General features: G+C 43.9%; 6 protein-coding genes and 1 long non-coding RNA gene across 12 annotated transcripts; 4 read left to right on the top strand and 3 right to left on the bottom strand.

Moving 5' to 3' along the window:
* Positions 1–8,142: 8,142 nt before the first annotated feature.
* On the top strand, positions 8,143–29,190 carry LOC106966166 (T-cell surface glycoprotein CD3 epsilon chain). The gene is made up of 10 exons (XM_015062252.3): positions 8,143–8,209; positions 17,686–17,888; positions 18,001–18,113; positions 20,004–20,024; positions 22,037–22,054; positions 25,174–25,203; positions 25,657–25,875; positions 26,933–27,100; positions 27,593–27,639; positions 28,524–29,190. Exons 3-10 carry the CDS (start codon positions 18,062–18,064, stop codon positions 28,578–28,580), a joined length of 612 nt encoding a protein of 203 aa, XP_014917738.1. The 5' UTR covers positions 8,143–8,209; positions 17,686–17,888; positions 18,001–18,061; the 3' UTR covers positions 28,581–29,190.
* Positions 29,191–35,142: 5,952 nt separating this feature from the next.
* LOC106966153 (T-cell surface glycoprotein CD3 delta chain) lies at positions 35,143–39,138 on the bottom strand. 2 transcript variants are annotated; one of them, XM_015062233.3, is made up of 5 exons: positions 38,756–39,074; positions 36,984–37,199; positions 36,375–36,506; positions 36,047–36,090; positions 35,143–35,826 (listed from the first exon to the last, which is right to left on the bottom strand). In XM_015062233.3, the coding sequence occupies exons 1-5, from the start codon at positions 38,808–38,810 to the stop codon at positions 35,761–35,763; spliced, it is 513 nt and encodes a 170-aa protein (XP_014917719.1). In that variant the 5' UTR covers positions 38,811–39,074; the 3' UTR covers positions 35,143–35,760. The 2 variants fall into 2 exon arrangements, with proteins under 2 accessions (XP_014917719.1, XP_014917729.1); XM_015062243.3 differs by lacking the exon at positions 36,375–36,506 and having other exon boundaries at positions 38,756–39,138.
* Positions 39,139–40,330: 1,192 nt separating this feature from the next.
* On the top strand, positions 40,331–49,603 carry LOC106966124 (T-cell surface glycoprotein CD3 gamma chain). 4 transcript variants are annotated; one of them, XM_015062215.3, is made up of 7 exons: positions 40,331–40,515; positions 44,924–44,947; positions 45,410–45,637; positions 46,241–46,372; positions 47,236–47,279; positions 47,680–47,759; positions 48,376–49,603. In XM_015062215.3, exons 1-6 carry the CDS (start codon positions 40,461–40,463, stop codon positions 47,743–47,745), a joined length of 549 nt encoding a protein of 182 aa, XP_014917701.1. In that variant the 5' UTR covers positions 40,331–40,460; the 3' UTR covers positions 47,746–47,759; positions 48,376–49,603. The 4 variants fall into 4 exon arrangements, with proteins under 4 accessions (XP_014917701.1, XP_014917693.1, XP_014917707.1 ...); XM_015062207.3 differs by having other exon boundaries at positions 48,183–49,603; XM_015062221.3 differs by having other exon boundaries at positions 47,680–47,763.
* Positions 49,604–50,848: 1,245 nt separating this feature from the next.
* Positions 50,849–51,621, bottom strand: LOC113593204 (guanine nucleotide-binding protein G(I)/G(S)/G(O) subunit gamma-3-like). The gene has a single exon (XM_053204041.1). It carries the CDS (start codon positions 51,397–51,399, stop codon positions 51,172–51,174), a length of 228 nt encoding a protein of 75 aa, XP_053060016.1. The 5' UTR covers positions 51,400–51,621; the 3' UTR covers positions 50,849–51,171.
* Positions 51,622–53,473: 1,852 nt separating this feature from the next.
* On the top strand, positions 53,474–89,112 carry UBE4A (ubiquitination factor E4A). 2 transcript variants are annotated; one of them, XM_015062191.3, is made up of 20 exons: positions 53,474–53,630; positions 58,542–58,703; positions 63,102–63,275; positions 64,126–64,238; positions 65,557–65,709; positions 66,926–67,085; positions 67,319–67,521; positions 67,724–67,915; positions 69,049–69,382; positions 70,388–70,508; positions 72,043–72,347; positions 73,820–73,952; positions 74,988–75,175; positions 76,567–76,667; positions 76,783–76,896; positions 78,552–78,726; positions 82,508–82,688; positions 83,128–83,275; positions 84,809–84,966; positions 86,119–89,112. In XM_015062191.3, the coding sequence occupies exons 2-20, from the start codon at positions 58,583–58,585 to the stop codon at positions 86,246–86,248; spliced, it is 3,204 nt and encodes a 1,067-aa protein (XP_014917677.1). In that variant the 5' UTR covers positions 53,474–53,630; positions 58,542–58,582; the 3' UTR covers positions 86,249–89,112. The 2 variants fall into 2 exon arrangements, with proteins under 2 accessions (XP_014917677.1, XP_026892431.1); XM_027036630.2 differs by lacking the exons at positions 53,474–53,630; positions 58,542–58,703 and adding an exon at positions 61,356–61,516.
* Positions 86,338–90,811, bottom strand: LOC128311926 (uncharacterized). Its single transcript, XR_008290637.1, has 2 exons — positions 90,068–90,811; positions 86,338–89,652 (listed from the first exon to the last, which is right to left on the bottom strand). It is a non-coding gene; the product is annotated as an uncharacterized LOC128311926 (long non-coding RNA).
* Positions 90,812–90,949: 138 nt separating this feature from the next.
* On the top strand, positions 90,950–97,305 carry ATP5MG (ATP synthase membrane subunit g). The gene is made up of 3 exons (XM_015062181.3): positions 90,950–91,109; positions 95,633–95,793; positions 97,103–97,305. Exons 1-3 carry the CDS (start codon positions 91,058–91,060, stop codon positions 97,199–97,201), a joined length of 312 nt encoding a protein of 103 aa, XP_014917667.1. The 5' UTR covers positions 90,950–91,057; the 3' UTR covers positions 97,202–97,305.
* The last annotated feature ends 13,213 nt before the right edge of the window (positions 97,306–110,518 follow it).

Below are 110,518 nucleotides of genomic sequence, written 5' to 3'. Positions count from 1 at the left end.
TTGTTTGTTTGAAGTAGGCTCCATGCCTGGCATAGAGCCAAATGCAGGGCTTGAACTCACAACCCTCAGATCAAGAGTTGGACCCTTAACCGACGGAGCCACTCAGGTGCCCCTCTCAATATGTGTTTTAATTTAACTTTTTACGCTGAGGGGCTCCTGGGTGGCTCAGTCAGTTAAGCATCTGACTCTTGATCTCAGCTCAAGTCGAGCTCCAGATTGATGGCAAGGAGCCTGCTTGGAATGCTCTTTCTCCCTCTCTCCCTCTCTCTCTGCCCCTCTGCCTGCTCTCTCTCTCTCTCAAAATAAACATTTCTTTAAAAAAAAGTCTCTACACCAATGACCTTACATTTTAATGAAGGTACACCGTAACAAAGAGAATTCCAAACCGTAAGCCAGATGTGACATTCTCATAAAATACTTGTAATCGTTCACTGAAACACATGGTCATTAAACATTTACCAGCCTCTTGAAAAGAAGTGCCCCAGCTCACTGATCAAACACAGTACTTTAACACAGAGTAGGTGTTCTGTAAACATTAGTGAGTGAGTAAACTGATCTTGGCTTAGCAGAAGTGAGTTCTTTTAAGGATAATGGTGAAAGCCTAAGTTTTGAGTAAAAATTCTTTCTTCCTGGCAAAACTAAGGTCAGGTGGCTCTTTCACCAAAAAGCCACTACCTGGGTGCCTGGGTGGTTCAGTCAGTTAAGCATCCAACTCTTGGTTTGGGCTCAGGTCGTGATCTCACGGTTTCATGAGTTCGAACCCTGCACAGGGCTCTGTGCTGACGGGGCAGAGCCTGCTTGGGATTCTGTCTCCGTCTCTATGTGCCTCTCCCTGACTTGCGCTGTCTCTGTCTCTCTCAAAATAAATAAATAAACTTGAAAAAAAAAAAAAAGAATACCTTAAAAAAAAGAAGCTACTACAATTTTGAGTTTTTTCCCTAGTTTGTTTCTTTGGTATTCTTTTTTTTTTTTTTTAACATTTATTTATTTTCAAGGGACAGAGTACAAGTGGGGGAGGGACAGAGAGAGAGAGAGACACAGAATCTGAAGCAGGCTCCAGGCTCTCAGCTGTCAGCGCAGAGCCCAACGAGGGGATTGAACCTACCAACCGTGAGATCATGACCTGAGCCGAAGTCGGACGCCCAACTGACTGAGCCACCCAGGCTCCCCTCTTTGGTATTCTCATATGAATGATTTGTAGTAATTTGCTTATACAGCCAAACAGAATTCAACCATAGTACTAGTACGAAGAAATTCCAAATTAGCTAAAATTTTAAAATTTATATTTATGATTCTCTCTTTTATCTTGAGAAGCAAAAACTCGTGAAGGAAAATGTAATTTAGCAACAGAACCACTGAAGAAGAGATCTGACATGCTAAATTCTTTCTTACTTTCATCTTTTTTTTTTTTTTTTTAAATAATCTCTATGGAGTACCTGGGTGGATCAGTTGGTTGAGGGTCCAACTTAGGTCATGACCTCCCTTCTCGTGAGTTTGAGCCCCACGTGGGTCCCGCTGCCATCAGCATAAAGCCTGCTTCAGATCCTCTGTCCCCCCTCTTTCGGTCCCTCCCCCACTTGCACTTTTTCACTCAAAAATAAACATTTTTCAAAAAATTAAAAAAAAATAAACTCTATGCCCAATGTGGGCCTCGAACTCATGACCATGAGATGAAGAATTGCAGGTCCCAAGGAACCTGGGTGGTTCAGTTAGTCAAGCGTCTAACTCTTGGTTTCGGCTCAGGTCGTGATCTCACAGTCTGTGAGTTCAAGCCCCGCATCAGGCTCTGTGCCCACAGTGCAGAGCCTGCTTGGAATTCTTTCTCTGTCCCCCTGCCCTGCTTTTTCTGTCTCTCTCTCAAAAATAAATAAATAAGAACTTTTTTTTTTCAATATATGAAGTTTATTGTCAAATTGGTTTCCATACAACACCCAAAATAAGAACTTTTTTTTTTTTTTTAATTTTTTTAAAGGGGCGCCTGGGTGGCTCAGTTGTTTAAGACTCCGACTTCGGCTCAGGCCATGATCTCACTGTCCGTGAGTTCAAGCCCCACGTCGGGCTCTGTGCCGTCAGCTCAGAGCCTGGTGCCTGCTTTAGATTCTCTGTCTCCCTCTCTCACTGCCCCTCCCCTGCTCATGCTCTCTCTCTCTCAAAAAGATTAAAGGGGCGCCTGGGTGGCGCAGTCGGTTAAGCGTCTGGCTTCAGCCAGGTCACGATCTCGCGGTCCGTGAGTTCGAGCCCTGCGTCGGGCTCTGGGCTGATGGCTCAGAGCCTGGAGCCTGTTTCCGATTCTGTGTCTCCCTCTCTCTCTGCCCCTCCCCCGTTCATGCTCTGTCTCTCTCTGTCTCAAAAATAAATAAACGTTGAAAAAAAAATAAAAAAAAAAGATTAAAAATAATAATAATAATAATTTAAAAATTGGAAAAAAAAAAAAAAAGAATCACAGCCTCCACCAACTGAGCTGGCCAGGTGTACCTTTATCCCTTTTCATACTGTCTCCTCCCTCTAACCTTCCTTCTCCACTGCTCCCCACCTATTCATAGCCTTGCTTTTCTTTTAAGTCAGGGTGTGGGTGCCCATACGATTTATTGTCCAAGCTGGGACACCTCAGAGAGTGTAAGCAGCATTATTGATACTCACACCCGAAAAACAGACACCAGGACTGCCCCAGGGACACCAGGAGGTGGGGTCACCCTATTTTAAACTCTCGGGTCCTCGCTTTCCACATTTATAAAAGGAAGGGAGTGGACCAGGTGACTTCCAAGAATCCTTCCAGCCCTTTACATTCTAAAAGTCTACTGTCCTGATTTAAAGGGCTTCATCCTTCGAACTCGGTCTTAACTCAGAAAAGTCAGGCTGTTCTGTCACTAATAAGCTGCTCCCGGCCTCAGGGCGGCTGGGTGTCCATCAGGGATCTGCGGAATGCTGAGCAAAGGCGCTGAGTTGGCTAAGGCATTTTAGCCTCTCTGGCCTCCCCTCCACTCCCACTGAGGCCTGAGGCCTTGAAGGGAACCAGCAGGTTGGACTTGTCTGCTCAGTGTTTCTGGGTGGAAGGGGCAGCCAGCCGCTTGCCCAGGCAAACAGGATGTGAGTCTCCTCAGGTGAGTCAGAGCAAGAGAGGGACAGGCCCGGTGCCCCTCTCGGTGGGGGTCCCCCCCAGCTTCAGTACTGGGAAAACTCAGGGAGACTTCCGCACCGTTGCTGTTTTCTGTCTCTTCCCATGTCGTAGGCCCAAGTGTCGATCTCTGCTGGGCCACACTAGCAGGTAACCGGAGGAAATGTCTTCCTTTTAAAGGCAGAGCAAAAATTATGGTTTAAAGGTGTCACCTTGGCCTTGGGTATCAACTGTACTTCCATTTTGTAAGTAAATTTAATTACCTAATTAATTAAGACTGTCACCTTCAGCACAAGCTTTTTACTCTAATGCTGCTGACATCCTCCCAGACATTTCTAGAATGAGTCTTTAGGAATTGCCTCAGAAGGCTGAACCACGATTTTTTACTTATTTATTTTTTGAGATCCTTGATCGTGGCAAATCTCCCTGGTTTTTGAGAGGGGGTTTGAGTTTTGGACACATTTAAGTCACAAAAACCAAATCCTAAGAACGTGAGAGAAAGTGAGCACCAAACTGGGCATCGATTATGAAATCATGAGAATGTTGATCTTGTGAAGTGTGTACATGGTCCCTGAGGACCCTCTAAAAAACAAAAAACTAGGGGCACCTGGCTGGCTCAGCCCATGGAACATGTGACTCTTGATCTGGGGGTTGTAAGTTCGAACCCCACGTTGGGTGTAGAGCTTACTTACAAGTAAAATCTTAAAACAACCACCACCGCAACAAAAACCCACAAAAAACTAAACAACTATTTTGTGCACAAGTATGAGAAGGCTATAATCTCTCATACAGTTTAAGGTCTCTCATATAGCTATTGAGTTGATATACACACTAAGTGGCTCTTCTCTTTTCACAGATTGAGGCCTTTGATGATCTGGCCTCTGCCAACTATCCAGCCCCTCTTCCGCTTTCTCCAGCCTCCCGGAACCTTAATTCTTAGCCATTCCGAACTCATCACATGCTTCTTCTTATTTCCCCACGTGTATCTGTATAAGCTATGCCCTACCTGGTAAACCATTGTCCACTGTGTCCACCTGATAAACTCTTGCCTTTCAAACTTCAGCTCCCAGTCTATGAAGACTTCCTGGCCCCCCGCCGCCAGAGTTAATAATCCCCTTAACACCTTGCGACACGCTTTTATTATAGCCCTCGCTAGGCTGTGCCATCGTTACTTGTTTACATGTCTGTCTCCACTTTAGACTTGAGTCCCTGGAGGGCAGAGGCCTCCGCAAGGAAAACTGCTAGGCGCATAGTGGACACTCAATACACATTTGCTGAACGAGTGAACGCATACTTGCGGAAGAGTCTCAGTAAAGCTAAGCGGTATGGAGCTCCCTCTGGTGGAACCCAAGGAAGTTGCAAGAGCGAAGCCCTGAAACCAGTCTCGGCTTGAGCTTGGCCTGTTTTCACGAAGATCCTCTCCAGGACTGAAAAATCTACACTGCACAAGAACTTCTCACTGTTTCCTGCCGAGGAGCCATCGTGAAACAAGAGGAGAAAAGATAATCTGTAACATATATAACAGGTTCTACTTGGATGTGTATAATGTAACATATTCAACAACTGTCAGAAGGTCTCGCCTACTTTTCATTCATTAAAAGTCTTAATTATTGAATGCATGACCAAAAAATTATTAAATGAATGCTCTAGGTGTCTGGAACCTAGAATTGGGAATGTGCCTATTTATCATTCATTTAATAAATAATGATTTGATTGAATAAGAATACTGAAGCTAGGGGCGCCTGGGTGGCGCAGTCGGTTGGGCATCCGACTTCAGCCAAGTCACGATCTCGCGGTCCGTGAGTTCGAGCCCCGCGTCGGGCTCTGGGCTGATGGCTCAGAGCCTGGAACCTGTTTCTGATTCTGTGTCTCCCTCTCTCTCTGCCCCTCCCCCGTTCATGCTGTGTCTCTCTCTGTCCCAAAAATAAATAAACGTTGAAAAAAAAATTTTTTTTTAAATAAAAAAAAAAAAAGAATACTGAAGCTAAACACAAAGCACCTGTTATATGATCAACACTGCTGAAATATATATATATATGAAATATATATATATATGAAATATATATATATATGAAATATATATATATATATGAAATATATATATATATATATGAAATATATATATATTAGAAGATGCCAGGGGCACCTAGGTGGCTCAGTCAGCTGAGCATACGACTTCAGCTCAGGTCATGATTTCAGGGCTCCTGAGTTCGAGCCCCGTGTTGGGCTCTGTGCTGACAGCTCAGAGCCTGGAGCCTGCTTTCAATTCTATGTCTCCCTCTCTCTCTGCCCCTCCCACGCTCGTGCTCTGCCCCTCTCTCAAAATAAAGACATAAAAAAAATTTTTTTTTAAAAAGAAGATGCCATATCTGGCTTCATAGAACTCAGTCTGTGGATACTAGAACCTTTGCAAAGCTTTGTGCAAAGCATTTGAACACATCATGTAATTCTCACCACTTTATTTTACAGATGAAGAAAATGAGGATAACAGATATGAAGCGATTTACCCAGCTACCCACCTCACTCCTGCTACAAAATAAATGGGCTAGAACTAGGGCTCATTCTGGGGATTCTGTATCTAAACCCAAAATTCTTCCCATGGGTTCCCACAAAGACCCCCAAAGGCAAAGGCAGTTCTTTCTTTAAGCTTTAACAATGACGATTTTCAAACATATGCAAAATTACACAAAATAGTATAACAAATAGTAAATAGTAAAACAAAATAACAAAAAAGCCCACTTATCGTCAACCCATGGTCAACCTTTTTCCATTTGTACCTTCACCCACCCATCCAATATTATTTTGAACAAATTGAAGACATCATTTCACCAATAAATATAGCTTCAAAACCATCATCATGCCTAAAAAGAATTAACATTTCCTAAATATGAAATATCCAATGTTAAAGTTTCCAATTATCTCATAAACGTTATTTGAAAATTCAGTTTGTTTATTTGAATTATCCAAATCAGATCCAAAATTTGCCATTGGTCCGTATGTTCCCCAAGTCTCTTTCTTTTTTTTTTTTTTTTTAACATTTTTTAGTGTTTATTTATTTTTGAGAGAGAGAGTGCAAGTGAGGGGGGCAGGGGAAGAGGTGGTGGGGGAAAGAGGATCCAAAGCAGGCTCTGTGCTGACAGCAGACAGCCTAATGCGGGGCTCGAACTCATAACCTGATCCGACTGAGCCACCGGGGCACCCCACCCCCAAGTCTCTTTTAAAACATAGGTTGCCCTTCATCTCTTCTTTTATTTTCTTACGATTTAAATGTAAAGAAACTGGGTCATTTGTCTGATAACGTTTTCCACAATCTGGATTTTTTTTGCCTGCAATCACCATCATGTTGTGTAATATGTTCCTTGGTATTTCCTATAAATTGGTATTGTGTTTAAAGCAGTGAGTCTCAGTCCTTCCCAAAGGTATCAGAATCCTCTGAATGGCTTGTTGAAACAGATTGCTGGGCCCCACCTTCAGAGTGTCTGATTCTGGTCTGATGCAGTCCTGAAAATTTGCATATCTAACAAGTTGTCAGCTGATGCTGGCCACACCCAACAACAGCCAATGACCTTAACTACCCTGGGGCTCATTCAGATTCACAGTGGACTTTTTGTATCCAAGACTACCTGTCCTGTGGGGTTGTGTTCTTCCTTCAAGAGGTACATAACGTGTGGTTGTCTTTTTTTGTGATATTAACAGCCTTTGATGCCCAGTGCTTAGATCTATTCATTCATTTGGTATTGCAAAATGGCGATATTCTAATTCTATCATTCCTGCTTCATTTACTGGCTAGGAAAAGAAACTTCCTCATGTACTAAATAGTTGCCCAATGGAATAGTTCATATAGGAAAGACCCAATTTGAGCATAATGAGTTAGTTCACTGATACCATCCAATGGTTACCAGTTAAAGATTTATTTTTGTTTGTGTTTATTTGTAGTGTCATTACAAACTCATGTCATTAAACATGTTTGATGCAGTTCACACATTATAATTATTATCCTTATGGATTTTCAAATTTTCCCATCTTTGAGCAGTGTGGACCCTCTTCAAATTGGCTCCTGAATCCTTGTAATATGTGTTTGTTGTATTATTTAAGAATATTAAGAATATTCAAGTCGGGGGCACCCGGGGGGGCTCAGTCAGTTGAGCATCACACTCTTGATTTCAACTCAGGTCATGATCTCACAGTTCGTGAGTTTGAGCACCGAGTAGGGCTCGGCACAGACAGCACAGAGCCTGGTTGGGATTCTTTCTCTCTCCCTCTCTCTCGGCCTCTCTCTCTCTCTCTCTCTCAAAATAAATAAATAAACTCAAAAAAATAAAAAAAGAATATGTGGGGCAACTGGGTGTAGTCAACTAAGCATCCAACTTCGGCTCAGGTCCTGATCTCACGGTTCATGGGTTCAAGCCCCACCATGGTCTCTCTCTGCTGTCAGCACAGAGCCTGCTTCGGATCCTCTGTCTCCCTCTCTCTCTCTGCCCCTCCCCTGCTCCCTCTCTCACTCTCTCTCAAAGATAAATAAACATGAAAAAAGAAAAAAAGAATATTCAAGTCTGCTATAGAAAATAAGAGAAGGAAACAAACAAAGACGACAGATGAAATTAAGTGTGGAAGCAAGTGGCTTGTGAAACAAGTTAGACCTTGACGAGTAAAACAGATGTCTGCTGATCTGGGAAGAGATGGTCAAGCTAACTCGGCACTGGATATTCACTAGCCACACAAAACTCCAAATGTGTGTGAGACACTCAACACGTATAAGATCTTACCTCGGCTATCTCTTTGTGACACCTATCCTGTCACTGCGTCCTCTGCCTGAGGTTTACATATAAAACCCGTAGCTCCCATCATGGTAATTTGCAAGCTCCAGCTATTGCCTGGAATTCTTGCCCTTGCATTCCCACAACAGAGTGTAGGAGAGGAAAAGCTTTCTTCTCCCCGAAATGACAAAGACAGAATGACAGGAGAAAACCCTGCAAGTTCATTTACTATGAGTTTTACGTGACACAGGAGCCTTCGCAAGGAAATGAAAACTCCAAGACAGACCTGAGTATTTGACGCAACGTTGGATGAAGAGTGGACGCTTGTCAAGGAAAGGTAAGTAGAGGGGTATGAGGTAATTGTAGTAAACAGAGCGGAACCTTAGCAAGGACTGTTTGTTCGGATTCCTCTTGAGGCTGAGATAAGGGTACTCCTTTCCTGCAGGCACAGGGAAGGCACCCCTTACAAGGAATTTATGGTCTGTCTCAGGGGAGAAGGAACGGGAAAGATCAGAGTGATCTTGCCTTTGCCATTTTCTCAGATCCCTTCAGCTCAAAGCGTTCACTATGCCAAGGTGTCATAGTTGGGGTAGCAGGTCCTGAACCTCATCAAGGGCGAGAGCGTTTGGGGCCCGGTCACCATCAATCTGCTGAGGCCCCTTGCTCACCCACAACTCCAGTCCTTGTAACGGGCTGGTGCAGCAGAGAGTAAGATAGGATTTATGAACACCGTAGAACACAGGATTCAGGTCCTTCTGCCACTGATGTGCACCCTATCCTAGGGGGATGAACCTTCCCCACCTCTTTTCCACGGCTTTTCACTAAATGTTTTTCCTTGATTTAATAAGCCAAATGACCCAAGGATCTTAATTTTGCCTATGAGCCATACTGTTCTGTGATCTCTGGAATCGCTTGTTATATAGTATGGTAAAGGGCTATCAAAGCATCACGGTAATTTCTCACATGCTAATCCTTCTGACCCATGACAAGATGTTCCAGGCTGATCTCGTACACTTCTTGCCCCAGACCTGAAATCATCCGTAATTCTCCAAGGATTCCGGGTTACTTTTAGTGGGAAATAGTACTCGAAGCTACGGTCTGCGTACTGAGAGCGTGCATTGCTCCTGGGTTGGTAAATTATCTTTTGAATTATGTACCATCTTATGGTACATAAAGGCTTCTTATGTCATCTATTTTTTTTTAATTTTTTTTTTAACCTTTATTTATTTTTGGGACAGAGAGAGACAGAGCATGAACGGGGGAGGGGCAGAGAGAGAGGGAGACACAGAATCGGAAGCAGGCTCCAGGCTCCAAGCCATCAGCCCAGAGCCCGACGCGGGGCTCGAACTCACGAACCGCGAGATCATGACCTGAGCTGAAGTCGGACGCTTAACTGACTGAGCCACCCAGGCGCCCCATTAGGTCATCTATTAAAATGAATAATTTAAAGTTAAACATGCAGGCTCAGACCTGAACCTACTCTTTACTATAACCAACGCTCAGGTAGTCAAACTTTACAGATAAATGCATAATGAGAAAGGAAAGAGAGATACCAGATTTGGGGTGAAACGTGAAAAACAGAACAAACACTGATCTTCAACGTCTGAAACCCTGCTAAAATGGCATACACGCATAAAAGACAAGGAGAATAAGAAGACAGCAGCACATAGGAAGCGGAACAAAATTTTAGAAGTTGAACAATAAGTGAATGAGTGCTAAACAAATTAACATGCCAGAAAAAGCTAACTTCTTCTAGAATACTGAAGAAATAAGATACTATTCAATGCATTCTTTGAGGCTAGCATAACCTGATGCATCAGATAAAGACATAACATAGAAATATCAAGCTTATTTCACTCATGAAAACAGAAACAAAAATCCTACACAAAATATTAGCAAATCGAGGGGCGCGTGGGTGGCTCAGTCGGTTAGGCGTCTGACTTCAGCTCAGGTCATGATCTCACACTCCGTGAGTTCGAGCCCCGCATCGGGCTCTGTGCTGGCAGCTCAGAGCCTGGAGCCTGCTTCAGATTCTGTGTCTCCCCCTCTCTCCGCCCCTCCCCTGCTCATGCTGTCTCTCTCTGTCTCAAAAATTTTTTTTAATTTTAAAAAAATATTAGCAGAACGAATCTAACCAGGTGAAGACAGGAAGAAAGAAAAAATCACCACTACCAAATAGTTATACAACAATGTTTAATATTAGAAAATCTATAAATGTAATTGACCACAAAAACAGATTAAGAGAAAAACCATAGGAACATCTCAATAGAAGCAGAGAAAGCATTGGATAAAGTCCCTTCCTTGCCTATTCAGGATTAAAAACTCTTTTTGTAAATTGAAACCCTAGGGTGTTCCTTAACCTGATAAAGAAGATCTATTAAAATCTTACAGCAAATACTATCCTAAGTGGGGAAATAGGAGATTCATTCCTAAATTAAGAATTGAGAAGATGGCCTGATGTCCTCACTTTTATTTACTGTCACGTCAGAGGCCCTACATAGAACTGTATGACACGAGTAAGAAATTAGAGGCTTACAGAATGAAAAAGAGGAAATAAAGCTGTAATTGTTTGCGGATGACATGATTTTTTTACTTTACCAAAGCTATATCATGTTCATGTAACCAAAGACTTAACATCATAAAGATATTAATTCTCCCCAAATTAAGTTTATTCCATTTTCTAACAAAATCTCAGCAGTTTTCTTTTTACATTTATTTCTTTTTGACGGGGGGGGGGGGGCGGGGAGGCAGGGGTGAGGAGGAGTCAGAGAGAGAGAGAATCCCAAGCAGTCTCTGCACTGTCAGCACAGAGCCTGGCGCTGGGCTTGAACCCCTGAACCGCGAGATCATGACCTGAGCTGAAGTCAGACACTCAACTGACTGAGCCACCCAGGAGCCCCTCAGCAGCTTTGAATGAAATTGTGAAGATGATTCTAGCATTTGTATGGAGAAGTAGGAAGCCAGGAATAGCCAAGACACTTCCAAAAAGAAAGATGAGGGTACAGAACGTACTCTATCAGATATCAAACTTTATTACAAAGCTATAAAAATTGAGACGGTGTGGGACTGACATCGAGATGGAACAATGCAGAGGCCATTAGTTAGACCTTTACACATATGACACTTTGATATATAATACAAGTGGTGCTTCAGAAGATTGGGGAAAGAGAAGACAACAGTGTGGACGTTGGGAAAATGCCATACGGGAAAAAATGAAATTGAATTTCTAGTTGTATCAGATCCAAAAATCAACTGCAGGGTCACCTGGGTAGCTCAGTCAGCTAAGTGACCAACTTTGGCTCAGGTCATGATCTCACAGTTCATGAGTTCGAACCCCACGTCGGGCTGTGTGCTGAGAGCTCGAAGCCCAGAGCCTGCTTTGGGTTCTATGTCTCCCTCTCTCTCTCTCTGCCCCTCCCCTTATTGTGCTCTCGCTCTCTCGCTCTCTCCCTCTCTCTGTCAAAAATAAATAAATAAGCATTAAAAAAAAATCAACTCCAAATGGTTTAAGGGGTGGAAGAGGCAGGCAGGAGATTATTGGTTTTCGTTATAAGCCTTGCAGTGCTAATATGACAGCTGTGTTATTTAGATGAAAATATACATCCATTTTTAAAATACAAATAAAATTTTTAAGAGAGAAAAACTCCCAGCATTCACAAAGATATGATGAAAAACAACATTGATACACTGATAGAGTATAAATTGGTACCCCTTTTGGGGAGGGCAATTTTGAAAATATCTGCCAAAATTTAGCTGCACATAGCCTTTGGTCCGGCAATCTCTCCTCTTGGAGCTTATCCTACAGATATACTTGCTGAAAGCGATAGGTGTGTGAATTTTGTTGCAGCATTGCAGCAACAAAAGGTGTGTAAAACCCAAACGACTACCAGTAGAGGACTGGTCAAATAAATAACAGTACTCTGGCCAATGGGATGTTTTGCAGACAGCACAAAGGAAAAATAAAAAGCTCGAAAGTTTGGGATTTCAGATGTGGAGAGATACCGGTGATGACCAAGTCAGCGTGTCTTGGCAATTACCTGAGGCGGAGTGGGGATAAAGGCCGTAGAAACTGAGGAAGTCAAGGATGTGTGAAGCCAGAGTGGGAAGGATGGCTTATTGGGTTTTACTCAAAACTTGAGGGCAGAGGAAAAAAGTGCCAACCTGGTGTATAAATCACTAGCGAATGGGAAGGAATGCTGGAGAGGTAGGTTGGCAAACCCTCGAAAGAGGAGGGGGAGAAAGCCAGAGGCAGGACTTAAACACTTGCGGTTTATTAGGGAATTGATCCTACCAAGCCAAAATGAGGTTGCAGGGACAGTAAACGAGAAAGGGGAGATCAGGGGCGCCTGGGTGGCTCAGTCGGTTAAGCGTTCGACTTCGGCTCAGGTCATGATCTCACGGTTCGTGAGTTCAAGCCCCGCGTTGGGATCTGTGCTGACAGCTCAGAGCCTGGAGCCTGCGTCGGATTCTGTGTCTCTTTCTCTCTCTGTCTCTCCCCCACTCTCTCTCTCTTTCTCTCTCTCTCTCGCTCATTCTCTCTAAAAAATAAATAAACATCAAAAAATTAAAAAAGAAAAAAAGAGCAGATGAAGAATGTTTTAGTAAGCTAGTTACTGCTCCAGTCACCTGCAGCTCAAAGTCTCCTAGGAGACCCTCTGAGGAGCCACGTAGAATGCATTTCAGAAATGAATCAATCTTCTGACTGATAGAAGGCCGGGGACGGCATCCACTGTGTCCTCTCCCATTAGATCAGGGCTGCCTCTGGGGGCAGCAAGTCCCTACTCTTTCCTGCTCATTCAGGCTCACGCCTGCCTGCACAGGCTTTTGAGGGGACACAACATCAGTGTGCATCAGAAGTGACCACAGAGCTGCCACTGAAGTCACAGATGGGCTAGGGGGATGTGGCATAGACACCAACAGCATCTCCGCAAGGGGTTTGTGCAGGAGAGTGGAAATACAATGGGCTGGAAGAGATCATGAAGAGCGAGGAGTCAGACTTTTTATTCTTGTCCTATAGCATTTGGAGAAAGAGCAAGAAAGGAAGTGTCCTGAGGAGGGAAGGAGAAGAGCCAAGCTTTCTGCAAGATAGGCAGTATGGAGAAAAGCATTGTGGGAAGAGGTTGAGGATTTCGGGCCATCTCCGTACTATGGAATTCCAATGGCACGAGGGAGATAGATAAACGAGGGACAATAGGGTAGGGCAGATGTCAGCTCGGCATGGGGATGCAAGCCGAAATGAACAGTTACAGCCCTGAATGCCCACTCGGAAGTGGGCCTTGAGAGACAGTAGTGAGGGGAAATCCTCCCAAAGGACAGAACTTCTGGCACTGTCCATGGTCATCCACTTCATGTGGAGAGAGAAGTGGCCTGGTATTAGAATATATAGAGATTCGTGGACAGTGAAAAGTGGCTTAATTTATTGGTCAGGGGACAAGAACGAGTAAGATTAGAAGCTTGGGGGCAAGGGAGTAAGACACGTGTATATGGACCCATGGGATCATAAAATGTGAAGGTCTTTGTGTCATATAACACCCACCAGAGAACATCCATCATGGAAGGGCACTATCACACAAAGTAGAAGAAAATGGCTTGGCCAGCTAGCCTCTTGGCTAGCCTTGGCTAACCCGTGGCCTCTGCCCTTGGCCATCCCAGAACAGCAACGTTGGGAGTTATAAACATAGCTACGGCAGCAGCGGTAAAGGCTGTACTTAGGTACAACAGTGTGGGCTCCCACCAAGGCTGGTGTAGATTTTGTTGCTGCTGAAACAGTCCAATGCTGAGCCTCCTATGTGGTACCCTCCCTAGAGGAAACCAAGGAGTCCCTTCTTGGCCAGTTAATTACATTGGATCCCCTCCAGACGAAACCTGGAAAGGACTTGATTCATTTCATAGGAGTTGGTACATGTTCTGGGCGTGGATTTGACTTTCTTGCCTGCAAAGCTCACCATCCACAAGTTCGCATATTGGCGGATCCATCAGCATTAGATTCTGCGTAGCATCACTAGGGACCATGGGACCTACTCGATTTATTTATTTTTTTAATTTCTGTAACGTTTATTCATTTTTGAGAGAAAGAGAGACAGAGCATGAGTGGGAGAGGGGCAGAGAGAGAGGGAGACACAGAACTGGAAGCAGGCTCCAGGCTCTGAGCTGTCAACACAGAGCCCGATGCGGGGGGCTCGAACTCACGGATCATGAGATCATGACCTGAGCTGAAGCCGGCCGCCTAACCGACTGAGCCACCCAGGCGCCCCGCATGGGACCTACTTTATAACAAAGGTATATGGACACGTGACCATAGGATCCATTGGTACTTTGTCCCCAGGAGGTAGAATCCATGCATCCAGGAACTAAGGGTTGGAAATAACAGTATTTGTGCTTACCATTACTCCCAGTGAACCATTCAGGGAATTCGTGCTTCCTGTCCCCGTAACTCTAGACTCTGAGTTTCTAGAGGCCATGGTTTCCAGAAGCAGGATGCTTCCATCATGGTACCCAGCAAGAGTTCCATTAAACTGAGCTATACCTGTTCCCTACCATGGCCAAGAGACTGGGAGGCCAAAAAAAAAAAAAGATTCTCTTGGAGCGCCTGGCTGGATCAGTCAGTAGAGCATGTGACTCTTGATCTCAGGGTTGTGAGTTCAAGCCCCACATTGGGCATAGAGCTTACTTTAAAGAAAAAAAAAAAATGATTCACTCTCCCAGCAGAAGGAATCTCTCTTTATCATCAGGAGGAATCAAGGCTGCAGGGAACAGGAGAATACATACAAAATGGAGAGGTTCACTGCCTGAGAAGGCCAGGCGACCAGACTCTTGGGGCTCAGACTTCTCAAGCTAAGTCTTCCCGTAGGTTAGCAGAAGTGCTAGCCGAGGCTGGGAGCAATCCAGAATACAGGTAACAAAGGAGGGAGATGACTACCAGATGGGGCCCCAGAACTGCGGTAGAGTGGGACCACAATTTGTCCCACTAACTTGCCATTTATAAGCTTCTCCGGGAAAAGAGATCAAGCAGAGTCCTGAAATGGTTGTTTAAGGATAGGGTGAAATTATTCCACAGCAAGGGGTGAACTGTGTCGTGCCATGTGGTGCTGCCCAGGCTCCCCCTTGAGGACTGCTCATCCCCCCAGCTGCTGGCGTTGTGCCCCCTGAGGGCCCTTGGCTGAGCTTCTCCACGGGCAGGGCATTGTCCTCAACAGGAGCAGCCGCCTTGGCCAAGTTCTTACCCCCTTTCTAGAAAGAGTTCGAATCCAAGACTAGATGATGGGCCTGGTGCCTCAATTCGGGACCGTCCGGAGAGGTCGTCCCAGCCTGAGAACTCCCTGTGGGGTTGGCCGAGCTCTCTGTTGCTACCGTGACTTACTGCCCCTTCTTCCTGTGCCCCCTCAGTGGGCCTCCCGCACACAAGTCTCCATCTCAGAGTTGGCTTCCCAGAGAACCCCAATGATGACGGTGCACGTTCAGAGATAGGAAGATAACCACGAGAAGAAAACAGTTCACAAAGTTAAAAGTGGTTTTCTCTAGGGAGAGGAATAGGGCTGAGGCGAGGTGGGGTAGGAGGCTGTCGTTATGTACCCTTCCGTGCCCTTCGTTCTTTGTAACATGTGCATGTATTAATTCTGTCATTAAAACCTTTTCTCACTCCAACTTTTCTTTAAGTTGTGCTTTTTTTTCGTTTGTTTGTTTTTAAGTAGGCTCGACACCCAGCATGGAGCCTGGTGCAGGGCCAGAACTCACAACCCCAAGATCAAGACGTAAGCTGAGATCAGGAGTCGTTGGCTTAACTGATTGAGCCACCCAGGTGCCCCAAAGATTTTTTTTTATTTTTTTTAATGTTTTTATTTATTTTTGAGAGAGAGAGACAGAGTACGAGCGGGACAGGGGCAGAGAGAGAGAGAGGGATACACAGAATCGGAAGTAGGCTCCAGGCTCTGAGCTGTCAGCACAGAGCCCGACGCGGAGCTCGAACTCACGAATCGCGAGATCATGACCTGAGCCGAAGTTGGACTCATCCAACTGAGCCACCCAGGCGCCCCAAGATTTTTATTTTTAAGTAATCTCTACACCCAACGTGGGACTCGAACCCACAACCCAGAGATCAAGAGTCACATGTTCCTTCCACTGACTGAGTCAGCCGTGCGCCCCGAAACTTTTTTAAAGAAGTTGACACCATCAGGGCGCCTGGATGGCTCGGTCGGTTAAGCCACCGACTCTCTGTTTTGGCTCAGGTCATGATGTCACAGCTCGTGAGTTCGATCCCCTGTGTTGGGCTCTGTGCTGACCATTCAGAGCCTGCTTGGGATTCTCTCTCTCCCTCTCTCTCTGCCCCTTCCCCACTCGTGCGCTCACTCACTCTCTCTCTCTCAAAATAAATAAATAAGCTTAAAAAAAAAAAACAGGTTCTAAGAATTTCATACTGTTGCTCTTTGATTTAAACCTTTCAATTGTTTCCCATTGCACTTAGAATAATCCTTAAGAATTTTTAACATGGTTCCTAAATCCTTCCCCGTGTGGTCCCTGCTGAGTTGTCCTACCTCATTTCTTGACACCTTCTGACTGTCTCAGTTACCGGCCTTCTGGACTTCTAGTTTCTCACATGGGCCTTTCTTCCTAACCCGAGCTTCAAACATGCCTGCTCCGTCTGGAATACATTAACCCGTCCTCCCCTCCGCCTGGTTCACTCTTACGGGGCCCATCGGATTTCTGCTTGGATGTCACGTCCTCAGGGACACCATCGCTGCCCCCCAAGCTGTATCAGCCTCCCCCCCACTTATCATCCCCAGGGCACCTGTATATCCTCTTTCTTAGTATCAGTCTCCCGAAATCGTCCACTTAACATCCACAAGAACTGTTAACAGCTGTCATTACCAGGACCCGGCACAAAACTACAGCCTAATAGATATTATATATTTGCAAAGTGAGTTTTGCCAACATGTTTTGTAGAGTCCCAGCTCTGTATTCTTCAACAGGTTAGGTGACCCGTCCGAGCCGCGGTGTGCTCAAGTATAAGATGGGGATAAAAGTAATACCTACCTTGGAGGGTTGTTTTGGGCATTAAGTGAGATGTGTTGGCAAAGCCCTGAGCACAGTGCCTGGCATATAATGAGCATTTGATTTATGTAAGCTTAAAAATAAAGGCTGTATCAATCTGGCAGCAGCAGATTTTGAGACTCTCACCCTGGACCCTTCCCAACACTGAATGTTGTGTTTTTAAATATTTCTGTAGGGGCACCAGAGCGGCTCAGTTGGTGAAGCATCCAACTCTTGATTTCGGCTCAGGTCATGATCTCACAGTGTGTGGGATCGAGCTTCGCGTCAGGCTCCGCACCGACAGTGCGGGGTCTGCTTGGGATTCTCTCTCTTCCTTCTCTCTCTGCCCCTCCCTCTCTCTTTATCTCTCTCAAAATAAATAAATAAACATTTAAAAAAATAAGATATTTTTGTCCCTATCATGGGCCAAAAAAACAAAACAAAACAAAACACCAAAAACGGTTTTAAGCCAATTTGTAGTTCCAAGCCAGGTTTTGTCAATAAGACGTCTGCACCTTTGCTGTTCCATGGCAGACACACCATAAAGAAAGCAAGGGGGGTGGCACCTGGCTGGCTGAGTGGGTGGAGCATGCAACTTCTGATCTCAGGGTTGTAAGTTCAAGCCCCATGTTGGGGGTAGAGATTACTTTAAATCCTTTTTTTTTTTAAGCGCTTTCTTCCTTGTCACAGCTTATTTGGGGAGAGGGGGCATTTGAGAAGGGGGGTCCCAATGCGGGACAAGGCCCCAGGCAGTTAAATTGCAGGTATTTTTTATTTCACCCCCAGGTTTTGCCAGAGTGCTCTTGCTTGTGCTATGGGAAGATGAAGATATGGGGCCCATCTCTCCCCAGCCAACCCAGGTGGCGGCCTCTGCCTCGAACGTTTCCAAGTGACGTAGAACCCCACAGGCCCAGAGGCCCCTGCACACTTCCTGTGTGGGGTTCTAACTCGCCTCCCCTCCCAGCCTTGGGTGCCTGCTTCAGAAAATGGTGAGTCTCCCCCTAACGAGGCCCCCTTTATCATCCCGGCATTGGGAACAATGACCTCAGGGTCCTCACCTGCAGCAGGGGGGTTGAACAAGTCCTCTGGTTTCTTTTTCAGAAGTACTAAGCCACCAGGCTCCACCCTCTTAGGCAGAATTCAGTGTCCATCCGGTGAGAGAATGATGCCATCGGGAAGCCTCTGGAGAGTTCTGGGACTCTGTCTCCTGTCAGGTAAGTAGGATGAAATGAGAAAGGGTCGTATTTCTCCAGGCTGTGGGAAGGCCCACAGCCTCCCTTAGTGATGCCCAGTGGTACCAAGGGAGCCTCATTTACCAGAAGGTATAAGGAACTATTTGTGCTATGTTAGGCTAGGGATCCAAGACGGCAGGCCAACGAAAGAGATACGGGACGGATGCATGGGCCACCACTCAGGGAACGTTTGGGATCGTAGCTATTGAAGAAAACAAAGAAGTCTCTCTGCCTCCAAGGACAGGCTTGTTCGTCAGTGAACTACCCAGCCTTTAAGAGCTAACACAAAAGAGATGAGAAGAGCAGAGAGCTGAACCCGAACCGTTGGGGGGGGGGGGGGGGGGTACAGCAAGGTTGGTCTCTGAGACAAAACATACCTCATAATTTTCAGTCCTTTTCAGGTGACTAAGAACTTTCGATTAATCTAGTCCTTTTTGAAGCAAGGGAGAATATAGGCAGGTAAACGACCGAGAGCAATTCCACATCTCATAGGAGATAAGATTAAAAAAACAAAACAAAAAAAAAAGTTGCCATTTATTAAGTGCCAGAGACTGCCTAAAGAAAACTTCTTTACATGTACCAACTAATTTAATTCTTAGCTTCATCTTGGAAGGCGAAGGTTACATCCCCTGTTTTGTAGATGAAGAAACTGGTGTGCAGAGATGTTACATGGCTTTGTTGAAAACCGCACGGCTAGTCAGTGCTAAAGCTGACCCGGGAAGCCAGGACTGTCTGTCTAGAAGGCCTGTGGCCTTCAAGGCTACGTGATGCAAAATGGTTCACGACGGCTTTAGTTCAGAGGCCTAGAAAATGCTATCAGAGCTGGGGCTCCTATCTCAGAGCCACAGCCATGGTGTCTCCGCTTCCTGCTTCACTGTGAGTTTCTCAGGCTTGAACGCTCACACAAATCACCTGGGATTCTGGAGCTCCTGCTCCAGTAGGACCAGAGTGGGGATCGCCATTCTGCCTTTCAAGGAAGCTCTTGCGTTTATAAGTCTGCTGCCGGTCCCAGGAACACATTTTGAGTGTCAAGGGGCAGGACGTGACTCCTGCAAGGAGAGGTCAGGCATTTTCTTCAAGGCTTATAATATAAACGATGCTTTCTGGGGTGGGGGTGGGGGTGAGGGATGGGAAGAGAGCGAGATGAAGTATCAAAGTCCCGGGCATCCCTAAAGATCTGGCATCACGAAAATGTGCCCAGTCGGCTCTGGGTGGGTGGAGGGGTCTCACTCGATGCTGTTGGTAAAAAAAAAAAAGGGAGGCCCGGGTACACGGAGAACTTAAACACAACACGAGGGAAGCTGGTCATCGTAATGAATCCAGGTTATTGCTGAGTGAGGAGCCCAGTGGAAGTGTGACCAGGGTCTTCAACACACAGGCTCTAACGGAGGAGTAATTGAAGTTTCGAATATCTCCATCTCTGGCTCGAGCAGAAAACAGATGGAAAAACTGAACCATCAGACAAGCGGGAGCCAGAGACGGAACAAGAATCTCAACGTGCGTACCTAAACAAAAGCTCGTTTTTCTTCCACAGTCCGATTTTCAAAAACGGAGGCTAGGCTGCAAAATTCGTTTGCTATTTCCCTGGTGGCCTGAAAAGGAGTCTCAACTTTTTCTAACTCTTGGTCAAATATTGAGTGTTCATGTTTAACGCTAGATGCTTCTTCGCTTTGTTTCATCCCAATGGACCAGGAACTGGACACTGGTCCGTACCCAGCAGTACATGTCACTTATCTGGGGTACAGGTATGACTCTGGTCCAGGGTGGTTCCGACATGGCCAAACCAGACCACATTACTCGTTCTGCTTGGAATTTCAGGCACCCGCAACATTGACTAACTCTTTTCTTTTTTTTTCCTTATTTGTTTTCTAGTTGGCGCTTGGGGGCAGGAAGGTAAGAATATGCTTTCTTTCCTTGTTATGCAATCAGCCCAGCAGTCTTTGGTTTTATGAGAGGAGCTTTTGCTAGACCCCACCCCCACCCCCTCACTTCTCCCCCCCCCTCCTCCCCCCCCCACATACATAGGGAGCTTCCACAGAGACCTATTAAAGGAGTTTTTACTATCTGGTCAGTCCAGACGTAGTTACAGCAAGAGGAAAGGAACAGAGATCCCAGGAAAAATGAGTTTTAGTTATTTTTTTTTAATTTTTTTAACATTTATTTATTTTTGAGAGACAGAGAGAGACAGAGCACAAGCGGGGGAGGGGCAGAGAGAGAGAGACACGCAGAATCCAAAGCAGGCTCCAGGCTCCAAGCTGTCAGCACAGAGCCCAACACGGGGCTCGAACCCACGAACTGTGAGAGCATGACCTGAGCTGAAATCAACGTTTTAACCGACTGAGCCACCCAGGCGCCCCAATGGTAACTATTTGAAAGAAAAAACTTGCGACTGTTCAGGTTGAAAGTGCTGAAAGTTTTCATTTGTTTGCACTTCATATTTGGTGTGGGATCTTGTAGAGGATAGGAACGTATACATGGGCATGCGGCAAATAAGCCTCTGGGGCAAGCACCTGGGTGCAGGTTTAGAGTCACGTGTCCAAATGCTCTGAATGTGTGTGTGCATGTGCGTTCCTGTGTGCACACGCGTGTGAGGACACCTGGCCGGGACTTATTTCCCAATCACAGAGGTAGAGTCAGGAATGTCCCAATATCGGAAGCCTTTCTGTTCAATCAGCTCCTCCGAGCTGCCTGAAGCAATTTTGTGTTAAAAGGTGGCCACTGTGCCCGTCTACATTCCATGACACTGCCTCTTTTGTAATATTTTTAGAACACTGTCTTTCTTTTTTTCCCACGCAGCATGCTTCAATGTTACCTTATTTCTTTTTAATTTTTCAATGTTTATTTTGGAGACAGAGAAGAGAGACAGACAGCATGAGCAGGGGAGGGGCAGAGAGAGAGGGAGACACAGAATCCAAAGCAGGCTCCAGGCTCTGAGCTGTCAGCACAGAGCCCGACGCTGGGCTGGAACTCACGAACTGTGAGATCATGACCTGAGATCATGACCTGAGCCAGAGTTAGACGCTTAACGGACTAAGCCACGCAGGCGCCCCTAACGTTACCTTATTGACAGATGGAGCATGTCGAAAGCACTGACATGCTTCGGGATAACTAATCTCTTCTGCATGCCGTTGCCATTTACAGTTGATTTTTCTTTATCATCGATTTATGTGCAATGCAGAGCTTCATTTTCTTCCCCAGCTTTATTGAGATATAATTGACGTATAACACAATGTAAGTTTAAGGTGTATGATGTAATGACTTGCTATTGCAAAATGACTACTTAGGATCTATTTTTGTAAATCGCCATCAGTTGTTTAATGTAGGAGGTAGGGCCCAAAACAACTTTTCCTATACAGCCATGAAGAATTTGGAGATTCGCTGTTTTCTTTGTTTCTTTCTTTCTTTCTTTCTTTCTATCTGGAAAATTACATTTTAATACCATAGAGAATTTTTTTTTAATGTTTATTTTTGAGAGAGAGACAGAGACGGAGTGTGAGCAGGGGAAGGGCAGAGATAGAGGAAGACACAGAATCCGAAGCAGGCTCCAGGCTCCATGCTGTCAGCACAGAGCCTGACGTGGGGCTCGAACTCACGGACTGTGGGATCATGACCTGAGCCGAAGTCGGACACTTAACCGACTGAGCCATTCAGGTGCTCCAATAGAGAATTTGAAAGATGAATATAAACTTGTCCATAATCATTTCACCAGTCATCAACATGACTGACCTGTTGATGCAGTCCAAGGATGCATTTCTTTTTCCTTTTCTTTTTCTTTTCTTTTTGTTTGAGTAGCGTTGACACACAGTGTTACATTAGTACCAGAAGGTCCTAACCCAGGGGAACAGGGTCTGTTCTTGGTAGCTGATACAAGGGTAGCTAACAATTGCTTATCATTTCCTTTTCAGACAATGAAGACCCTTCAGGTAAGAGGATTTTCACTCTACACGACCTCTTTTCAAACGTGAGACAGAAAGGTATTGAGGACAATCATATTAATAATCAGAACTACTAGACGAAAAACGACAATGGTCTACCGGTAGGATCTATGAGGGATGGGCCTGCGTTTGTTGCTAACTGTCACGGATCCCTGAGCATACATTCTGGGAAGTGTGGATAGAAGCCACTGGGAGTTTCTGTATAAATCACAAATTCATTTTTTTATATTTTTTAATGTTTATTTCTTTTTTAAACGTGGTAATTTATTTTATGTGGTTGTTTAAATCCATTGCTTAAAAATGTTCAAAAGGCATTTTAATTTTTTTTTTAATGTTTATTAATTTTTGAGAGAGAGAGGGAGAGAGAGTGAACAGGGGAAAAGCAGAGAGAGAGGGAGACAGAATCCAAAGCAGGCTCCAGGCTCAGAGCTGTCAGCACAGAGCCCCACGCGGGGCCCGAACCCACGAACCGTGAGATCGTGACCTGAGCCGAAGTCGGACGTTTCACCGACTGAGCCCCCCAGGCGCCCCTCAAAAGGCCTCTCAAATTTAAAAAAAAAATTTTTTTTAATTAAAAAAAATTTAAAAATACATTTTTCTGACCTGTTGGTGGATAAGATCCCTTAAAATAGGCAAGTCAGCACACATTTATAAACCATTCATGATACTATCACCTTACATAATTTTTAAATTCCAAGACACAAATATTCACTGTATAACATACTGCTGAGCAGTAAGATTAGTTTCCCTCTAATATATATACTTTGTGTGGATCATTAATTTGTAGGGCCCTGCAAAGTTATTTAAACTGAACCAATAAAAACTACAAACTAGAGAGGTAAAAGGAGTTGAAATAGAACACTATTCACCTCTGAAACTAGTTTTAGAGTTGGTTTCTCCAGAGAGAATTTGTAAAATTTCTTACGCTAATCTGCATTAAATTTTCTATTTCAACTCCAATGTATAAACATATGTCCTATTTTTAAATCAATAGAGGTTACACTTAGCATAAAATAAGCCACAGGTTGTCCCCCAGATTTCTTAAGAATGCTTCTGTCAGGCCCACAATAAATAAGAGAAATGAGGCTCGGTGTTTTTGGTTTTGGTTTTGGTTTTGGTTTTGGTTTGGTTTTGGGAAAAGGGGGTAGAAGGAATGGAATCCAAATACCTTTATTTAATCATTGTGTATCTAGGGGCTCCCGGGTGGTTCAGTCAGTTAAGCGTCCGACTTCGTCTCAAGTCATGATCTCATGGGTCGTGGGTTTGAGCCCCGCATCGTGCTGACAGCTGAGAGCCTAGAGCTAGAGCCTGCTTCAGATTCTGTGTCTCCCTCTCTCTCTGCCCCTCCCCTTCTCATGCTCTGTCTCTGTCTCTCTCTCAAATATAAACAAACATTAAAAAAAATGTGTATCTAGAATTATTAGTTTAGAACTGTAGACTTTTAAGTAGGGCAGATATCCTGAGAGCCAGCAGATAATGTCTATTTATTTTTGAGAGAGAGAGAGAGAGAGAGAGAGAGACGGAGCACGAGGCAGGGAGGGGCAGAGAGGGAATCACAGATTCCGAAGCAGGCTCCAGGCTCCGAGCTGCCAGCACAGAGCCCGACATAGGGCTGGAACTCAAGAACCGTGAGATCATGCCCTGAGCCGAAGTCAGGTGCTTAACCGACTGAGCCACCCAGGCGCCCCTCTACATTTCTTTTTCAAACAAACACCAAGCAGAGTGAAATGTCTGTTTACTTTTAAATTATTTTACTTATGATTTCTAGTTTATATAAGATTTCTAAGAAATAGTATTGAAAAATTATTTCTAAGTCCAAATAGTATCGACTATCTACGTCATTATACTCAAATCCCAACTATTAGCAGCTAGACAAATCTGGAGAATGACTTGTTTACATCCTACACGATCTCAGCCGGAGAGCTGCCTGAGCAACTGGGTCAGAACTCAGTTCTGTTCTCCATTGTAGCAGGACCCCAAGAAGGAAAGGAAGAAAGTAACTAACATTTTTCTTAAGCATCTGCTATGTGCCATTCATTTTCACCCTCATAATCCATTAGCTACTCACAAATACCCTGTGAGGTTGGTGTTTCGTCTCCATTTCACAGATGAATAAACTGAGGCTCAGAGAAGTTCAATGACTTGCCCTGGGTCACACAGCCTAAAGCAGATCTGAGATTCAAACACGGGGCTTCTGATTCAGTCCAACGCCCTGTCCCTAACAGCCTACTATAGCAGAAAGCCCCCAACAGAGAAAAAGCGGTCTCTGAGCACCTCTCCTCTCTTCCAGCTGCCACATCCAGGCTTCAGCATAACCTAGTGCCGCCCTGTGTCCTGGCCACAAACCTTCCAGAAAACAAAGAGGCGCCCCAGCCCCACCTCCCAGGACAACATGGCCTGCTGTGGGGAATGTGCCTGGGCCCCAAATTATATATACTAGCAGCTCTTCGTTGTCCACACCAATACTGCCTCCCTCTAACAAAAATAATTGAGAGTTGATTATACTCAGGAGATAGTTCAAAATAAAGCCACCTTTTATGGGAGGAACCATTCCCTTAAAAGGAGTACCGTCCTTTACACAATTTAAAGGCAATAACAGGGAAGTGGTAGAGAATAAGAAGGCTGTTTGATCTCCTATGAGGGATTCTGTTCATCATAAGAGAGAACTTCTGAATGATGAAAAATAGGTAAGCCCAAGGATCAGTGGCTCAGAGATCTCCTGACGACGAGTGAAGGTCTTTATCTCTGAGAAGACCCTTTCGGGTCTAACCAGAATATGGTTCACGCCAAGGCAGGAGAATGAGCTTGAAGACTGAGAATTTTTCACCGATAGGGTTTTAAGACTTCCCGCACTCCCGTGGATCTGGATTTAGGAACGCGTGCCGGTATAACCTCCATCTGATGCATCCGAGCTACGTCTAGGAGCATACTTGGTGCGCTGAGTACATAACTTACCTTCCAGGCTTGGGGCTCACTAAAGGATGGGCCTTCTTTGGCGGTTCCGGAGGGATAGTATCTAGCCCCACGTGAAAATCTGTGTCTACAACTGAAACTTAAGCCAAGGTTATTTTCTTACTGTGCTTTCTTTTTCTCATGTTCTGGTGAAGAGCCATCTCCACAGACATCTGCCTCTGCACGTAAGTTCAGCTGTCTTTCATGGGTGCCCTCAGGATGCCGGTGGGTGGCTAGAGGAGAAGGAATTGGTCGGGAGAGATTAACCCCAAGAACTCAGGTCCTTCCAGTATCACATTTCCAACTCCCGTTTTGGAAATATTCCCAAAGGGACTTTTTTCTAGACTTTCCTTTACTTCCATCCTCCCCTTTTCTGTCTCTCTCTCTCTCCCAAAAATAAATAAACACTAAAAAAACTACAAAAAAAAAAAAAAAAAAGGTTGCCCAGTTCCCCTTTGCCTTCGGATTCCCTCCTTCACGCCCTGTAGCCAGCAGACTTCCCCTTTGACAAGAAAACCCAAGGCCTGGGTGACAAATGACCTTCTGCATCTGGTTGGTTCTTTGTGACTAATTTGCCTTTGCCAAAATCTTACTGGTTTCTCCCTCCGATTTCCCTTCTCTCCTCTCCCATTTCCCAGGGTACAAAGTCTCCATTTCTGGAACCACGGTGGTGCTGACATGCCCTGAGGATTTGGGAAGTGAATCAATAAAATGGGAAAAAAATGGTGGCCTCTTGCCCAATGAATATGGAGAACAGCTATTTCTGGATGATTTTTCAGAAATGGAAAACAGTGGTTATTATGCCTGCTATACAAGCAACTCACTAGAGAAGAACTATCTCTACCTGAAAGCAAGAGGTAATATGGGACCATTAGAAAGGACCATTTCAAGAGGGTGTTCTCAATTATTTCCCCTAACTCAACTCACAGGCCCCTGGCATCTTTGTGTTTCTCTTACCCTCAATCTGAGACTCTTAGGGGCCACACAGTTTTCTGAAATCTAGATTAAACACCAATGTGGGATCATCTGGGTGAACCCAGCATTAGATCTGAAACAACAACTTCCCAAGAGACAGGATTGCATCGTTTGCATGCTATTGAATCCAGAATTATGGCTCATAGATATGGGTTCAGCTGATGCTTTATCCAGAGATAAATTCTTCAGAAAGATTCACAAAGCTGCTACAAAAAAGTGTCGGGGCACTTGGGTGGCTCAGTCGGTTAAGCGCCCGATTCTTGATTTTGGCTCGTGGCATGATCACATGGCTTGTGAGATCGAGCCCCAAGTCAGGATCTGCACTGACAGCTCAGAGCCTGCTTGGGATTCTCTCTCTCTCTCTCTCTCTCTCTCTCTCTCTCCCTCTCTCTCTTTCTCGGCCCCTCCCCCACTCATGCTCCCTCTCTCTCTCTCTCTCTCTCTCTTTCTTAAAAATAAGTAAACACTTATAAATAAATACACGAATAATAAAGCGTCATAAACTAGGGCATAGTAATAACAGCTAACATTTTCTGAGCACTTGTTAAGTTCCGAGGGCTATATACCAAACACTTGCCAGGAACTTTTTTTTCATCTAACCCTCTCAACAACAATACGCATTAAGTACTATTTTATTCTCATTTTATACAAAAGGAAACAGAGCCTTTGAGAGTTGAAAACATTCTCACAATCCTCACAGCTAGTAAGTTGCGCGGAGCTGGGACTTGAACCCAGGACTGTCTGACTCCAAGGCCTCTATCCATAACCGTCCTCCTTTGCTTGTTGTTACAAACTTTGGAAGGTCCCGCTCCGGCCACGGCAAGCGTGAGAGTAAGAAAGGGAAAATCGCCTTTATGTGTTCCTTGCTGGGGTCTGCTGTTCTGTGTCTTCTTTTCCCGATGATTTCTCTTCTTCTCCCCCTCCCCCTGTCCCCCACAGTGTGTCAGAACTGCGTGGAGGTGGATCTGATGGCAGTGGTCGCGATCGTCGTGGCTGATGTCTGTATCACTCTGGGGTTGCTGCTGCTGGTATATTATTGGAGCAAGAATAAAAAGGCCAGTTCCGTGACCATGATGCGAGGACCAGGTGCAGGCGGCAGGCCCAGGGGTAAGAGTCCCACCAAAGGGAAAGTCCAGCCGGGGTGGCAAGTCAAGGCCAGGTCAAGACAGCTCCTATAGAACATTCACCGTGTGGCCAGCATCTGGGCGGAGGGGTTCACATCTCAGATCACTTCTCTTTCCCGTCCTAGAAAAGTACGAAAAGTTTATTAACAGGATGGCTTCCCCAAATGCCTGAGTGTTCTGGAGTAACCAGATTCCCCTCCCAGTCTGTGGAGACAGAGACTTTGGGATACTGGCTCCCGCCTTCTCCTTTCCCTTACGCGTAGGAAAGGAAACATGAAAGGACTTTGAGCTGAGGAAAGTCATAACATGATAGAGAGTGTGGGGGTCGTTAGAGATAGGATGAAAGGAAGCAAGAGAAAGAACGGCCAAGATGGAAAAAGAGGAGACAGAGACGAGAGAACAGCTCTGGGTCTCGTTGCCACGAGATGGGTGTTCCCTCTGGAAACTAATCCTTCCCCCACCCCCTCCCCTGCAGGACAAAACAAGGAGAAACCACCACCTGTGCCCAATCCAGACTACGAGGTAACAAGGGACAGAGGGGGGTGGGAGGGAGCTTTCTAGGGGAGAAGGGGATAGGTGGGACCGTCTGTCTTGCCCTCCAGACCCTTCGAAGCCCCTCACTCAGAGCTCCAGGACAACCCGCCTTGTGCCCACCTCTGCCTCCTTCATGATGGAGCAGGGCCATTTCCAAGGCCCTGTGGCTTCTACAACCATGGCCTGGGGAGGGAAACAGCACTCCTATTTCTGTGGCTGATTCGTTAGCACGGGGGAGACCACACCCGCACGTTCTAACGTGACACATTCGGGACTGATGTCCCACCTGCACGCACCGGTACCGTCACACCCGTTGTTGAAATATCAAAGTACTTCGCTGGTCAACAGCCCCAAGCTTCCTGCCCACCCTGCCCCAAACCACGCACCGCCAGACCTCGCAGCCTCTCCCCCACCAGGCTGCCTCCCGATCAGACAGCTAGAGAGTTAATGTCTGGCGCGGCAGACCCCCAGCCGGACCGTTCCGACCGGTGAGTGGGTGTGCGCACCACCAGTTGCTAAATATTTGGAATAGCACACCCGGACAAGCTCGACAAATATTTATTTATCGAGCAGCAGCCAAGCACGTGGTATATTCGCTGTCGTATGCGTGAGTGACTTCACTGAATTCCGACAAATGCCCTGAGAGGTGGGTCTTTAGAGTCCCATTTTCGAGATGGGAAAGCTGAGGTTTACGGAAGGCGGCAAGTCTGTTACGGGTGGGTGCCTGGTTCAGGTGAGAACTTGAGCCTGCCTCCTGACTCCTAGTCCAAGAGTCTTTCCATTGCACTAAAGCTAGATCTTCAGGGGCCTTTCTATCTGAGGAGCTACCTCCTGCCACCCTGCTGACTACCACCTCTCTATTCTACCCCCAGCCCATCCGGAAAGGCCAGCAGGATCTGTATTCTGGCCTGAATCAGAGAGGCATCTGACGGCTCTTGAGGACACTGCCTCCCACAGGCCCAGGTCTGGCTTCTCCGGGGCCTGCTGTTCCCTGTACCCTGAGTAAATCTTGGACCCCAGAAGAGAACGGCTCCTTTGCCTTCTGGAGAACTCACACCCTGCAGCTTTCTCCCCAGCTCCTTCCATCCTGCCTTCTCTGTTGGCGCTCAGTCCTAGAATAGCACAGGCACTCTTCACTATTGTGAAACATCATGGCTACCCCCCCCCTCACCTGGACGGCCCCTGTCTGGGTATTTATTTCTGTTATTCCCACCCCCACCATCACCAGTTCCTTCCTACCCTGCAGGAGAGCCCCCTTCTCCCTTCACTTTTCCTGCACACAAGTTGCCCCCATCCCTAACTATTCCATCTACCTTTCCGTTTTCCCAGCTCTCTCTTGGGTGACCCTTTGTGGGGATGGACCGGGTAACTTTGGCAGGGGTCCTGCCCCATTCGCAGACCCTGGCCCCGAACCAGCCCTCTGGGCCCTCCCCCACGTCTTCCCCGAAGGCCCCTGGATGGTCATTTGCATCTGCGTGAATGTGCTAGGCTCCCTGTCAGCTGAGAGAGAAAAGAAATAAAGTGTATTTGGCTAAAAGAGTGTCTGTCCCTCTTTTCTGGGAGGCCCTCCGAGGCTGCCTTGTTTCCTCAGGTCCTCCCTGCCTTTGACTAAATTCCCAGCTATGATCTCAAATGCATGCGGGTGGGGGCATCATCTGACCCTGTCTTTGGAGAGGGCGTTAGGGAAGAAATAAACAAGAGAACGGGAAAGAAGGGAAAAGACAGTCCCCTGACTAACTTCTCTTGGAGAAAAACATCAAGGATGGCAGAGAGTGGCTGATGGGCCCCGATTGGAGTGGCCAGTTCAGAAAACGGAGGGACAGGGGCGCCTGGGTGGCGCAGTCGGTTAAGCGTCCGACTTCAGCCAGGTCACGATCTCGCTGTCCTCGAGTTCGAGCCCCGCATCGGGCTCTGGGCTGATGGCTTAGAGCCTGGAGCCTGCTTCCGATTCTGTGTCTCCCTCTCTCTCTGCCCCTCCCCCGTTCATGCTCTATCTCTCTCTGTCCCAAAAATAAATAAACGTTGAAAAAAAAAGAAAAAAAAAAAAAAGAAAACGGAGGGACAGAAGCATAAGCCTTCAAAGGCAGCAGAAAGCGGCGGATGGGCAGCATGAGGTGTAAGGGGCTGGGGACCCTGATTTCCACAAGCTGCCTGGGAAAGGAAGCCAGGGCTGAGCCCGGCCTACGGGGAAGGATGTGCTGTGGAGCAAGCAGGCACCCCTCCCTTAACCTTTTGAGCCAGCAGCCAGAAGGCAGCTGCTGTGGTTTGGCTCAGCAGGATGTGGGCTGGGGGGCCCAGTGGGAGGCCTCGCCCTGACCCAGCGCCCAGCGCTCCGTCTACACGTCTACACCCTGCGGCGGCGGCGGAGGCTGGAGCTGTGACAAGCCCCAGCGGGCCCCCTTCTCCCTCTCTGCGCTCAGAAACCTCCCTGCTCACCACAGGGCTATTTCTGCGTGTGGCCGTGACCGAAAAGGCCATTCGCGGTTAGCAGCTTGCCACATGGCGTGCACACTCAGCCTCGGCCGGCTCGTTGGGACCGTGTTATGTGTCGGTCCCCGTTAAAGCGACGGTTCTTTGCCTCTGCACACTCAACACGCAGGCTGGCCAGGAGTCTCTGTGATGCCGACCATCCCTAGCTGCTGATCAGCAACCTGGCCCTTGTGTCCCTTGATGACGGACACAGGGAGGTATGGCTCGGGGTGATCCAAGCGATAGCAGCCCATGTCTAGTGAACGTTGACTATGCTCTAGAAATCGCCCTTAGCGCCTTCCACGCGTAATCTCATTTTTAATCCTTTCGACAACTCACCGAGGCAGATAAGACAGAGGTTGCCCTGATGGGGTCAGGGGACTCGGAGAGGTTATTTACTGAAGTTGCAGGGCTAGTGAGGGACAGCGCTGGAATGAGCAGCCGGGACTGTCCAACTCCAACGCTCTGAGCAGCTCCATGTGCCGGCTGTGACCATAGAAAAGTGCTCGCCATTTTTCCGGCTTAAAAGCTCTGTATTCAATCCTTTAGGTACTTCTTCAGTGACTGCTTTTCTCACCACTTGTGTGGCAGACCAGCACTGTGCTGAGCGCTAAGGGGATGCAAACAGTTTTTGCCTTCAAGGAGCTTGTGATTATAGAAGGGTGGCCAAGAATGCAGAAGGTTGAACACCAACAGAAAAACAAATGAGATTAAGCGGCCGTGAGGGCTGCGGACAGTGTTCCCGGGAGAAGCCGGGAGAGATGCCGTGGTAGGGAGAGAGCAACACAGAGAAGAGACCTCGCCTGGGCCTTGAAGGGAAGGATGGGTAGAGCTTGAAGACAGAGCAGAAGGCACTCCACTCACTGACAATGAAACAGGTAACCTGGTAAGTAGGCTGTTAGCTATTAAATATGTTGAGCTTATATAGTGAAAAACCTTTCCACAGGGGCACCCGGTTGGCTAAATCAGTTGAGCATCTGACTCTTGATTTCGGCTCAGGTCATGATCTCATGATTATGAGATCGAGCCCCACTTCAGGCTCCATGCCACGCGTGGAGCCTGCTTGGGATTCTTTCTCTCTCCCTCTCTCTCTGCCCCTCCCTGGCTCATGATGTGTGTGTGTGTGTGTGTGTGTGTGTGTGTGTGTGTGTGTGTGTCTCAAAATAAACAAACATTAAAAAAAGAAAAAAAAAAACTCTCCACAAAGAAAACTCCAGACCAAGAAGACTTCATTAGTGAAATCTACCAAACATTGAAGGAAAAAATAATACCAATTCTATACAAACTCTTCCAGAAAATTGAAGAAGGAATACTTACGGCTCACTCTATGGAGACCAAACTCATCCTGTGTATGGTTAATTTTATGTGTCAACCTGGCTCAGATATTTGGTCAAACAGACCTGGATATTGTGGTGAAGGTATATGGGGGGATTTATATTTAAATCAGCAGATTCTGAGTAAAGCTGGTTATCCTTCATAGTGTGGGTGGGTGAGCCTCATCCAATCAGTTGAAGGTCTTACAGAAAAAGCAGACTGAGGTCCCCTGAGGAAGAGAGAAGTCGCCATCTCCAGACTGCCTTTGGACTCAAGCTGAAACATCAACTCTTCCCTGGGTCCCCAGCCTCCTGGTTTACTGCCAGCTTTGGACTCGCCAACCTTCGCAATCAAATGAGCCAATTCCTTAAAATAAGTCCCCCTCTCTGTCTCTTCTCTCTTCCCTCTGTTCCTTCTCTCTCTACCATCTCCTACATACACATCCTGTTGGTTCTGTTTCTCTGGAGAAACTTAATGCCAAACGCTGATATCAAAACCAGGCAAAGACACTACAAGAAAAACAAAAAAAGCCGGCAGACCAATATCCCCTTTGAATAGACGCAAGAATTATTCACTAAGTTTTAACAAACTTAATCTAATAATATATAAAAAGAAGAGGGGAGCCTGGCTGGCTCAGTTGGTGGAGCATGCGACTCTTGATCTCGGGGTCATGAGCTTGAGCCCCATGCTGGATGTAGAGATTACTAAAAAAAAATACATAGGGGCGCCTGGGTGGCTCAGTCGGTTAAGCGTCCGACTTCAGCTCAGGTCACGATCTCGTGGTCCATGAGTTCGAGTCCCGCGTCGGGCTCTGGGCTGATGGCTCAGAGCCTGGAGCCTGCTTCCAATTCTGTGTCTCCCTCTCTCTCTGCCCCTCACCCGTTCATGCTCTGTCTCTCTCTGTCTCAAAAATAAATAAACGTTAAAAAAAATTTAAAAAAAATACATAAATTCAAAAAATAAACCAACCAACCAACCTATGGCCAATATCACACTTAATGATGAAAGACAATGTTTCCCCCTAAAATCACACATAAGGCAAGAATGTCCTCACTCCGCGTCTATTCAACATGGTACTTGAGGTAGCCAACGCAATAGGCCAAGAAACAGAAGTAAAATACATCCAGTTTAGAAATTGAATAGTTAAACGGTCCTTCACAAACACCATGATCATCTGTGTGGAAATTCTGATGAACTTTACAAAAAAAAAAAAAAAGAAGTTACTAGAATTAATACGTGATCTTAGGAAGTTTTCAGGGTACAGGATCAGTATACGAAAACAACTGTATTTCTAGATACTATCGGTAAACAGTTGGAAATTGAGATTTTTAAAGTGCCATATACAATAGCGTCAAAAAATATAAAATACTTAGGGGGTAAATCTGACAAAAGACGTGTTTGTGTATTGGAAGAGTCAGTATCATTAAGAAGTCAATTCTCCCCAAGTTGATCTGTAAATTCAACATGATCCAGATCAAAACCCCAGCAGGTGTTCTGTAGTAACTGAGAAGGTAATTCACATGGGACTACAGAGGACCTAGAATAGCCAGATTACTTTCTTTCAAAGTGGCATCTCAGAGGTGGCTCAGTCGGTTAAGGGTCGAACTTTGGCTCAGGTCATCGTCTCATGGTTCATGAGTTTGAGCTCCACGTGGGGCTCCACACGGACAGTGCAGATCTTGTTTGGGATTCTCTCTCTCTCTCTCTGCCCCTCTCCTACTTGCTCCCACGTGCAAAGTAAATAAGTAAACTTTAAAAAAAAAAGTTGTATCTCAGCCATTCCACTCTTGAGTATTTGTCCAACAGAAATAGAAGCGTATGAGGGGTGCCTGGGTGGCTCAGTCGGTTAAGCGTCTGACTTTGGCTCAGGTCATGATCTCACAATTTGTGGGTCTGAGCCCCACATCGGGCTCTGTGCTGACAGCTCAGAGCCTGGAGCCTGCCTCACATTCTCCCTCTCTCTCTATCCCTCCCCCGTTCACTCTGTCTCTCTCTCGTTCTCTCTCTCTCTCTCAGAAATAAATGAACATTAAAATTTTTTTTGAAAGGAAATAAAATCAAATGACCACACAATAACTTCTATGGTGACTGGTCATCGTAGCTTTATTTGTAATAGCCCAAACCAGGAAATAACCCAAAAGACTATCAGCAGGTGAATGGATGAACAGGCTGTGGTATAACCGTACACTAGAATACTACTGGATAGTAAAAAGCAGTAAAGATTGATGCACCAAGATGTATGAATTTCAAAATAATTATGCTCAAGTGTAAGAAGCCAGACCAAAAAAGGGTACATGTTACATTATTACACTTCTATATAAATCTCGAAAAACAAAAACTAATCTATAATGACAGAAAGCAGATCAGCGGTTGCCTGGAGGGTGGAGGGATAAGGAGAGAAATAAGGGAGGGATTGCATGCAAAGGGGCACAAGGAAACTGTTCACGTTGTTGGATATGTTCATTACCTGTCTGTGGTGTTGTATCACAAGTGCATACATATGTCAAAACATCAAACTTTACGCTTTAAATACATGCAGGTTTTTCATGTCGGTTTACCTCAGTAAAGCTATTTTTTCAAAGCACCAAAAAGAGAACCAAAGGGACGCAAGTTTCCAGGAGGGCTCAGGTGGAGGGCAGATTTGTCAACCTTGGCTTCACACTGAAATCACCTTAAGCCGTTTTTAAAATCCTGATGCCTTAGCCCAAGATAATCAGAACCTTTGGAGATTCCAAAGTGCAGAGGAGTCCCAAGTGCACCCAATGTTGAGGACTGGAGAGAGGTATAGGGGGATGTAAGAGCATACGAGGAATACAAGTGTGCAGGGCATGGGAAGGGTACAAGCCTTGGTGCTGTAGAAGCCACGGTTAAGTTGCCCAAGGCGGAGGGAGCCCAGTGTGAAAGCAGGGGGCAGGTTTCAGAGGACTACGGTAGTAGGGATAGAAAGGGTAGAAATAAACCGTAACCATGGTCCAAGCATGTGTAAATTACAAGTTCATTCTGTCGCTAACAAAATTAACATCTGCGTATAGCTCGAGAAGATAGTGGGCAGAATCGTACAGATCCCTGGCTGTGTGCTTGTTAATTCTTTCTTCCTTTGGAAACCCTGGTCTGGGGAACCCCCACTCTTATTAAATTGTCCTGAAGTGCTTCCAATTACTCTAACTCAGAGAACAAAAGGGAAGGGTTGCCCTTATGGTGGACAGGAACGAGCATAAGGGCCTCAAAAGAGTCAGTGGCCTCAGCTCTTCCTCTAAACTAGAGACTCTCTGTACTGGAGGTGCTTCAGAATCACCTGGGGGCCACGTTCCGAGAGGGGGGCCCGAGTGTCTATTTCTTTTTTAATTTTTTTTTTTACATTTATTTATTTTTGAAAGACAGAGTGAGACAAAGTGAGAGTGGGGAAGAGGCAGAGAGAGAGGAAGACGCAGGATCGGAAGCAGGCTCCAGGCTCCGAGCTGTCAGCACAGAGCCCGACGCGGGGCTCGAACCGACAGACCATGAGACCATGACCTGAGTCGAAGTCGGACGCTCAACCGACGGAGCCACCCAGGCGCCCCATCGAGCGTCTATACTTTTAATAAATCTCTCAGGCTCCCAAGGTTTCAGAACCACCACTAACCACTAGCTGAAGATGACATGTATTGAAAACATCCCTGGCCCCTGTCCTCTCTCAAATTCCAGCTTTCCAAGTGGTTGAAGAGGAATAACGCATTTGGATTGCTGATGAGCTTCTGATGTTACTTTGTGATGCAGAAGGCAGGGGTGGGACGGGGACAGGTTCTGAGAAGAGGAAGGTGAATGGTATCTTCTATACAGGAGGAAAGAAAGGGTCCTGAGCAGACCTACGTAGAAACCTCCACATCTTGATAAGAAATGGTCTCCTGGGCCCTTGATGTTCCCACCTCCTCTGCTTACGATGTCATGGAAACTTCTGTGTGGCTGAGTCTCTAAACATAGCAGCCCGCCCTCGGCTGTGGTGAGAAAGCCAAGGCCTTTAAGGGGTTGCACTAGGGGGCCGGAGGCAACAAGTAGCCCTGCATCCAGGGAGCCCACCGAGCAGCAAGCACCAGTGGGCCAGGTGGGGGTGGGAGAGTGCCCGTCACACGGTCCGTCTGGGGCAGAGGAATGGAAGCAGTGAAGGAAGGACACAGGTGGCCAGGGAGGGCAAGGGCCCAACTGAGGCAGGACAACTCCCGTGCCTTGCCCGGCAGTCTTGAAAAGTCCAGGCACCTGCTGAGGGAGAGAAGACATTTTTATTGGCTGAACAAGGAAAGGAAGTGCAGTCGATGTAGCTGATACTCCTATAAGCCACCGGTCTCCGGTTCACTTCTTCCGAGGCCAGTTTTCACCAAGATGACTGTACTGAGCATCATTCCGATCTCGCAGGGGCTAGGAGGTGAGAAGGGGGAACAGTGAGGCAGGCAGAGTCAGGATTCTCCCAGAGAGGACCCCAGCAGACCCCAGAGATGGGAGCTCCTGCCTGAGTTTTCCAGCCCCCACATCCCCTGTGATGAGTTCCCCACCAGGACCCTTCATCCATTCACATCCATTCATGTCCCCTCCCGTCCCCCCCACCCCCCATTCATGGCTCCTCCCCCTCAGGGCTCACCTGATAGAGCTGGTCATTTCCCAGGAGAGCTTGAGTGTCAGCGGCTAGAAGAACCAGGGAAAAAGAGTCATCCGGGGCCTAGGAGGATGGGACAGTGAAACCCCACGCACCCTGCAGGACGACCGCAGCTGGTGGCATCCTCAGAAGTCCGCGTGAGCGAGATGGGCACAGGTCTTCCCAGAACCAGGTTTAGGAGTCACTGGGAGATTGCAAGAGCGGCTCCCAGATGAGACACAACCCACTGCCAGCCCCATGCTTCGCAGGGGCACACTCACACCCACGACATAAGCGTGCACACATGCACACACACTTTGTCCCGTCCACTTACCCTTAGAGAGCCTTCCAGTCTCATATCCCGCAAAGCAATAGACCCCCAAAGCGAGGAAAAGAGTGGCGATTATGTCCATGATGATGATGGTGGCTAGGGTGCCTGAGTCCAGTTCCACACAGTTCTGACACACTGAGGGGGAAGGGGAGCCTTCAAGACCAGGGAAGCATCTCTGCCTCCCTAGGGCGGCCCTGGGATCTCTCACACCAAGACCCAAACGTCAGTAAGACCCTTGGAGAAAGGCCTGCTGATGCCCTGGCTACATCCACCTGTGCCCTTTATCCCCAGGAATCCCTGAGAAGAGCCAAGAAGTAATGTCAGCTTTGTAGGAACGTAAACAAGGCGGTAGGCCAAACCTTTCTCCCAACCAAACCTCTACTGCTTGAGTCACAAGCCCCTACTGTTTTGTTTTGTTTTGTTTTGTTTTGTTTTTCCACCAGCTAAGCTCTTTCTCACTCCGAGGGCTCCAAAGCCTGGCTTATACCATTACAAGAGTGAGCCCAGTTTGTTTGGAGAACAGATTGGTCCACTATAGTCCCCTCTGGCTCTGAAGTTCTCATAGCCAGAGGTCCCACCCATTTCAACCCCAAGGGCCCAGAAGGCACATACTTCGATAATATACTTGCGTGTAAGGTATCTTGTCTTGTTCGTCTGGCCTCTTGCACGTATACACTCCTCGTGGGTCCAGGATGCGTTTTCCCAGGTCCAGATTTGTATCGTTGCGAAATAGCGTTCCCATCGTTCCCTCCATCCATATGATGCTGGTGTTACAACTCAGCAACACCTTGTCCTCCAGTTCCTCCACGGATATCTTGTAGGGACTCACTTGGGGGAGGGGGGGAATACCATGATTCAAGTCAGCTGTTTGATCTCCAGCAGATGCCTTATTCTGCTGAGGCTTATACTTAAAAAGGACCACTTTCAGGGCATCTGGGTGGTTCAGCTGGTTGAGCCTTTGATTTTGGCTCAGGTCATGATCGCGCAGTTCGGGAGTTCGAGCCCTGCCTGGCTCTCTGCTGTCCTCACAGAGCCTGCTTCAGACCCTCTGTCCACCGCCCCCGCACCTCCCCCAGTCACACTCTCTCAAAAATACATAAACATTAAAAATAAATAAATAAAAGGAAGTCGGAGGGGAGCGTAGGCTGCGGAAGCACCCGAGAAACATGAAAGGCAGAAGAGGGTTCCTCAGCTGAAGATGTCTACATTTGTTCCCCAACAAAACTTCTAGAATTACAAGGAACAAATAGGGGACAAGGAGAAGTCGACCTGGGCAAGGGGAGAAGCTAGTATGAATTACCAGCCCAGTGATCCAGAAGGAGACCCAGGGCAAATGCCATGTAAAGATTTTTAGGTTTTCTACCCTTGCTTAGGGGGAGGGGAACAGAAAAATAGTTTTATCAAATTCATTCGTGGGGCTCCATACAAGTCAAGTCTTGTAGGGAGTTTAAAGGCGGGAGGCGTATGTACAGCGTCTTTCTAGATCCCCTGAATTGCTTTGACTGAGAGCATGTCCACAGCCCACAGAGGCCCTAGAATCTGTATCTCCAATCCCCGGGGAAAGTGGAATCCAGATTTTTCCCTGAACTTCATATTCAGGTACCCGTTTGAATACAAGAGCATCCTCAAGAAAATCCCCCAAAAGGGCTGTTTCTCATGCCTCTCAAGCAGGCCAGGATGATACATGCGTGTGCACTCGCTCAGGGAGATACAGGCACGTCAGATGCTTCACATCCTACAGTCAGTCGTGTCTCCCACGGGGAACCTGTTTCCAGTGGAAATCCTGGATGTCCCAAAGCGTTAGTCCCAGTTTGCCTGAGGCTGAGACAGTTTCTGGAACAAGGGACTATCGGTTTTAAAACCAGGCAAACAAATGAGTTGATGAGCCTACCACCCTAAATCTGCCCTCCTTCCTGTTCAACCTAAAGCTAACTTTCTCTTTAACTTTCCCCTGAGTGCTGGGTCATGCATGGCTCTTGGTGGTGACAAATGATGGCCAAATGAGTAAGAGCCCTAGACCCCAGAGACCCTCTGCCCTAGAAGGAATAGTGCTCCCTTACCAGCCCAGGCTCAGACCCCTGCAGACCACAGCATTTCCTGCAGAGATCTCTGGCCTAAGGCCTTTAAAAAGACATTCAAGGGCAACATGCATGCCTACCTAGAGTCCGTCAAAGCCAAGAGCCTGTCTCCCAAACCCAAGCCCTGGGCTGTATCCCAACCCTGCTCTCCTGACAGCTCTGCCTTGTGACTTGAAGCTAGCATTGAGAAGGACTTTCAAGTGGAGCTCCCTCCAGGTGGTAACGTCCCTCTCCAAGGGAGGGACGTTCTCCAAGGTCCCTGAGGTCCCTTCCCCAAGATGCCCCCACCACCTGGAGAAGCCTTACCTTGGGAGAGAAGGACAGACAGTATCAGGCCGGCCAGAAAACTGGAGTGTTCCATTTTCCGGCAGAATTCATTCAGCAGACAGCCCCGGGTCTCAGAATGAGCGGCCAGGGTGAGAGAGGATGCCCTCCCCCAACCGACTCACGGGTACCCGGAAAAAGTAAAGGGGTGGGGGAGGAACTAGAAAACGCCTATTTCTCTGCTCTCTGCCGTTGGTGATGGGAAACTGTCAGGGTAGGGGTAGACTGGGGGTGGGGTAGGAAAGAAGCAGGTGTGAATTGCTCTTTCTCCAAGCAGTGAGCTTGGGGATGAGGTGGGAGGGAGAGTAGAGACTATGAAAAAGGTTGCCTAGACCTCCAGGAAGTAAAAGGAGATTTAGAATGTTCTTTCCTGCGTCACTGGTGAAAAACAACAATTGCAGAATTTCTGTCGACAGAATAACTGCATTTACTCACCACCTGAAAACCGCCAGCTCTCAAAACACTGGAGAAAAGCCGTGAGCCCCATCCCATAAGCCATCCCAGAAGGTTCCTCCCACCGCTGGGCTCTCTTGGGACCTTGCCCAAGGTCCTCCTCGAGCAGCCTGGGATACCAGACTAAGTAGCTTCCCACCAGTAGGAGGCTGGGCTTTGGAACCACCACCAACCGCCCCCACCGCCCTCAGCCAGACATTTGAATCCCGGCTCCAATACTGCCTACCCACAGGGCCTGGGCCAGTCAGAGAATTTTTCAGAGCCCAATTCCCTCAGTATCACAATAATGATTTGGACAAAAGGTTTGCATCGTGCCTGACACATCATATTTGCTCAATAAGAAGTAACTATTAAAAACAATATGATTGACCCACAGGCAGAGTGAGCCTCCCCAGGAGACAGGTGGACTCTTTCCCCCTGAGGCCTATGAGGGTCCAAACTCTCTACACTGCCGGAGTTGGACTATAATTTACCCAAGGGCAGAGATAGCGTGGGTTTGGTGGTTCCCTTCTGTATCTCCAATACCTGGCTCATGTCCGGCACGTAACGAGATCTCTGTACGTGTTTGTTGACTCACTGACTGACCTGCTGAGGGAGACGAACCTTAACATCCTGGAAGCTCTGCTCAGGCTCTGGCCCTTGGAAATATATGGCCTGTCCCCTCGCAATTATTCTTCCTATTCTCTTCCAGGTAGGCACTTTGTTGATGATCTTGTCTCAAAAGAGCAGTGAAAAATTCCAGAGCAAGGGCCTGGACTGAGACGGGCTTGTGTTCAGGTCTCCAGCCCTGAGCACGAGTGTTCCCACCTAACTTCCTTAGTTCTGGCAACAGCAGCCAGCAACAAGCAACCGGCTGAGATCCTAGCAACAGGTTGTGGCAGAGATGTTTACCTCTCTCACGAAGTAAGGGGCCCAGGCCATCTCCTACCCAGAACCCAAGGGGTTTTCTTGTGCAAGCTGTCCCTGAAATGGGGATCCAGCACTCTCTCCCTCTTCCTCTTGCCACCTGCCATCCTCCACTCCTTAACAGAAAAGCAAAATACATCTGCACCTGCAGCCCTGCTGAGGCCCCCTTCTGCCCACATTTCAAGTAGAGGGTGGAGGCTCAGATTCATGCTTTCTCACAGGGGCCCCAGCCTGAAGGATGCTGGGCGGAGCCAGACTAGCTGCTCAACAGGTCAGCTGGCTGCTAGGAGTTGCTTAGTGCTTCTGGAGGGACAAGACAGAGACTGGCATGGAGCAGGGGAAGCAGCTGGCTGGCCTCATCCTGGCCGTCACTCTTCTTCAAGGTAAGGGGTTCTGGCAGCCTGGAGGAAGGCTCAGGGGAAGAGATCATCACTAGGGGGGAAACAATATTGGGATCTCTAACCTCAAGCCTACCAGAGCCATCACATTAGAATTCCGAGAAGGAAGGGCAAAAATGAAGCCTCTTACTGTTCTTTGCCAGAGAGAAGCAGTGTCCCTTGAGAGATACGGGGTCCCTGTCTCTTCAGAAGTGAAAACAGAGGACTTTACGGGCTAGAGAGAGGACCCGGATGCCGCCATCTTAGGTCGAATGTAGCCCCAAAGGGCACAGGGCAGGAACCTGAAGAGAAAAAGTATGTGTTTCTTAACGCAGAGCTGGAGTAGGGAGCAGACAGACCGATAAGGCATTTGCTCACTCGGTTGCTCAGCTGGTCAACTGGTCAACAAATATGAGTGAGATCCTATTACATAACAGGCTAGAAGGATATAAGGATGAATAAAAACCTCTGCCCTAGTGAGCTTACAGTCTAACTGGAGGGAGAAGCTTCAGTGTCACCAGATTGAATGTAAGGTGCAGTAAAGGGTGCCTGTATGAATATGCAGTTGGAAATAAACAATAGGAAGTAGATGAACTGGGTCAATGCCTGGAATCTGGACTAGAGATGGTTCTCCACATACCGGGGGGAGGCTAAAACCACAAAAGTTGTTGAAATCACACAAGTACAATGTGAGATCCCCAAAGAAGAGGAGTGAGGATGGAACTGAGAAGATATTAACCTTTAAAGGGTCATTAGAGAAAAACATCTCGAAGAAGAGATAAGAGGATGATCACAGGGCTGGAATAACCAGATGAGTGCAATACCATCGAAAACCAAAGGAGTAGAGAGCTTCCAGAAGGAAAGAATCACCAAGAGTATGAAATATTATAGAAAGGTCTGCTGATAGAATATATTTAAAAGTTTAAATCTGTGGAATTTGGCAAAATAAAGGAGGGCCATGCCTGATTTATAACAGTTTCAGTGGGGTAGTATGAGAGTGGAAACTGAATGGAAACATGTAGAAGATACAGGGCAGGTGATAAAGTGCACCAAACGCAAACCATTCTTTATTTCTTTTTTCAAGAATTTTCAGTTTGTTTCTTTCTTTCTTTATTTGTTTATTTTAATGTTTTTATTTATTTTTGAGACAGAGAGAGACAGAGCATGAGCAGGGGAGGGGCAGAGAGAGAGAGCGGGACACAGGATCTGAAACAGGCTCCAGGCTCTGAGCTGTCAGCACAGAGCCCAATGCAGGGCTCGAACTCACAGACTGTGAGATCATGACCTGAGCTGAAGTTGGATGCTTAACCGACTGAGCCACCCAGGCACCCCCAGACTATTCTTTAAAGATGTTTGGATGAGGAGAGTTTAAGTGGTAGGTAGAAAAGGAAATAGGGTCTAAGATGAACTATTTTTGAGTGTGAGAGAAATTTGAGCACGTTTCTAGGCTGAAGGAAACGATAGTAGACCAAGGTCCTGGAGTTGATGTTGGAAGGATGGAGTCAAGAGTGGGCTCAAGGATGCAGAGAAGACAACCTTACCATCTGAGACGAAGAGAAAGGGAGATGGCTTTAGTCATGGGTAGGCATGTAGATGGAAAGGAAGCCAGAGAAGGTCATTACGGCATCTACATTCTCAGTGAACTAAGTGGAAGGCAATGCCACTTGCTGAAACCAAGCTGGGTGATGGCTGAGCGGGGGACTTGAAGAAGACAAGCCACCAGTGAGCTGTGTGAACTTGGACAATGCCTCCTTTCTGGGGCTGTGTTGGTTCACTAGTCAACCTAGGAAATGTGGCTACATGAGCTCTCAAATCCTAAAAAGGAGTAAGACTCAGAGAAGCAAAATTAAAAGATGTCAGCAATCAGGTGGACCCTCTCTCCTATAAAATCTGAGTTAGAATGAGGGACGTCTTTGTCCCTCCCATGGTGACCAGGTGGTCAGGAAGAAAGGCTAGCAAGAAATCTTCTTAACGGTTTGTCTTGCTTTTCTTTTTTTTTAAATTCAATCATCCAGTCATTCATGCATTCATTCAACAAATGTAAAGCTCTGACCATGTTCCACATACTGTACTAGGTACTATTAGTAATCCGTTCAGTCCTGCTAGAAGTTCTAAAACAGCTGACTCCTTCCAACCGTTTCCATCATACCTTTTTTTCCCATCATACTTCACTTCTGCCCTATCTGTCCCCATCACATGCTCTACATCTAGACGCACTATCTCTCTGTCCTTTTCCAACCCGTGTCTTTGCTCATCTCTTCTTTCTTCCCAGAATGCTCTTCTCTGTCCGGTGAATTCCTAATCATTCTTTGAGGCCCAGCCAAACATCACCTTCTCTGTTAAGGTTTCCCTGTCCCTCACTCTTGGGCAAAATCAATAGCTTCTACCCCCTTTCATATGCACTCATGGAAGTACTAAAGATAATTGACAAATTCTATTCTATTAATTACATACATATTTATTTTTTCTACTTCATTGTAAACCCTTTGGAAGCAGCAAGTTAGTTCTTGTATTACAGTCTTTTTTTTCCACCCTGATTAATCATGCCAGGTACGTAACAGTGCTTAGTTCATGTTTGGATTAAACTCATTTGAGTTGAATTCCCGTGTCAGTGCTCTGTAGTACATCTACCATACAACTCTACTACCCTGAGTTTTGAGACAAATTTGAGGGCTATTGAATACCTACCTCCCCTACGGCATCCAGGGTTTCTACAAAAAAACGGATCACCAAGGCTGAGGATTCTAGAAGTACGTACTTTAAAAAGTCTTTACTTAGTGTAGGGGTGGCTGGGTGGCTCAGTCAGTTAAGGGTCTCTTGATTTCATCTCAGATCATGATCTCACAGTTCGTGGGATTGACTCCCAGGTTGGGCTCCATGCTGTTAGTACGGAGCTTGCTTGGGACCCTCTCTCTCTCTCCCTCTCTCTGCCCCTCCCCTGCTCACACTCTCTCTCACTCTCTCAAAATAAATAAATAAACATTTCTTTAAAAAGGTCTTTAGTTGGTAGGGGCGCCTGAGTGGCTCAGTTGGTTAAGCGTCCAACTTCAGCTCAGGTCATGATCTCGCGGTCCATGAGTTCAAGCCCCGCATCGGGCTCTGTGCTGACAGCTCAGAGCCTGGAGCCTGCTTCAGATTCTGCGTCTCCCTCTCTCTGGCCCTCCCCCAGTCATGCTCTGTCTCTCTCTGTCTCAAAAATAAACAAACATTAAAAAAGAACTTTTTAAAGGGGGGAGCTTTAGTTGATGTAACCCCACGTTTGGCCAGAACTTTAGCTGCTAAAAAAAATAGAGCATTCCAGACTACACAGGCAATACCCTTATGAATATTGCAGTACCGTTCTGACGCTAACCATCCAGAGTTAATATCAGACTCCACAGGTTAAGGGCACACTGTCCCCAACAAGACTGCCCTCATTTTAAATTCCAGGCAAAGTTCAGAGGTTCGCATACCACCTACACTTCTGACACACGGGGTACAAATCTGGAGGATTCCCAGATTTGATAATATGTTAGAACAACGCACGGAACTCGGGAAAGTGCCGCATTTACTATTACAGTTTTAGTATAAAAAAATAAAATCAGGATTTTCCATGAAGAAGCACATAAAGTAAAGTCTGAGAGGGCCCTGAACACAGAGCTTCTGTGCTTTCTCCCTGTGGAATCAGAGTACATCACCCTCCTAATACATTGTGTTGACCAACAAGGAAGTTCCACTGAGGTTTTTGGTTGTTGTTGGTTTGTTGTTGTTTTTTTTTTTAATTTTGTTTATTTGAGACAGAGAGAGTGTGTGAGCATGGGAGAGGGGCAGAGGGAGAGAGAGAGAGTCTCAAGCAGGCTCCCTGCTCGGCACGGAGCCTAACATGAGGCTCAATCTCACGACCCTGGGATCATGACCCAACCTGAAATCAAGAGTCAGACATTCAACTGACTGAGCCACCCAGGTGCCTGTGCACTGAGTTTTTATCGGGGTTTCATGACATAGGTATAATTGATTGAATAATTGGCCATGTGACGGAACTCAGTCTCCAGCCCCCTTCCCTTCCAGGGCTCAAAGTCCTAGATTACATGGTTCTTGACCAGCCCCATCCTGAGTCATCTCATTAGCATAAACTCATATATGGTCCAAAAGCCCACTAAGAATAACAGACAATCCTATCGCTCATGAAATTCCAAGGCTTTAGAAACTCCCTCCCAGGAATCCAGGACAAACACCAGACACATTATTATACAGCACCCTGAATTCAATTTGATGATTTAGGCTACACTTCAATGAAATAAGTATAAATACCATCCACTCCCGTAGATTAGGATCTCTCTCTATCTTGGCCTCAAATGACTATGGAAATGCTACCTCAGGGCATCTGAATGACTCTATGCCCAGCTAATCCGCTCTCTGTCTTCTATCTCTACAGGTACTCTGGCCCAGTCAAAACAAGGTAGGGTGCATGGCTTCTTTCTGTCCTCAAGTCTCATAGAAATATGGTTCCTACCATAGTGGTCCTACAGGAGTGAGTGATGGAAGGGATGGGATGATGAATGATAAATAGCAAATCTCTCGTTGCCTTCCAGATGAGTGGCCAGTCATGAACAGGCAGTTTTCCTATAGCTAAGCGATTCATTCTCTAGTTCTTGGAGTAGAAACAGGACACTAGCAGCTACGGCCTATTCAAAGTGAGACTCATGAACCAACAGCATTAGCATCACCTGGGAGATGCCACATTGCAATCCCTTCCCAGAACTACTAAATGGAACCTGAAATTCTCACTAGATCCCCATGTGATCCATGTGCACATTAAAGTTTGAGAAGCACTGCTGTAATGGTCTGGTCCTGATACCCCAGGGCAGGGAGAATTCCAGAGGAGAGACCCTTAACAGACCATGGCTTTTTCCCTTTTCAGAAATTCCTGTGGTAAGAGTAAACAGCGATCGAGAAGATGGTTCGGTACTTCTGACTTGTGAGTCACCAGACAAAGATGTCAAATGGTTTAAAGATGGGAAGGAAATGAATCCCCACAAAAAGAATAAAAATATACAGAATTTGGGAAGCAGTATCAAGGACCCTCGAGGGATATACTGGTGTCAAGGATCCGAGAACCGCTCAAGAACACTCCAACTGTATTTCAGAAGTATGTAATCCCCTTCGGTTTGTTTGTCGTACAATTAATCAGTACTTGCTGTTCTGGCGGGCTTCCTGCCCCGGGTGGGCGAGTATGGAAATAGACACGAAACTGTTCTGGCTCTCTTAATCTCAGCTTGCCTCTTTTTGAATATAGCAACACAGTTCCCCCAATCTTCTTGGAAAAGCATAACCGGTCCTATAAAGCCTGGTTTGGTTTTGGATGGACCCCCACGGATTGGAGCAGTCGGCTTTTGCTGCTATAAACTGAGTTGGTGTAGCTAGGGAGACAGAGGAGATTATAAGGTGAGCGGCAATCAAATGTAGAAGGCAGTTGACCACGGAGAAGAAGATCTGATCTTCCTTCTATTTCACATAGTTCCTGGTGGTAAGACTACACGGGCTTGCTTCCCCAGGACACCTGGGCCATAGAAGGACATCAAGAAGTATTGCATTCTTAGTGCAGGCGTCCTCCCAGGCAATTCCTTTCCATACCATGCACAGAGGGATCTGCAACCCTAAATATAGGCATTATCACTTGTAGGCAAGAGAAAAAGATTCAGAAGAACCACTTTCACACCCTGAAGGACCTTGTCCCTCCCTTTCCCCACAGTGTGTCAGAACTGCATTGAACTAAGCAGAGCCACCGTATCCGGCTTTGTCTTCGCTGAGATCATCAGCATTTTCTTCCTTGCTGTTGGGGTCTACTTCATTGCTGGACAGGATGGAGTTCGCCAGTCAAGAGGTAAGAAGAAGGTTCTTGAATGAGAGAGGAGGCCACCTAGGACCCTCAGTTTCCTTCCTACTGACACAGACCCAATAGAAGAGACGAGGTAGGCATGCGTTGTGGACGCGCACAGTTGGGTGAAAAGCACACCGCTTTTTCACAGCATGCACGCCTGTCACAAGATCCACCTCCCTCTGATTTTCCTCCGTGTTTTTTTTTTTAAGTTTTTTTTTCAACGTTTTTTATTTATTTTTGGGACAGAGAGAGACAGAGCATGAACGGGGGAGGGGCAGAGAGAGAGGGAGACACAGAATCGGAAACAGGCTCCAGGCTCCGAGCCATCAGCCCAGAGCCCGACGCGGAGCTCGAACTCCGGGACCGCGAGATCGTGACCTGGCTGAAGTCGGACGCTCAACCGACTGCGCCACCGAGGCGCCCCTTTCCTCTGTGTTTTTAAAAAACTCTTCACTGTCGTAAAACCTACATATAGAAAAATGCATGAGTGACAAGCATACAGCTAAACAAAGCAAACACACTCATGAATCCAACACCCAGTTTAAGACCGAGAATGTTACCAACACCCTAGAAGTCCCCTCTGTGGTCAATTCCGGCCTCTCCCTAGCCCTCAAAGTGAGCACTCTCCTGACTTCTAACAGCATTGATTAATTTTGCCTGTTTTCACTCCTTATGTCAGTGGACTCATACAGCAGATACTCGTGTGTGTGTTTCTTTCACTCAAAAACATGCTTGTGAGGTCTATCTGTATTCTCGTATGAAGATGTATTTCACTAATTCTCACTGCTAGCTAGTACTCTAGTGTGTGAATAGAACCCAATTTATTAGCCACTCTACTTTGAGTGTTTTGTTTATTTTTTGTGCAGCTTCGGACAAGCAGACTCTGTTGTCCAATGACCAGCTCTACCAGGTAAGGGAAGGGGGAATGAAAGAGACATTGCTACAATTCGGGGTAAAATTTGGAGGGGGGGGGGCAGGTTATTTGGAGGATACCGTACAGATAAGGAACTACTTAGGGCATACCAGATGATTACATAGTTACCCTTTGAGTAGAACGGATGAAAGAAAAAGAAGGGTTGAGAGAGACTGAGGTCAGGATCTAGTGAGAAAAAGTTGAAGGACACACTGAGAGGGACACACAAAGAAACTGTATACAGAGCCTCCCTTCCCCCTTGTCCTCTCTCCACCCCCTGGACAGGGAAGCACCCACGCCAAAGGCTTGCACGTGAAAAAGCATTCAATAAATATGCATCAAATTAATTCAGAGAGGGGGAGGAAGGATGAGTTTATGACCGTGCTGTCCTTTTTAGCCCCTCAAGGATCGGGAAAATGACCATTACAGCCACCTTCAAGGAAAACAATTGAGGAAAAATTGAACTCAGGACTCAAAGTAGGTGTGTTCTTCTATACCAATTCTAAGAAATTACCTTTCCTTTACCTGCCCTTCCAACTGCTGCCAAGTCTGTCTCCTTTCCCCAACCAGCTCTAAAGCTTAGGGGAGAGTGGGTGACTGACAAATAATTCTCTGTGGTGCGGGACTGCTCTGTGCATTGTAGGGTTTTTAGCAGCATCCCTGGCCTCTATCTGCCAGATGCCAGTGGTGCCCCCAGCCGTAACAATCAAAAATATCTCCACATAGGGACGTCTGGGTGGCTCAGTCGGTTAAGCTTCCAACTCTGTGTTGACAGCTCAGAGCCTGGAGCCCGCTTTGGATTCTGTGTCTCCCCTCTCTTTCTGCCCCTCCCCTGCTCGCTTGCCCTCTCTCTCAAAAATAAATAAACCTTACTTTTTTTTTTTTTTTTTTAATCTCCAGATATTTCAAATGTCTCCTCCAGGGCACAATCACCTTTTGTTAAGAACCACTGACCTCTATTAACTTTCAATCAACCAATCAATGAATCAGAAGTTCTGATTCAATCAAGCAGGAAAAGTGCCTATCAGGAAAACAAGACCCAAGCATTATTTGGTTTTCTGAACCCACCTCAATTTTTCTTTTTTCAATCCAGGTGTCCTCCCTTCTGGATAGGTCTCAGGAACATAGCAATACGTTTTGGAGCACTCCAAGCTGAGAGAATTTCAGCCCTAAATCTAGATTCAAGTTTCCCAAAGGCGACAAATGGAGAAGAAAGGCCATCAGAACAAATTTGGATTTTTCTCAAAATCAAACAAAATTAAAGGAAAATAGTATGTATGGTGTTGCAGGAGCGCCACCTATTGGAAGGTAGTTTTTCTGTAAAAGAAAATTGAAAAGATCTAATAACCCCTTCTATTTGAATATTATTTTTTAAAGTTTTAATTTTTGTTTACTTTTTGTATGTGTCATAATTTACTTGGTTTAAATATGCAATGAAAGGTCTCCCTCCACCTCCATCCCCGGCCATTCAGCTGTCCTCTCCAGAGACAAAACAACATACTAGTTTCATATAAGGTGTTATAAATCAGAGTATTCTAGGCATACACAAGCAAACTCTTAAGTACACGTTATTCTCCCTTTCACTATTTTTCACACCAATGGCATCGTACGATCTACATCTTGCACTTTCACCTAATAAAACCCTAAGATTGATGCAGCTGGGTGGCTCAGTCAGTTGAGCATCTGACTTTTCATCTCAGCTCAGGTTATGATCTCATGGTTCATGAGTTCAAGCCCCACGTTGGGCTCTGTGCTGACAGCGTGAAGCCTGCTTGGGATTCTCTCTCTCTCTCTCTCTCTCTCTCTGCCCCAACCTCTCTCTCTCTCTCTGTCTCTCTCAAAATAGATAAATAAACTTTTTAAAAAAATAACCTTAAGATTATTTCATATCAATAAGTAAAGGAACTTTTTTTTTTAATGCAGCCACATTGTACAGATACGCTATATTTTATTTAACCAATGCTCTACTGATGGACATTTAAGTTGCTTCCAATATTTTGCTCTTACGATGCTGTAATGACTAACATTGTATAAGTGTCATCTAAAAAAAATAATTGTATTGAGGTATAGTTTACATACCATAAAATTCACTCATTTTAAGCAATTGCTCCTGTTCTCCGTGTTAGAGAATTTACTCAATTGTACCATCATCACCAGAAACCAGTTGTAGAACATTTTCATCGCCTTCTTCAGATTCCTTGTGCTGTTTTCAGTCATTCCCTGTTCCCACCCTCAGCCCCAGGCGATGACTATTATCTTTTCTGTCGCATCAGATTTGCCTTTTCTGGACATTTCATATAAATGGAATTATACAAGCTGCTCTGGACATTCTCATGTTAATCTTTGTGTGGGTGTCTTCATTTTTCTCGGGTTGATTCATGGGTGTGAAGAATTGCTAGGTTGTATGGTAAATCTCTGTTTAGCTTTTTAAGAAACTCCCTGTACCATTTTACATGCCCACTAGCAATGGGTGAGGGTTTCTGTTTCTCCACATCCTCACCAATATTTGTTACTATATATTTTTTTAGTATAGCCATTCTCGTAGGTATAAAATGGTATTTACTGGACCTTTAATTTGCATTTCCCTAATGACTAATGATGTTGAACATCTTTTCACATGCTTATTAGCCTTTCTTACATCTTTCGTGAAATGTCTATTCAAATCTTTTTTTTTTTTAGTTTTTTTTTTTTTTTTTTTGTCTCACTGTTGAAAGAGTTCTTATATATTTTGGATACAAGTCTTTTATTACAAGACATTATTTGGAAATACATCTACCAGTCTGCGGCTTGCCTTCTCATTCTCTTCATGGTGACTTTTGAAGCACAAAAAAATTTTAATTTTGATGAAGTCCATTTTATCCATTTTTTTTCTCTTATGGATTGTGCTTTTGGTATCATGTCTAAGAACTCTTTGCCAAACCCAAGATCACAAAGATTTCTTCTATGTCTTCTTTTTACAGTTAAAATTTCCATAGTTTTAGTTGTGACATTTGAACATGCTTAAGACTATTTGTAACAAATACAAATAAATGAAATTTGGATTCTGTAATGTGTTTGCACTTGCAATTTTATTAAATATTGCCAAATTGCACCTAATGGAGGTTGGACCAGTATATACTCCTAATAATAATAATAATGGAGAGTGTCTTTTACTCCATACTTTTTGAGCTTTGCCAATCTGATAAGTTAAATATAGCATCTCAGTGTAGTTTTAATTTACATTCTTCTTATAAAAAATGAGAGCCACGAGTTTTTCCCTCTCATGATATATAGGCTCATATCTTTTTATCTTTTTCTTATTGACTTGCAACAGCTCTTTACATATGTGGGAAACTAGATCTTTTGTCTGTGATATTAGTTGCAAATATTTTTCCAACTTTGGTATTTGTTCTTTGACTTAATGATGATTGGTTTTCTGTGCACATTTTACAAATATCTGCATATAATGTAGAATTCATTGGTCTTTTATGGCTTCTAGGTTGTTTCCTTTTTTTTTTTTTTTTGAGAGTCTGGATGACTTTATTCTTTAAATGGTTTTACCCTTCTCATAGCTCCAGGTGAGACTGAGAGCACTGACCCGGGCTATCCCTCTCTCCATTGTCTGACCAGTCACAGAGAGAAGCCAGCAGGATGCTGGCAGAGTCTGACGGCCCTTCTGGGGATGGAGCTAAAGGGGCCTCCCCCAGTCAGGGGGTACTTGAGCTCAGCTGCAGTGGGCGACAAAATGGGGTCGACAGATAGGTGACAGAGAGCTTCAGAATACCTCACAGGGTTGGACAAGGGCTAGGGATGGGACGCAGGGACCCTCAGGGGCTCACGACAGTTACTGACCTAAGGAAGGGCCTAGGAGAGGGAAAGGTGAAGAGCTTGTGGGGAGGGACAGAGCAATTCAAAGGAGGGCACAGAAGAACTTCTTCTCCCAGAAGAGGTTCTCCAAAGTGGGCACAGGGGTGATGAGGGGATCCTCGCAGGAGTGGGCATCACAGTAAGCCATCAAGTCTGCTGCTGCCTTGAACACCTTTATCCGGCACAAGGTGGCTTCACTCTTAAGCTGTTCCACCATCTTGCGGGCTTGCTCAGTACTCATTGTGCTGTTCACAGGGGTCTCCGCTTTCATCCTGAGGCCACCGGCAGCGAGGGCCCTGTGGGGTAGTCAGTGGGGTGCACAAAACCTGCCTGAGATGGGTGCCCCACCTTGCAGGAAATTGCACCTGAAAGTATCTACTGCAGCAGCAGAAACAGCTGATACAAAGAAGGCCACTGGGGAGGGTCAGGGCACAGGTCCCTCGAGGGCTGGACCCAGTTCCTGCAGCTCAAGCACTCTAGGCTCTTTCCTATTTAGAAAGGTCTTCCCCATTTTAAGATTATTCTTTTAAGAATTTTTTCCTATGAATTTCACCAGCATTTTTATGGTGTCATTTCATACGTTTAAATCTTTGATCCATCTTGAATTAATTTTAATGCAAAGGCCAAATATATTGACTAACTTTTAAACTGTATAGCTATCCAGTTATTCCAGAACTATTTTTTTTAAGTTTATTTATTTATTTTGAGAGAGACAGATTCAGCATGAGACGGGGAGGGGCAGAGAGAGAGGGAGAATCCCAAGCAGGCTCCTCACTGTCACCGCAGAGCCCAACGAGGGTCTTGAACCTATGAACATGAGATCATGACCTGAGCAGAAACCAAGAAGTGGACCCCTAACTAACTGAGCCACCCAGGTGCCCCCCGGAACTATTTTGTGAATGATCCATCTTGTGCCTATTGATTTTAAGTGGTGTCACCACTCCAATTTCACCAGACAAGTACATTTACAGTGTTGTGCAACCATCACCACTATCCATTTCAAGGACTTTTCATCATCTCAACCCATTAAACAATAATTCCCCATTCTTCCCTTCCCCCCAGCTCCTAATAACCTCTATTCTACTTTTCTATGTCTATGAATTTGTCTATGCTAGGTACCACATATAAATGGAATTACACAATATTTGCCCTTTTGTCTCTGGCTTATTTCATATAACAATGTTTTCAAAGTTTATCCATGTTACAACATGTATTAGAATTTCAGACTTTTTAAGGCTGCATGACAGTCAATTGCAGGTATATACCACATTTTGTTTATTCATTCAATCGTCCCTGGACATTTTGGGTTGTTTCCACCTTTTGGCTAGTATGAATAATTTTGCTACGAACATTGGTGTACAAGTACTTGTTTGAGTCTCTGCCTTCAATTCTTTGAGGTTTATACCCAGAAGTGGAATTTATTGCATCATATGGTAATTCTATGTTTAACTATTTGAAGAACCACCAAAAATTTCCCCAAAGTGCTGCACTGTTTTACATTCCCATCAGCAACGCTCAAGGGTTGCTATTTCTTCTCGACAACAACACATATTTTCCTTTTTTTCTTTTTCTTTTTTTTCCTTTTTTCTTTCTTTCTTTTTATTTATTTATTTATTTATTTATTTATTTATTTATTTATTTTGGTAATAGGCTTCTTCCTAAAGAATGCGAGGTGTTATTTCACTGCAGTTTCAATTTGCATTTCCCTAATTAGCGACATTGAGCATCTTTTCGTGTGCTTATTGGCCATTTGTATATCCTCCTTGGAGAAATGTCGATTCAAGTCCATTGCCCATTTTTGAATCACATTGTGTGGAGTTTTTGTTGTTGAGTTGTATAAGTTCTTTATATACTTCGGATGTGAATCCTTTGTCAGATATATGATTTACAAATATTGTGTTTCATTCTATGAATTGTCTTTTCACTTGCACTCTTGAAAAGTATGCTGCTTTCACAGCCTTTGTGTACCTCAAAGTAACCTTGTAGCATGCATATTGACACTTTACAGCAAGAAAAATAAAATCCAAAGCTACCGTATCTTAGCACACTGCCTGACACCTAATAAGAGCTCAAAATTTTATGTTATTATTATTGTTGTTATTGCTGTTGTTGCCTCATAGATTATTATTATCTATGAAGAGCAACAGAAGCCGCTTCAAAAAGGCACGACACTCGTATTTCACCAAGCTCCAGGCGGCCCCGCGGACACCCCACCTCCCCAATGCTGTCCTTCTCAGCCCCTCCTCCAGCCCGGCCCCGCCCCCCAGGAGCCCAGAGGCACCTCCGCCCCGCCCACCAGGCTGACGCATGCGCCGTCGAGGTATTTGCGCGCCAGTTCCCCGAGCTGGGCGGCACACCCTGTTTCCGGCGCCCGGATGAGATTCCGCAAGGCCTGGCGCCTGGTCGTGATGTAAGCTCCGGTTGTCGTGCTGAGTCGGAAGTGGGAACCCTTCGGCCGCTAAGACTTCTGTCGTGTCGTCGCTGCTGGCCTTTCAGGCTCTGGTAAGAGAGGAAATAGCTTCAGGGGAGGGGGTCGTTGAGTCTGCGATGGGATATTTTTCTCCTAGTTGAATGCCGCTCCGGGCCTCTGCACTTTTGCCTCCAAATTCCTTCTCCTGTGCTTTCCTGACCCTTGACCCTCTCCTTCATGAACTTCGACTCTGTCTGATTTGGGAACCCTTTACAGTGCCCCCAGCTTCTGGCATCTCTCCCCTTCTTTGCCATTCCCTTCCAGGAAAAGGCCAGAATACTGGCCATGCATTATCTTTGACTTCCTTCCTCTGGAATGAGCGCCGAGTGGGTGGGTCTCCTTCCTTGCCGCGAATCTCTCATGGAACCTGGAGGGATGACATGTAAAGCGTAGACAGCAAATAGCCAGATACCAAAGAAGGTAATATTGAGCACGGGACGCAGTAATCAAGCCAGCTGAATACATATGGCAAGATGGTGACATTTCTTCAGCCACCTGATCAGTTCACTACTCAGAACTCTCCTGGCACTCTGCTTGGTTCTCCCTCAGTAAAAGGGTGTAGAAGACACTAATAAGATTGCGTAACCACAGCTCGGGAGCTTATATTTGATGGGTCTTCTCTTTGGGATCAGTTTTTCACTCCCAGAACAAGGATGTGTTTAGTCTCACTGTTTTGGTCTCACATGGGAGTCCTCCTGAGATAAAATGGGACCCAGGAAAGAATGCTGTCGGCTTTTAGATCCTTCTAACTTGCTGAAATGTTGTTAGGATCTCTTGCCACATTATCAGGACCTGAAAGGATTTGGGCGTGGAACATATAACAATGAAAACATTTTAATTCTTTTTTGGTTTAATGTATGTATTAGTCACCAGGACAGAGACCTTACTGAGTATGGTTTAGTAGAGCTTGATTTTGCCAATCCAGTTTTATGAAGTATTCTACATATTTCTGTTTAAAAGCATTACTAAGTCTGATGTTAAAACATTTGTGTGCTCACCTTTTTAAGAGCTGACATTGATCCTTAGGGATTAGCAGTACGGTTCATAAACAAAAGATTGAATGGAGGTGGGGATGAAAGGATTTTTGTAGGACTGGAAATAAGTAGCTATTATAGATGTAGACCCTTGCAGGGAGTATTATCTGAGTGAATTGTGTTTTTAAGTAGGAAATATTAAAAAGGAATCAAATCCGGGGCACCTGGGTGGCTCAGTCAGTTGAGCGTCCGACTGCTGCTCAGGTCATGATCTCAGTTCGTGGGTTCAGGCCCCACCTTGGGTTCTGTGCTGACAGCTCAGAGTCTGGAGCCTGCTTTGGATTCTGTGTCTTCCTCTCTGTCTGCCCCTGCCCTGCTTGTGTTCTCTCTGTCTCAAAAATAAATAAATAAACATTAAAAAAAAAAGGAATCAAATCCAAAAGCTCTTAAGGGTTGGTGGTGCCACCACCAACAGGATGGTGCTGTATCTCTGTATGGCAGTTGAAAACAGAAGATTATAAATAATCCGTGCCATTGAATATTAAAACAAAATATCAGGGTTCCATTTTATCAGATCTTTTGGAGTGGGTGATATCTAGGTGCTATTAACATTTACGAGACCATTGATCATCTCCACAAAGACTCCCATCAAGTGATCATTCCTCCCTTTTCCTATGAAACTTTTCTGTAAGTGGTTACACAGTATTTGCCATTTGACTACGACAGTAGCTTGTGCACAGAGTTGAAGTTCATATGAAAAAGATGAACTTAGTGAGGACAGGCAAAAGCTTTTGTTCTTCAAAAAGACACATAGCGGAGATGACAAGAGATTTATTTCCGTCTGTACCCTACACATGCTGAGATACCAAAGAGCCACAAGTGTCTGGCCCGGAAGTTTGAGCTGCTACTGTGACCCAAGACACATAGCAAAGCCCTTGTAGGATCATGGGTGCTGCTATTGATTACAAGGTCAGGAGTAATTACATGTAAGGTTAAATCATTTAATAAATATGTATGTGGGATTTTGTGATGGTGATATATAATGCCAGACACGGAAGAAAAACTAATCAGACATGAAAATGTACTCAAATTGCTTCCTGTCTAGCAGGGTAGAAGATTTGCATTAGGAATACAGCATAGAAAGTTATAAATCCTATTAATATAGATAAAATGTAATGGGAAGCTAGCTTCTTTTTATAATATGACAGTATAGTATTGAGAAAGGAGGAAATAATGCCATTTATTATCATAAACCCTGTTCATTTGTCTTGATAGTCTTAGGATCCTATCTTTTCATATGTTCTGTATTCCTAGCTTTCAACTTCCTTTCTACAAACATGGTGCAGATGATGCATCATCTCCTTTGTATTAAACTAAACTCTTCTCAATTGTGGGGGTTTTCTTTAATAAGATCCTATTTTTAAGTAATCTCTATACCCAATGTGGGGCTCAAACTTAGAACCCTGAGATCAGGAGTTGCATTCTCTACTGACGGAGCCAGCCTGGCGCTCCTCAGTTGTGTGTTTAAAAACCCCTTGGAGGGGCGCCTGGGTGGTTCAGTCGGTTAAGCGTCCAACTTCGGCTCAGGTCATGATCTCACAGCTCGTGAGTTCGAGCCCACTTCGGGCTCTGTGCTGACAGCTCAGAGCCTGGAGCCTGCTTCGGATTCTGTGCCTCCCTCTCCCTCTGCCCCTCCCAGCTCACGTTCTGTATGTCTCTCTCTCTCTCTCTCTCTCTCTCTCTCTCAAAAATAAACAGTAAAAAAAATTTTTTTAAACCCCTTTGAATTGGCTTTTATATATATTAGTGTATGTATGTATATTATATATACATATTACACATATGTATATATTTGTATATATATTTTTTAAACCCCTTTGAATTGGTTTTTATATATATTTGTATATATATGTATGTTATATATACATATTACACATGTAATATTATATATTACATATTATATATTATATATTTACACACACACACACTGAAAGACTTTCCCTTTCCATCTCTCAACTCTTTTCCTATAGGTTACTTAGTTTTGGGCTAAGGCTTTTCTAGATGATGGAAAGATCACAATTCCAGGATTATATCATACCCCCTAACAATCCAAGCAGGAAAAAAGAGTTCCTTTTTCTGTACATTTCAGCCAAAGGCCTAAAGCTGGATGTTCATTGATTCTGATAGGCCTTGTTAGGGTCTTGTGCCCACCCCTCAGTCACTTTGGCCAGAATACGCTGTACTCTTTTTGGCCAGGCCAGATTCATATGCCCATACCTAAAGCTAATGTGTGAGACCATCTTCTGAACACATGGGCTGGGAATGGGATGGATCCCCAAAGGAAGAATGTGGGGTGTCACGTTGAAAAAAGAGGATGATGTTTTGAAGACAGAAAATAACAAGAGGTCATTACACTTTTTGCATTCCTCTGGACTTTAGGGTACCTTAGGATAGAGGCAGAGTGGCGGTCAGCTAACAATAGACAATCAATGTCTTAACTTGAATTAGGGGTAACAGTTAAGCCTATGCAGTGGTTAAATGAGGGGAAAGTCCTCTCAAGGATTGTTGTGAATTCTAGCACTAAATGTGCTATCTTTAATTTTGATTGTTAAGCTTAACTAAACTATACGTAACAAAAAATAAAATACATAGAGCAACATCTAACAGTTCAGTTCCTGGAGCTGAGAGAGGAGAACCATGCTGAGAGGAGTCTAGACTGCATGCCTAAGTCATTACAGATAATTAGCCATTAGCTCTTATGTAGAAAACAGGACAGAGGAGCGTGAAGCAGCTGGCGGAGATGGCGCAGGATTGTCAAGTGTTAAAATCTCTCTTCCACCCAATAATAAGGGAACTTTTCCAACTCACATTGGCTTTTGTTAATATGATTCTATAAGGAGTCTTACGTCAGTAGATTAAAGATAGGCCAGTTTTTTTTCTCCTTCTTTCATACCCCATCCCCACTCCTTTTGAGGCCTCTGTCCTCTTAGCAGTCAACATCCTTGTGGGCAGAATAGTCCTACCCTTTGTCTCTTCCCACCCTTTTCAGGGTCGTGTTTCTATGCCGTGGCCTTAAAATTTCAGAAAGGGGAGAAAGCCTTTCAGGGTGCTCTGCTCCTCCCACTGTGCCACTGAGTCCCCTTGGCGCTTGAATGAGGACCTGTAGTCAGAAGGGTGCAAATGCAGGCTCAGTCAGCTCCACTAAATACTTTCCAGGTATATATCTATTTCCTGTTACACATTAGGGACATGTGTGTGTCTGCGGGAGTATGAAAAAATCAGATCGTGAAAGTTAAATATAGAAATAAGCAAAGACCATTTCGTTTTTAGTGGAAGAAATATCAATTGTTGTAAGCCTAGGAGTAGAGATAAATTGCCTAATGCATACTGAAAACCCACAGCACGCTACTGATCAGGTTCCTGTCCTGGTTTGCCCTTCCATCTCCAGTGAAGGCTTGCTGTTTGTTTATTTGTAGCTGAGGAATTCCCGCTTCCAGCTCTAAGTCCTAGAAGCCTGAGCGAGCGCCATCTTACGTTCATGGTGAATGGGAACTCATTGGCTGGCCTAGAGATTTATGGGAAATGTGTAGCTATTGTCATATTATTTTTCACTCAGTGCCGCGTCACAATGAGTAGATGGGTTCCCCCGTTGACTTTAGTAATTCTTTCTACTTAACCTATTCTTTAAAGGCAAATAGAAATATGTCAACAGATAAATGTATTCCAGCTGAACATTTTTATTTTTAAAGCTTTCTGGTTTTAGCTGCCCCCAAATCAGGCCAACTTGTCCAGTCGGTGGCTTTGTAACCATTTTGCTAAAAACACCTTGCACCTTAGAACAGGAATGGAAAAGTGTCACCCAAAGCCTTTTAAACGTATTGTATTCGAGACGCGGGGAGAGACCTGACTGTGGCTATGTTACAGCTGTCCTGCCTGCCCCTCTGTGTCTGATACCTGTCCTCTCTGCAGCCCCTCCCCCTAGGTCTGGATGGAGGATACTTTAAAGTGAAATGACAGACCAGGAGAATAACAACAACATCTCAAGTAACCCCTTTGCTGCTCTTTTTGGCTCCCTGGCTGATGCCAAGCAGTTTGCAGCAATCCAAAAAGAGCAGCTGAAGCAGCAATCTGGTAAGTAGAGGGGCCAATAGCAGCAGATGAGATGACCTAGAATGGGGTCTTCCCGGATGAAGTCTTCTTTGGGTCCGTAATTGCAATTGGAATTGAGGTTTGGGGCAGAAGTCATTTTTTGTTTGTTTAGGGCATAAATTGGGGGTGGGGGGTGTTCATTTTTGTTATCTTTTGTTTTTGGGTCCTATCCTCCCCCTGCATGAAAAGAGACCAGTTAACAGGGGGTTCCGTAGTAACAGACGCCAGTCGTGATTCCAAAGCTGTCAAGTTGTTTCTTTTAAAAATCACCTAGTAAAAGATATTTAAAGAAATCTTTTTAACATAGGAAGCTGAGGTTGTAGGCATAGGTGTGGAAAGCACACTATATGCAGCTATAGAAAGCAGATGTGTAAAAGGAAGAATATTCTAAAAGCTTTTTGGCTTTTTGGTAGACAAATAAATGAAAGTTGTTCTTAAGCTCAATGCTTCAGAGTCCATCCCAAACAAAATACCTCTCCCATTTTGTAGAATGGCCACTTTCATAGCGTACTGCTATTAGAACAGATTTCTAAGAAAACCTGCGTGTGAAAATAATACTAATACTAATACTAATACTAATACTAATAATAATAATAATAATATCTCACTAATCAGAAAAATGGTGTTCCTCATCTCGGACCAAAATTAAGGTTAAAGCTAGCTTCCTCCTATGAGAAGACATATAGCCAAGAAGAATTGGGATGATATTTCTCAAAATTATTAGTCTTCTGAGGATATTCACAGTCTTTCAAGCCAAGTCGCTGTCCTTCTCTCTCCAAAAAGAATAATAGTTTTGTTTGGAAAGGAGAAATGTTTGTCTTTTCCCTTTATTTTATTTCAAAAGTGTTCATATGCATAGCTGACTTGTGGCCTTGCGCTCCAATCAGGACTGAATTAAAGGGAGGTAAGGGCAAGACGGATGAGTAGTAGACAGGGTGATGGATGAAGCTAGGGAGAAATCCATGTAACGCTGACTTTCTAACATGATAGAAGGAGGCAGCTCTGTGTCTCAGTCTCTGAAATCTCTTGCTGATGCCAGGATATAGGAGGAGAAAGCTTGAATTAGGAGACTGCAGGAGACAAAGGGCAGGTGAGGAATAGGAAAAATAAGGAAATGGGAAAATATGATTTATGAGTGTGTGGTTGAGGGGAATTCTGCTACATAGGTTCTTAGCTCCTGTCGCACTCGGGGTTCAGAGGAGAACTTAGCCATATAGGAGAGCAACAGAATGTTTGTCCTTCTGGCTGGCGGCAGACATCCCAACTGGCTGGAATTGGGAGGGTTGCAGGCACCAGCAGTGGGGACAGATCAGGCACATGCCCTTCTGTTACTGTTTTGGCTCCTCCTCATCTTCGTTTGTTTATACTGAGTTTGCCATCAGATCTAACCTGTTTTCCGCCACCACCTAGTGCTGTGCCAGAACCTTTGACCTCCTACGTTGAGCCTCACGTTGGCGAAACTCACCACCCGAAGCAACTCTTACATTCTGAGAATTTTGCCTGGACTTTCAGAATAATCACTGTGTCAGCAGAGAAAAACAGATGCGGGCTCGTGTGGCTTTTACTTATTTTTTTTTTTTTCGCGTGGCTTTCAGCGAGCGGCACCACCCTGCTTCTCCTTCGGCAGGAGTTCCTTTCTGAGGGGCACTCATTCAGGCTGCTTTAGAAAAATGTAAAGAGATCCAGTCAATAAGAAAATAGTGACAAATCAGAGGGGGAAAAAAAGATTTGAACAAGCAATTTATATACAATAATCGAATGATTTAAAGAATCCAGTCTTGGGGCGCCAGGGTGGCTCAGTCGGTTAAGCATCCAACTCCTGGTTTCAGCTCAGGTCATGATCTCACAGTTTGTGAGTTCAAGCCTTAAGCTGGGCTCCAAGCTGAGAGTACAGAGCCTGCTTGGGATTCTTTCTGTCCCCCCCCTCCCCCCCAGCTTGTGCTTTCTCTCTCTCTCTCTCTCTCTCTCTCTCTCAAAATAAGTAAATAAACTTAAAAAAAAATCCAGTCTCACTAATAATTAGAATACTACCCATTAAAAAAACAATTAGGTTAGGGGCACCTGAGTGGCTCAGTCGGTTGAGTGTCCAACCTTTGATTTCAGCTCGGGTCATGATCTTAATGGTTCGTGAGTTCGAGCCCCATGTCGGGCTCTGCACTGACAGCACAGAGCCTCCTTGAGATTCTCTGTCTTCCTCTCTCTCTGCCCTTCTGCTTGCTCTCTCTCTCTCTCTCTCTCTCTCTTCAAAATGAGTAAACTTAAAAAAAATAATATTTAGGTTTTTACCTATGAAATTTGTGAAGTTTTTTTTTTTTTTTTTTTTTTTAATGTTTATTTTTCAGAGAAAGCAGTGGAGGGGCGAAGGGTGGGGAGACAGAGGATCTGAGGCAGGCTGTTTGCTGACAGCAGTGAGCCCAATGCAGGGCTTAAACTCATGAACCATGAGATCATGAGATCATGACCTGAGCCAAAGTCGGACCCTCAGCTGACTGAGCCACCCAGGCGCCCCTGAAATTTGTGATGGGCTTGTAAATGAGAGCAACCTTTCTGAGAATAATTTGGTAGTATATGTTAACTTTTAAATGTGCAAGCTCTTTAACTCAGCAATTCTGCTTCTACAAATTTACCTTACAGAAATACTCAGACAGGTGTACAAAAAGAGTACTATTCGGTGCAGTAGTGTTTGAAATCATGAAAAGTTGGAAACAGCCCAAATGTTCATCACTTGAGAAGTAGCTACACAAATCAGAGTGTGTGCGTACAATGCAATACAGTGAACTATTGCAAAGAATGAGGTAGGCCTATAAATGACCTAACAGAGAAAGGTGTTGGTGCTGATTGTTTAAAAAGCAAGCTGAAAAGCAGTGTATATAGTATGATACCCCTTCCTCTTTTGTAACTGAAAATCCTAGCAATAAACATTAGCATCTCAGAATAGAAAAAAATATCTGGAATGCTTTGCTATTAATAGATTATTAAAACATATGTGTTCTCTTAAAATCAGGAAAAAGCATGTCTTTGAAATAATTAAAGGCATGTTGATGTATTAGGTAAATCTTCGTTCACTAGGATTCTGTAGGGAACATAGTTGCCATTTTTCCTAATAGGGAGTGCAATCAATTAATGAATAGAAAGAATAAAACTTTTGATGTGTAAAATGTGGCAGGATTTCAGCCAGGGATTTCAGAATCCTATACTTGAGACGTTGCCTGATGCAGCTCAGTAGCTAAAAACACACAAATAATCCAATTAAAAAATGGGCAGAAGGTCTGTACAGACATTTTCCCAAGGAAGACATGCAGATGACCAACAAGTACATGAAAAGGTGCTCAGCATTACTCATCGTCAAAGAAATGCAAATCAAAACCACAGGGAGGTATCACCTCACACCTGTTAGAATGGCTGTAATCAAAAAACAAAAAATAACAAGTTGGTGAGGATGTGGAGGACAGGGAACCCTTGTGCGCTGTCGGTGGGAATGTAAATTGGTGCAGCCACTATGGAAAAACAGTATAGAGGTTCCTCAAAAAATTAAAAATAGAACTACCATATGATCCAGCAACTCCACTTCTGGAGATTTCTCCAAAGGAAATGAAAACACTAACTTAAAAAGATACATGCACCCCCATGTTCATTGCAGCATTGCTTACAATGGCCAAGACATGGAAATATCCTGTGTCCATTGACGAATGTGTGGATAAAGAAGATATGATACACACATACACACACACACACACACACACACACACACACGTTTGTTGCCACTTGCAACAACATGGACAAACCTTGAGGGCATTGTGTAAAGTGAAATAAGTCAGACGGTAAAAGACAAATACAAACAAACAGATGTTCTCAGTTATATGTGAAATCTAAAAAAAGGAGAGAAAGCTCTCAGATAAACAGATTGGTGGTTGCCCACGGTGGGTACGGGGGATCAAAAGGTACAAACATCAGTTAGAAATAAATAAGTCCTGGGGGTGTAATGAACAGCATGGTGACTGTGGCTCCTAATACTGTATTGCATATTTGCAAGTTACTAAGAGAGTACATCTTAAAGGTTCTTGACACAAGAGAAAATAGTTTTTTTAATTATATGGTGACAGATGTTAACTAGACTTACTGTGGTGATCATTTAGCGATATATACATACATCAAATCATTATGTTGTGTGCCTGAAACTAATATAATGTTGCATGTTATTTCTATCTCAAGTTTTTAAAAAAGATGGTGCCTGACTTGAGATGTTTACTAATTAGATGATTAACTTGTTTCACATCCGAAATTGTCTTCCTCTTGGTTACTTTTATCATTTTTGATAGGATACTTGGTTCCCTCCTACGGAGAGGAGTTTAACTGTTAATGGCTTACATTTTCTGGCAGATGAACTCCCAGCTACCCCAGATGACTCGGATAATAGTGTGTCAGAAAGCCTGGATGAATTTGATTACTCTGTGGCTGAGATTAGCCGCTCATTCCGTTCACAGCAGGAAATATGTGAGCAACTCAACATCAATCACATGATCCAAAGGATCTTCCTCATTACTCTGGACAACAGTGAGTTACAGGGGCACCTGGGTGGCTCAGTTGGTTAAATGTCCAACTCTTGATTTCAGCTCATGTCACGATCTCCTGGCTGTGAGATGGAGACCCCTGTCGCGCCCCCCACCCCACCCCATGCCACATACACACACACACACACACACACACACACACACGCTGGGCATGGAGCCTGCTTAAGATTCTCTCTCCCTCTGCCCCTCCCCCGTGCACACATGCTCTCTCAAAAGACAAACAAACAAACAGTGGATTACAGACTTGCAGCCAGTTTTCATAACTCTGCCCTTCCTGCTTGGGCTGGCAACTTGCTCTTAGAAATCTATTGTATCTGGTGTTTAAACAAATCCGCTATACTCCCTGGAACACAAGATTGATATTTCAGTGAAGCTTCTGATGTGACCTAAAAATAGTATTTAGACACAGGTGCAGCTTTCATTATCCTTTTGGTACTGACTGGGCCATGTAGCTTCTTGTCTTCACTACCTTGAAAGGGAAGTGGGAATGGCAGCCAAACCCTTTTTCTTTTCCGAGGTGACCTAAACATTTAGATGGAAACCTCAAGAGGTGTCGATGTTTTCCTTCTGTGTCCTCTCTATAGTTAAACCCCAAGATTGGTGCCAGTGTCTGGGATATATTCTTTAAATGTCATGATGTTAGGTTTATAACCGAGCCCATGCTTTTGGACTCTTTAAAAAGATTTAAATCTTTAGCTACTATTTTGTGTGTCAAGATTATTCTGATATTACTGGAGCTATACTTGGAGTTGAAAAGAAATGCTGTCAAAATCAGCTGTCCGTATAAGACAGAAGCGTTATCCTTAACCTACCAGATTAAAACCATTTCCCAGGTGATCCAAGCTTGAAAAGTGGGAATGGCATCCCCAGCCGTTGTGTGTATTTGGAAGAAATGGCGGTAGACCTGGAAGATCAAGACTGGCTTGATATGAACAATGTTGAGCAGGTACCATTCTTACTTTTTTTTCTTATGCCTTCAGCAAAAATTGGCCACTTTTCTGCAACCATGACTTTGCTTAGCTCCATCTCTTAACGTTGTTTGTGGTGTGCCTCTTTTGGAATCTTCTCATTTACCAGGGCCACATATCCAGATATACCCTTTCTTTAAGGCCCAGTTAAAATGCCATCTTATTTATGAAGCCTTGCCAAGTAGGAGTTGTTATTCTCTCTTCTGAATTCCTGGAGTAATCTATCTATGCCTCTCTGATGGGAATTGTCACCTTCTGTCACATGTAGTGGCTTTTTTATGTACCTGTCTTATCTCCCCTATCAGATCTTTAACTTCTCGAGGGCAGGGCCCATGCCTTTCTTCTTCATATCGTTTGCAAAATCAAACAGTGTGTTTTGCCTTATAAGTGCCTAATGAACATTAAAGGAATAAGAGTTTGCTAGGGAAGACACTCCACAACTTGTAGTTTAACTTTCTGTGTTTAAATTATCTTTATGTAAGTCTGAATGAGGCCAGCAATCACACAGAGAAGTAGATTTCGTATATAAGTTGAATCGCTAATTCTCCACACCATTCGACAAATCTGTTTTCGTGCTTACTCTGTGCCAGGCTTATACTAGACAGACACTTGAACTCTGTTTAGGATAACTGTAAGGTTGCTCCTTGAACAACATGGGAGTTAGGGGCAGTTGAAAATTTGCATGTAACTCATGACTCCAAAAACTTAACTAGAAGCCTACTGTTGACCAGAAGCCTCACCGATAACAAACAAAGTCAGCTAGGGAAAAGAAAATATTACAAAGAAAATCATAAGCAAGAGAAAAAAATACATTTATGATAGCATTCTGTATTTATCAAAAAAAATCCACGTCAAACCCATATTGTTCAAAGATCAACGGCATAGAGGTGCTAGGTGGCTCAGTCGGTTGAGCATCTGACTTCAGCTCAGGTCACAATCTCACGGTTGGTGGGATCGAGCCCCGCGTTAGGCTCTGCGCTGACAGCTCAGAGCCTGGAGCCTGCTTCAGGTTCTGTGTCTCCCTCTATCTCTGCCCCTCCCCCACTCACACTCTGTCTCCATCTCTTAAAAATAAATGTTAAAAAAAATTTTTTTTTAAAACAAAGATCAATAGCATATACAGTTATATTTACATATATAATACTTTCTAAAGTAGTAAGTGGGGTCCTTTATTCCCCCTTCACTCTACATCCTGTGATTCTCACAATAACCTGTGTCCAGATTACCTTTTCATATTGATGTTTTAAGATGAATTCTGCAGTTGCTTAGTGTTTTGTTTATATGTTTTTTTTAAAGGCTGTCTTCGCTCGCTTATTACTTCAGGATCCAGGCAACCACTTGATTAACATGACTTCTTCTACAACATTGAATCTCTCTGCTGATCGAGATGCAGGGGAGAGGCACATTTTTTGTTACCTTTATTCCTGCTTCCAAAGAGCTAAGGAAGAGGTAAAGGAATACTCGCTATTGAGAACTGTGTGGTCATCTTGGGTTTGACTTCAATATGTAAGCCAGAGAGTTGGATCACTGGCTTTTTATGTCAGTTTATATACATCATATTATATCTGGAACTAGATATTACAGGCACTATTTGATGTCTAAAACTTTAGTCTCTCCTTTCTGTGGCTTGGGGTCTACTCCTTTCCCTAATTAACCAGTATCCCCTGTTCTCTTTACAAACCTCTTAAAAAATCATACTGTTGGGAGCACCTGGGTGGTTCAGTTGGTTAAGTGTCTGACTTCAGTTCAGGTCATGATCTCACAGTCCGTGAGGTCATCCCCCATGTTGGGCTCTATGCTGACAGCTGAGAGCCTGGACCCTGCTTCAGATTCTTGTGTCTCCCTCTTTCCCTCTCTCTCTCTGTCTCCCCCTCTGCCCCTTCCCCACTCATACTCTCTCTCTCAAAAATAAAACATTAAAAAAAATCACATCCTTGAAGCACATAGGTGGCTCATTCAGTTGAATGACTGACTCTTGATTTCAGCTCAGGTCATGATCTCACAGTCGTGGGATCAAGCCTCGCATTGGGCTCTGTACTGGGTGTGGATCCTGCTTGGGATTCTCTCTCTCCATCTCCCCCTGCCCCCTACCCCACTCATGCTTTCTCTCTGTCTCTCTCAAAATAAATAAACCTAAAATTTTTAAAAAGCATGCCTTTAGGGGCACCTGGGTGGCTCAGTCAGTTAAGCGTCCGACTTCAGCTTAGGTCATGATCTCACGGTTCGTGGGTTCAAGCCCCACGTCGGGCTCTGTGCTGACAGCTCAGAGCCTGGATCTTGCTTTGGATTCTGTGTCTCCCTCTCTCTCTGCCCTTCCTCATCCACGTTCTGTCTGCGTCTCTTAAGAATGAATAAACGTTTAAAAATTTCAAAAAAAAAAAGCATACCTTTAGAAAAGGTCTGGGGGAAAATAAAAGGTCTAATACATTCATTTCCACCAAGGTATAAATAATAGAGTAGTCTAAGCTTGGTCACTTGTAGGATTAGAATCCTAGCAGGTAGGTGATTCCTTAAACCAAAGGATGAACTCTGCTGAATTTTCAGGCATCCACGGGACAGCAGTATTGTTTGGGAATACATTGTCTTTTTCATTCTATTTGTTGTGTCCTCCTTTGTTCAAGTCATAGAGCAAGACTCTCCCCTCTCTTCTTCATTCTATTTCCAGATTACCAAAGTTCCGGAGAACCTGCTCCCCTTTGCAGTACAGTGCAGGAACCTCACTGTGTCCAACACCCGAACAGTTCTCCTCACCCCAGAGATCTATGTTGACCAAAACATCCATGAGCAACTGGTAGATTTGATGTTGGAAGCCATCCAAGGAGCCCGTGAGTACATAAGCAAGATTTGTGCATTTCTGCATTCTGACTTCACAATTTAAAATTCCTCTCATGGCTTTAGAAAGCCTCAGAGCCACTACGGTGCCAGAAGAGAGCTCATAAGTTGACCTTTGGGGTTCAATACCAGTGGAATTATCAGAAGTATGAGAAAAGTAGAGATCCATTGTGTAAAAGCATGTAAAAATTGCTGTGCACTTCTTCTCTCATTTGTCATCTGTTAGATTTTGAAGATGTAACTGAGTTTCTGGAAGAGGTCATTGAAGCCTTGATATTGGATGAGGAAGTTCGAACATTTCCAGAAGTCATGATTCCAGTGTTTGATATTTTATTGAGCCGAATAAAAGACCTAGAACTCTGCCAGATCCTGTTTTATGCATATCTGGATATTCTTCTCTATTTCACTAGGCAGAAAGATATGGCAAAGGTAAGTCTGAAAAGTGGTATGTATTCATTTGAGCTGGACGTTTACTACTTTATGCATCCCTATCGTGAGGGCATTCAAATATTCCCTATCAAATAAAAGAAAGATACACTGGCCGTTGTATAGACTTAACTCTTTGAGACCCTCTCATCTCACCACCTTTATCTCCTCATACAGATGAATAAGGACTTGTTTTCTTTTATAGGTTTTTGTTGAATACATTCAGCCCAAGGACCCTAGCAATGGGCAGATGTACCAGAAGACCTTGCTGGGAGTAATCCTCAATGTCTCCTGCTTACTAAAGACTCCGGGTGTAGTAGAAAATCATGGCTACTTCCTGAATCCATCTCGTTCCAGTCCCCAGGAGATCAAAGTGCAAGAGGCCAACATCCATCAGGTGGAACTGTTTACCACTGTATCCCAGTGCCCTGATCTTAGATTAAGTCGAGTTTCCTCGGGAAGCAGATGCAGATAAGGCTGCTTGAGCCTCTTTGGGAAAGCAGATTGATCTGCTTGGCTTTCTACTGTAATCATGTAAAGAAACTGTCCTCTTTTTAGCATGGGTGAAGGAAGAGGAGAAACCTGTGTGTGGTTTAAGAGTAAGCTGCTGCTCTTCTGTGGCACAGCCACTTCCTCTCATTGTTGCCTTCATTGTTGTCACTAAGCTCTTTTTTTTATTTATTTTTGAGAGAGACAGAGAGACAGAGACAGAGCATGGGTGGAGGGAAGGGCAGACAGGGAGATACAGAATCCAAAGCAGGCTCCAGGCTCCAAGCTGTCAACACAGAGCCTGATGCAGGGCTCAGACCCACAGACCACGAGATCATGACCTGAGCCGAAGTCGGACGTTTAACCGACTGAGCCACCCAGGTGCCCCACCACTAAGCTATTTCTTCCAACCTTAGCTCCTAAAATCTTGGGCTGAACTCCAGCTTATAAACCATTTTTTCCCCCTTCTTTCCTTCCACATGGCTTCTTAGTGTAATTTATAGTAGAAGTCTGGCCAACATGAGGCAGTAAATGGTTGAGTCAGGGGTGGTTTAAATCCCCCATCATCGCACTCTAAGGCGGGGATTGACAAATTACTGCAGTGGCCAGATCCGACCTGCTACCTGTTTTAGTAAATAGTTCTATTGAACATCGCTATGCCCATTCATAAATGTATTTGTGGCTTGATTTCATGCCACAGTGGTAGGGTCCAATAGTTGCCACACCCACCACATAGCTTGCAAAGCCAAAAATATTTATCACCTGGCCCTTTGCAGACAAAGTTTACTGACCCCTACTCTAAAGCTACATGAATGCGATGTGCGGTTTGGCGGCTCCTCAGGGAATCTCTCATAAGTGCCCGCAATTTTTTTTTTTTTTTTTTTTTTTTAATCAGAACTAGGGCATAAAGCACAGGGAGAGTGAGGGAAAAGGTTAGGATTAGGTTATTTTTGGAAATTGCCAGGGGCTAAGGTTTGGGAGTAACAAATATGAGGATTGTGAAAGTGGAATGTTCTGTGGTTGTGTTTTCTGGTTAAACAGTTCATGGCTCAGTTCCATGAAAAGATCTACCAGATGCTGAAGAACTTACTCCAGCTCTCTCCAGAAACCAAACACTGTATCTTGGCCTGGCTTGGAAACTGTTTGCACGCAAATGCAGGCCGCACCAAGATTTGGGCCAATCAGATGCCAGAAATCTTCTTCCAAATGTATGCCTCGGATGCCTTCTTTCTGAATCTGGGTGCTGCTCTCCTGAAGCTGTGCCAGCCATTTTGCAAACCCAGATCCTCTCGGCTCCTCACCTTTAATCCCACCTACTGTGCCCTGAAGGAGTTGAATGATGAAGAACGAAAAATTAAAAATGTACACATGAGAGGTAGGGGAGCACTGGGCTTTTCAAGACAGTGTGTGTGTGTGTGTGTGTGTGTGTGTGTGTGTGTGTGTGTGTGTGTAACATCTAAGGCGTTCACTTTTATCCTTTTTCACAAAGGTGCTTCTTTCTCAAGATGAGGCAGAAAGAAGAGCTGGTATAACTAAGATGTTTAAAAAAACTGGTAGCTTTTAGATGTTGTGCCTTAGTGACACCCTTCTGAATTTAGCAGCCTTGGGTATTGATTGATTCATTCTTTCTAAAAATAAATAAAGCACAATCCCTGTTTTGTGTTTTAACCCAAAGTCTCCAGAAGAAGGCAGATAATATTAACAGATAATCATAATATGGTATAGGGCTTAACTATGGGAGCACAGAGGAAGGAGTGAGTAGTAAATTCTACAGAAGGTGGAAGTCTTCGTGGCCGAGTCTGGAAAGATGAGTTGGGTTTAAAGTATGAAGGTACAAAGCTATGAAAGGCCTGGCTGGGGAATAGTGGGAAAGCTCAGTGGGTCTAGAACAGGGGGGAAAGGCATTTGGGGCAGGGATATGGGAATTGGCAGGAAATGAGACGAGGGCGGGAGAATATTGGGGCCGGTTTGGAGAAAACAATGCAGAGAAATCAAAATATAAGTCATTCAAAATGAATCACTCTTTAAAAAGAAAGAAAAAATGAATCACTCCTAATTTTGGTGTATTCTCTCTCAGTTTTGTGACTCTTCTAATTATAAAAGCGATACCTGCTCAAAAGCAAATAATCTTAAATACAGAAAAGCACAAATATATACAGATGATCCACTGTCTATCACTGGGAAAAACTCCAGTGTTTTCTATGTTTGTTTTTTAAAAGAAATTACTAACAAAAATAACAAAACAAAAAAAAAAAATTTTTTTTTTTTTTTAAACCCTCACTGATAGCGGTATGGAAGTTGAGCTAGAGGAAGGGGACACTGGAGACCCCAGACAGAAGTCCATGCCGAGTCATTTACTGTTCCTTTTACCCTCTTTGAGGTTTGGACAAAGAAACTTGTTTGATCCCAGCTGTGCAGGAGCCAAAGTTTCCCCAGAACTACAACCTTGTGACGGAGAACCTTGTCCTGACAGAGTACACCTTGTACTTGGGATTTCACAGGTAACTGTTCTGATATGATTAAGAAAGAACTGTTTCGTGGCGTTGATAACCAGGAGGTTGAAAGTGAGTCTCCCTTTATTCTGCACGCTCCCATTAGGATCTCATAGGAATGGGGTTTGTTCGCGTTTGTGTGTACATGAGTTGGCTTTATCCAAATAACCTGAATTTACCTTTCATTCTTGACCTGCTACACTTCTCAAAAAGTAAAGACGCACTACTATTTTTCTCTAAACTTGAAATTTTGTAAATCGCTGTCTTCCTGTTGTGATCTGTGATAGTGGAATTGTTTTCTTTTAACTTTCCACTTCCTGCTCTTGAATTTTCATGACTTACTACTCCTGATGGAAAAAAGACAAAGCTCTACTCTCTGATACAGGGACAAAATTGACAAAATTAAAGATGTTTGTATGGGATTCCAGTAAGATGAGTAGGACCACAAAAGATCAAAGATCAAAAGGATTCTAGAAGTGGGAACATTTAAGAACTAGAATGTCTGACTTCCAAAAATGGTTCTGGTTCTGGCTGGCCACAAGCCATTCTCTGATTTTCACCCCTCTGGTTTAACTGATTGTGAGTGCAAGTATAACTAAGGGAAGAAAGATGATACAGTCGGTAGGAAGAGGTCCTGAGGATAGCAGTTTTTAATGTCTTTTCAGGATACTTACATGGGCACAGAGCATGTTTTAAACCTCAGCAAATTTCTAGAAAAATGAGATTATATCTTTATCAGATAGTTTTTCTGTCCCTATCATTGACGTTTTAAATGAGGTACTAGATAACAGTGCAGCTTGTGTTCAGCCTGTTCAGTCACCTAGCTTCAGACCCGGGAATGAATGTCATCTGGTTTCCCCCATGTTGGCTAGCTAACCCTAGACGCTATCTGTAGGACCAAAGAAGATGGCTTTGGACTGTACCCATAGAGACAGCTATCCATAACATTGAATTATGGGGCTTCCTTTCATTAGAGAACATTTGGCTGACCCTTTGTGAAGAACAATTTTATGTCGAACAGCAGAGGCGTGGAAGCTGTTCTCAGGTTGCATCCCAGGTGGCTGCCGGTTTATATGTGGTCGTTACTAATCTAGAGGCCTCTTTCACCAGCTTTAGTTCTCAACTAACCGTAGAAAGACTGTCCATATAACCACATCCAAATAGAATCATTGCAACGGTACAGTGTCGAAGTATCCTGCTAGGCCTTTCGTACTTGGTCTCATAGTCATTTTATGTGATAACAGCCCCTTCTACTCCCTGTCCGGCCAAGCTGCTGTTCTTTGGACGGTGCATTTCAGCTGAAGTGTGCTATTTGTAATTAGCATCATTTATGTCAAATACCGGGTAACATTTTCCCAATGCTATGACCCCTGCCCTGTCAGCGATTTTTGTGAGTGCCTTTTGTGTCATCATGATTGCAGCGCCCTATATCCTAAAAGAGAATACTAGAATAAGTAAATGAGGACTTGTTTTTCCAACAGTCTGTACTCAGCTGTCCCATATGAGGCTCCTGACGCGGTGTCTTCTGCTTTCTTGGGGGCAGGTTGCATGATCAGATGGTAAAAATCAACCAAAATCTGCATCGGCTGCAGGTTGCCTGGCGGGATGCTCAGCAGAGTTCTAGCCCTGCTGCTGACAGCCTTCGTGAGCAGTTTGAACGACTGATGACCATCTATCTTTCTACCAAGACTGCCATGACCGAGCCACAGATGCTACAAAATTGTCTGAATTTGCAGGTGTCCATGGCTGTTCTACTCGTTCAACTGGCCATAGGCAATGAGGGCTCACAGCCAATAGAGCTAACTTTTCCTTTGCCAGATGGCTACAGCTCTTTGGCTTATGTGCCAGGTAAGCAGGCTCTCCCTCGGGAACTGCCTATTTATAACTGTCTGAGTTTAACTGGGTCACTTCAGAAGTTTAATCCTCAAAATACCCTTTCCACTGTTTTTGGAGAAACAAATATGTAGCTACTATCTACTGGTCGAAGTATGGGAGAACTAACAGCTTTTTCCTCAGCCGTGTGTCCCCACTTCTTTGTGTATTAGAAAATAATCTTCAAAGGATTAAGTGCAGCCAGGGTTTTCAGAGCTGTTTAGTCTTAGCATTCATGTTGTTTTTGTTGTTCAGCATACAAATTTATCTGCATGCCTCGCCCAGTGCTATTCTTCAGAGGGAAAAAAAAAATCACCTCCTGTTGGTTAACCCACAAGGGAGGTTTGTTGGTGTGGAGTTGGCCAATATTGTCCATGAAGATCAGGTTATGTGTTGTTGACCGCTGTATCGGTTATCTGTTGCTGAGTAACCAATCACCCTAAAACGTAGCACCTTAAAACAAACATTATCTCACACAGTTTTCTGAGGATCAGGAATCCAGGAGTGGCTTGGCCTCATGGTTCTGCCTCTGGGTCTTTTAGGAGGTTGCAGCCAAGCTGTCAGTCAGGGCCACAGGAATATGAGGACTCGACCAGGACTGGAGGATCTGCTTACAAGCCTGGTCATGTGGTTGTTGGCAAACCCTGATTGCCTCCTTTCCAGGTCACACGGATCTCTCCTGAGTACTGTTCGTAATATGGCAGCTGGCTTTCTCCAGAGCTAGTGACCAAAATGGAAGCTATAGGCTTTTATAACCTAACCATAGAAATGATACACCATTGCTTCTGTATGCTTCTACCCTAGAAGAGTGTAGGAGGGGACACACATGGGCATGAATGCCAGGAAGCAAATACAATTGGAGGACCATCCTGGAGACTGATGACTATAGTCATCTAATCTAATGTATTCATCTTTATTAAAGATCGTGGGGGCGCCTAGGTGGCTCAGTCGGTTGAGTGTCCGACTTCAGCTTAGGTCATGATCTCATGGCTTGGCTCTTGAGTTCGAGCCCCGCATTGGGTTCTCTGCTGTCGGCATAGAGCCCACTTCATATCCTCTGTCCCCCTCTCTCTGTCCTTCCCCAGCTTGTTCGTTTTCTCTAAATAAATAAATAAATAAGCTTAAATAAATAAATAAAAGGTTATTTAATGCACAGTTAACCTTGAGTATGGAAAATAATGTAAATCAGTGTAGTTTCTTAAATTGCACTGGTGGGTTTAACAGTATTTTGTGTCTCTGCTATTCTCATGTTTACTAGGATAGAAATAAAAATTGACTTAGATTTAAAGGAGATTCTACACTTATGAACTGGTCACCATTCCTAGCATCTACAAAACATTTGGGATTTTTTAACCTTTACTGGGTAGAGCAAAAGGAAGGAATTTCAATATTGCTTAGTACAGAAAGTTAGGTGTTTCACTAATTACATTGAGTATTTTCTCTTTCAGAATTTTTTGCAGATAACTTGGGTGACTTCCTCATTTTTCTCCGCCGCTTTGCTGATGACATCTTGGAGACGTCAGCAGATTCCCTGGAACATGTCCTCCACTTTATCACCATTTTCACTGGAAGCATAGAAAGGTGAAAGGCTGAGAGCTTGGCTCTGACACTGTTTAGAGGTGCACAACCAAGCAACGCACACGCCTGAATCATAAGGGGTTGCCTTCAGAAGTTGTGTTAGCATTAATGAATCACGTGGCCATCCTTATGGGTAGCCCACAAATCCCACCCTTGAGAGGCACAATAAGCAAAGGACTTCGCCCACAGAGAATTTGAACCTGCATGTAAGATACCTGATGGGAGTTCCACTGCTAGTCCCTGGTTAAAATAGTTCCCTTAATGCCAGAAACCTTACCAGTGGTAGGCAGCTTCTAATGAGCTAATAATTGTATGCTAACAAAGTTTACCCTTGAAATTCTGAGTTGCATGGGTAGTAAACATACGTAGATGCTTTCTGATCTCATCTTTTCATTCATAGCTTCTGGTCCTCTTTCTCAAAGAAAGATGCTCACTGACCTGTAGAGTTGCTTCTGTGGGTTTTTTGTTTTTTGTTTTGTTTTGTTTTGTTTTGGTATCTAGGCCAAAGGAAGCTGTGTACATAAGTGAAGATTTCTACACAAAGAAAATGATGCATAGTCCCCTGAGCCACATCAGTGAGAAGTAGGTAGAAGCCAGTCCTTTGCTGAGCTGAGCAGACCTAATGACAAATCCTGAGTCAACAGGTGTTTATTAGGTACATGTGGGGTGCGTTATATAACAGTAACCTAGAATAACTGCATCCCGGACCTTTTTCTCAGAAAGCTTAGGAAGGCAAGTTTATCTTCAGTGAAACTGTCAGAGAATAGTAGGCAGTAAACAATGGATTATTATAGACAAGTACATATTAAATAGAAACTTAAGTACTCATCCTCATACTTGGTAAGTTGTTATCTCAAAAGTTGAATGATGTACCCTGCATTATCCCCCCCCAGAAATTGCCAAGACTTGAAACTTCAGAGTCTTGTTTTTATCTGTAACAGTGATAGAGGGTGTTTGGCTCCTCATGTGGAGGAAATAGTCATGAATTTGAGAGGTAAGTTCTCTACCTGCTCATCTTGCTTTCCGCCCTTTTTGCAGGATGAAGAATCCCCACCTGAGGGCCAAACTGGCTGAGGTATTGGAAGCAGTGATGCCTCACCTGGATCAGACCCCAAACCCCTTGGTATCCAGTGTGTTCCACCGGAAACGTGTGTTCTGCAACTTTCCCTATGCATCCCACCTTGCAGAAGCTCTAATCAAGGTCTTTGTGGACATTGAGTTTACAGGTAACACAGCCTAGAACTGAGAAGCACCATCATTTATTGAATATCTGCTATGTGCCGGTCTTGATGCTGAGTGTTTTTTTTTTTTTTTTTTTTTTTTTAACATTGTCTCATTAATCTGTCACCATCTGGCAAGTTTTCCTGTACTGTCTTCATTGTACATATAAGGATGTGAGTGCTCGAGAAGATGAATTGTCTGTCTCTTACAACCACGTGGTAGAATCCGTTTGATTCTGTCTCACATCAAAACATATGCTGTTACCAATTTTATTATATGCTTGATTTAATCATGCTCAAACAAAGCAGGCTGTCCGATCACAACCTAGGTCTTTATTTTTTTGTGCCTCATAATTGCAGAATAGTGGGATGCTTCTTTTTTTTTTTTTTTTTCCTTGTTTTTCAGTAAACTCTATCTCCAATATCGGCCTCAAACTCATGAGCCTGAGATCAAGAGTAAACTACCCCATCTCAGTAAACAGTATATGTTAAGCGGTTATTTAAGACCCCCTTTAAAAGAGATGTCCTACCATTCAGTAATAAATATGACTAACATTTAAAGAGGCATTTAACATTGTACTGACTACCTTTCCTATTTGGATTTTGGTTTTGTCACTTGCTCACCTCTGAGCCTTAGTTTCCTCATCCAGAAAACGGGTTGAAGTGATGACTGACATAGTGCATGTAAACCTTCATAATACATACACTGTCACACAATAAGGTACTGCATTTAACTCATATAACCATTTCAGCCCTTCACTTGCACTGGTAGAGAATGTATTACAATTCCTGTTTTATTTCTGAATTTGCAAGTTGAAAATGTTAAAAGACTTGTATTAAGTGGAGCCTAGATGTTCTGACTACAAATCCCACGTTCTTCTTTTATGATATGACCCAAGCTACAGAGATCAAGTGGTTCCTCTGATAGGTCAAAACAGTGTAAGCATCAGGTTTTTAGCCCCTGACCTGATTTACCAGTTGGTCTCACAGCTTGGATGTTAGCCGTGAAGAATGTGGGCGTTACTTAGTTTCCCATTTTGCAACAGTTGTCACTGCCACTGCCACAGTGGCCAGTTCAGAGGCCTCGTTCAAAGTCTGAAAGTACTCTACGTTTGGATATTGAGGCCTTTGTTTCCCCTGGCTTTTATTCTACAACTTAGACCGTGTCCTTTTCAGCATAAGGTACCCTTTGCATCTGTCTCCCTCTTGTTCTGTCAGTAAGGAAATAAGTAAACACTTGGCTGTAACTCTGGGCCTTTATCAACTCCCCGGGGCAGATTTCGCCAGTAGTGTTGACACATTCAGAATGAAATAAAGTAGCTCCCCGTGGACATAAGCTCTTACTCTTTCTCCGGTAGCACTCCCTTTGCTGGCTTTTTGCTCTTGCCCTTTTCCAGGCGACCCCCATCAGTTTGAACAGAAGTTTAATTACCGACGTCCCATGTATCCCATCCTAAGGTATATGTGGGGAACGGATACCTATCGAGAGAGCATTAAGGTGAGAGAGCTTTCACTGAAGCCAAAGCTGATTGACCCAGAGTTTTACTTCAGATAAGTCCCAGTGAGTTTCGGTTCAGTCCTAAAATGCTTTTGTCTTGGGCTGGGACTTACAGGATCTGGCTGACTATGCCTCAAAGAATTTAGAGGCCATGAATCCTCCACTTTTCCTCCGCTTTCTCAACCTGCTAATGAACGATGCCATCTTCCTTCTGGATGAAGCCATACAGGTGAGAATAGATAAAGAAATAATTTTTAAAACGTATTGAACTGCCCCTAATTCATCAAATAACAATCAATACATACTTTTTACCATCAAATTATAATAGAGCAATCCTTATGCCCCTAGTAGCAGTTTGGACACCAAAAATTTCTGAGTAGTAGTGTACCACCCACCTTGCCATTGCAGAGCTTGATAGGTGTTGTTCCATTAGAGATCAAGATCACAGGCCATTGAAGCCTTGTAAGCTAGGATGATATTTTGGCAGAGTGGAAAAGAAAGTGTGTTGGGGCGCTTGGGTAGCTCAGTTGGTTAAGCGTCCAACTCTTGATTTTGGCTCAGGCCACGATCCCATGATTCTTGGGATCGACCTCCAAGTTAGGCTCTGCACTGACAGTGAGGAAGGAGCCTGCTTGGGATTCTCACTCTCCCTCTCTCTGCCCCTCCCCCACTCATGCATACATGTGCGCTCTTTCTCAAAATAAGTAAATAAACTTTAAAAACGAAAACAAAAACAAGGTAGAAGAAAGTGTGATGAGGCCAAACTAAGGTACACTGGCAGGATTCATCAGGCCAGCACCACAAAAAGAAATCAAGAGGACCTTGCATTTGGTCAGTGACTTTCAGCCACCTTCCATCCCATCTCATCAGTAACAGTGACTCACACAAGGCAATGATTCTTACCCCTTTCCTAAAAGATCCTGATTTTTGCACCACCATTTGGGGGGGGCAAAAAAATCTCTGGTTTAGGTTATTTTTTCACATAAACACTACCAAGTCACCAATACTCCCTCTGTCCATGGCCTCCCAGATCTTTATATTTGAAACATAAGTTTCCCAAAGTATACACCAGGGTGCCTGTCAGCAACTTCAGTGCATCATATCCTTACCCACCCCTTACGGAGCTGCTTATTGCTCCTGTTAAAACTCTCCCTTCTCTGTGACAGGTGTCAGATAGATAAGGCAGTGACCCAAAGGGAGAGGAAGCTGGTGAACAGTGAAGGTAGTCTGTTGGACAGACACAAGGTCCTCAGAGTGATTAGCAGCACCCCAGTAACTTGTCTTTAATTTGTGAGAAAAGCGCCTGCTTTTTTCATAAGCCCATACTTTGAGATTTTAGATAGGTTTTCTTAGAAAACAAGAACAAGTCCTGTAAGAAACAGCCCCTTCTAAGCAAAAGCCATGTGACACAGAGAATGACACCAGATGGCATTGTCATAGGACTGTAAGAATGAGAAGTAGACAGTGTTTAATATTTATGCTTCTCCTTCCAGACAGCTTGCATATTTGATAGAGCTTTGTTTTTTGATAGGCAGTTTTGGAGTCTGGTTTTTTGTTTTGTTTTGTTTTCCATTTTTCAGGAAGGATTCATTCTTTTTTTCACTTCAGCCTGTTTATTTTTGCCTAGGTTTCCTACATTACACTATTTACCCCCCCTTTCTACTTCAGAGGCCATACTGTGCAGACTAGAACTATCCGTAAGTCGACCCAAGCTCCGTCTATATAGAGCTCCAGCCCTATGCTGAGAAATAAAGGCTCGTGTTTCTCGCATAGTGCCTGGTTTTCCCAACTTAGTAAACTAGATTTTAAGCAGAACCACTTAAATACCATCTTCCCTTCAAATGCACTTTCGTCTCTGATACGTTTCACCTCTGATTTCTGTAGTATCTGAGCAAGATAAAGATTCAACAGATTGAGAAAGACCGAGGCGAATGGGATAGCCTGACTCCAGAAGCCCGCCGAGAGAAGGAGGCTGGCCTGCAGATGTTTGGACAGCTGGCACGTTTCCATAACATCATGTCCAATGAAACAATTGGTACCCTTGCCTTTCTGACATCAGGTAAGGACCCAAAGCACTGTCTTCCCAAAAAGTCCAGTGGTCAAGACCTGCTTCATGTGAGGGATCAGCCCAGATGAAACCAAGAGTTCAGACTCTGGTGATGTGTGCTCCATCGGGAAATGAATCACTAGAGAAGCTTCAAGATGCCCATTGTTGACATGGGAAATGTTCACCCTCACACCGCTACCAGAAAGCATAAGTTGGTATGATTTTTCTTGAGGACAAGGTAGCCATATAAATATATGTGGGGGGGTGTGAGTGTGTGCGCGTGTGTGTTAACCTGAAGAATATTCTTGAACTCTGGTTAAATGTGGTAGGTCCACATTTATCTCCACTCCCTCTAGAGCTAGTGTCCCAATTCAGTAGCCACTTGCCACATGTAGCTATCGGACATTTTTAATTAGGCTAGTCTGGGGGCGCCTGGGTGGCTCAGGCAGTTGAGCATCCAACTCTTGATTTCGTTGCAAGTCGTGATCTCACAGTTTCATGAATTCGAGCCCCACAGCAGGCTCTGCCCTGACAACGTGGAGACTGCCTGGGATTCTACCCCCCCTTGCCAAATGAATAAAAATTGTTTTTTAATAAATAAATGTGGCTAGTCTGAATTGAGATACATAAAACACCTCAAGACTTAGTATTTTTAATGTAAAATATTTCATTAATAATTTTATATTGATTACATGTAAAATGATAACCAAGGATCACCAGACATTTGAAGAAATCCTCCAACATGAAACATAGATATTTGATGAAAACTTAAAAAAAAAATCTTTAGGGGCGCCTGGGTGGCTCAGTTGGTTGAGCATCCGACTTTGGCTCAGGCCGTGATCTCACGGTCTGTGAGTTCGAGCCCCGTGTCAGGCTCTGTGCTGACACCTCAGAGCCTGGAGCCTGCTTCAGATTCTGTGTCCCCTCTCTCTCAGCCCCTCCCCCACTCATGCTCTGTCTCTCTCTGTCTCTCAAAAATAAATAAACGTTTGGGGCGCCTGGGTGGCGTAGTCGGTTAAGCGTCCGACTTCAGCCAGGTCACGATCTCGCGGTCCATGAGTTCGAGCCCCGCATCGGGCTCTGGGCTGATGGCTCAGAGCCTGGAGCCTGTTTCCGATTCTGTGTCTCCCTCTCTCTCTGCCCTCGCCCATTCATGCTCTGTCTCTCTCTGTCCCAAAAATAAATAAATTAATTTAAAAAAAAAGTTGGGAAAAAAAAAAAATAAATAAATGTTAAAAAAAATTTTTTTAATAAATTTAAAAAAATAAAAAAAATCTTTATAATCTCAGAGGGATAAGAGAAGATACAACATCCATAAAACAAGAACAAAGAATTATTTAAAGAACAAGAAAGATGGGGCGCCTGGGTGGCGCAGTCGGTTAAGCGTCCGACTTCAGCCAGGTCACAATCTCGCAGTCCGTGAGTTCGAGCCCCGCGTCAGGCTCTGGGCTGATGGCTCAGAGCCTGGAGCCTGTTTCCAATTCTGTGTCTCCCTCTCTCTCTGCCCCTCCCCCGTTCATGCTCTGTCTCTCTCTGTTCCAAAAATAAATAAACATTGAAAAAAAAATTTAAAAAAATAAATAAAGAACAAGAAAGAGCTCTTGGACATTAAAAATATGACAAGTAATTTTTACCTGTCAGAATGGTTAAAAGATCGACTTAAGGGGCTGTTCCATGAAAGCAGAACAGAAAGACTTAGAATGGAAAGGATAAGAAAATAAAGGATCAATGTAGAAAGTCTTAAAAGAGAAAAATGGAGTGGAGGAAATTATCAAAGAATAATACCAAAATTTCTCAAAGACTAAAAGCTTCTACACTGAAAGAGCCATCATGTGCCCAACACAAGGAATTTTTAAATTTTCACCCTAAGGTGTTATTGTGACAGGAAATCAAGGTAAAGAGAAGATCCTAAAGGGTCCCAGAGAAAAGTCCGGTCATGTCAATGGTTTAAGTATGAAATGTCTTTGATTTTCATAGCAGTGACAATGGAAGCTGGCACACACTCCTCATGGAAAATAGTTTTGCAGCCTAGAACTCTAGCCAGCCAAATTATCACTTCTGTTTGAGGGTAAACCTGAGGACATTTTTAGACATGAAGGTGTCAGATTTACTTCCAGAATACTCTTTCTTGAGAAGCTACAAAAAGATCTTCTCCATTAAAGTGAGAGAGTAAACCCAGAAGGAGGAAGGTGGAATCCCCTAAGAGAGACACAAGAGAAGTGCCCAGGATGATGGTAAAAGGAGCTTGTGTGACCACCACACAGCAGGCCTATAGAGCCAGGAGTCCAGATGGGAGCTTCCAGAAGGAGCAGTTCGAAAAAGAAGGGCTAGAAATGATCCTATCGAGAGCTTTACATTTCTTGGGGAGAGTTTAGGAAGATTGAGTGATTGGTACTCTAAAAATAAGCAAGCCAATTTGTTAATAGTTCTATTAAAAACTGTATATGTATTACTTTATATACGTAATCATTAGGACACTATGTCACTCTACTGTGAATGATATTTATATAATCTTAATGACTATATACTGGGAGGATTTGTATTTATGAAAGAGAGACAGGAAATAAGAGTTAAACTCTCATCAGTAGTGGTGTCAATATTGACAGTGACTAAAATTATAAAATCCAGAACCAGTAGTACTAAGCAAGCCATATCGTGCTGTTTGGCTTCTTAAAACCTGACAAGTGTTAATGTTTTGTTTTACATTTCTGTGGAGTTTATGTCTTTTGCCCTAGCAATTCCTTAAAAATTTCATTGTAAGGAAGTAGTAAGTCTACAAAATATGTACACAGTGAAATTCATCAATAAGTGAAATGCTGGGGCGCCCGGCTGGTTCAGTCGACGGAGCGCTGCAACTTGGTGTCAGGGCTGTGAGGTGGAGCCCCATGCTGGGTGTGGAGATGACTTAAGAATAAAATCTTTTTTTCAATAAATACAAATAAGTGAAATGCTTATAGTAGAATGGCTAGCAATAAAGATGAATAACTTAAGGTGAAATCGCACACTGCAAAACTATGTGGTCGTTAAAAAGAGTGCAGGGGCTCCGGGTGGCTTAGTTGGTGGAGCATCTGACTTTTGGTTTTGGCTCAGGTCGTGATCTCACAGTTCATGAGTTCGAGCCCCGCGTCGGGCTCTGTCTGTGCTGACGGCGCGGAGCCTGCTTGCGATCTCTCTCCCTCCCTCTCTCTCTGACCCTCCCTGGCTTGTGCACGTGCTTGCTCTCTCACTCTCTGTCTCTCAAAAAATAAATACTTTTTTTAAAGAAGTGCAAATCATTGCTATTCGGCAGAAGTCTGTCTGATGGAAATGCTCTGTAAATCTGGACTAATACTGTAGATACTAGCCATGTGTGGCTGTTGAACACTTGCAGTGTGGTTAGTGTGACTGAGAGACTGAATTTTAAATTAAAGAGCCTCATGGGGCCAGTGGCTACCATGTTGGACAACACAGGAACATATATTTACTAAAATGGTAAGATAGTTATGATATAGTTAACTGAAAAAGTAAGTTACAGAATATGTACACCATGATAATCATTTTGTTTTAAAAATGTGTATGTAAATATGGACAAAAGCTAAAAGGAAGTATTAGCAAAATGTTGACAGTGTTTATTTCTGGGTGCTAGGTTTATATTTTGTTTTTGCTCACCACAGTTCTCTAACACAACTGCAATGAAAATGTATTACTTGTATAATTTAAAAACTATTTCCCAGAGGTCTCCAAATGAAACTCTAAGACATAATAAAAGATGGTTTATAGGTTGAGTTTTCATAGACTTTGCCTTTTTTTCTAGAGATCAAATCACTCTTTGTGCATCCTTTCCTGGCTGAGCGCATCATCTCCATGTTGAACTACTTCCTGCAGCACCTGGTTGGCCCCAAGATGGGGGCCTTAAAAGTCAAGGACTTCAGTGAATTTGACTTCAAACCCCAGCAGCTCGTATCAGATATCTGCACTATCTACTTAAATCTTGGGTACCTGAGATTTAACTGGGCAAGCCAGAGGGAATGCTAATGTTTTAATTTGGGATTTTGATAATGGAATGACTGGTGATTATGTGCGAATAGAAAAATGGTTCATTTCTAGTTGGTTAGATGAAGGAATTTTATGTAGTTTTAATAATGAAGTGTTGTATGACCTATGGGACATTGTTCAGATTTTTCAACGTTCTGCCTTTATCTGTGCAAAGATAAACTTTACTAGTTTTAACCAATGTTTGGAAAAGCAGTATTCTTTTAAGGTTGCAGGATACTTGATAGACTTCCTTGCTAAAAACTAGAAGAAATCTTTCTATAATCAAAAGAACATTCGTGGCGTGTAAGTGGTGGGGAGCCTTGTTCCTCCACCCAGATGTTATCTCCTTCATTGACCTACCCTCTGATGTTCAGTTTTTTTCTGATGCTGACCTTCCAGGGATGAGGAGAACTTCTGTGCCACCGTGCCCAAGGATGGACGTTCCTATTCCCCAACTCTCTTTGCACAGACAGTCCGAGTCCTGAAGAAAATAAATAAGCCCGGGAATATGATTGTGGCTTTCAGCAACTTAGCAGAGAGAATCAAGGTGAGGAGGAGAATTTGTTTATTAATGTATTCAATAGAAATCGCTTTGTTGACTCAGCTGTTCTTCTGGTTACCCTATTTCAAAGGGTAAAAAGGATATTGTCTTGAGAAAACAAACATGATTCTTGCCAGGCAGTGAATAAGTAGAACTACCTTGTTTTTATTTTAAGTTTGTATTTTAAATCCAGTTAGTTAACATACAATGTTGTATTAGTTTCAGGTGTACAATATAGTGATTCAGCACTTCCACACATCACCATATCGTATCATCACTACCGTATTAATTCTCTTGTCAACACGAGAGGGAAGAACAGAAAATCGATTTAAGAAACTTCTACTGGAAGAGAAGAATGTACAGATTTTTATAGGCTGTTTTTATGAAAACTTTTCTGCACAGTGTTACCAATAGGTTTGAAAATCTATGTCATTAACCCAGAACTTTTTCGAATAGAATTCAAGATCAGTTGTTTTTAGTCGTTTGATTTTTACAGATTTTCTCTGTTCATTATATTTGTACTTAGTAGTTGGCTTATATGGGAATAGTCATACATTTGATAGATAAAAATACTGTCTTATATTCAGCTAATCCCTCTGGTTGAAGTTTGATCGACCTTCATTAGCATTACAAAGAAGGGAAAATCATGGCACCGACTCTAATAGAAAACCTTCCTTATTAAAAAAAAAAAAAAAAAGAGTGGTGTCTGGGTGGCTCAGTCAGTTACCCCTCCGACTCTTGATTTCAACTCAGGTTATGATCTCACGGTTCATGAGTTTGAACCCACATCGGGCTCTGTGCTGACAGCTCGGAGCCTAGAGCCTGCCTCGGATTCCGTGTCTCCCTCTTTATCTGCCCCTCCACCGCTCACACACTCTCTCTGTCTCTCTCTGTCTCTGTCTCTCTCTCTCTCTCTCTCTCTCAAAAATAAACATTAAAAATTTTTTTTAAATAAATAAACTGTTAAAAAAAAAAAAAGCAAATCTTCCTTACTGACATCAGTGTTCCCTTCCTTGAGCTACTTTTTGAGTTGGGTTCCTTCTTGCCTAGAGCTTACCCAGGTGGCTTCTTGAGGAACTAGAGTCATGAAGAGATCAAAATGTTGAAGCTACTTTAAACTCCTCCTATACCTGTTTGTAACTAAAACCAGAAGCTGCCTTTCATACATAGACTGCATGAGTGATGGAGCACTGTGTAAATAATTCCTCCCACCATCCCCTTTTCAATTATGACATTTACAGTAGGGCTGTTGCCAGAAGGATCTCCCATGTGATGTGTTTCTTTTTCTGTTAACACTTAAACCCATCTCTAGTCATGACTGCCAGCAGCTGAGGCAAACTGAAGTTTCAGAGTTAGGGTTGAATGTTAAATTCGCTTTTATAATTCCTGTCTTGGCTTGTGTAGAAAAGAAGGCTAAGGATTGTCATTGTCTCGTAAAGAACACCCAAAAATAGCCCTTGAAGATTAAGGTATAGTCAGTGAGCATTTTGAATTCAGCGACTCTTTGAAGTCACCTTAACTACCAGGCTTTGTGCTTAGTCTCTAGCAGACCTCCAGCAACAGGAAGAGGAGACGTACGCAGACGCCTGCGATGAGTTCCTGGATCCCATCATGAGCACGCTCATGTCCGACCCTGTGGTGCTGCCATCCTCCAGAGTCACTGTGGATAGATCCACCATTGCCAGACATCTGCTCAGGTATGCCGGCCCCAAAGAGCAGCCCCAGGCAGCAGATGCACGTTTGTTTGCTCTCCTCTTTTCGCAGTTTCCTAATAGAGAGCTGTGCGCCCAGTAGGTGTCCCACGTTCTTGATTTATTAGTGAGCTGGGGAGGCATTTCGGTAGAGGTGTATCGCTTGACTGGTGAGGATTTAAACCTCCACAACAAGACACTCCGTTGAGAAATTTCCTTAAGGAAGTCCTCTCTGGCAGCGTATGTTACGAATTAGGTCAACCTGAAGTAGAAGTTGACTGAAACTTGTTTTAATTTTATTTCAGTTGTAAAAATATAAACGACCAGTTTGTTTTGTTTAACTTGGTTTTTACACTGTAGCCATCACATGGGTTAACCCATCTGCTGCTGCTGCTACGGTACTCAGCCATGGTGGCCACAAGGTTCACCAAGCCTGCAGGCCGTACGTGCTACATTAGATAGAAACGGGTACTGAGAGACTCTTCCTACTTAGAAATTGAGTTCTAGAAGCTGACCCAAACTTAAGGAAATACTGTTGCTTAAACATCGCAAAAAGGGATTTTCGACTTCATGGTATTTGGTAATAAGCATTTACTATATGCATAAGGCTGTACCGGATGGTATGTCTTTTCCAAAGCATCCGTGAAAACTTATATTTTATTGTGGCCTCAGGATACAGACAGAAAACTTAGCAGCCCTTAAAGTATACTAGAACCTCTTACCTGTCAGGAAACCATAATCTGCATTGACTTGTGTAGCAGTCAGCCAACTAACTCAGGTTATCAGTCTACAGGGCTTTAACCCTTAAGATCTTAGACTGTCTCGAGAGTCTGTCACTAAAACTACAAACAGCTCTTTACGCTGACATGAGTGCACAGGCTCTCTGCCTCAGGGAAATCCAATCAAGGATCGTCCTGAACAGCAATGTCGAAATAAAGTTTGTTAAGAAGCAGAGAGACCACGTAGCTAAAGAGTCTGCAGAACACCCAAAAACCACTCTTTCTCATCTCATTCTTTCTGGCCTCAAGTCGGCACTCGACTCTGTCACAGTGCGGTCTAGCTTCAGTCCCACAGGGAGATGCACCAGCTGGTCTAGCTTGGGCTCCGGGTGTCAGAACTTGCGGAAATAACCCCTTTCCCTTTCTCTCTTTGTCCCAGTGACCAAACCGATCCCTTTAACCGTAGTCCCCTCACCATGGACCAGATCCGGCCAAACACAGAACTAAAAGAAAAAATACAACGGTGGCTCGCAGAGAGGAAACAACAACAAAAGGAGCAACTTGAATAAATTACTGTGAACCAAACGAACCAAAAACCCAATCCCAGAGTGTAGATAAACAATTGTTTGTGGTTTCTCTCTTTTTTTGGTTCTGTTCCTTTTCTTTTTCTTTCTTTCTTTCTTTTTTTTTTTTTTTTTTTTTACTAGATTAGAGAACTGCTCTTGCTCAAATTATGATACTTTAGATTTATTCCTAAGAACTTTACAGTGCTCTCCTGGCTTGCAGGAAATTATGTTTATTATAGCAGCACCAAGTTTAGAAACGATTGCTAATTGTACCCTTTGTTCTCTCTTCCTACTCTTTTTTCTTCCTTTTCCTACCTTAAGTTATATTAACTTTAGCTACTAAAACTTCCTGCCATCTTACTGTTGTTCTTCCAAGAACTGCTCAAACACCTTTGGTGAACACGGCTTTTAAGTATATGGGGTCACATATTTCAGTGACAGCTGACACCACCAGAAAGTCCTATGTCGTCAAGCTATTTACTAGTCTTCATGACCCGGATGTCAGCCCTTTTCTTGTTACGGCTCCGCCATGTTACAGAATAACCTTTCACATAAAAGCAGATACCTTGATGTTTGAGTAGACTTTTGAATATAATAGATGAGATTTTCAAAAAGGAATCTGATGCAATTTCTGTTGGTAGTTCTTAATTTTGTGTTCTCTTGTAACTCAAAAGATCCCATGAAATCGCCCCTGGGGTTATCACTACCCAAAAACTTATATATACCCCATAATATTTTTAGGAGGATTGGTAGGACAGACGTGAATTGTTGACACTTTCTTCAGACAATTCTGAGGTGAAAGAAAAAAGGAAGAAAACTTGCTATAAGGACTAGGCTTGAGTAGAAAAGTTAGGGAACAAATATGGTAACCATGAAAAATGTCATTTTAAGCCACTCATCAACAGCCTATCTCAGTATATATATACACCATGCATTTTTATATTGGTCTAGTGTAAACTGAGTACCACTCTATATTGTCTCTTCCATGGTAAGATGTATGCAGTGTGTGGCCATGTTTACTGACACACTTATTCTAGACAAAATTCTGAGACTATAACATGTATATAGTTAACGTTTGTTTGGGCCTGTGACCCAATTTCCAAGATCTTCTAACTCAGCCTTAGATCATCAATTAGCAAAGTAGGAATTTGAGCACAACCTTGTCCACAGCCAATTTAAATATCCACTTAGCCCTGTGTAGTTAGCAGGCGGATGGGCCCCACTTGTCCAAGTTGAGCTCGCGCTCCCTACTCAAAGGTGCAGCTTACCATGCTAAGTGAGGCACATTCCCCCATGGACTACAGCACTATCCCCGTAAGCCTGAATATATCATAAGTGACAGAGTGATATGATCTAGAAACAGGGGTCACTGCTTCATTTTTAACCGTGGCCTCTTTCAGAGAAGATGGTAGTTGTACGATATTCCAGCACAAGTTGCTCTAAGCAGTCCTTGATGTGCTTTTGATGGTGTCACTTGGAAAACCTCGTATCAGCGGGAATCCCACACTAGGTAAAGTTGCCTGTTGCTGTTGCTTATAATGAAAAAAAAAGGAGTCTAGGACTCTTGGAAATGCCAGAATGTAAGATACTAATTTAGTCTGCAACCTGGGCCTTTCAGGCTTGGGTTAACAGGATTTGTTTATTTTCTTAAGATGAGCTTCATTTCATATTTATTAGCCTCCTGCTCTGCGAATGAACTGTGTATAAAAAAATAAGCTTCTATCTACTTGCATTTATTTTCCAAACCCAATGTAATAGGATGTTTTGTTTTGTTTTGTTTTTAAGCGCGGAAAAGACCAGTTTTAGGACAAAATTGGAGGAAAAATGGGTACAAAACCTCAGAAGGCAGCTGTTGCCAGCAGCTTTCTAGTTAACAACCTCTATGCTGCCTCTTGTATCTGTGTCTGTACTCTACTTCTGTGGTCTTCAGATTGTAAGCCTTTTCTGGCAAGCCTTTTTTTTTTTTTTTTTTTAAGTTATTTCCTGAAACTTTTTATGAATGGCTGTGGCACCATTAATGCTGCTGAGTATCTTTAAACTCATCACAAAAGCAAGTGTTTAGCTTAAGGCCACTGGTGGTTAGGAAACCAAGTGTCCTCTGTGCCTTTTTTTCTTTTTCTTTCCTTAATTTAAGAACATCCCAAAAACGAGACTAAAATATTATCATCTTGATACACCGTGGTGTATATACGCGCTCAGAAGCTTGAAGAGATGTTTTGTTGTCTGAAACTCAGAAGCAGCTCTAAGTCTATTCAAGCAGACTTTTCTGATATCCCTAGTTTTAAGTGCTGGCTTTGCTGGAGTATGATAGGAAAATGAAGACTCTTTATCAGCTCTGGTGTTGCTTACCAAGAGGGTAATAACTAAACTTGGAAAATTATTTAAGTAGGTTTTATCAAGCAATCTTGGTTTATTTGGTTGTTGTTGTTTTTTTTTAATATATATAGTTTTTAATGGATATGTAAAAACAAAGAAACTTTAAAAGTTTTTTACCGGTGCAGGTGAAGGTGCCAGTTCCTATTTGGTATCACAGTCTACAAAAGCTTCGTTACTTTATTTGATGCTGGTTGCTAAGCAGCCATTGCCCAGAGCAGAAGTCTACTGGGTGCCTTTACAAGCCAGAGAGGCTGACGCTGCACTGTTGATGTCATATGAGGAAATAATGCACATGCTCTAACTGCAACACAGGAAAACCTAGAAGCAAATAAACAAAAAAAATAAAACAAAACAACAAAAAGTTTGATTGAAATAAAATTTGATCAACGTAACTGTATTTTGAAACATTCCAGGAAGGTTACTTCTTGTCAAACTTGCCTGGGGGTGTTTGTTCAAAGCTTGTATTTAATAAATGAACACCTGACTTACAACCTTTGTTATCACTTCCTTCATTACGGTATGAAAAGCTAGTGGCAGTTTCAGAAATCCCCTTGAAATTTTAGAGGACTCTGACCTTCACTTCTGTTCAAGGTGCTATCAAATGTGTGTCACCTGGCTGACCTGCCTTACCAGGCTTCTGGTCCTGGAGTTACCCAGATGAGTCTTGGGGCATGTGTTTTCCTAATCAGTTCACTTCTGGCTTCACTTTTCTTTATCAGGCCTAAACCCCAGGTCTTTCATTTTAATCATTCACTACCATGTTCCCTGTCTTGCCCTTTGTTTCTATACCTCTGCCATGTAAGACCTCAACCTGGATCAACCCAGTCATTCCCCTCTGTTCCAGTATCCAAGCTCCAGACCACTGTTGTAGGAAAATGACAGTCTTTAGAGCAGTGTGAACACAAATCTGTGGTTGCCAACAGTGCCCAGCAACCCTTGTGTGTGTCCAGAAATTCAAGCTTTAACCTTTTTTCTCCAGTTTCTCCGACCTCTCACATAGCCTTCACTGAAGATCTTGCTTTTTCACTTTACTGGGAAGATAAAGACTTCAGAATTTTCACTTTCAAATTTCTCTCCCATCATCCCATCCATGGAAAAGGCCCCATGCTTCCAAGGCTAATCCCACAATTTCTGGTCTCTTCAGGTATCAATGCTCCATCTTCTCTCTACCTTATTTATGTTCCACATCCTTATTTAGCTTTCTGACTCCTCTTCCTTTATAGCCATAGTCACTCACTCTGGTTTCTATCCTAATTTTCTCAAACTGCTCTAATATTTCCATATTGGTAAATTAACTTTCTCATCCTTAATTTGATTTCTCTGGAACATTTGGCAGCTGATTTTGGCACTGAAATGATGCTCTTCGCTCCTTGATATCACCCCTAATTTTTCTTTCCACCTCTGTTCCATCAATCAGATCTGCTCAGGTTTCTCCAGGGTACATACCATTATGTTTTTCTCATCAAATGCCACTTCCCTACATTATAATCTTTGCTTCTGGTCATATTAAACTATAAAGTTTCAACCGTGTAGTAGAGAGCTTCTGTTACACACCAATTCAATCTTTTCTGTAAGTCTTCCCAGATCACCACCACTCATGGGATACCGATGCCCCTTGCCTGTTTACACTGAAACCTCTTGGCGATCCCAACTCCGCCACTCACTAGCTATGTGGCCATTTATCAATCTCAAACTTAAATGGGGTCACTGCCTAACACACAGGCTTTCTTCAAATTCCAAAATGCCTGGCATACTGGAGGCCCTCAGTCAATGTTTTCTGGTTCACATCTGCGCAGTTCCTTGTGGCTCACCAGTGAACCGGGAGAGCCCAGATCTCGATACAAGATGTGGGGGAGATCGGGGTTAGAAAAGAGCTAATGAAAGGCAAAGGACTGGGTCAGATGACAGGTGATGTGATGTGGCGCTTGCTCTGCCCATAACTTTCCATATTTGGCTTAGGACCCTGTCTGCCTTTAGAAGACGATCGTGCTGGCCTAGGAACACCTTAGAGGTGCCTTCCAGCTCTAACTTCCCACGTTCTCTCAAAAAACGCCTACGACACCCCACGCAAAAAAAACTACAGATCCGCGCCGCGCGAAGCACTGGAGGCTCACGGCGCATGCGCCCGGCCTCCGCTCGCCGGCCTTCCGGGCCTCCGCGAGCGGCTGCCCCAAGAAATGCCTGTTTCTCTGCGGAATCCCACTGCTCTCTACGTGCTCTCTGACCTCACCTTTTCATATCCACTTTCTCCTCTGCGACTGAAGAAAATAATCTGGCCAGCTGGATTCCGGAAAGATAACAGGACACCTGAATACCTGGGACCGGCGCGCCAAGAGGAGGCCTGACCTGGGAAGCGGAACGGGGTCCTGCGGCGGGTCCTTCCGGGGGGTGACATTCAGCGGGCGTCCGGGGAGACGGACTCTCCATCCTCTAACCATGGCCCAGTTTGTCCGTAACCTCGCGGAGAAGGCCCCGGCGCTGGTGAACGGTGAGCGAGGCTGCGGGCTGCCAGGACGGGAGGACCTGAGAGGAAGACGCGGGCGGTGGTACCTCGAGGGGCCGGCAGGAACCGGGGCGGGGCGGCCGGGGGTGGGGGGTGGGAAGCAGGGGCCGGTCTGCGACTCCTCTAGCCTTCCTTTCGCCTGTCCTGCAGCTTGGGTTCTCGGCACGGCCTAGTATCCCTGAGTTGTAACCACGGCGCTGTAGGAGGGAAGAGGTGTTCGGGAAGCCTGCAGTCGCCCGGCACTGCCGCCATTACGCCCCCTTCGATCTCAAGGAGTTGGGAATATGGAGGGATGGCCCTGGCAGCAGAGCGAGGGAAAAGGAGGGCAGAGACGAGGGAAAGCACCGTAAATTCGGCCGCATCGGGTTGTCTGGTTCTCGCATGGAGTATCTGGAAGTGTACATAAATCTTTAGGGATACGTGTGCTTTGGGACGTTGACTGCTTTCTGTCCTGGCCAGATTGGGAAATGTTTCCTTAATGGAAATGTTAGGTGGAATTGGATTTTGTGGGCAAGTACCCCCGCTCCAACAAATATAGAAAGGGAGGTCTGTAAACAGTAGTCTTTACTATCTAGCTTAACATTCGAAGAGTTTTTCCAGTTTGATAAATCTGAAGTCTCGCTGGAAGGCCGCTGTATTTCAGAACAATCCTGAACAGTGACAGTCCCGAGTAGGAGTGTCTTCTGTCAGGAAATAATTGCAGTTGTCTGCTGGGTAGCAAGCCATTCATTTTATTTCCAAGGCGAGGTAAACTTTTTAAATAAAGGTAATGTTTTTGAACCATTGTTACTGTGATTGGTACCTTTTTATGCAACTTCTTCCTTTCCTCCCATCAGCAGCCAAACAATGAGTTCTTGAAGGCCTTGCCATAATGCTTGGTTCTCTCCTCCTACACAGCCCCTCGCAGTCTACTAATTGACACATTTTCCCAAAGAACTTGAGTTTCCAGTGTTACTAAGATCATCTCAGTAACTGTTATGATGACTGTTGGTGATAAAGTTCCATACAATTTTACATAAATGAAAAGGAGGGGATTGTGGCTTCATCCTTTGGACTTTGTGGGTGATTTGAAGCAAAATTTTTTAAGTTTCAGGTGGATTGTTTCCCCCCGACCTTGGCTTTCACATCTTTCAGGTGGTGCGATTGCAAACGAATTTTAGAAATAAAATCCAAAAATAAAAGTAATACAAGAATTTTTTTTATTATGAACTAAACTCTTCCCTCTATTAGTGTGAGTAATTGAAAGATAGCAGTTATTCTTCCAAAAGTACTCAGAGAACTCAGCTGGGACCTGGAGGTTAGACAATGGAAGTATATTTTGCTTTGTAATATACTTCAGTGTGTTAAATGTGAATGTTAAGTATTAAATAAAAATTGGGGGTCATGGCTGGCTCAGTTGGTGCAGCATGCACTTTTGATCTCGGGAGTTGTGGGTTTGAGCCCCACGTTGGGTGTAGACATAACTTAAAAATAAAATCTTAAGGGGCGCCAGGGTGGCTCAGTTGTTGAGCATCTGACTTTTCGTTTCAGCTCAGGTCATGATCCCAGGGCCGTGAGATCAAGGCTCCAAGATGAGAGTGGAGCCTGCTGGAGATTCTCTCTCTGTCCCTCTCCCCTACTCACTCTCGCTCTCGCTCTCTAAAAAAAATTAAAAAATAAAATAAAATCTTTTTTTTTTAACTTTTTTAACGTTTATTTATTTTTGGGACAGAGAGAGACAGAGCGAGACAGAGCATGAACGGGGGAGGGGCAGAGAGAGAGGGAGACACAGAATCGGAAACAGGCTCCAGGCTCCGAGCCATCAGCCCAGAGCCTGACGCGGGGCTCGAACTCAGGGACCGCGAGATTGTGACCTGGCCGAAGTTGGACGCTTAATCCACTGCGCCACCCAGGCGCCCCAAAAATAAAATAAAATCTTAAAAAATATTACTGTCTGTAAGGGCGCCTGGGTGGTTCAGTCAGTAGAGCATGTGACTCTTGGTCTCAGGGCCACGAGTTCAAGCCACGTGCTTGGCATAGTTTACTTTAAAAAAACAAACAAATAAACAAAACACCTATGTCTGTTAATTCCCATAAGGATACAAAGAAGCTTATAAAAGTAATTTTATAATCAGACTTCTCCCGAGAAGTCCTAGAATCTAATGTTTTTTTCCTATTTGCCAAACTTGAAACTTTATTTGGATTGTATCAGTTTTTCCATTAATCACTTTCTGTCCCAGGAGCCAGTACAGGTTCCACGTTGTATTGTTATTTCCGTAGTTTCCTCTGGCATGTGAGACTTTAATAGTTTTTCTTACTTTTCATGACCTTGACAGTCTTTACGGTGTCTATGTAGATATCTATCTAGGTATGCTATAAAGTTCCCCAGTCCGGATTTGTCTGGTATTTTTCTCACGATTAGTCTGGAGCTATGGGTTTTGAGAAAGAATGCCACAAGTGCCCTAATCACATATCAGGATGTACATGATACCCATGTAACATCCATCACTGGTGAAGTTAACTTTCATCATTTGGTTAAGGTAGTGTTACTAGATTTCTCCACTGTAAAGTTACTGTTTTTCTCTTCCCATAACCTGTTCTCCAGAACAAGTAACTAAGTCTACCCCATGGCAGGAGCTAGGAGCAGCAGCCAACAGCAGGGATTCCATCTCCTGTAGGAAGGAGTATTTACATATAATTAAGTGGAATTTTATGAGAAGGGTTTGTTCTCCTTCCCCGTTTATTCAGTCATTTATTGTATGGACTCCTGTACATTTATTTCATACTTAGTGCCTCCAATAGTATGTTATTTATTTTGTTCAAATTGTTGCAGCCTTGGCCATTGAGAACTCTTTCAAGGTTAGCATATCTGTCCCATTCACTTGTACTACAAGATCCTCATGTTACATTTTCCCTGCCCCAGTCTTAGAATCAACCATTTATCCAAGGAGCCCTAGTTTCTTTTGTTGGACAATGGTATTTTGAAACTAAGATCCAGGCACTGAGATAGAGGGTGAGAGAGAATCCCGAGCAGGCTCCGCACTGTCAGTGTGGAGCCCAACGTGGGGCTCAATCCAACGAACTGTGAGAGCTGAAATCAAGAGTCAGACACTTCCCTGACTGAGCCCATCATTTATTTATGTTTTATTCCTTATATATATGTAAAGCAGTTTCAAACTTTTTAATCTGTACTCCCTGAAAAACAAGTTTACCACCTAAAGTACAGTGTTTGTGTACAGAGCACTGATTTAAAAAAAAAGAAGAAGAATGAGGGGCACCTGGGTGGCTCGGTCGGTTAAGCATCTGACTTCGGCTTAGGATCGCACGGTTCATGAGCTCATGGTCCGGGCTCTGGGCTCCATGCTAACTGCGGAATCTGCATGAGATTCTCTCTCCCTCTCTCTCTGCCCTTTGCTCACTCACACCCTTTCTCTCTCAAGCATAAAAAAATTTTTTAAAAGATGAAATATCTGTGTGTTGAGGATAGTTTTAAAGACAATCACACAAGACTTTGTACTCTTTGATGGCCTCATCTTCTTTGTAGAATTGTCTGTTAGAGCTTTGCGTCTGCTTGAAGATTTACCCATGGCTCTAAGCACAAAGGATGATACAGATAGTAATTCTGAGAGTAGTGAAATACCCAAATACAGGAAGCTAATAATAGGAAAAGTACCAAGAACCTTGGATAATCGATCTGTCGATAGTGGGCACTTTATGTATGTTCATGCATTTGTGCTGTTTTTGTTAACGTTTGTCTTGTGACATTTTTTATAAAATGCCTTTCTCGCTGAAATGACTACCATAGTTTCACATCTACCCTGGTTATTAATGGATTTTTTTTTTCTCTGAAATCGTAAATACCTTGAGGAATTTCAGCATAGTAATAGATTTGAGTTTTGGCTACTCTGAACAATACTTGTAGGTTTTATTGTCATTGGTGGCGTTTTGAAGGAGTAGCAGCTGGGCTTTTGTTAAAGAAAGATTTAATTCACATATTGATGAGGATACCAAAAATGGGCCCTAATTGGTATAATTCCATCTGGATTTGTGGCCAACGTTGTGACAAGTTTTAATCTTATTCTTAAGGATGCTGTTCTGTGTAGCTCCTTCCCTCCTCTTCTGCCCCGTTCCCTTCAAATTTTCTACTCTTTGCCAAGAAAATAATGGTTACGTTGCTGCTGTTGTCTTGCTTTTGGATCCAGCTTCTAGTAGCTTTACAGTTAACTAGGTTTGCCGTTCATAAATGAAATAACAGTACTAGCTGGCCACTAGCGAAGTCGTGGCATAATTGAATGTGTTTCTAGCTTCCTGCCTGAGTGAGCGTCCCTGTGACACAGGTGTTCTGCATCTTTAAAAGCCTCTTGTTACCAGGGAGCAGCTTTGACTTTTCACACCGGGTGCACATTTGGTACAAGCAGTGAATGAATGTGATGCATGAATAAATATTTGTGTCCAGCCCACACATCTGCTTCTTTCGGTCTCTAGTGAGTTCATCCTGGTTTTTTGTTTTGTTTTGTTTTGTTTTCCAGCTGCTGTGACTTACTCGAAGCCTCGATTGGCCACATTTTGGCACTATGCCAAGGTTGAGCTGGTTCCTCCAACCCCTGCTGAGATCCCTACAGCTATTCAGAGCTTGAAAAAAATAGTCAAGAGCGCTCAAACTGGTAGCTTCAAACAGCTTACAGTTAAGGTAACTATAGGCTAAATGAAAACGTATGTGCATAACAGAAAATGTCTTCCCTTGGGATTATTCTGATTGTTTTGGTTAATACATGTATTTTCCAGTGAGGCCGAAACCTAAATAATGAGAGATAATCTGTTTCTTGACTGCTGCGAAAGATATTTACCTTTCTAATTTTGTCATCTGGGTTGAAATAATTCAGGCTATTTTATGTCTTCGTTTCCTATTAGTCGTATAACAAAGAAGTGAGCATTTTTACGGGGCACCTTTTTTCCCTCTCCTGTTTTGGTTAGTATACTGAAATAGGATGGCTTACTTTGCTGATTCTATACTTTTTTTCAATCTGTAGTCCTGGAAATATTCCCAGTGTAGCCAAAAGATCTCTTGGACTATATCACAATCAGGAGGCTAACACTCATATGGAAGATAAAAATACCAAAACCTAGCAAGCACATCCCATAACATGAAGGGTTATTGAATTGCATTAAGATAAAATCTAAAGACTGTAAGAATTGGAGCTTGGATTTTATGTTTGCTTGCTTGAGCCAAACACAGGATACAAAAAAACCTAAATAACTAAATTACTGCTGCCTTTAGAATCTACATCCTGGAAAATCGTTATTTTTCAGGAGACTTCCAATATTTCTGGTCTCTTTTGAAGGGGAAAATGAAAATTCACATCCAGGTACTTAAAGGAACAGGCCCAGTTGTGTTGTGGGAAAGTACTTTTTTCAACTAGAGCTTCAAGATCCATGGTTGCTTGCGTGCAGCATTGCTTTTAGGAACCAGTCATGTGCTTTTTTTGCTCTCTGGGCAGTACAACATTGATCTGGGAAACTGAATATTCACTGAATACTTGGAAAGAGTTAAACCAAATAATAAATGAATAAAGGGGAAGACCAAGCTCTTCAACTCTCAACAAACTCTCTTTGGCCAGACAGAATTGTCTGTTCTGAGACTTGCCTTCCTATCCTTTCATACGAATGCCCTGTCTAAATGTGTCAGCTCTTTCCAGGATGTGGGTTGTTTTAGGGCTCATAAAGTGTCTCATAAACTAATAATGAAAGGGTTAAGTCAGTTCAGCTCTTTAAAGAACGCTTTGAAAGAATTTATAAGCTCTGGACTATTTACCTTACATAATTGAAAGTTCAAGTGTCCTCAGCAGTTGAACAAAGTTAACATCGGTAATTCTTGACTTGGGCTAAAATTGCCCTCTAAATGAATAGCATCCTTATATTCTGTTGCTTACTCCTGGAAGAGAATACTTTTAAATATGTAAGAAAAAAATGTACATTAAAATTTATGCTGCTTTTTTCAGGAAGCTCTGCTGAATGGTTTGGTGGCCACTGAGGTGTGGATGTGGTTTTATGTCGGCGAGATCATAGGCAAGCGTGGCATCATTGGTTATGATGTTTGAAGACCAATCTTTAACATCTGTCTGTATTTGGTTTGTTATTTGAGTGTTTTTGGACAATATGTGATCAGACTGGTATTTGAATAAAATAAGATAATGTATCAAAATCAATGTTTTCTCTATCAGACACTACATGGAAGGATCACAGTTTCTCCTGATAATAAGAGGAGTTGTCTTTTGCTTTAATACAGCTCTGAGTGCATGTCTTTTGCTTAGCCTAAAATCGGAAAGGATCTATGTGAACATACCAACCTGGGGTATGCATTTATGAGGATAATTTGAACAACAGATTAACATTCTAATTGAGTGTTTAAAATAGATGATAAATTTATTTCCAGAATAGGGAAAGTCTTTCCAGGGAAAGACTTGGGAAAACTAGAACTTGCTACAGTAGGAAAAATAGTAATACCACATGCCAAACTGATATGGTTAAATTGTGTTAGTAATACAAAGAACAAAATTTGGATGGTTTCTTTTTGCCAAAATCAGAGATAGAATTTTTTGATAACACCTGTATTTATAAATGCTGGAGTACTTGGTGATATTCTGAGTATCTTTGTAACGTCTTTAACCGCAGGACATAGCAAATGAGAGCCAGGATGTACATTTTTAATCTAATTTTGATGTGTATTATGTTATTAATCTATTCTGTTCTTTCCAGTTTTATGATTTTTAGACCCTATCTTTGCAAAAATAAGATACCCTGTGGGTATTTAAATAGCTACAATTTAGGGGCGCCTGGGTGGCTCAGTTGGTTAAGCATCCGACTTCGGCCAAGGTCATGTTCTCACCGTTCCCTAGTTCAGGCTCCACGTCGGGCTTTGTGCTGACGACTCAGAGCCTGGAGCCTGCTTCAGGTTCTATATCCTCCCCCTCGTCCTTTGCCCCTCCCCGACTCACTCTCTCTCAAAAATAAATAAACGTTTAAATAAATAAATAGTTATAATTTAGTATCATCCATGTGTCTAAATAATGCATTATATCCTGAAATAAATAGAAATGATTGCCATCTGCCTGTCTTCTTGAGCTGTTTTTTTTTTTTTTTTTTTTTTAACGTTTATTCATTTTTGAGAGACAAGAGTGTGAATGGGAGAAGGGCAGAAAGAGAGGGAGACACAGAATCCAAAGCAGCATCCAGGCTCTGAACTGTCAGCACAGAGCCCGACATGGGGCTCGAACTCAGGAGCCGTGAGATCATGACCTGAGCTGAAGTCAGACACCCAACCAACTGAGCCACCCAGGTGCCCCTTCTTGAGCTGTTTTATTGAGGATATAAAAGAGACTTAATCAGTTGTTGGCTTTTCTGGGGATCATACCATCTTTGAATGGCTTATTGGTATGTTTCTAAGTCCATTAGAACGGTCTTGCAACCATTGCAAAACATGTTTTCCCAGCTGATGATAACCAAAAGATGGTTGCATATTGGAAAAGCGTCGAGGCTCACCGTATAGTAATACTTCTTTAACAGTACTAAACATTTATCCAGTCATTTGCCCACTGCATTCAGAAAACTGCTGTAGCTTAGTAAACGGGCCAGTTTTCCTAAGTGATCGGCAGGAAAGTCAACACAGAGGCTGCTGCTCTTTTGAAATGAGGCGATGCCTGACTTACTGCTTCTTGCACTGATCACAGGTGGTCAAAACCGAAACTGCCTCTTCAAAGGGCATTCGGTAACTTAAAATATGCATTTCAAAAGACTGAGAATCACTGACTACTACAATAAGGGTGATCTTTATGAGTTTCTCCATTTCATACAGTGAGTATTAAGATTAACAAAAACATTTCACGGTGTGGAGGCAGCTAGCACTACTAACCTACAAGGCTTAGTTGATTCGCGACGTGTCATGTTTTTCAACCATCTGGTCACCCCAGAAAGTTCTCAAAATAAACATTGACTGCTCACTTCACTGCAACTTCCTTGTCTGCCGTACAGCGCACCTCTGATGTGTGGTGGCTAGCAGTGCATGTATAGAGTTTTCTTAGGTTAAAAGAGCAGTGGGCTCCTTAAAGTGGCACCTTCCCCTCACCAGCCAGTTACCTTCTGCCCTCCTAAATCCCACATGCCTTATCTCCCAGTAAAGAACCATCGAGGCTGTCTTTCACCGAATTTGTGTGTGCCCAGTGATTGCCACTGACAACTTGAGCACCCCTCAGATACTCACTGCGCACCTCCTAACTCGGGGCACTGTGCTAAGTGGGAGAAACATCAGGAAACAAGACTGAACGTTACCTGCTTCATGATGTGCCTGGTCTGGCGAGACAGGTAATGAAGCATGCAGTTACAGTAACGTGAGAAGTGCTATGATGAGGGAAGCGGGAGGTATGCTTGGAAGAGTCTAAGGCAGATTTGAGAAGGGGGTTCCAGGGAGGCTGTCAGAGCAACTACTATCAAAAGTAAACCAGAGGAGTAAGAGTTAGCCAAGAATGGGACATGGTACACTGGGCAGGTAGAACAGCCAGTGTAAAAGCTATTAAGTCGGAAAAAGTCTGGCATATTGGAGGGCCTGAAAGAACGGAAGTATGACTGAATCGCCAGGCAGAAGTAGTCATGTAAGACCAGAGAATGGGGACCAGATCATGAAGGGCCTTTTATGCCTTACTAAGGATTGGGTTGTCTCAAGGCCAGTGAATGGAGAACCGTTGAAGACTTTTGACAAGGCACGATTTCTGTCCTCAGTTTGTATGGTCTAACAGCAGCAGGCAATTACACTTCCAGGTGACAGAAGCTGGGACAGGAACATGCATGGGGGACATGTGAGAGTACAGGTGGTCCTGTACTTCTCTCCATATGTAGAAATATAGATACTCGTGGGGCACCTGGGTGGCTCAATCGGTTAAGCATCTGACTCTTGAGTTCAGCTCACGTCGTGATCTCACGGTTCATGGGATCGAGCCCTGTGTCAGGCTCTGTGCTGACAGTGCCTGCATGGATTCTCGCTCTAGCTCTCTGCCTCTCTCTCTCAAACTGGAAAAAAAAAAAAAAAAAAAAACACAGATGCAGATACTCTTAGTACACAGCATCATGAGGAGAGGGGAGATTATAGTTTCCGAAGTTCAAGCCAACTCTACGTGTATCCCAGTCACTGTGTTTCAAAGGTGTGACTTCTAAGGAAACCACTTTATAAAAATAAATTCTTGAACCTAAATGTCAATAAATACCAGCCTTTTTATGAGGTTTTCATTTCAAGACCACATTGAACATGAAACTGTCCGCATTGCCTGCTTAATCCTTTGTTCTGTACATGTCACGTTATTCTTCTTGGATAACAGTTTCTCCTTTCTTTTCTACTCCTCTTTTCCATACCTAAGTTTCTTCTACCTTGATTTCTAAGGACAGCCCCATACAAATTACTTTCTTCGTATTTCATAATTGTGTAGTGCTTTCCATTTTGAGAGCACTTGCACTGACTCATTTCGCCCTCTACTTTCCTCCCAGGTAAGTGGCATCAGTGATAGACCCATTTAGCAGGAATTCAGTAGCAGAAACATGAAATGATTTGGCTAGGATCCCATGAGTAACACGTAGTGGCACCACAAGTTGGGCCCAGGTAGTGGTGCCGTGTTGTGGTCTATGCCCTGACCACGCCTGACCACCTAGTAGACCCGCCTCCATTGTATGTTCACAGGGCCTTATTACCTTGTATATTCTCAGGCCTGTTTTGCCCTACTGTCAATCTCGAAGCTTTATTGTCCCATCAAAGGTCATCCTACCTAATCTTGGGTAGGGTCATACTTAGCTTCGTAGGACTTAATATTTCCTAATTAGCATAGCTTTTATTTCTACCATAACATGCTTTGGTACACTTGTGATCACTCAAGATAAATACAGTAGCAATTCGACCGGAAATTCTCTTAGAAGGGAATTAACCAGCTTACCTCCTGGCAATAAAATATTGATGTGTAAGACCCTGGACAATCTGCTTGTCTGTAGCCTTGCCTTAATCTCTCAACCCTTGCGTCAGCCACTCAATTTCCCACCCGTCCCCATAAAAGCCAGCTTTAAATCTCATCAAATTATACATCCGCTATCCCCGATTGTTGCAATTTATCAGTCACCAAACTATTCTTTGCTTCTTGACAATTTTTTTCTCCTGGCTCACTGTCACTACAAAACTACTTCCATCTTAATAATTGACGGTTTAAACACACACATGGATCAGTAGTTTTCAGAGTATGGTCCCTGGACACAGCAGCAGCAACATCACTAGGAAACTTAGAAATTCTCAGGCTCTACCTAGCAATTCTGGGGGTGGACTCTGGCAATCTCTGTTTTAATCGGCTCTCCCATGTAATTCCGATACATACTAATGTTTGAAAAACATCGACACAAATGATCCAACAAACTGGCCTCTTGGTTCCTGTTAAAGTCCATTGATAAGGTCTTTTCCCTTCCTTTTCCCATGTCATCACCAATCTTTTCCACCACTCCATAGCTTGAAATTCACGCATCCATCTGACCACCTATTATTATCTTCCCAGCCCATTTCCACTAATAGGCCGACTACGTTCATTTGGAGTCACTGTGACCATCAATACATATGCTACCATCTCCCTCACCATCCCAATGTCCTCCTTTCCTTCCTTACCCAACTTCTATTCCACGGTCAGTCGCAGTCACTCTCCTGAATATATCCCCATTGTCCTTGCCTCTCACTTTGTTGTTGTGCTCATTTGCCAAACCACAACCCTGGCTGAGTCTCTGTGCTCTGCCCTTGCACCTATGTAGCTGAATGTAGCTGGAGAAAACAACTAAGGTGGCTGGTCTCACTAATAGTATAAATTCCTGATCAGAACCTTAACACAGTTAATGCTACCTGACAATCATACTGTATTTCACTGAGCTATAATTACTTCTGTCAACAGGTAACTTCCGTCAACAGATGGCTTCCTACTTCACTAAGAAAACTGAAGTGGGGCACTGTGTGCACCTCTTGATCTTGGGGTCGTGAGTTTGAGCCCCACATGGAGTGCAGAGAGTACTTAAATAACACTTTTCTTTTAAAAAAAATGGAAACAATTGGAGAACTTCCACTGATTCCCACAGTATCATCTACTCATTACTATCTGTACCCATATACATACCCCATCTTGTCTGTGTTGGGTTGCCCACGCTCCGTTTTAAAGCCACTCCCTCCTTTCAGTGTCTTCGTGCCATAATTTCTCCCCTTTCCAACATCATTAATCTTCTTCCCCTACTCCCTTGTTCCTATGAGTGTATACATATGCTATGATCAAGCCCATCTTTTACTAAATCAGCTCCCTTTTGCAGCAAAACATCTCAAAAGTTACCAATAGTGTCTCTGATTCCTGTTCTCTCTTGAGGCCACTCCAGTCAGGTGTTCATTCCTATCACTTCACTGGAACTGTTCTCCTTATACCTTAAATGCAAGAGTCCATTCTCAACTTCATCTCGTTTGACCTTTCAGCGGTATTTGACTTTCCTGAACATCTCTTCCTGTTTGATGCACTTTATGATACACTTGACTTCCCAGGGCTTTCCTGTGGCCTTCCTTCTTCCTTACTTTTTTCTTTTTTTTTTTTTTTTTCACTTCTCAGATTCCTGTTCTGGTTCTTCCTTTCTCTGGCTTCCTATCTTTGGAATATCTCAGAGATAAGGCTCAGTCCTTCCTCCATCTGTATTCATCCCATTGGTGATCTCATCCAGTCCCGTGGTTTTAAATAACGTCTGTATACTGATGACTCTCAAATTTGTTATCTCGAGTTCCTACCCCTCCCCTGAACTCTAAACACATATGCAACTGCCCATGTGATACCTCCACAACCTGCACGTGGTTTAATCGACACCTCGCACTTATGTCCAAAATCAAACTCTTGATTTTCTGTCCCATCCCCACCAGAAAGCTGTTCCGCAGTTTCCTCCCTCTCAGCTGATGGCAACTCCATCCTTCCAGTGCCCAGGCTACTGTCATCCTTAACTCCCAGTTCTCATATTCCATACCAATCCACCAAGAAGCCCTGTTGGTTCTACCTCAAAAGATACCCAGGATCTGTCCCTTTCTACCGCCTCTACTGCTAACGCCAAGGCACTACCGTCTCTCGCTGGGATTCCTGAAATGACCTCCTAGATGGCCTCCCACCTCCAGGCTTGCCTGTCCATGGTCTATTCTAAACATCATTCAGAGTGACCCCACCAAAAAGTAAGTCAGACCATGTCAGTCCTCTGCTCAGAACCCTTCAGTGGCTCCCACCTCACTCAAGTTCAAAGCTAAAATCCTTACAGGGGACTACAAAGGCCCAACAAGAACTGGCTTTCTATTTTGTGTCTGACCTCACCTTCCGCCACTCTTCCCCTCTCTCCTACTGCTTCACCGGTCTTGGTCTTCCTCAAACATGCCTGTCTCAGCACTGGCTGGTCCCTAGGCTTGAAATGCTGCTCCCCAAGATCTCTCCAGGGCTGGCTCCCTTCCCACATTCAATGTTTTCATTGTGGGCTTCCCCAACCATGCTAATTACAATTCCAAGAAGCCTCTCTCCAAATACACTTTTTTTTCCTGCTCTTCCCCCCCAAAATTTCCCAAAATCAACATCTAACATTCTATATGATTCACTGATTTATTATGTTTATTGTTTGTTTTACCTTACTAAAATAAATCCAAGCCCCCCAAAGGCAGAAATTTTTACAGGCTGACTGGGTGCCTCAGTCAGTTGAGCGTCTGACTCCAGCTCAGGTCATGATCTCGCAGTTCGTGGGTTCGAGCCCCACATTGGGCTCTGTGCTGACAGCTCAGAGCCTGGAGCCTGCTTCTGATTCTGTCTCTACCTCTCTCTCTCTCTGCCCCTTCCTCCCCGCCCCCACAGTCTGCCCCCCCCAAAAGTAAATAAACATTAAAAAAAATTTTTTTGTTCTGTCTGTTCACTGATGCATTCCAAGCACCAAGCTCTTAGAAGTCACTCACTAAAGATGTGATGAATAAACTAATTTACCCTTCAGTGAGCACATACCTTTATAAACTGCTGTTCCCTTTGCCTTCATTCTGGCTCTTTCTACCTGGCACATCCCTGTTCCACTCTAGGAGTCTCTTCTGATTTTCCCAAACTGCTTCTTTTTGCCCTCCTGTTGGACCTCTTACAACACGTACCATTGTACTCTAATGATATATTTACGTCTGTTTATTTCCCTTACTAGACTGTAAGCTTTTTAAGGAAGGTACAATATCTAACTCACCTTTGTAACCCTGGCCTATCACATTATCTGTCTGGCTTGTATATAGTAGGTTTTCAAACAGTGAGGCAGCAAACTCTCCTTACTGTGTTTGGAACCAGGTTGATAAACAGCAGACTTTAGTGGCAGTTTGCCACCGAGGGAGATACAGGCCTGGGGGAGTCATTTCCTGAAGGCCTGCAGGCTGAGCCTGCTACAGAGCCGATGCCCGCTGAGTCACTCCTGCAACTCAGCCTCTGACTCTGAAACAGAGATTGGGATCCCTGATTAACAGCCCCCGACTGAGCAAGGTGAGTGCCGCCCTGCTTTGGCACAAGGCTTGCGAGGAAAGAACGAGACGGTGGGCAGCCGGAGATCTTTGCTAGAAAACCTAGCTTGAAACCTGCGAAGTGCAGAAATTCCTGAGGAACTGACCATTGTAACTCCTTTCCTCGGCCGAGCTGCATTGCTGGGTTTATATCCTTAGAAGAACTGAAAGGACCACATCATAGACAGGTTTGCAAGCCCACACTCGTCCTCATAGGATTTACACACACAACCCATGGGGGGATTTTTATAGGAATTGTAGGTTGGACACTTGCAAAGTAAGAAAGCTTATCTTTAGAGGCTCCAAGTTTTAATGCACTCCAGCTTGTCAAAACCAAGAGCAATTAAAGCCCTGTTGTGTGGTTTCGAATGATAGCCTACTTGTTAAAATAGCTATTGTTTCCCCTGAGGACAGCCTGCATTTTTACCTTGATGTCGGCTCACTTTGGGTCCCAAGGGGGCAGGCAACTTAACAGAACGAATAGAGTTCTGAGATAACAGTGAAGTCTAAGGTGATGAGAGGAAATTAGTTACCAATTTTAGTGACCTTCGGGCATGAAAGCCACATAAGCCCAGGATCGGACAAACAAACAAGTGACATCAGCCAAATAAATCTGAAGTCAAAAGTGGTATCTTGATTATCATTACTTTACCTTGGACGGTGTTAGGATGTCATCTGCCTCGAATATGCTGGTAGAGAGGACTGTGCTTTATTATGGGATAGACGCGTTACTACCACATGGAGGAAACAATTTTCCGCTTCACCCAAGGCTCCAGATTTCACCCCCGCTGCACTGAGGGTAAACACTGAGGCCAAATGGTCCTAGATTTGGGACCCTTGCGTCTGTTTGGCCATCACCATCTGACTCTTTGCCCCAGAAGAAAGCTGCCTGCAAAGACGGAGTAATAACCTCTCAAAGTTGTCTGTGGGAAGAATACAAATCAGCAACAAAACCCACTTTTTATCTCTCTTAAGACCGTGTCTATCGCTACGTGGTTCCCTCATTTGTCCATCTCGGCGATGGCAAAGACCTGGTGCAGGTTAACAGAAGCCACTCGTCTTAGAAGATTGGAAACAAAATGTCACTCTCCTCACTTTCCACCGCAAAACGAAATGAAGTCCAACCATTTGCCTGAGGTGAGTGAGTCAGGGACAGAGGACTGGAATGCAGGACTTGATTCCTGGTTTCCTAACCCTAACCACATCCTCCCTATCTCGGACATTTAGGCTGGTTATTGTACAGTGAGTGGCAGGAATGGGAAAGGGGATGGTTTCCTTTTTATATTTTCATTCAGAAACTTACTTACATCTGAACTCTAAGCCACATGTAAGACACTCCATTTAAACTCTAGCAGGAGCAAGTGATGATTCTTAACATATAATTTGCATCGGAGCCTCAGACACCACGATTTTTCCTGCATCTCAAGCAATAGAATTGACTAGGTGTTCCTAGGGCTCAAAACAGAGAAGAGAGTAAGGCTAAAGAGGAGAGGCTAAAACCTAATCCTAAACATCTTTTCTTTTTAAGTTTATTTATTTATTTTGAGAGAGAGAGAGAGTGAGCAGGGGAGGGGCAGAGAGAGGGAGACACAGAATCCCGAGCTGGTCCCCCACCACTAGCTGGAGTGCGATGCGGGGCTCGTGAACCGTGGGATCGTTACCCCAGCTGAAACCAAGAGTCGGACCCTCAACTGACCAAGCCACCCAGGCGTCCCCTGCTCCTAAACATCTTAAAAGTCAAATGAACCAATGATCATTTACTTACCTAGTTTCTACCCATAATGTCTCAAAATAAGTTCTCAGTTTTTAAACTTCGTATCAGAAGCTCATATGACTTCACATAGGAGAGACATTAATAAATGTAGCTTTTAAATTCAGGTTTACATTTTGCATCAGAGACTATAAGGCCTTTGCCTTGTGCAATGATGGTCATATTCTCACAGGTTTCTGGTTTTTTGTTTTTTTACTCCAGTCATCTACCAAAAGAGTCTAGGAATAAACAACTAAACACAACGCATGCATTGTAATATAGATTCAGAAACATGTCAAAGCAACCTTACCCAACTGGCCTTGAAAAAGATAACCTTTAGGAAATCTTCCCGGCCTGTCCTGCTTGCTGAAGAGAAAATAACTAAACGCTTACTACTCAAAGTTCTTCTTCACCAGACAAGAAATTCTAGTCTTTCAGTATGAACACCTTCACTTGTGGAAACTCATCTCAGAGTGCAGGAACTCGTAGCATCTAGTTCCTCAGAATATTCTTCAGTCAACAAGTTGTCCACCTCGCTAAGGGACAGCTTCCTGGAATTAAGACTGTAGAACCTAGGTTATAATTAACTCAGACTTCCTCCTCCTTTTGTACCTTGGCCATGACCTTAATCCTCACCTAGATTTTCCATCCCATCTACGGATAAAAATTTGTTCTAAATTAGATCAACTGAACTCTATTCCTGTTAGCCTAAGATAAGTTGGCATTGGTGGCTGAAAGGAATCCTAAACCAATTTTAGACCATTTAGTTAGACTTTAAGCATGACTCCAAAAAAAAAAAAAAAAAAAGCTAGACATCTCGGTGAGAGGATAATATTGCTCACTTGTACCCTTTTTTCTCCCCCTAGTAAAAAGAAAAAACTCACTTGATAATGTTAGGTCCAGTGAATTTTTTCAAAGTAATTTGGAGGCCAACAAAATGCCTCCCATTCCAGAACTGTGGGATCGACAACACACAGAATTAAAAGGAGTGATAAAATGGAAGGGACTTTGGAATTTAACAGGTTTCAACTGCATGGAATTGAAGTCCCATTTAAATAATGGTCAGTAGGTCCATTGCTACTTATTTAAAGAGCTCAAAGCCCTATCCTATATGATCTCCTTGGTTCTTGCAACTTGGCAGAAGATAAGGTTTTGGGGATAGAGAACAGAATAAGTGTTTTCCAGGTGTGAAATTTGAGATTCAAAGAAGCTGATTCAGAATCTTCACTCACATGCAAGTCTTCCAGAAAAGAGGTATACTTTACCTACTGCATTAAGGAGAAAGTAGAGGGGCGCCTGGGTGGCTCAGTCGGTTAAGCGTCCGACTTCAGCTCAGGTCACGATCTCACGGACCGTGAGTTCGAGCCCCGCGTCGGGCTCTGGGCTGATGGCTCAGAGCCTGGAGCCTGTTTCCGATTCTGTGTCTCCCTCTCTCTGACCCTCCCCCGTTCATGCTCTGTCTCTCTCTGTCCCAAAAATAAATAAACATTAAAAAAAAAAATGGAGAAAGTCGAAACTGTGCAGCACGGACTCCTTTAATTCCCTCCCCTTCACCTCAAACTAATCTGTTCCTAACTACCCTTCCTCCCTTTCTATCGTCCCAGAGGGAAGCATTTTGGACATTCTTTCCAAAACTATCCTTCTATATTTGCTCTTGATTCTCTCCCTTTCTATTCTTCGGGGCCCTCTCCCTATCCACCCCCCCATTTTCGTTTGTTCATTTATTGGTTCAACAAGCATTTATCACACTCTTGTTACAGGTCATACTAGGTTCTTGGGACACTAGAACAAAGGACATCTTTCCTACCTTCACAGTGCTCACAGTCTAGTGGAAGAGGTAGCAAAATGAACAATTTCAAACCACACAGTGACGATACAGCATGTAAATAGCCACAGCAGAAGTCTGCATATTACGCGGTTGTTGTACACACAGGACAGTTTAAAGAAGGCTGGAGCAGAGCGGGTAACACGTGAGCCGGACCTAGACGTTAGCCACCGGGACAAGTGGGGAAGGAACGGCGTTTTAAACAGAGGGAATAACATGCACCAAAGCGTGACCATGCAAGAAAATCGCAATCCAGGAAGGCAAACAACACAAGGAATCAGAGGTGTGTTTGGAGGTAAGCAGTGAGGGAGCATTTGAACAAATAATAAGGATCTTGAAGACGATAGGAATTATTCAAGTATCTTAAATATTTAAGTATTAAAGTACGGTCTAATTTGCATTTGAGGAAGTTCAGTCTTGCAGCAGAGGACGATTAGACTGAGAACTATTGCAGTAACCCTGAAGACAAATGGGCAAGCGGGAGTACACGGTGATGCCATTAGAAGAGGTGATTCAGAAAGAGGCAGACTTCAATGTAAAGAGGAATTCAGTTTAGGGACACACAAGTGAAGGTGTCCAACAGAATATTGGTTATATGAGTCTGCAATTTAAAAGTTAGGAGTGCCTGGGTGGCTCAGAGCCCCACATTTGGGCTCTGTACTGACAGCAAGGAGCCTGCTTGGGATTCTCTGTCTCCCTCTCTCTCTCTGCCTCTCTCTCTCTCTCTCTCTCTCTCTCTCTCTCCCCCTCTCTCTGCCCCTCCCCTGCTCGGGCGCACACTGTCTCTCAAAATAAGTAAATAAGTAAACTTAAAAAAAATAAAGAAATAAACATTAAAGAATTTTAAACTAATATTGGCCTGTATGTGAACTAATCAGAATTTAAATAAAAACTTAAAAAAATAAAGAAAACTGAAAAGTGGTTAGTGGCGGAGATGTGAATTTGGAAGTCACAAGCACATCGGGGATGACTGGGGACTTGAGTATGAGGCGAGGTTGCTTGGGAAGAGTGAGTAAGCTCCATGGGGGAAGGCAGGCATTTTTCCAGGTTTTGTTTATTACTATTTTCCCAACACCTAGAAGTGTCCCTGGGCTTTAGTAAACAATCAGTAGGGTGTTTTGTTTTTTTTTTTTTAATGTTCTTTTTTTTTTTTTTTTTTGAAAGAGACAGAGCATGAGCAGGGGAGGAGCAGAGAGAGAGGGAGACACAGAATCCGAAGCAGGCTCCAGGCTCTGAGCCGTCAGCACAGAACCTGATGCGGGGCTCGGACTCACGAACCGTGAGATCATGACCTGAGCGAAAGTCAGATGCTCAACTGACTGAGCCACCCAGGGGCCCCAGTAAGCATTTAAATGAATGAAATACTGGAAAGAAAAGAGGGCTAAGAACATAACTCTGAGAAACACCGACATTTACATGAAAAGAAGCCAGTGAAAGGGTTTGAGATAGAGAGTTGAGAGAGGTAGGAGGAAACAGTAGGAAGGAAAGAGTGGGGCTCACAGACACCAGAAGTTCGACGATGCTACGAAAAGACTGAGAACAAGCACTAAAAAGTCTTCATTAGTTTTAGCACCCGGAAAGTCACAGGGTTTTTTTTTATGACAGCCATATCAGTGGGGATGGCAGGCAGGTGACAGTGGTTTGAAGCGTATAGGGATGGTAAGAAAATGGAGGCTGTGAACGTAGATATTCTTTTCAGAAACTTGGTTGCACGGTCATTAAGCAATTTTCCCCATTTATCTTATCTTTTTTTAATGTTTATTTTATTTTTTTGAGAGAGACACAGAGACAGAGAGAAAGGGAGGGGCAGAGAGAGGAGGACAGAGGATCCAAAGCGGGCTCTACGCTGACAGCAGAGAGGTCCCATATGGGGCTCGAACTCCCGAATCGTGAGATCATGACCGGAGCCGAAATCGGACGCTTAACCAACTGAGCCACCCAGGCGCCCACCATTTATTTATTTTCGGACCTAGGCAGCTCTTGTAATCTGTCACTCTATAATGAGCATAAACATATACACTCAATTCACTTAATCATTTATGTATCCATTCATCCTCGATGCTCTTTCTCTCATGCCCTACGCTTAACACATCGGCAAATTCCCACTCTGTCTTTGTAATATATCCTGAATCTGACCATTTCTCATCACCTCCACACTACCAGCCAAGGCCAAGACCCCATTATCTGTCACCTGGACCAGTGCGGTAATCTTTCAGCAGATCTCCCTGCTCCTACCCTTGCCTCTCTCTTATCTA

Source organism: Acinonyx jubatus, chromosome D1, assembly GCF_027475565.1.
Source record: "Acinonyx jubatus isolate Ajub_Pintada_27869175 chromosome D1, VMU_Ajub_asm_v1.0, whole genome shotgun sequence".
Lineage (NCBI taxonomy): Eukaryota > Metazoa > Chordata > Mammalia > Carnivora > Felidae > Acinonyx > Acinonyx jubatus.
Note: the sequence above shows the minus strand (reverse complement) of the source record. Positions and strands in the feature narration are given on the sequence as shown.

Bases quoted from the DNA above. Each gene is read 5' to 3' on its own strand.
- LOC106966166 (XM_015062252.3), top strand. From the start codon at position 18,062: ATGATGCCATCGGGAAGCCTCTGGAGAGTTCTGGGACTCTGTCTCCTG. The intron at 18,114-20,003 runs GTAAGTAGGATG...TTTGTTTTCTAG, and splicing joins GGGACTCTGTCTCCTGTCAG to TTGGCGCTTGGGGGCAGGAA. The intron at 27,101-27,592 runs GTAAGAGTCCCA...CCTCCCCTGCAG, and splicing joins TGCAGGCGGCAGGCCCAGGG to GACAAAACAAGGAGAAACCA.
- LOC106966153 (XM_015062233.3), bottom strand. From the start codon at position 38,810: ATGGAACACTCCAGTTTTCTGGCCGGCCTGATACTGTCTGTCCTTCTC. The intron at 36,507-36,983 runs GTATGTGCCTTC...CTTCCCCCTCAG, and splicing joins CACGCAAGTATATTATCGAA to TGTGTCAGAACTGTGTGGAA. The intron at 35,827-36,046 runs GTGAGCCCTGAG...CTCACCTCCTAG, and splicing joins GAAATGACCAGCTCTATCAG to CCCCTGCGAGATCGGAATGA.
- LOC106966124 (XM_015062215.3), top strand. From the start codon at position 40,461: ATGGAGCAGGGGAAGCAGCTGGCTGGCCTCATCCTGGCCGTCACTCTT. The intron at 45,638-46,240 runs GTATGTAATCCC...CTTTCCCCACAG, and splicing joins ACTCCAACTGTATTTCAGAA to TGTGTCAGAACTGCATTGAA. The intron at 46,373-47,235 runs GTAAGAAGAAGG...TTTTTTGTGCAG, and splicing joins TGGAGTTCGCCAGTCAAGAG to CTTCGGACAAGCAGACTCTG.
- LOC113593204 (XM_053204041.1), bottom strand. From the start codon at position 51,399: ATGAAAGCGGAGACCCCTGTGAACAGCACAATGAGTACTGAGCAAGCC.
- UBE4A (XM_015062191.3), top strand. From the start codon at position 58,583: ATGACAGACCAGGAGAATAACAACAACATCTCAAGTAACCCCTTTGCT. The intron at 75,176-76,566 runs GTAACACAGCCT...GCCCTTTTCCAG, and splicing joins TGTGGACATTGAGTTTACAG to GCGACCCCCATCAGTTTGAA. The intron at 82,689-83,127 runs GTACCTGAGATT...CTGACCTTCCAG, and splicing joins ACTATCTACTTAAATCTTGG to GGATGAGGAGAACTTCTGTG.
- ATP5MG (XM_015062181.3), top strand. From the start codon at position 91,058: ATGGCCCAGTTTGTCCGTAACCTCGCGGAGAAGGCCCCGGCGCTGGTG. The intron at 91,110-95,632 runs GTGAGCGAGGCT...TTTGTTTTCCAG, and splicing joins GGCCCCGGCGCTGGTGAACG to CTGCTGTGACTTACTCGAAG. The intron at 95,794-97,102 runs GTAACTATAGGC...TGCTTTTTTCAG, and splicing joins TCAAACAGCTTACAGTTAAG to GAAGCTCTGCTGAATGGTTT.